Source organism: Engystomops pustulosus, chromosome 6 (assembly GCF_040894005.1).
Source record: "Engystomops pustulosus chromosome 6, aEngPut4.maternal, whole genome shotgun sequence".
Lineage (NCBI taxonomy): Eukaryota > Metazoa > Chordata > Amphibia > Anura > Leptodactylidae > Engystomops > Engystomops pustulosus.
In genome coordinates this window covers 178,057,783-178,173,862 of record NC_092416.1, presented here as the reverse complement: position 1 = coordinate 178,173,862, position 116,080 = coordinate 178,057,783, and the positions used below count along the sequence as shown (strand labels likewise).

Here is a 116,080-nt window from a genome sequence, read left to right as displayed (position 1 = left end):
CTACACTGGGGGGCGCCGCTCGTGTTTCTATAATTTTGGATGATTTTCGATAGGGAAGGGTAGAGGGTATTCATCTCTACCTCTTTCTCACACATATAGCTTGCATTCCGTGCCTGACGAAGGTCTAATTTCTAAGACCGAAACGTTGCAAAAAATTGTTATTGCCATATTCTAATTACTGGAATAAAAAAGAAAAATTCTTTAATTTTCTTTAAAAACCAAGGAGTGACAAGTTTGCCTCTAATTAGGACACGGCTATGGATGGCATCACATAAGGATATGACTCAGCTAAATTAGAGAAACCTCCGGGTGATCTAGAATTAACCAAGTGCGCAGTATTTTTCCATGTTTCTAACTTTCCATTGTGTTTTCTTTCTTATCATATCCCTCTTCCTGCTTCCTCCACAATCGGGGAATATCTCTTCCCCACACTCCCTATCGCTGTATTAAAGAAGCAACATGTTTCACAACAGGAAGTGACTTGTTACTCCTCCAAATTTCTCTCCCATCTCTAATTTAAAAAACTTTTTGGAAGACTTCAGACTGCAGAACTATGTCTATAGGCATGTACAGCTGCCTAGTAATGTGATTCAGGACTAGTCTTAGGGGTCATTCACATGGACGTATGAGGGGGGGGGGGGCGTATGTACCGTATTTTTCGGACTATAAGGCGCACAAAAAAATCCTTTGATTTTCTCAGAAATCAAAGGTGCGCCTTATAGTCCAGTGCGCCTTATATATGAACTGTGACAACAGCTGCCTTGAACTGTGCACATGTCTGCCACCTGCTGGTCATACATCCTTATAATCAGGTGCGCCTTATAGTCCAGTGCGCCTTATATATGAACCGTACTTACAGACAACAGCTGCCTTGAACTGTGCACAGGTCTGCCACCTGCTGGTCATTCATCCTTATAATCCGGTGCGCCTTATACTCCGGTGCGCCTTATATATGAACCTAGACATTTTAGCAGGCATTTATTGGTGGTGCGCCTTATACTCCGCTGCGCCTTATAGTCCGAAAAATACTGTATACAGCCGCCAGCTTGCACCCGAACATACGCCCCCCCCCCCCCCCCCCTTAGGCGACAATAGGCACACGGAGGTGAGAAGATAGGACATGACAGCCGGACGGACACACGCTATGTGTGAATGTAGCCCTAGATGCAACAAATGATCATGTAATTTGCTGCTCAGATTCCTAAGGGATTATTAATCTTTCGTAATGTCATAAAAGTTACCAAACTCAAGTCATTATTAACCACCACATCTAAAATCTTAGGAGAGATATATTTCATCCGGGACTTTGCCAATTTACATATTGTATATTGTATGTTGTAACTGGCCTTTGCAGCAAATGGGCCAGAACCAACTCATGTTGGTAGTGGAAGGAAGTAAAAGAATTAAAAATATACATAAGGATACATTCACACGGCTGCATGGGGGACGTATGTAAGGCCAACGTATATATGGTGTATATACGTCCCCCATAGACGGCAATGGGCACACAGCGCCGTACCGTTCCGTAGCCAAGGGGAATAATAGGACATGTCCTACCTTTCCCCGGAATACAGCGCCGTGTGCCATATATCCCTATGGAGAGGGGCGGGGGAGGTGAACAACGCTCACCCCCTCCTCCTCTCCCTGGCGCCGGCGTGTGCCCACCATACTACGGTACGGCAGACACACATTGGGGCTCATTTACTAAGGGTCCAAATCGCGTTTTGCCCTGAATTGCCCCGGGATTTTGTCGTACGCGATCGGATTGTGGCGTATCGGCGCCGGCTTTCATGCAACATAAATGGGGGGGGGTGGCCATGGGACAACCCAGACAGATTCGGAAAAACTGCGGAATTTAAAAAATAATTTGTGTTGCAAGATCAAGCACTTACATGCACCGGGACAAAGAAGGTGATCTCTGGCGGACCTCGGCGCAGCAGCGACACCTGGTGGACATCGGGCGCACGACCTTAGTGAATCCCGGCAGACCCGAATCCGCGTCGGAGAACGTGCCACGGGATCGCGACTGGACCGGGTAAGTAAATGTGCCCCAATGTGTAATTGTAGCCTAAAACAGTGGATTTCAATGAGTTGCAGAGTATAACCAAGCACTGGAAATCCTCCCTTTCATTGCCTTTTGTCAAATTTTAATGAACAATGCAAAGAATGTAATAACTAAAATAAAAAGTTTTCAAAAATAATAATAGAAAGAAAACAAAGTAAACCATGAAAAATCCTAATCCAACACTTTCTCGAACCCAATCTTTTGCCCAATTTTCTTCACTAAGTCACGTTATACCTTATATTATACTACATAGTAGACTATAAAAAAGAGAAGTAACATAAATTCTATTTTAGGGTGTTTAATAGAAATAGAAAAATTCAATTAAATAAGAGGGAAAAAAAGGAAATTCTCTGTGTGAAGTAGCCGCTGCTGTACGGTAGCACCTCCACAAAACAAGCCAGAACACATCGTACGACTTTTGTTCAAACCTTTAGAGGTACCGTATATACTCGAGTATAAGCCAACCCAAGTATAAGCTGAGGCCCCTAATTTTACCACAAAAACCTGGGAAAACCTATTGACTCGAGTATAAGCCGAGGGTGGGAAATGCATTGGTCACAGCCCCCCAGTATATAGCCTGCGGGACCCTGCCCCATAGTATATAGCCAGCACCTGCCCCCAGTATATAGCCTGCCAGCCCATATCCCCCAGTATATAGCCAGCCCCTGCCCCAGTATATAGCCAGCCCCCTGCCCACCAGTATATAACCTGCCAGCCCATATCCCCCAGTATATAGCCAGCCCTCTGCCCCAGTATATAGCCAGCCCCCTGCCCCAGTATATAGCCAGCCCCCTGCCCCAGTATATAACCAGCCCCCTGCCCCAGTATATAGCCAGCAGCGGGGGAAGCCATAAAGGTGAGTTTTTATTTTTTTTTTACTCGAGTATAAGCCGAGTTTGGGTTTTCAGCACATTTTTTTGTGCTGAAAAACTAGGCTTATACTCAAGTATATATGGTAATATACAGCAAAAAGACAATAAAAGAGCCAGCCACTTACCTGTGCAGCAGGTCACCAGAGCGAGCCGGCAGATGTAGAGACACAGCAGAGTATACAGGGACATTGCAGAGCACTGCTGACAAGCTCCCAGGCGGATGGTGACTGTGTATATGAGCGAAGAGGGAGCTATTTATGCAAGTTTCTGGGAAGAATCCTGGTCGCTTTCTAGTTTCCTGTGTACAGGAGCCAGGAATTACAAGACATAAAATACACCAGATGCTCTAGTGTCACATGTAAAAACTGCAGTCCTCAACATATTTTTCATAGTTCATTAAAAGTTGAAGGATTGTTTAAAAAAAATCCATTAAAGCGGTATTCCCACGGAGAAAAGATTCTAAAATATATTGTTTATAATCGAGTATAAGCTGAGTTTTTCAGCAAAAAAATTGTGCAGAAAACCTAACTCGGCTTATAATCGAGTTTATAAAAAAAATGTCCGCCCCAGTATATAGCCAGCAGCCCCTGCCCACAGTGTATAGCTAGCAGCCCCTACCCCCCAGAATATAGCCTTCCAGCTCCTGCCCCCCATTATATAGCCTGCCAGCCCCTGCCCCCAGTTCATAGCCGGCCCATCCCTCCAGTATATAGCTACCAGCCCCTGCCCCCCCCCCAAGTATATAGCCTTCTAGCCCCTGCCCCCCAGTATATAGCCTTCCAGCCCCTGCTCCCAGTTTATAGCCAGCCCATACCCCCAATATATAGCCAGCCAGCCCCTGCGCCGAGCATGCCAACCCCCGGAGCAGGTCCTCTTCTTGCTTCCAGCTCCATCTTCAGGTCCTTACGTGATGCTGGTGGCGCACAAAACATGATGTTGGCAAGCAGGTGCCATCATTGTGTGTGCCGCCGAGCACAGGGACCCGAAGAGGAGCTGGAGGAACCTGAGGAGGAGCCGGAAAGGTGAGTACAGTGTTGATTTTTTGTTTTAATAGGCTTAGCGTGCTCAGGGCAGGGGCTGGCCGGCTATATACTGGGGGGATGGGCTGGCTATATATTGGGGGCAGGGGCTGGAAGGCTATATTCTGGGGGGCAGGGGCTGCTAGCTATATACTGTGGGCAGGGGCTGCAGGCTATATACTGGGGGGAGACAGGGGCTGCTGGCTATATACTGGGGCGATGGGCTGGCTATATACTGGGGGCAGGGGCTGGAAGACTATATACTGGGGGGCAGGGGCTGCTGCCTATATACTGGGGGGAGACAGGGGCTGCTGGCTATATACTGGGGGGCAGAGGCTGACTGTATACTGGGGGCGGGGATGACAGTCTATATACTGGGGGTCAACAGCAGGCTGTAAAGAGGGGGGCTTGACAAATTTTAAGAAAGTCCAAATGTTCCTGGCTTCCACTCAAGCATAGGCCTGATGCTTAACAAGGTACTGTGAGGTAGTAATAATAATGTTTACTGATAATAATCTTTATTCAGATCCCGTAGAGCAGTGATGGCAAACCTTTTAGATGCCGAGTGCCCAAACTACATCCAAAACCCACATATTTTTCGCAAAGTGCCAATGCGACAATTTAAACAGTAACTTATTACTCCCAGCTCTGTCACAGGTTTAAATTGTATAGGCACCTGAGGACACCAATACAGTAGAAAGAAGGAGAAGAAGTTTTGGTTATCATTGTAGCTTCCTTCTAGGGTCCTGGGGTGCCTGGGACTGCAAGAGGTGTGAGTCCTGTCTGGGGAACTTTTGGGTGGGTTGATGGTGTAGGTGCCCATAGAGAGGGTTCTGAGTGCCACCTGTGGCACCCGTGCCATAGGTTCGCCACCACTGCCGTAGAGCTTTACAACTCATGGGGTCCATTCTTCCTGGAAGAGTGTGGGTTGCAGGGGAGTGAGGACCTCATGGCTACTCTCCTTCCCCTAGAACTTTCGAGGGAACTACCTAGAAGGACAATCTGCGCCCGAGACTGTTTGGTGGCTCTTCTTCACTGACCAAAATCTGTGCCAAAGAATTTACTTCAACAATCAAAGTGATTGTGTGTTCAGACATGTGAAAGCGTCCTTTGTAGGATTCCATCTCCGGTTTGCTCCGACGTGCCAGGGTCACTGACCTGGGTCTGTTCTACAGCCACCATTCTACATCTACAGATCTTTCTGAACCTTTAATCCTTTCTTGTGCACAATGCCCCCCGTTGTATGGTTGTCCATCCCACAGAATGGTTTACAGTCCAAACCATTGATAAGAATGGGAACTACCAATGAGAACTCTTTTTAGCATGAGCTGCAGTAGATGAAGAAGAAGTACTCGCAGTATTAGCACCGTAATCTTACACATAAGACCTAAGTCTGAGGTATGTGGTGTTTAGAGGTAGCATTCTCATGTTGGCCTTATCTCCTCGGTCACACCGGGATTGTAAATGACACATGCGAAATATATTAAAGTCGTACTTGTTATTATGAACAATTTTGCATAAATCAACATTACAAACGATTATAGAGAAGTTTGTGGTATATAATACTCATTTAAAATAATTGTCCGTACCCATTTTGTGAATTTTTTAGCTTGTTGAGAGATCTGCCGATAGGAGTCTATGGAGAGGAGGGGAGGTGGCGCTGCGGAGTGAGAGATAAGCGGAGACAACGCGGAGTGGCTGCAACATATAGTAAGATTGAAATCTGACCAGCAATGGATAAGACCACCATGGGCTCTGGGCTGTATGGATATTCTAGCCCCTACAAGTCTAGAATCACTTCCTACATCTGGTACTAGGATCAGCTTCTTGGGGAATAGAGGATGTGTCCCTTCTACAGGCTTTCAATCTGCAATTTCAGGACCTTTGGTGGATCTTCAAAGGTCCTTAAAGGACATTTACCACCAGGATGAAAGATTGTATGCAAATGGAACTGAGGGGCTCCAGGCTCTATTAACACCTAGGGAGCCTGGAGCCCCTCAGGGTAATGTCCTCATTATCAGAAGAACAGGAGATGGCTATTAAAGCTGAGGTAGATGAGGTGGATAGTCCCTTATGAATTTAGATTAAAATCTAAATATTAATCATTTTGGTACCTTTCGTTTGACCATCACATGGGCCTAATATATTTATTATTTTTGTCTTATACAGGCGGTCCCTTACTTAAGGACACCTGACATACAGACGACCCCTAGTTACAGACGGACCCCTCTGCCCCCTGTGACCTCTGGTGACCTCTCTGGATGTTACTATAGTGCCAGACTGCAATGATCAGCTGTGAGATGTCTGTAATGAAGCTTTATTCATAATCCTTGGTCCCATTACTGCAACAAAAATTTGAAACTCCAATTGTCACTGGGGCCAAAAAAAATTTGGCTGGAGCTGCAATTATAAAATATACAGTTTCAACTTAAGAACAAACCTATGGACCCTATCTTGTACGTAACCCGGAGACTGCCTGTATTTAGAATATTTTAGGGAAAAATTGCCAGGTGACTTCTGGTTTGTGGTGATCAAAATTATTAGTTCTTTGGAAATAATCAAAAATATTGTTGTTTGCTGTTTAATTACCATCATTTTCACTACTAAATTGTGTAGGGTATGATATGTCTTTTATTTTTAAATTAAAAATCTCCCATTTACCTCCAAAGTTATGAGCAAATTATGTTATCTGAAAAATTTTGGTATCAAGGTAAGTCAGGCTGGGGGAGGGCCATCAATTCAGATGCTGCTACCTTGAGTTCTATAAAAAAAATTCTTTTGGTGTAATTTTAAAGATAAGGATCTGCACTTTAAGAAGGACACACCAGGATCATGGTTTTGTGCGCATTAGAACTAATCTCAATCTGAAGCTTACATTGCCAACTATGTTATTACAGTACAGAGAACATCTGAGATTCTCATCTTTAAAATTACACCAGAATCCTGGATCTAGGTGCTATAGCTGTCAAATAACAGCATCTGAAATGACCCTTCCCCCTTTTTTTCTGTACACATGGATGGTATTTTGCAGTCATTCCTTGGCTTGTTCTCCCCTATACCTGCTTTTAACTTTACATGACTTGTGGTCTGATACAACAACATTATAAAACAATGCTTTCATCATACAGTGGAGGAGGGATAAAGTATTTAGCCCCCAGTTGTACAAGTCCTCCAAATTTTGTAGGTGCTAGAGACCTGTAATGCCATCATAAGTAAACCTGAACTATAAGAGACAAAATAAAATTAAAAAATCCAAAATATCACATTGTCTGATTTTAAAGAATTTATTGGCAAAATATGGTGGAAAATAAGTATTTGGTCATTAACAAAGAGATAAAAGAGCAACATAGATTAGATTTTAGATTTAATTGCCTTAAGGGCACACGAGAGAAAACAGTATATACAGTAGAGATATATACAGTTACACAGAGTACAAAATACAAGGTAGCACTACAAGTAATAGCAGTTCAGTAAGTTCGTTACCTTGTGTGTGTGGCCTAATGGAACCTGATAGTCCACACCTTAAGATCCTTCTCTGCTCAAGATGTTACAATGGTTCCCAGAAAAAAGACAATTTGCCCTTAGAGGCGCCTTATTATATCAGGTGCAGTCACACCTTTGCCCACCCAACAGGAGGGGTCATAGGTCCCTCCTACCTGGTATTACAACTAGAGCCCTGGAGAAGCCATAGCTTCTAATGGGGAAGTCTTAGGGTCATGGTTCTGATATCATTGGATCTGGGTGAATCCCTGGATCGCATTGATACCAAACCAGACCCATTTGCCATGGTCCTATCCAGATATATTGAAATCTCTGGACCTAAGGGTGCTAGAGCCTTGGAAATCGCACCACTGTGATCTCCTGAAGATGTTTGATAATCGGAGGGGGGGGGGGAGATGCATGTAGACGATTTGGCTGCAGAGGTCCTTTACAGCTACACCGCCTGGAGTGATCTAAACAACCTAGCTCAATTAGCCCAATTAAGATGAGGAAGGGGTAAAGTGGAAAGTAACAAAAGGCCCCCCAATCCCTGGTCACATTTATCACAATGCCAATTACAGGCCTCTCGCATTTTATCATTTTCACCAATATTATACTATTCTACTCTGTGCTTAAGACTTTGCAGAGCTTAGTAGTATCCACAAATATCTGACTCTCATCTGTAAGATTTCTGCAAGATCATTAAAGAGGTTTTTGAAATAAAAATGTTGATGACCTTGAGCCCACCAGTTTCCAACACTCAGCACATCCTCAAATCATCTCATAAATACAACAGGAAGGAGACAGCTCCGTTCTCTGTGTAGTGTTTGAACTGAGCCATTGAAATATAAGTGTTTTTAGCTTGAACCCCCCTTTCTTAACATTTCGACAGGACCCAATAAAGCTTTTGTGGTGCCCAAGCATGCCCACTGTAAAAAAAAAGTTTTTGAGTAGATAAAAATGAAAAAAAAAAAAGTCCAACCACCGAGTCCAACCTAAAATCCTACAGAACTGATCCAGAGGAAGGCAAAAAAAACTCTACTAATGCCTATTGGCTCATAGGAGGGAAACATTCCTTCCCAAACCAAAATATGTGAGTCAGAATAACTCAACAACCACCAAAAAAATGTGTTTCCCCGAAATGTCTTCTAAAATGTTTTTTTCTCCTGAGATTGTTATATTAATGTTCCATAGGTCAGATACTACACTACGACCAAGCTCTCGTTATAAATTGCCATTGAGGATAATCCTTGTATTCCTTCCCGGGAAAAACAGATTTCTGTGCGTAACATTGACTGTGATGGACGTGTAATGTGTCTGTGATACTGAACAGTTGCTGTAAGGTATCTCCTTAGTTAATTTGTGGGGGGACACAGTAAGGACACCTCCCACTTGAAAGTCAGATGTATATCCCAATATACCTCTTGCACTCGAAGACCAATCACATGGAGCTCCGAAGCTGAGAGGAGATTTCTCACGGTGATTTAGTTGTTATTTTGTGACCACAATGTTCCTTCCGTGTGACATCCAGGCTTCGGCCAGATAAAACAGTCGGCATCACACCGGCCAAAGAACAAACATCCCCGAGGAAAGGACCTGTGAGGTTTTCGAAATGCGTAGAAGAGGAATCTTTGATGTTATGCAATGCGCATAACCAGACGCCGATACTAACTGGTTCTAGTACCGACAAACCGAGTCAGTCCTCACTTGGACACGGAAGCGCTAGTTACAGGTGCTGAGTGGCTCCCGACAGGGAATGGAACTGGGGGCATTGTTGATAAGCTAAAATATGTATCATTTATAGAACTAGACTTCTTGACTAGTTCTATGACTTTCCGGTCAAGATGTCGTTGCACCTGCTATAGTCATGACCTGCTATGATTTCTACCTCGGGTGTCCTTATGCGTGCAGGACCTGTGCTTTCAAAATAGGGATCATTAATAGGAAGCATCAGCCTTTATTACAGTCTGGTAGGATTATTTGGGCACATTGGGGCAGATTTACTTACCCGGTCCTGTCGCGATCCCGCGGTGCGTTGTCCGAGAGGATTCTGGTCTGCCGTGATTCACTAAGATTGTGCGCCCGAGTTCCTGCATCCGTTGCTTCTGCGCTGAGGTCCGCCGGAGTTCACCTGCTTCTTCCCGGTGCATGTGAGTGCTTGATCTTGCGACACATTTCCTTTTTTAAATTCCGCGGTTTGTCCGAATCCGTCGCGTTGTCCGACGACCACGCCCCCCGATTTCTGTCGCATTCATGCAAGCCGGCGCCGATGCGCCACAATCCGATCACGTGCGCCAAAAAACAGGGGCAATTCGGAAAAAAATTTGTGCCGCGTTCGGACCCTTAGTAAATGAGCCCCAATATGGTCACTTCCTAGGATCACTGTAATATTTGGCCACTACAATGGTGACATCAGAGCAAAGTCTTACATCTTCCAATGACTAGATATTACAAGTAGCGCAACTCGGAGAACTCTGCTTTTACTTGGCACAGCTCATGTTTATTGCTACATAAAGATAACAGTCTATTAGTTAAGTTTCTGTGCTGAAATCAATCAGACAATCGTTTTAAGATGGGAAAAGGTTAAAAGACAAAGAATTAAGAAACTTATGGGGTCCTCAATTAATTTAGTGACACACGAGATATATATGAGACTCACAGCCATACATAGGGCTGGTCATATAATCATATAAGAAACAAGATATCATTGTTTTTTCTATGTAACTGTGTATTTACTGAGAGAATTTTATACGATTTTCACATATAACAAAAATCTATTGTCCATAGATTAATAAAAGGGCCGATAGTGGCCAACAGAAAGCATTTGATTATGCATCAAATTTGTGGTCATTTTTAACAGCGGGAGGCATGACATCTTCTGTGTATTATTCATACATATTTATAATCAAAATTCCCACCTGAAACCAGCTATACATATAACCTACTCGCTATAGCCACCGGCGCTGCCCGGGATACGAAATAACTGCTCTTAGCTATAGCAAAATAGAAGGGGTTAACAAAAAATATTTTATATGTATCTATCTCTCTCTGACTGTTTCTATGTCTTTTTGTCTCTGACCGTCTCTTTCAGTGACTGTCTCTGTATCTGACTGTGACTAACTCTGACTGTCTCTTTCAGTGACTGTCTCTGTATCTGACTGTGACTAACTCTGACTGTCTCTGACTGTCTCTTTCAGTGACTGTCTCTGTATCTGACTGTGACTAACTCTGACTGTCTCTGAATGTCTCTTTCAGTAACTGTCTCTGTATCTGACTGTGACTAACTCTGACTGTCTCTGACCGTCTCTTTCAGTGACTGTCTCTGTATCTGACTGTGACTAACTCTGACTGTCTCTGACCGTCTCTTTCAGTGACTGTCTCTGTATCTGACTGTGACTAACTCTGACTGTCTCTGACCGTCTCTTTCAGTGACTGTCTCTGTATCTGACTGTGACTAACTCTGACTGTCTCTGACTGTCTCTTTCAGTGACTGTCTCTGTATCTGACTGTGACTAACTCTGACTGTCTCTGACTGTCTCTTTCACTGACTGTCTCTGTATCTGACTGTGACTAACTCTGACTGTCTCTGACCGTCTCTTTCAGTGACTGTCTCTGTATCTGACTGTGACTAACTCTGACTGTCTCTGACCGTCTCTTTCAGTGACTGTCTCTGTATCTGACTGTGACTAACTCTGACTGTCTCTGACTGTCTCTTTCAGTGACTGTCTCTGTATCTGACTGTGACTAACTCTGACTGTCTCTGACTGTCTCTTTCAGTAACTGTCTCTGTATCTGACTGTGACTAACTCTGACTGTCTCTGACCGTCTCTTTCAGTGACTGTCTCTGTATCTGACTGTGACTAACTCTGACTGTCTCTGACTGTCTCTTTCAGTGACTGTCTCTGTATCTGACTGTGACTAACTCTGACTGTCTCTGACCGTCTCTTTCAGTGACTGTCTCTGTATCTGACTGTGACTAACTCTGACTGTCTCTGACTGTCTCTTTCAGTGACTGTCTCTGTATCTGACTGTGACTAACTCTGACTGTCTCTGACCGTCTCTTTCAGTGACTGTCTCTGTATCTGACTGTGACTAACTCTGACTGTCTCTGACCGTCTCTTTCAGTGACTGTCTCTGTATCTGACTGTGACTAACTCCGACTGTCACTTTGTCTATGGGGAGATTTATCAAAAGTGTCTGAGAGCAGAACTGCTCTAGTTGCACATGGTAGGGCTCAAGTTTAATTTTTGCCCCGCAAATAACAGCTGATATCTGATTGGTTTCGATGGGCAACTGGAACAGTTTTACATCAGACATTTCTGATAAATCTCCCCCTATGTCTTTCTCTATCCGTCTTATCTCACACATAAGTGTCTTATACTTATTGCCTATAGTAACCAATCACAGCTCAGAGCTCATATTAATGACCTGTGGCAGAATAGCAGCCAATCACAGCTCAGCATATCAAATACCTCATTATTGACAAAATATACTGACAAGTAACAGCAGAATATTGGAGACATTCACCAAGAGAAAGTATAGACAATAACAGGCACAGGTAGAAGTAACTGTCAGGTGTTACTGGAGTGAACCAATGCTGCCTGAGGAGCCCTCCGACCCTCCCATAAGACCATAGGACCAGCTGAGCTGGTGGCTGCTGACCTGTCACTCAAACACCCTCCTACAGAATTATCAAGGGGAATATGCTCTAAGGATTAACCATTTGCCTTCTGAAACACTTCTGATGCACTGCTCACTACAGGAGAAAGAGCAGAAACAAGACACAAAGAATTTGCTTTTCTTTATGACGTATATTACAAGTTCACTATTATCTTCTTCTATATTAGTTTCTGAAAAAAATACATTGTTTCAAAGGTTTAGTTACTTTTTGAATACAAGGTTAATTTGTTCTTCCATAGTGGAGATAGTCAGCAAGCCTCCCTTACAATACATCCTTCTAATCCTGGGGTCTCCTTGTTAGTAGATGTCGGTTCATCTGTTTTTCCAAATTCTTTTTAATTCTACTTATACTTGGCATCATTGAGAGATACTAAAGGAAACCTACCACTACGGTTGTACCTATTAAGGTATCTCCAGTGGTAGGTGCATCTAACATATGTAAGGATAACGCTTTTTAGGGCTAATCCTTTAATCCCCCCCTATCTTTGCTAATCTTTTATCGGGGTAATATGCAACTTTTCAAAAGAGGCTACTGGGGCATGGAGTAGCCGAAGCTAAGGTTACACTGCGCGGCAACTCCATACAGCAGTAGCCTCTCTGATCCTCTGACCCAGACATCTTCAGTGCACAGCTACAGGGAGCTGCAGACACTCGTCCACGAAGCCGGATTCTGCACATGCGCAAAACACAGGCCAGCGGCTGCGCAATTTCGGCTCCAAAGGCGGAGCTACTGCGCATGCACAGCACTCCAGCTTTGGGGATGAGAGCGCGCAGCTCCTTGTAGCTTTGCGCTGAAGATGTCTGGGTAGGAGGATCAGAGAGGCTACTGGGGCGTGGAGTAGCCGTACTGTGTAGCCTCAGCTCTGGCTACTCCCCGACCCAGTAACCCCTTTAGAAAATTAGCATATTACCCTGATTAAAGATTAGCAAATATAGAGGGGGGTAAAGGATTAGCCCTAAACAGAGCTATCCTTATATACGTTAGATGCACCTATCACCGGATCTACCTTAATAGCTAGATCCATAGTGGTAGGTTTCCTTTAATTGAATCCACATATCTTACTTCCTCTGTTGGGCAATTTCTTCCAAATAAACACAATTTCCAATAATACATTACAGATCTTTCCAAAAATTCCTTGTGGGTCATGTGTCATATTCAACATCTTCTGTTTTGAGTCCTCAGTGCCGTGCTTCATCAAGCAATCAACAAGTAACCCACACTGTGTTTATATAGAGAGAATATGGTATATAGCTAATACATACAAAGGGGTGTGTCTTAAAGTGCAAAATTTACATATAATTCATATTTGTGTGCAAATACTTTAATATATCAAATTCATTTTGACCTGAGTGCAACATATTTTGGAACAATACATATACCAATAATGCTTCAGACAAAGCATTAGCACAGACAAAGTAACAAGCTACTAAGGAAGTATAAATGTCATGATCACCAAACCACAAAGTGGTTAAGAAAATAGTGTTACGTGGCGCCCTAGGGGGCCAAGGGGTAGGTCTTGACCTTGTGTGGAGAAGAATTGATGTAGTTGTGTAGTCTCGGAAGTGCGTGGCTGCAGCGTAACCTGTGTCCGTCAGTGTATAACTGATGGAATAGTAACTGAGTGGATGAAATTCGTGAAAATGACAGGTTTTTGTATAGGTGCTATCCCTGACACTAAAATGGATGACGATTAAGTGAAAGGAAGTTTTTATTTAAATCGTTTTTTGGGACAACAGGTCCAAAAAGGTTTTTTCATGTCCAATACAAAGTAATATACATTGAAGAGAAAATATAGCGAGAAAAACATACAAATAAATAAGTATAAAGACATAAATAAATGGTTTTAAGAAAAAATCATAATGCAGGGACGAGGATAAAAATGTACCATTAGGTAAAAATCTGTGTACAACGAGTATTTTTACAGTAAAGTCATTAGATAATTAGTTGAATATAAGTACAGAATATAATGGTAGAAGCAAAAATATGTAATAAAAAATATATAATAAAAATACATTTTTCAGAATGTAACCATGTAAAAAGTAGTGACATTACTGGCAGTGGAATTAATAATACAAAGTTAAAAGTAGCATACTATGGTGGCTGATAGCATACTATGGTGCCTGATAGCATACTATGGTGGCTGATAGCATACTATGGTGCCTGATAGCATACTATGGTGCCTGATAGCATACTATGGTGGCTGATAGCATACTATGGTGCCTGATAGCATACTATGGTGGCTGATAGCATACTATGGTGCCTGATAGCATACTATGGTGGCTGATAGCATACTATGGTGGCTGATAGCATACTATGGTGCCTGATAGCATACTATGGTGGCTGATAGCATACTATGGTGCCTGATAGCTTACTAGCATAATATAATATATAGCAAACTAGCCTAAAACAAAATAGCATACTAGCATGATATAAAGTTCATAATAGCTTACTGGTATAATAACACAACGTCACATTATAATAATACTGTGGGATCTCGGAGTGGAGGGTACGAAGTACTTGGGAAAAAAATATTACGCCCGCTCGAGAAAATGGCATCTCCTGCCGTTTCGATTTTTGGCGGCCAGAAACAGAGCCAATCACAAGCCAGGAGACTCTGCACTCCACCCAGCATGACGTGGTACCCTTACACGTCGATAGCAGTGGTTGGCTGGCCAGATCAGGTGACCCTGGGATAGACTAGCCGCTGCCCGCGCTGCTCGGATCATTCTGTGTCTGGATGCCGCTAGGGAGAGAGCTGCGTTAGGCTGTTCTATTAGCTTACTGTTAGGCAGGAGTGATTCTCCAAGAACCCAACAGCCCTTCTTAGGGCTACAATAACGTTATATATTTTATTTTTTTTCTTTGCTTGTGGCTGGGCTTGCTGCCATTAGTAGTGCAGCTAGTACCATATTGTGAGGAATTTGCAGGGAGACTTGCGAACGTTATTTTTGGCTCTTAGTGACGCACATATCCACCTCAAACACCAAAGAGGGACAATTTATTGGGGGTTTGATTGAATTAGGCACAGTCTGCTGATTTTTTATTTTTTTTTTCAAAAGTGAAAATGAAAGTCACAGCACAAAATCCTTTTGTGTGCTGTCAGTGGTGCAAATGCAATTTCATCTAGCTTAGTCTGCCTGCTACTGTTTAGCAAGCTAGTCTCCAGAAATCCCAATCCACATTGTCTCTGCCGGTGAAGCGTACTGTACGTCACGTGCAGGGCCAGATTATAGGCGGGGCTCCCAGGGCTCAAGCCCCGGGGCCCCCACCATCTTGCCCCCCCTAGGGGTCCCCACCAGATCGCGCCTCCCGCGCCCCCCCCCCCCTCATAAGCCGCACGCCGCCCCCAGGCAGAGGAGAGCGCCTCTACGCCCATCTGCATGCACAACCGAGCCGCCTCCCAGCTCATCCACCCCCCTACATGGACTCCTCGCCCACCCATTCTGCTGCATGGTGAGCCGCCCACACTTCGGCACAGGCGACTCCGCCTCTGCGTGTATATGTGTATATACTGCGTGTATATGTGTATATACTGCGTGTATATGTATATATACTGCGTGTATATGTATATATACTGCATGTATATGTGTATATATGCATCTACTGTGTATATATGCATCTACTGTGTATATGTGTATATATGCATCTACTGTGTATATGTGTGTATACTGTGTATATATGCATCTACTGTGTATATATGCATCTACTGTGTATATACTGTGTATAGATGTATATACTGTGTATAGATGCATCCACTGTGTATATATGTATATAATGTGTATATATGCATCTATTGTGTATATGTGTATATATGCATCTACTGTGTATATGTGTATACATGCATCTACTGTATATATATGTATATATGCATCTACTGTGTACATGTGTATATAAGCATCTACTGTGTATATGTGTATATATGCATCTACTGTGTATATATGTATATATGCATCTACTGTGTATATGTGTATATATGCATCTACTGTGTATATGTGTATCTATGCATCTACTGTGTATATGTGTATATATGCATCGACTGTGTATATGTGTATATACTGTGTATATGGGTATATATGCGTCTACTGTGTATATGTGTATATATGCATCTACTGTGTATAGATGTATATACTGTGTATATATGCATCTACTGTGTATATGTGTAAATACTGTGTATATGTGTATATATTGTGTATAGATGCATATACTGTATTTATATAAGCATATATGTGTGTACATTTATATATATGTGAATGATGTGGTTTTTGTATATGCTGTGTATTTGGTATGTATGTATTTGCTGTATGTGTGTATATACTTTATGAGTTTTTATATACTCTGTGTATTAGTGTTTAAATGTATATGAGTGCATAAATGTGTGTGTATAAGTGTATACTTGTATGTATATATGGGTGCAAGTATACGAGTGTAGAACTTTATGTGTGTGTATATAAGTATATAAATGTGTGTAATTGTATAAGGGTACATTCACAAGAACGTATGGGGGATGTATATCTGGCCGCAAATTTGCTACCGGATATACTTCCCTCATAGGCGTCTATAGCGCCTGGGCTCGGTACAGTGAGCAGCTCTATTCTCTATGGAGAGGGGAGGGGTGAGCCGCGATCACCTCTCCTCCTCTCCAGCACGCCAGATGTGTGCCTGCCAGGCTATAGTCTGGCCACCACACGTTTATGTGAATGCAACCGACATATGTTTATATTTTTTTAAGGGGAAGGGGGGCCCCATGCAGAAATCTGCTATGGGGCCCAATCTCTCCTAGTTACACCACTCCATGGGACTGTATGGCTGTGCAGGCTGAGGTGTATGTTACATGGGACTGCATGGTTGGTGTGGCTGAGGTGTATGTTACATGGGACTAGTATCTGGTAGGGGTGAAGGATGTAAAGATGTGTTACTGGGGGTGAGTTGGCTGTATGTAGCCGTGTTACTGGGGGCGAGGCTGCTGTATGTAGCTGTGTTACTGGGGACGAGGCGGCTGTATGTAGCTGTGTTACTGGAGGCGAGGCGGCTGTATGTAGCTGTGTTACTGGGGATGAGGCGGCTGTATGTAGCTGTGTTACTGGGGGCGAGGCTGCTGTATGTAGCTGTGTTACTGGGGATGAGGCGGCTGTATGTAGCTGTGTTACTGGGGATGAGGCGGCTGTATGTAGCCGTGTTACTGGGGGCGAGGCTGCTGTATGTAGCTGTGTTACTGGGGGCGAAGCGGCTGTATGTAGCTGTGTTACTGGGGATGAGGCAGCTGTATGTAGCTGTGTTACTGGGGGCGAGGCGGCTGTATGTAGCTGTGTTACTGGGGGCGAGGCTGCTGTATTTAGCTGTGTTACTGGGGGCGAGGCTGCTGTATGTAGCTGTGTTACTGGGGATGAGGCGGCTGTATGTAGCTGTGTTACTGGGGATGAGGCGGCTGTATGTAGCTGTGTTACTGGGGGCGAGGCTGCTGTATGTAGCTGTGTTACTGGGGATGAGGCGGCTGTATGTAGCTGTGTTACTGGGGATGAGGCGGCTGTATGTAGCTGTGTTACTGGGGATGAGACGGCTGTATGTAGCTGCGTTACTGGGGATGAGGCGGCTGTATGTAGCTGTGTTACTGGGCATGAGGCGGCTGTATGTAGCTGTGTTACTGGGGATGAGGCAGCTGTATGTAGCTGTGTTACTGGGGATGAGGCAGCTGTATGTAGCTGTGTTAATGGGGATGAGGCGGCTGTATGTAGCTGTGTTACTGGGGATGAGGCAGCTGTATGTAGCTGTGTTACTGGGGGCGAAGCGGCTGTATGTAGCTGTGTTACTGGGGATGAGGCGGCTGTATGTAGCCGTGTTACTGGGGGCGAGGCTGCTGTATGTAGCTGTGTTACTGGGGGCGAAGCGGCTGTATGTAGCTGTGTTACTGGGGATGAGGCGGCTGTATGTAGCTGTGTTACTGGGGGCGAGGCGGCTGTATGTAGCTGTGTTACTGGGGGCGAGGCTGCTGTATGTAGCTGTGTTACTGGGGGCGAGGCTGCTGTATGTAGCTGTGTTACTGGGGATGAGGCAGCTGTAAGTAGCTGTGTTACTGGGGATGAGGCGGCTGTATGTAGCTGTGTTACTGGGGATGAGGCAGCTGTATGTAGCTGTGTTACTGGGGATGAGGCAGCTGTATGTAGCTGTGTTAATGGGGATGAGGCGGCTGTATGTAGCTGTGTTACTGGGGATGAGGCGGCTGTATGTAGCCGTGTTACTGGGGGCGAGGCTGCTGTATGTAGCTGTGTTACTGGGGGCGAAGCGGCTGTATGTAGCTGTGTTACTGGGGATGAGGCAGCTGTAAGTAGCTGTGTTACTGGGGATGAGGCGGCTGTATGTAGCTGTGTTACTGGGGATGAGGCAGCTGTATGTAGCTGTGTTACTGGGGATGAGGCAGCTGTATGTAGCTGTGTTAATGGGGATGAGGCGGCTGTATGTAGCTGTGTTACTGGGGATGAGGCGGCTGTATGTAGCCGTGTTACTGGGGATGAGGCAGCTGTATGTAGCTGTGTTACTGGGGATGAGGCAGCTGTATGTAGCTGTGTTACTGGGGATGAGGCAGCTGTATGTAGCTGTGTTAATGGGGATGAGGCGGCTGTATGTAGCTGTGTTACTGGGGATGAGGCGGCTGTATGTAGCCGTGTTACTGGGGGCGAGGCTGCTGTATGTAGCCGTGTTACTGGGGGCGAGGCTGCTGTATGTAGCTGTGTTACTGGGGGCGAAGCGGCTGTATGTAGCTGTGTTACTGGGGATGAGGCAGCTGTATGTAGCTGTGTTACTGGGGGCGAGGCGGCTGTATGTAGCTGTGTTACTGGGGGCGAGGCTGCTGTATGTAGCTGTGTTACTGGGGGCAAGGCTGCTGTATGTAGCTGTGTTACTGGGGATGAGGCGGCTGTATGTAGCTGTGTTACTGGGGATGAGGCGGCTGTATGTAGCTGTGTTACTGGGGATGAGACGGCTGTATGTAGCTGCGTTACTGGGGATGAGGCGGCTGTATGTAGCTGTGTTACTGGGCATGAGGCGGCTGTATGTAGCTGTGTTACTGGGGATGAGGCAGCTGTATGTAGCTGTGTTACTGGGGATGAGACGGCTGTATGTAGCTGCGTTACTGGGGATGAGGCGGCTGTATGTAGCTGTGTTACTGGGGATGAGGCAGCTGTATGTAGCTGTGTTACTGGGGATGAGGCAGCTGTATGTAGCTGTGTTAATGGGGATGAGGCGGCTGTATGTAGCTGTGTTACTGGGGATGAGGCAGCTGTATGTAGCTGTGTTACTGGGGATGAGGCGGCTGTATGTAGCTGTGTTACTGGGGATGAGGCGGCTGTATGTAGCTGTGTTACTGGGGATGAGACGGCTGTATGTAGCTGTGTTACTGGGGGCGAGGCTGCTGTATGTAGCTGTGTTACTGGGGATGAGGCGGCTGTTTGTAGCTGTGTTACTGGGGGCGAGGCTGCTGTATGTAGCTGTGTTACTGGGGATGAGGCAGCTGTATGTAGCTGTGTTACTGGGGATGAGGCGGCTGTATGTAGCCGTGTTACTGGGGGCGAGGCTGCTGTATGTAGCTGTGTTACTGGGGGCGAAGCGGCTGTATGTAGCTGTGTTACTGGGGATGAGGCGGCTGTATGTAGCCGTGTTACTGGGGGCGAGGCTGCTGTATGTAGCTGTGTTACTGGGGGCGAAGCGGCTGTATGTAGCTGTGTTACTGGGGATGAGGCGGCTGTATGTAGCTGTGTTACTGGGGGCGAGGCGGCTGTATGTAGCTGTGTTACTGGGGGCGAGGCTGCTGTATGTAGCTGTGTTACTGGGGGCGAGGCTGCTGTATGTAGCTGTGTTACTGGGGATGAGGCAGCTGTAAGTAGCTGTGTTACTGGGGATGAGACAGCTGTATGTAGCTGTGTTACTGGGGATGAGGCAGCTGTATGTAGCTGTGTTACTGGGGATGAGGCATCTGTATGTAGCTGTGTTACTGGGGATGAGGCAGCTGTATGTAGCTGTGTTACTGGGGATGAGGCGGCTGTATGTAGCTGTGTTACTGGGGATGAGGCAGCTGTATGTAGCTGTGTTACTGGGTATGAGGAGGCTGTATGTAGCTGTGTTACTGGGGATGAGGCGGCTGTATGTAGCTGTGTTACTGGGGATGAGGCGGCTGTATGTAGCTGTGTTACTGGGGGCGAGGCGGCTGTATGTAGCCGTGTTACTGGGGGCGAGGCTGCTGTATGTAGCTGTGTTACTGGGGATGAGGCGGCTGTATGTAGCGGTCATACTGGGGATGAGGCGGCTGTATGTAGCTGTGTTACTGGGGATGAGGCAGCTGTATGTAGCTGTGTTACTCGGGGAAGGCGGCTGTATGTAGCTGTGTTACTGGGGATGAGGCGGCTGTATGTAGCGGTGTTACTGGGGGTGAGGCGGCTGTATGTAGCTGTGTTACTGGGGGTGAGGCGGCTGCATGTAGCTGTGTTACTGGGGGCGAGGTGGCTGTATGTAGCTGTGTTACTGGGGATGAGGCGGCTGCATGTAGCTGTGTTACTGGGGGCGAGGTGGCTGTATGTAGCCGTGTTACTGGGGATAAGGCGGCTGTGTGTAGCTGTGTTACTGCTGGGATAGTGAAAAGGAAGCAGGAGGACGTGTGTGTACGCTACACTTAGTGGGGGCCTCCACCAGATTTTGCGCCCAGGGGCCCCCACCAACCTTAATCCGGCCCTGGTCACGTGTGGCGTAATCTAATACGGTTTTTTGTTCACATAAGTACGGGGACATTCAGCAATCCGCATTTCAGTTTGCTTTCTGATTTCTTCTGCGTGTTTTGTTCATAAAGAAAAAAAAAAAAAAAAAACCTGCTGCCGCTGCCTCTGCATGCCGTCCCCTATAGTGTCAGGGTCAATTATTGGATGTTTTAGATGCTATCTAGCTTCATTCTGTCACTCTGTCATGGCCATGCTGTTGCCCATAATTATGGCATAATGGTGCGATTAAGCAGCCTCAGAGGCATCCATGCATGCTGCCCCTGCTGTTTCCTGTCCATTTCCGTGGTGTTTCCATCCTTTTCTGAGGTTCCCAGGTGTTTGGCCAAGCTTCCCTGTGCAGAGCCTTGGTCCCCTTGAAAAATGCTTGAGTCTCCCATTGACTTCAATGGGGCTCGTTATTCGAGACGAGCACTCGAGCATCGGGAAAAGTTCGTCTCGAGCACTCGAGCATTTTAGTGCTCGCTCATCTCTAGCTAGTATGCTATCAGGCACCATAGTATGCTACTTTTAACTTTATATTATTAATTCCACTGCCAGTAATGTCACTACTGTTTACATGCACACATACTTAACAATGTATTTTTATTATATATTTTTATTACATATTTTTGCTTCTTCAATTATATTCTGTACTTATATTCAACTAATTATCTAATTACTTTACTGTAAAAAATCTCGTTATTCACAGATTTTACCTATTGGTACATTTTTATCCTCGTCCCTGTATTATGTTCCATCTTTCTTAAAACCATTTATTTATGTCTTTATGCATTTTTATTTGTATGTTTTTCTCACTATATTTTCTCTTCAGTGTATATTATTTTATATTGGACCTTATGAAGAGGACGTTCCGTCCTCGAAACGCGCTGTCCGCAAAAATGATTTAAATAAAAACTTCCTTTCACTTAATCGTCATCCATTTTAGTCTCTGGGACAGGGTGTATACAAAAAAATTTCACAAATTTCTTACACTCAAACCACAAAGTGTCATAATATGACGCGTGACATAAGAATGAAAGTGCTGAAAGAGTTAAAACTACCCATTATCATCCGGACAAATCTCCCTTAAGGGAAAAAAAAACTCAGACCAACAAGTGTTGTCTTGGTGTCTGTGAAGCTGCACCGCGCATGCGACAGAACCCTGCGCAAAGCGGCAGCTGGGCTGCCATGTTGGAAAAGGGCAGCATACACTAGAGATATGCATATCGCCTAATTCAAAAATGAGGAAGTATAACTGTGGCGACTGTTTGAGCATATCTAACAGTATTAGCGTGCTGATCTCTACATAGGAAAGCTGCTTTGTGAATATAAAGTGGCAAATATCTATGTAGCAATAATGGCCGTCTCCATATACAAATCCAAGGCAATGAAAGGAATAGATATCTATATGGCAATAATGGCCTCCTCCATATACCTATTACAGGCAATGAAAGGAATAGATATCTAGATGACAATTATGGCCTCCTCCATATACCTATCCCAAGCAATGAAAGGAATAGATATCTAGATGACAATTATGGCCTCCTCCATATACCTATGCCAGGCAATGAAAGGAATAGATATCTAGATGACAATTATGGCCTCCTCCATATACCTATCCCAAGCAATGAAAGGAATAGATATCTAGATGACAATTATGGCCTCCTCCATATACCTATCCCAGGCAATAAAAGGAATAGATATCTAGATGACAATTATGGCCTCCTCCATATACCTATCCCAAGCAATGAAAGGAATAGATATCTAGATGACAATTATGGCCTCCTCCATATACCTATCCCAAGCAATGAAAGGAATAGATATCTAGATGACAATTATGGCCTCCTCCATATACCTATCCTAAGCAATGAAAGGAATAGATATCTAGATGACAATTATGGCCTCCTCCATATACCTATCCCAAGCAATGAAAGGAATAGATATCTAGATGACAATTATGGCCTCCTCCATATACCTATCCCAAGCAATGAAAGGAATAGATATCTAGATGACAATTATGGCCTCCTCCATATACCTATCCCAAGCAATGAAAGGAATAGATATCTAGATGACAATTATGGCCTCCTCCATATACCTATGCCAGGCAATGAAAGGAATAGATATCTAGATGACAATTATGGCCTCCTCCATATACCTATCCCAAGCAATGAAAGGAATAGATATCTAGATGACAATTATGGCCTCCTCCATATACCTATCCCAGGCAATAAAAGGAATAGATATCTAGATGACAATTATGGCCTCCTCCATATACCTATCCCAAGCAATGAAAGGAATAGATATCTAGATGACAATTATGGCCTCCTCCATATACCTATCCCAAGCAATGAAAGGAATAGATATCTAGATGACAATTATGGCCTCCTCCATATACCTATCCCAAGCAATGAAAGGAATAGATATCTAGATGACAATTATGGCCTCCTCCATATACCTATCCCAAGCAATGAAAGGAATAGATATCTAGATGACAATTATGGCCTCCTCCATATACCTATCCCAGGCAATAAAAGGAATAGATATCTAGATGACAATTATGGCCTCATCCATATACCTATCCTAGGCAATGAAAGGAATAGATATCTATTTGGCAATTATGGCCTCCTCCATATACCTATCCCAAGCAATGAAAGGAATAGATATCTAGATGACAATTATGGCCTCCTCCATATACCTATCCCAAGCAATGAAAGGAATAGATATCTAGATGACAATTATGGCCTCCTCCATATACCTATCCCAGGCAATAAAAGGAATAGATATCTAGATGACAATTATGGCCTCATCCATATACCTATCCTAGGCAATGAAAGGAATAGATATCTATTTGGCAATTATGGCCGCCTCTATACCAGTTACATATCAGAGGCAAGGACCAAAAAATTAAAATAAATGCATTATAAATCTGGGTCCAGAATGGGCTGGTTCCAAAGGGGTTAATCTACTGATGAGGGTGTAAAGTATCATCTGACTATTAGTTTTCTCAAATTTTCAAAGTGATTGGTCAACTGAACATCTGGAGATTATGAAATACACTTTTTTTTCTGCTATTGGAGAATGAAAGAAAAGTTTTTTCCCATGTTTGCAATTTGGTAGTCGAATGCAATTAAAATATAATAAAAATAATAATAATGATATTATAATAATAATACAAATAATTAAAATATAACAATAATAAGGCACCAGTGTGTCAGTGCGCTAGGTTTGCAGTCCTTCATCCTGATGGTAGATATCCTAGAAAACATACTGGTAGGTTGATTAGATGCTGAGCCCCATTGGGGACAGGGATTGATTTGGCAAGTTCTGTGCAGCGTTGTGCAATCTGTATAAATAAAGGATTATTTTTTAATCTTCCCTTACCTTAAAATCGAGAAATCCAAGCTACATGATCTCAATAGTGTTTGCTAAATTTAGAAATGGATCACAAATTCCTTAACCTTTTCAAGGCATGCCGGCATAAAAATACTCTCCTTGCACATTGGGTGTTAACTGTATCATACAGCCAGGGCCGCATCTGCCATGAGGCGGGATGAAAACTTCGCCTCAGGCGGCAGATGCGGAGCCCTGAGACAGGCGGCAAAATAGCTGTGGGTGATTTGGGCACTCGCCCGAATCACCCACTAGCACTACGGACCTGCCAACTGTAGCGCTGCTCTATGTCTCTGGAGGACGCAGGCAGTGTGACATCATCAAACGCTGCCTGCTTCCTCCAGAGCCATAGAGCAGCGCTGCCCGGCAGGAGGATGGAGGGGCAGACTGGCCCGATGTGCTGTTTGGGGAAGGCTGGATCCCAGTGTGCTGCTCCTTGTTGGCTGAAGGGTCCAGCGGGATGGCTGTGCTGAGGCTTCTCTGACCACAGCCTCGGACAGCCAATAACGATCCTCCGGTGAGTTGAGCTCTGCTCCTGCTGCAGAAGCTCAGATAAGCAAGCCCCGCCCACCAGCTCGGAGCTTCTGAAGATCAGCAGCATCTGTATGTTTGCTGCTGTCTGCTGTGAATGTTGCTGTGGTAATCTACAGGTATGCTACATGTATATGCTGTATGTATGCTGCAGCCTGCTGTGTATGTTTTGTGTGTATACTGTGTATGTATGCTGCTGCCTTCTGTGTGTATGGTGCATGTAGATGCTGTGTGAATGCTGCATGTCTGTGCTGTGTATGATGCTGTGTGATGCTGCATGTCTGTGCTGTGTATGATGCTGAATGTCTGTGCTGTGTATGATGCTGTGTGAATGCTGCTGCCTGCTGTGTATGATGCTGCATGTATATGCTGTGTGAATGCTGCTGCCTGCTGTGTATGATGCTGTGTGATGCTGCATGTCTGTGCTGTGTATGATGCTGTGTAATGCTGCAGGTATATGCTGTGTATGATGCTGTATGATGCTGCATGTCTGTGCTGTGTATGATGCTGTGTGAATGCTGCTGTGTATGATGCTGCATGTATATGCTGTGGATGATGCTGTGTGAATGCTGCTGCCTGCTGTGTATGATGCTGTGTGATGCTGCATGTATATGCTGTGTATGATGCTGTGTGATGCTGCATGTATATGCTGTGTATGATGCTGTGTGATGCTGCATGTATATGCTGTGTATGATGCTGTGTGATGCTGCATGTATATGCTGTGTATGATGCTGTGTGATGCTGCATGTATATGCTGTGTATGATGCTGTGTGATGCTGCATGTATATGCTGTGTATGATGCTGTGTGATGCTGCATGTATATGCTGTGTATGATGCTGTTTGATGCTCCATGTCTGTGCTGTGTATGATGCTGTTTGATGCTGCATGTATATGCTGTTTATGATGCTGTGTGATGCTGCATGTATGTGCTGTGTATTATGCTGTGTGATGCTGCATGTCTGTGCTGTGTATGATGCTGTTTGATGCTGCATGTCTGTGCTGTGTATGATGCTGTGTGAATGCTCCCTCTTGTTGTGGATGATACTGTGTGTGATGCTGTGTATGATGCTGGATGTGTGTATGTATGCTGTGTATGTATAATTATGTGTGTATGATGCTGTGTATGCTGCTGCCTGCTGTGTGTAATGCTGTGTATGCTGCATGTATATTCAGTGTGTGTGCGATGCTGTATATGTATGGTGCTGCTCTGCCAGTGCTAGTTGCTTCTCTTCCAGAGCTACAGGCTCCCCTCCGTGCTGATCTGCGACGGTTGCTGTGTTGTCGGCAGTGACAGAAGGGGATGTGAGAGAAGCAGAGATGGCGCAGGAAGAAGAACATGGCTGTTCGGCCCCACTAATGGCTCTAATGACCCCTTCTCCACACTCCAGGTGCTCAGCTCTGAGGTTTTCACTCTCCCACAAACTGCTGACACATGGGCTTTCCTTCAGCCTCTCTCACCTCACACCTCCATAGCTGCTATTTTCCCTCCTCCTCCTGCTTACTTATTTTGGTCCTTATTTGACCCCTTCAGTTACTCTTTTGCCCCCTCCATCTACCACCTGCTGATGTACCACAACTTTTGCAGCGGTAAGCAATCAGAACCCGGTGTCTTGTATTGTTTTATTGCAAGACACCGGGTTCTGGTTACCGATCACATGCGTTATGTATACACAATCTGGTCAAGGCCCGCCCCTGTACACTAGCGCTGCGTTTGTAAATACAGTGGGCTAAATATAGAAGGAGATCAGGGCTAGGATTTTTTTTGGGGGGGAGGGGGGCAGCATTTCAGTTTTCGCCTCAGGCAGCAAAAAAGCTAGAATCGGCCCTGCATACAGCTGACACCTGGTTGCAACTGCCGCAGTCAGTGCTGGCACCAATCACGCCAGTTAACCTGTTATGTGCTGTGGTCAAACCTGATGACGGCAGCTAACAGTTCTGTATATGGGCGCTGCCATCTTGGATGGCCTATCAGCGCCCCCCATGACGTCATTGGAGGGCACTTATGGTTGCTGTTTTTTCTTTGCATTCACTGTTACAGTCTGCAAGAGACAGAGAATAGAGAAGAATTAATAAACAAATATTCAATAATAATAATCATTCCTTTATTTATTTAGCGCACACAGATTCCGCAGTGTAGCACAAAGCCTGTCAAATCAGTCTTATATACTCTATAACAGTTGTATTGCAATATTAGTGATCAGACATCCTAGAGTTCAAGTACCCTTGGGGGCCTGAAATAATAGTATAAAAAAATAATTTAAAAATCTTCTAAAAAAACTAAAAAAAAATTAAAATCATCACTAGAATGAATAAAATAATTTATAAAAAAAAAATAATTATTAGTATTCAAATTGAACTTTTTTGCCAATTTTCCTCCAATAAAATGTTTCATAAAAAGCTGTCAAAATGGTATAAATGAAAATGCCCGCTCATCCTGCAAACAACGAGCCCTTACACCGCTCAAAACACTGAAGTATGAAAACATTAAAGGGGTTGTCCGAGTAAAAAAAAAAAAAAAAAAAATGTGGCCGGGAGCGGGCTGACTAAAACAATAAAGCTGTACTTACCTCCCGGTGCCCTCCCGTATCCAGCGCTGCTGTCGCTCCGGGGGCCATGTAAACAAACATGGCCGCCGGAGCAGCGCTGGACTCAGCTTCCGGCCGGCCGTGGCCGGGTACGCCTATCCGTCCCTAAACACAGCATTGTGTATGGGGGCCGGAAGGTTGTCGGGTCCGGCCGGAAGCTGAATGCAGCGCTGCTCCGGCGGCCATGTTTGTTTACATGGCCCCCGGACCGGAGCGACAGCAGCGCTGGATACGGGAGGGCACCGGGAGGTAAGTACAGCTTTATTGTTTTAGTCAGCCCGCTCCCGGCCACATATATTTTTTTTTTTAAACTCGGACAACCCCTTTAAGGGTGTTAGAATATAGCAGTGCAAGGCGTCCTTTTTAATGCAAGGTTTTTGAAATTTTTTTAAAGATATTAAGACATAACCAAACTGTATAAATGTGGTATCTCCGCAACCTGACCCAAAAAATAATGGAGATCTGACATCCGAAAGATGTAAAAACAAAGCGCAATCAGAATATGCACAATTTTTTTGCGCCATTTTCCCCCACATTTGGAGTTTTTCCCCGGTTCCCAGTACATGGTACAGAATATTAGTCAATTAGACAATGGGGCACATTTACTAAGGGTCTGCGGACCGCATTTCCGTCGGGTTTCCCGACTATTTCCGCCGCATTTGCGCCGCATTTAACAGGGGTTTTTGGCGCACGTGATCGGATTTTTGCGCGACTTTCATGCGACACAAATCGGGGGGCGTGGCCGTTGGACAACCCCACTCAATCAGACTAAGCGCAGGATTTAAAATTAAAATAGTGTTGCAAGACAATGCACTCACATGCACCGGGAAGAAGAAGGTGAACTCCGGCGGACCTGAGCGGGGAAGTGACACATGCAGGATATCGGCCGCACGATCTTAGTGAATCGGGCCGACTTCATCCTTACCGGAGAACGCACCTTGGGGATCGCGACAGGACCGGGTAAGTAAATGTGCCCCAATGTGTCTTGCAATTAACAAGCCATTTTAAGAAAAGGGGAAAGTGATAAATGGAAAAAAACCTGCACTGGAAAATTTTGGAAAATTGTACAAAATTAATTTCATACCAAGATGGGGGATTGTAATATAATTGTCTAATTTCTTACAGAAGAATGAAGAGAAATAGGGGATTCTTAACCTTCAGGATCACCTTCCTTATGATGTTAATCCCATGTAAGTATGTCCCTACTGCCAGATGTATAACGAGAGCAGAGCCTCTCCATATATGCAGCATGTGCTGGGGTCGGAGATAACATCATACAATATACAACGTCATACAGTGTACAATAAATTCCGCATTGAGTTTAAGAAAGTCATTAGGCTCGCCCTAAGTGTGTCAGCATATGATGCTGCCCTCGCCCCCTGGCACTCATTGGGAGGCTCCATCGATGCTGCCAGGGCCCTTCTATCTGAACAGGGGGCAGACTATAGGCAGTGCACAGCAAACAACACCCCAAGCCGGCCCACTGCACAATGCAGCACCTCCCCCTCCCCGCCCAACTGCCATATAGGGGGGAGAAGTCACAATTCCTGGCCTCCCCCATCTGTTTTCAGGCGTACAAGCTGTGATAAATCACCACCTTTATTATCATAATCCTGTGATCTCCTAGATCCCAGGGGTACTCCCAATTCATGGTGGCTTAGTGGTTAGCATTACAGCCTTGCAGCACTGGGGACCTGGGTTCAAGTCCCAGAGTCAACATCTGCATGGGGCTCACAATCTAATCAACCTACCAGTATGTTTTTGGAGTGTGGGAGGAAACCGGAGGACCCGGAGGAAACCCACGCAAACATGGAGAGAACATACAAACTCTTTGCAGATGCTGACCCTGGGACTAGACCCCATGGACTGAGCGGTATTATCCAGTCTCTACCTGATGTTATTATTAATCATGTCCTTTCATTTCAGTTCTGTCCAGTGAATACATAATGCAAGAGCCGCATCACCTGGATCTTGTGGAGGGGGATTCTGGGACAATTTTCTGTTCGGTGGTTAATGATGTTGACATCAGAGGAATCTCACTGAAAAAATCCCGCATGAAACTTCTGCAGCTTTGTCTTTTTAGCAGCGGTCTTTCTAGCTTATCATCTTTAGTAATCAGCTCCTAGTGTCTTTTTATGGGTGATAGGTTCTCTTTAAAGAAAATCTACCATTTGATTTGATGCATTATGAACCAAACACACCTTGAGAATGCTGTAGCTACACTGATGCAGGATCATACATTGTTTAATCCCTGAACCGAGTGGTTTTGCTGATAAAACTATTATAAAATTCACGACCTTAGGGAAGCTGTATATACATTACACACTAGATTTCTGAACAGCCAAGACATAACCAATGAAACTGAGCCGGATCAATCATACACAGCAGCTGGGGGAATGGTACAGCAATTGATTATTATGCCTGACAGGGAGAACAGTGATTACATCATCCTCTGAGCAGTGCATAACTAATGGGAAAGGAAAAGCGCCAAGCCCAGGCACAGAATCGAGAGAGTCTCATTATCCCAATTTTTCAGCAAAACCTCTCAGCACATGGATTAAACAAAATATGATCCTGCATCAGTGTAGCTACAGCAGTCTCCAGGTATGTTTGCTTCATAATGCATCAAATCAAATGTTAGGTTTCCTTTAATTATAAAGAATATGGCTGCCTGTGGTCACCACTTGGAGGTGCTCAAGAGCTCACTACGTACTGTTTAGTCCTATAACGTCCATGCCTCAAAGGGCCTTAAAGGGGTTTTACTATTTTCGGGAACACACTACAAAGGGTAGGCAAAAACACAAAAACATACTTACCTTTCTAGAAGGCTATCTCATTGCTCCAGTGTTGGCTTCTGATCTCCATTGTTTCTGGTCCTATTGTACTGTGACCGCTGAGCAGATCCATGGCCATGTTCTATTATTGCAGATATGATCCCGGGGTCAGGGAATGATTTAGTGGTCGTGTGCAGACAGACCTTGATATCATGGCCATATGGAAAAGATTTTTAAAAAAATAAAATCCAACACTTTACTGTTTTTGTTTTTTTTCCAAAAACCTACCAGAAAATTTGGCACATGTTATGGTTTATTTCCTATTTTCTTTTTATGGTCTACCTCCCAAACATTTTTGCTGTGTTTCTTTATTGACACATGTAGCTTATTTATACCTTTTTAGATAAATATTAGTATATCATTTAATATAGTATTTAATATATTTATATTTTTACATTTACCTTTATTTACATATTTTTAACTGTACAAAACAGTTTTTTTTTTAAATATCGAAATAACACAAAATACACTATTACGGTAACCAGGGTAATTTCTTACCCAGTGGGGCGTGAAGGTGGCGGATTCGGGCAAATTGTTAGACCCCCTGAGTTTTTCGGCACGGACAGTCGGCGCATGCATGGAGCTGTGGAAACAACAGCTCTGTGCATGGGCCTATAGAAGAGACTAGGGACATGTGCTAGCCATAAAAACAACAGATAGTACACACATGTTAAATAGAAACATAAGGGCAGCCTAACCACAGATGAACTGTGAAGGTCTCAGGGGTTGTATGGAGAGGGCTCACGGGCTGACACACACATGTTACTGCTGCAGTTGGTGCTGGGACCAATTACACCAGTTATCATGTTATGTATGTTCATGCAGTGAAACCCAACTGCGGCATCTACCGGGGTTGCCGTTGGGTCCGCCAGTAGTATTGAAGAATATAGTATGAGCAATCTGCAACATCCCCCACCGTGCCTAGCCTTTTCTTGGGGCCTGGAGGCAGCCGGGCCCAGAATACCGGAGTGGCTGGCGGTTGCGGCCTAGGCACGCTAGTGTCACGGTGCTTGGTTTGGGGACCGGAGGACTGTCCTACAGCCTGGCAGGTCTCCAGCAGGTGATGTGTGCAATAAATATGGAGGGAGAGGCTGATGCAATGGTTTCTCCTTGGGGCAACCCCTGAGTGTCTGTAGGATGAGTCCCTGGGTGATGGATGGGGAAGCCCGTGGTGGTAACAGCCGTATCCAGGGATCAGACTTACACGCAAATCAACTTACAGTCCTTTATTGAACAGGAGGCAACGGCCAAAACGATAACAACAGATTCTCAAGCTGTAAGAGTCATGGAGAGCCGGTCCACAGGAAGGTTATACACAGCATGATAGTAGATGCAGGCTGGGCTGGTGCAGATGGAACTGAGTCCGGGTGGTGGAGCTCAGTTCTGGGCTCGCATTGCAAGAACATCATTGGACAATCACATATCACAATGTTAACTGTTGCCTTACAAGGCAGTAGCTACAGCTGCAATTACACAATATTCCAAGTTCTAGAAACATCCTAGGGGGTGTATGACTCCCCCTTACAGCTCCTGACCTATAGAGGGCACTATTCGCAACTACCACCCTGCCTATACATTGGTGGGAGTGTTGCAAATCCTTCAGGGTTAAATAATAGTAAAAAAAAATAATAAACAGGTATCGCCATGTCCAAGAAAGTCTCATTCTATCAAAATTTTAAAAAGATTATTCCCAGCTGTGAACACTGTAACAGAAAATAGCGCCCAAATGTCTGAATCAACATTTTTTTGCCATTTTTCCATAATAATAATAATAATAATAATTCCTTTACTTATATAGCGCACACAGATTACACAGCGCTGCACAGAGCTGCTAAATCGGCCCCTGTCCTCACGGGAATCTGAGCAACCTAACAGTATGTTTTTGAAGTGTGGGAGGAAACTGGAGGACCCTGAGGAAACGCAAGCAAACACGGAGGGAATATACAAACTCATTGCAGATGATGACCCTGGGACCTGATCCCAGGTCCCCAGCACTGCAAGGCTGTAGTGCCAACCACTAAGCCACTGTGGTCGGTAATTGTCAATCTTAATGTTCAGATAAAAATGTTATCAGACTCCATTTCCTGTACATTATAATAAATAAGATTTTTTTAAACATATCTTTAACTGTAGTCTATGTACAACTAAATGTATTCTGGACATTGTGCAGTTACTAATTTGCGCAAAAATGAAGCCTGTTGCCTTTCCTTAATCTTCACTTCCTTATTGGTTCCTTATTGGTCTCTGATCAGATTGACAAATTTGGTGCAATTTCGAATCGCATTTAATAAGGCAAAACAACAAGAAACATAAATTACAAGACAATATATAATGCACTATGCCGCGATTCACTAAGATCGTGCGCCCGATATCCTGCATGTGTTGCTTCCCCGCTCAGGTCCGCAGGAGTTCACCTTCCTCTTCCTGGTGCATGTAAGTGCATTGTCTTGCGACACAATTTTAATCTTAAATCCTGCGCTCAGTCCGAATCAGTCGGATCATCTGCCACCTTTCTCAAGCATAACAACAATGATTACATACCAGCTATTTAACCCCTTAAGGACGCAGCCATTTTGTAGCTTAAGGCTCTGAGATTGTTTTTTTCCACACATGTTGTACTTCATTTCAGTGGTAAATGTTGGCTGATAAGTTTTGCGTTTATTTTCACAAAAAAGAAAAAATGTAGAATTTTTTTTAAAAAAACACCGAGCCGCCGGTGTTTTGCATTAAATTAACGCAAAACACCGGCGGCTCATTCCCGATCGCAGGCGTTTCCATAGAAACGCAGATGCGATCGGGCCGCGGCCCGTCCCGGTGGGTGCGGCTTTGTCTGCGTTTGCGTTTTCAAACACACACAAAGCGGTGCATGTGGCCCCAGCCTAAGGGTGAAGACACACGTGGCGTTTTTGGGCCGTTTTTAGTTTTAGTTTTGACCTGCGTTTTCATTGCGTTTGAAACGCATATACAACAGCTGAGGAGAGGTGATTTGCCTAATTACATCACTGTTAACGTTTCCGTTTATAAAACGCATGCGTTAACATTGCATTTACAAACGTAAATGGTAATGTAATTAGGTAAATTACCTCTCATCAGCTGTTGTATATGCGTTTCAAACGCAACCAAAACGCAACCTGTGAACGCGCCCTACGGGGTTAAAGGTGCACAGTGTCTCCCATTGGTCAGATAGCAGTGAGGTGTATACAAATAAACATGTATATAAAACAACATTATGAGTGAACATTTATAATGGCACATTACAATTTATATATGGTATATACTTCAAGTGTAAAAATTCATGTGATCCCTCTAGTGCTATGAGATGCTGGCCGCGGTCACACGTACCGCTAGACGTCCGTTCATAACGCGACGCTAGCACACAGGGGGAGGTCCTCGGCCCGAACGCACATGCATTTCCAGAGAAAAGCATGCGATCGGCTTAACAATCGCATGCGTTTCCCTGGAAACGCAAGTGCGTACGTGCCGGGGCCATCCCCTGTGCGCTAGCGTCGCGTTATGAACGGATGCCTAGCAGTACGTCTGACCGCGGCCGCTGTGTTAACAAAATGTGTTAACATTTACGATGCATTTTGTAATCACCTCTCCTCAGCTGTTGTAATGCGTTTCAAAACGCAATGATAACACAACCAAACGCAACGTGTGACCGCGCCCTAAAGCCCATGACACGTGGCTTTTTGGTGTGTTTTTTTCATTCTGTTTTTTGCATCCCTGTAAACGCTTCAGTTTTGTATATCAGCTTTTTAAATGGGTTTAAAGCATTGCGCTTTAAAAAACGGAAACGCAACCAAAAATAAGAAAACGTATGCGTTTAAAACTCATGCCTCTCATTAGCATTTACAGTGAAACACATGAGATTGTTTACAGATCCAATGCGTTTCACTGCAAATGCATTCTGCTCGAGGCACACCCCGATTGCGCTGGCGCTGCGTTTGTAAACGCAGCCCCAAGAGAACAGTCGCATGTAGCATTTGTTGCTACAAATTCGTGACTGTGGCCTGACAAGCATGTTCTGCGTTCACACTTGGTGGTTACATCGCGCTGAGGTGAAGAGATTTGCTTTATTACATTGGCGTTAGCATTTTATTTACAAAACGCAATGTTAGCGCAATGTTAACGCATTTGTAAATGCAAATGTTAATAGCAATGTAATTTGCGAATCTCCTCAGCTGTTGTATTGCATTTAAAAATGCAACGTCAACGACACATGTACTCGCAGCCTGAGGGCGCCTCCACACGTTGCGTTTTGACTTGCCTAATCACATCACTGTTAACATTTCAGTTTACAAAAAGCATCGTAAACTTGATGTTAACATATGTGTTAACAATTTGTTAATACATATGTTTACACATGTTGTTAACAATTCATTCACATTGCGTTAACAAACGTAAACAGTAATGTAATTAGGCAAATTACCTCTCATCAGCTGTTGTAATGCGTTTCAAACGCAATGATAACGCAACCTAAACCCAACGTGTGAACGCGCCCTGAAGGCAAGTTCACAGCTCACTTATTACATAAGCTTTTCCCTGGAAACGCATGTGCGTTCGGGCCAAGTACCTCCCCCTGTGCGCTAGCGTCGCGTTATGACGGACGCCTAGCGGTACGTGTGACCGCGGCCTAAGGGCGCGTTCAAACATTCAGTTTTTCAGATACAGTCAAAAGCCGGTGTGGAACATAATGGTTGAGAACATATCTCTGAGTGAAGTTGCTCCTCAACTTTTTTTTCACTCCACTCCTGGTGTTTGGACACCAAAACCTGAAGGCGCGTTGTGTTTTTGGACTGCGTGTTCATTGTATTTGAAATGCATTACAACAGCTGAGGAGAGGAGATTTGTCTAATTACATTACTGTTAACATTCTTGTTTACAAAAGGCTTAGTAAACACAATGTTAATGCATGCATTAACACAACAAAGTTAACGCATGTGTTTTGTTAATTAGGCAAATCACCTCTCCTCAGCTGTTGTGATGCGTTTCAAACGCAATAAAATGCAGTCCAAAACGCAACGTGCGAACATTCCCTCAACATTTGTTCAGAAACCCTGCCCAAAGGAAAACATTCCTGTGTATACAAAGTAGGTGTGCGTTACAGAAGCAGGGGTGTGTCTCTATGATGTACAGACACCCCTCAGTGTCGCCATAGCTCCCAACCGTCCCTATTTTGACGGGACTTTCCCGTTTTTCGTACCTCTGCCCCGCGTCACGGGCAGCTATGAGATTGTCACGGATTCTCCCCCCAGGTCCCGCTGTGTCCCGGCGCTGTGTCCGCATAGTAAATACTTTGAAAGCCTGAACTCACAGTACAGAATGGCTTCTACAGACATCGGGAGGGAATCCTTTTCAGAGAAGTGTCAGGCTTAGCGGAGAGCAGGGACCACGTCATTAGGTCAGATCAGCATCTGTCCATATATGGTCACTGCATCTCCTAGGGTTCCCCAGAGCAGACATCGGGCAGAGAATCCTTTTCAGAGAAGTGTCGGCTTAGCAGAGAGCAGGGACCACGTCATCAGGTCAGATCAGTATCTGTCCATATATGGTCACTGCATCTCCTAGGGTTCCCCAGAGCAGACATCGGGCAGGGAATCCTTTTCAGAGAAGTGTCGGCTCAGCCGGAGAGCAGGGACCACCTCATCAGGTCAGATCAGTATCTGTCCATATATGGTCACTGCATCTCCTAGGGTTCCCCAGAGCAGACATGGGGCAGAGAATCCTTTTCAGAGAAGTGTCGGGCTTAGCGGAGAGAGCACGGACCATGTCATCAGGTCAGATCAGTATGTGTCCATATTTGGTCTCCAGGGCTTCCCCAGACACAAGCTCTTTATTTAATTAAATAAAGTTTTGGCCAGGCTGAGATTCGAACCTGGGACCCTCTGCACCATAGACAGGAGCTTAAGTAACTGAGCTATAAGCCCAGTGATACAGAGCTGAGGATTTCTGGAAACTAAGAAGTGTTATCTGCCAGTGTTACACTGTTACACAGACTAATGCACTGATATATAGAGAGGGATCTTCTCAGAGATTATTATTGTAATTATTGAGACTATTATTATTATAAATTTTATTATTTTTATTATTATGGAGATGATTATTAATAATGGTAAAAATAATAATAATCATCTCAATAATAATAATAATAATAATCTCCATAATAATAATAATAGTCTCAATAATTACAATAATCTGAGAAGATTAGAGATGAGCGAACATGCTCGTCCGAGCTTGATGCTCGTTCGAGCATTAAGGTACTCGAGACGGCTCGTTGCTCGGACGAGTATTTCCCCTGCTCGAGATCGAGCATTTAATTAAAAAAACACAGTGAAGAACAATGAAGAATAGAATAAAAACAGTGAACACAGTGAACACAGGATCATTTAAGTGAAAAACACAGTAAAGAACACAGTGAAGAATAGATTACAGATGTTCGGCACATCTGTTTACTTGTCGGAAGATACGCGCGGAACGGTGCGAACAAAATAGTATGTGAAGAACAATATATATGTGTGAAGAAGACATTGCAGAACACGGTGAGCAGGACGGAGACACAAGGGAGCAGCACAGAGACACCGGGGAGCAGCTAGGAGACACCGGGGCAGCGGCAGCACGGAGACATGGGGCAGCGGCAGCACAGAGACATCGGGCAGCGGCACGGAGACATCAGGGAGCGGCACGGAGACATCGAGGGGCACGGAGACATCGAGGGGCACGGAGACATCGAGGGGCACGGAGACATCGAGGGGCACGGAGACATCGAGGGGCACGGAGACATCGAGGGGCACGGAGACATCGAGGGGCACGGAGACATCGGGGCACGGAGACATCGAGGGGCACGGAGACATCGAGGGGCACGGAGACATCGAGGGGCACGGAGACATCGAGGGGCACGGAGACATCGAGGGCTTACTCCCGACAAGTAAGCAGATGTGCAGAACATCTGCAATCTATTCTTCACTGTGTTTTTCACTTAAATGATCCTGTGTTCACTGTTTTTATTCTATTCTTCACTGTTCTTCACATCTGTTAACTTGTCGGGAGATAATATACGCGCGGAACAGTGAAGAATAGATTGCAGATGTTTGCATACATCTGATCACTTATCAGAAGACATTCTTTTTCAATTAATTAACACATTTTATTCCCGAACCATGGTCCCTTTGAAAAATGCTCGGGTCTCCCATTGACTTCAATGGGGCTCGTTATTCGAGACGAGCACTCGAGCATCTGGAAAAGTTCGTCTCGAATAACGAGCACTCGAGCATTTTAGTGCTCGCTCATCTCTAGAGAAGATCCCTCCCTATATACCAAGGCAGTATATAGTCATAGTTCTTAGTTACCAAATTTCTCCACCTTGTTAATCACAGAGATTATAGCTCAGTGGGTTGAGGTGCTGTGTTATTATTGTACATGGACACTGCAGGTTCTGGGTTCAAATCCCAATGAGGATAATTTTTTTTTTTTTTTTATTGAGATGATTTTTATTATTATAATATGGCTAAAATTTGGGGCGTGGCCAGGGAGTGATTGGGGGTGTGGCTTAGGGGGATCGCCGCGTGCCGCCATTTTGTCCCTCTTTCCCTTTCACAAATGTTGGGAGGTATGGTGTCGCACTTTGATGACACATAAAGCTACAGCCTATAAATAGAAGTCATGGAGGAAGCTGTGGCTTTATACTATGCTGCTGCAATGGGGAACTGTGACTTAGTTGCGCTTGTTCTGTCTGTAGTGCCACCTACGGCTATCATATATCTAGTTGGAGTCTCCTGTGCACTATTACAGTGAATTTAGCTAGTGCAGTATATAATATACGTGGACAGTCACCTAGTAGTGCATCTACAAAATTGACGTTTTGCCCGAATCTGCGGCAAATGAATCAGATGTTCAAGAATTTGCAACACAGTGCAAACTAACTCACAAAATAAGACCACGTTCAGACTCTCTGCCCTTGGTACATTTTTTTTTAATCGGTAGCAAGGGAACTACGCAAAATGTTGTCAAATACAGTTCAAAAAGATGGTAAAAAATGAAGGCGCCGGAGAGGGTTGTGGGGAAAACTGCAAGAAATTTCACCACAGATTCACTGCACAAATTCACTTTCAGTAGAGCATGTAGGTCCATGTTTTGCTTAAAGTCATCTGATTTATGATTGGACAAATGTATGGAATCCTGCAGGATTACAATCAGATCCGTACCAGATTATGGTCATTCATGTATAATAATGTACATTCCCAGAATCCATTACATTTCATAAATACAAATATAAAATCAAGTGTCTCCCCCCCAGAGAAAGTCCTCAAACTATCAGAAACAGCTTTTATAAAGATTGTTAACCCCTTGAGATCTTCATAGTGATTACATCAATTTGTAGGTGAAATTTAGAATGGTCAAATTTTGTCGGTTATACAGGCAGTCCCAGGGTTACATACAAGATGGGGTCTGTAGGCTTGTTCTTAAGTTAAATTTGTATGCAAGTCGGGACTGTATATTTTATCATTGTAATCCCAGTCAGAACTTTTTTGGTCTCTGTGACAATTGGATTTTAAAAATGTTGGGTTGTCATAAGAATCAGGATTAACACTAAAGCTTCATTACAGACACCTGTGATAACTGTTACAACTGATCATTGTAGCCCAGGACTAAAGTACAATAAATTACCAATATCCAGAGGTCCGTTTGTAACTAGGGGTCGTATGTAAGTCAGGTGTTCTTAAGTAGGGGACCGCCTGTACGTCTATTCAGCCCTAAAATGTACACATTTCCAAAAGATAAAAAGAGAAAAACCTATCTTAAATTTACAGAACATGTGATCGTTACTTGTTTTATGGGCGCACAGCGGGGCACAGAAAGGAAGGAGCGCCCTGCAGCTGCCAGGATTTTGGTTTCCTCATTGGCCCCTTTTGTAGGCTATAAAATTTTAGCTTTTTCGTTATTGGGGCATATTTTTTCTTGGGATGAGATGCTTTTTCCAGTGTTACTATTTTGGGGTTGGTATCCCCCTATTTTTCATTTTTAATAAGAACAAAAAATGCAGCTGTGTTATGTGCAGCATGAGAAGGAATCAGCAGAAATGACTTTTTCAGGCAGAGGCTGATGGATAGGTTTTTTTTTTTTTTTTTTTTTCCCTTTTTTTTTTTTTTTCCTTTAGAATCTTTATTGAATTTTTACATAATAAAACAATTATACCAAACCACAGACCAATCAACAATTTCCATTTACAGTAGATGTACCGTTTCATAGTATCACCTATACAGTAGCATATAAAGTTTACTCATTAAGCTATCTTAAATATTAATCGTTTTTGGTTCTGTGAGAAATATACCTTAAACCAAATGTCCCTCCCTCACCCACCCCCAGAGAGTCCGCTGGGTACCCTATCGAAAACAAAAAGGGAAAGAAAAAAAAAAAAAAAAAAAAAAAGAAAAAAGAGGAGATAACAAGTAAAAAGGAAAGGAGAAAGAAGGAGGAGAAAAAGAAGAGAAAAAAAAAAAAAAAAAAAAAAAAAAAAAAAGAGAAAGCCTCCATCCTTCCGTCCCTCCATCAACTCCCCCACCTCCCCCTCTCCCCCCCATCCCCGCCCCCTAGAGGTAAATTTCTCAGCACCACTTATCCCAATATTTATTTCTTCTGGACTCTCGCGGTAAGTTCTTAACGCGGATATCTTCATATTTTTTAATTTGACAAGAGAGATGGTACCAGTTTTCCATTTTAGGGTTTTCATGAGAGCCCCATTTTCGGGCAATACAAATTAGTGCAATATTCATTAATTTAATGATCAGATTTCCATGTTGTCTTTTTATTAACCCCTGATCCAGGAGACCGAAGATGGCAGTGGTAAGGGCTGGTTCAAGGGATATCTTGAGGATTGTCGAGATCTTCTTGAAGATCTCTTCCCAGTAAGTTCTGATGCCTGGACATAACCAGGCCAGATGAGTGAAGTCTGCCTCTGCGGCTTGACATTTCCAACAATTCGAGTTCTCCCTAATCCCCATTTTGTGTAAATCCAGTGGTGTGTAATATAGTTGATGCAAAAAAAAAAATTGTATAAGCTTATGGTTCCAATTACTGGAGCCTCTCTTAGTGTTCCTATGTGTTTCTCTCCATTCATTTTCATTCATCTTCCCTATTACTTTTTCCCATTTATTACGTGAATTGTGTTTCATATGTGCTGAATAATCATTTCTTAGATGTTGATATATTTTAGAAATAATATTATTACGGTTGTTTGTGTTACGAATAAGCTCTAAACATTTGTGTGTTACTAAAGAAAGTTTACTATTTTGTGGTGAACTTTTTATTATATGTGATAATTGGTTGTAACGCAACCAGTCCCCTTCTTTTAAACCATATCTCGAACATAGTGCAGAGAAGGACTTCATTTGGCCGTCCATCATTATTTGAGAGAGGTGTCTAATCCCTGATCTCCACCAAAAGATGTTATCTGGGAGTATCATTGGTTCTCTGAAAAACGAATTGGGCCACAATGGGGTTTCCTTTATGTATCCCTGAAGGCCAAGTATTTCCTTAAAGCCCTTCCAAGCCTTCACTAATGTCTTTACTACTGTCCAGTTATTATAGGGTTCTTTTTTTAGAAGGGAACTTTCTAGTAGTTCAAGAATATTATCCACCTTCCCATCTGATAGTTGGATCATTTTTGTGAATAAGGGGTTCTCTTTCCATCCCACTAGTCTGCCCGTCTGTGCCGCCAGGAAATACCCATAAAAGAAAGGAAGTCCTAATCCTCCTTCTCCAACTGGTCTATATAAGTATCCCATCTTCATTCTAACTCTTTTCCTCCCCCAGATTAATTTGTTCACTATTGACTCTAGCATTTTGAAAAAGGAGGCATCAAACCAAATAGGAGATGCAGAGAGAACATATAAAATCTGGGGGAGCAAAATCATCTTGGTTAGCCCGATTTTGTCCGCTTTGGACAGGGACAATCCATTCCACCCATGTATTCTCTTCCTCAAGTTTGTAATTAAGGGGACTACATTAAGTTGGTAAAAATCTCCTATGTTATGGGATATCTCAATACCCAAATATCTCAGATTATCAACACATGAAAAGCGTCCTTCCCTTCTAGCCCATTCTTTAACTTCATTGTCAAGGGGGATTATGTTGGACTTGTTCCAGTTTACCCTGAGACCCGAAATGGTCCCAAATTCTTCAACCAGATGAATTGTTTTAGGGATAGTAATAGGGGAGTTGCGAAGGTATAGCACCACATCGTCTGCGTAGAGGCAGATTTTATCCCCTAGGCCACCACATCCTCCGCCCTCTACTTGTGCCGAGTTTCTTATGTTAATTGCTAGTGGCTCCATGTATAAGGCAAACAGTAGGGGGGAGAGGGGGCAGCCTTGCCTGGTGCCTCGAGTTAGTTGGAAAATCTCTGATTCCTTGTCCCCAATTCTAATTCTGGCTTTCGGGGAATTATACATGCATCTGACCATGTTGATAAATTTTTCCCCTAGGCCAAACTTCAACATGGTCTCCCAGAGGAAACTCCACTCCACCCTGTCGAATGCCTTAATTGCATCTATCGACAGGATGGAGCGGAGCTCCCCTTCCCCTGCTTCAATGGCGGCAAATGTTCTCTGGATACAGTCCCATGTCCTCCGGCCTGGTATAAAACCATTTTGATCACTATGGATTATTTTAGAAATCACTTTTTGCAGTCTAAGGGCCAGAAGCTTTGCTAAAATTTTTAAGTCTGTGTTAAGTAGGGAAATAGGACGGTATGAGGCTGCATCCAGAGGATCCTTATCCTTTTTAGGTATTAATACTATACTGGCCTCGTCCATTGAGTTTGACACTCCATTACTTCGCAGGAGCTCTTCAAAAACCCTAGTTAATTTTGGGAGAAGCAACTTGCTATATTTTTTATAAAAACTGAATGGTAGTCCATCCGGACCCGGCGTGGTGTCCTTTTCAAATGACTCTAGGGCTTTCTCTAGCTCCTGTTGGGTAATAGGGATCCCCAGTTCTTCTCTTTGTTGTATTGATACTGAGGGGAATTGGGCATCTTTAAGATATCCTTCCACTAGTGCTTTGTTGGGTTCCTGTTCAGATTGATATAGTTCTAAATAAAAGCATCTCAGCCTATCCAGGATCTTATCAGGGTCCCTTATAATACTGCCGTCGTTACCTTTAATTGCTGTAATGGCGGGTTTCCCGGCGAAGCTCTGTATCCTACTAGCCAGGTACTTTCCAGGTTTGCCACCCTCAACAAATTGGTTTTGCGCACGAAAAAACGACTTATGTTGGGCTTTTTCTGTCATAAAGGTGTGCAAGTTGTCCTTGGTTTCTAAAACCCTACTTTTATTTACCTCTGATGGACAATCCATGAAGTCCCGCTCTGCAGCAGTATGATCCCTGTGAAGTTGATTCTCTTTCTGGGTAAACTGTACCTTAGCTAGTTTGATATTATGTTTGTAGAATTCCTTGATATGTAACTTCAAAGAGTCCCATGCAGCACTCAGGCTCGCGGAGGGTGCGTTAATATCCCAGTACCAATCAATTTCCTTTTCAATCTCTACTTTAGGGTGCAAAATTGTGATCCAATAGGGGTTCAATTTAAATCTTCTCATATTTCTCGTTGGCGATTTTAATATCACCAGTTGTGGGGCATGATCCGAAATCGTTATGCTCTCGTATTTCATTTTCCTTATTAACTCAAGGAATGGGGTGTTGGCCAGGCACAGGTCAATTCGGGAAAGGGACTGGTAGGTTTTACTCATGCACGAATATGCTCTGCGATTTCCATATAATTTCCGCCAGACATCTGTCCAACCAAGGTCATCGCACAAATATGCTAACCTACCCCTTTTTTCTTTGCCAGAATTTGAGTCTTGTCCCTGTCTTAGTCTATCTATACCCTCCTCCATTACCATATTGAAGTCTCCCGTGATCATTAGGGGGCAGTTACCAAATTCTTCAGAAAAATTCAGCAGTGTACGTAAGACCTCAAGTGATGCTGGAGGGGGGAGATACACGAAAGCTAATATAACGCTTGTTCCATTCAAACGACCGTGTAAAAAAATGAATCTCCCCTCTTTATCCAGCATTGCTCTATTAACAATGAGATCTATGTCTCTGTGGACAAGAACTGATACCCCTTTGGAAAACATGTTACCATAAGCATGAAATTCGTTTCCTATCCATCTTTTTTTGAAACGATGGGTGTTTTCTGGAGTGAGATGTGTCTCGATGAGACAGACAATTGCGGGCAAGTGTCTACTAATAACATCGAACATCTGGACGCGTTTAAGTCTATCACTGGAGCCTCTAACGTTCCATGTTAGTATGCGTACCTCACTTGCCATCTAAAGGATAGTATAAAGAGGAGTGGAAGACATAGCGGGGGTGGAAATAAGGAGGAGGAGAAGGAGAGAGAAAGGAAGAGGAAAAAAAAGGGAGGAAGAAAGAGAAAAAAAAAAAAAAAAAAAAAAAAAAAAAAAAAAAAAAAAAAAGAAAAAAAAAAGGGAAGACTTAAGGAATTCCCCCCCCCCCCCACCAACGGGCTCTCTACCCCCCATTTGGCCCACTTCTGCCTCTTCATCCGCAGGCCTCAACAAACCCGCACTCGCCCATCCTCCCCTCACTCCACCCAAGAGCCCCCGCAACAGGTCAAACAAATGATGTTACAGTCCCTGCTGGTCCAGCCAGCTTGCCACATCTTTAGGGGATTCGAAGAACCAGGACTTGTCATTGTAAATAATACGTAGTTTGGTCGGGAACATCAAAGAATACTGGACATTGGCTTCCATTAGCCTTTTTTTGACTTCTTTAAAACTAGCGCGTTTCATTTGAGTAGCCCTCGAGAAGTCTGGGTATATTGAGATTCTCGCTTGTTTTAATAAGGTGACTGCTTTGTCCCTGCTTTGTCTCAATATAAAATCCCTATCCCGCGAACTGATCAGTTTAGCTAGCACCGTCCGGGGGGTAGCGCCTGGGGGGTTTTTTTTAAACGGGACTCTGTGTGCTCTCTCAACCCCAAACATATTTGAGAATCCATCTGTACCAAATGTGTCAACAAGCCATTTCTCTATCTGTTCCGACATATCCCTTTCAGTTTCGTTCTCAGGAAGCCCTACAATTCTTATGTTTGCCCTTCTTGCCCTGTCTTCCATATCGGTCAGCTTATCCTGCAGTCTACCATTTTCCTTCCTATTGCGGTCAATTTCCAGTTTCATTTCTTTCAGGCTCATCTCCATCTTATTACAGCTTTTTTCGAATTCTTTTGTTTTTTCCTGAACTTTATTAACCTCCTCTCTCACTCTCATAACTTCTAGCTGTAGGGAGCTGATCTGTGTGTTTATTTTATCAATAGCTGTCTTAGATTCATCTACCGATGCTTTAGTGTCCTTTACTGTTAACAAGATCTCAGCTAGAGTTTCTCTTAATTCAGGGGGGAGTTCCTCCATCTGTGATGGAATCTGTCTGGCTCCACCCTCATTTTCATCCCCAGTTTCCTTGGGGGTTTGCCTGGTTTTAGCCGGGGAGGCCTTCCATAGCTTATCAATTCCCCCTCCGGATTTCCTCTGCACATTTTTGGGGCCCATATCTCTCACTATGTTGTAAGAAGAGTACTTATACACATGTACAGAGACAGTTTTAGCTTGGATTCTGAGTACACCACCCTTGTGCAGGAGAATTACCAAAGATGTTATGCTGGGGATATTTGATACACATGTACAGAGACAGTTTTAGCTTGGATTCTGAGTACACCACCCTTGTGCAGGAGAATTACCAAAGATGTTATGCTGGGGATATTTGATCACAGCCTTATATAGGGAGCGCCACAAGTATAAACAGATGTTAATATAAATACACAGATGAAAAACAAAAGGCGAGCTCCACAATATACAATTCAAAAGTTAACACAAACAAACGATTTTGGTGCTAAACCCAGGTAGCTCAGAAACCCGAGTACTAATCGTGTAAGGTATTTTGACTTGTGTTAGATATTATTGTGTTAATGCTCCGTTTACACTCCTGTATAAGTACACCACTAGCAATGAAGAAAAAAAAAAAAAAAAAAAAGGAAGGAAACACAATGAGTCCAAAAAGGGGGAGCAGGTAACTTTAGATGTAGGGGGGCAGCCTTCAGCGAGGACGTTAGTGAATTAGTGGTACTTTTTTAGATTTTTAAAGTCCTAGATGTTAGTAGGTCAGTGTCCGCTGTCTACTCCACCTTTGTTAGAGCAGGGTTGTAGAGTATTAGTTTATCAGTCAGCAGGGACAGCTTCGTTAATAGATAGTTAGAAGAGGGGCATCCAGAGAAGGTTCATGCAGGAGAGTTAGTCCTTATGCAGAGGAGTTAGTTGGTTATGCAGTAGCGTAATTCCCCATATTAGGGTCGCAAATCAAAAGAGGGTCCCCTCCCAGAAAAGAACGAGGGTTAGTCGTCACCCCTGTGGTCTGTGTAGATTTCTCTTAATCAACAACATCCGCTCACAGAGAAGTGAAGGAGATTATCTTACCAGGGTCCATTATGGTTAGGGGGGCGAGTCGGGGATACCTCAGTTTTCCTCATTGGTGGGCGTAGGGCTTCATCTGCTGCATCAGGTTACGCTCCTTACGGTCCACCTCCTGGGGGGCTGCAAATAAGGCTGGCTACGCATCCAGGTCACTCTCCTTCCAGAGAACGAGCCGGGTGCTCGTATCACCAGCTCATGTCCCACAATCAGCTGGGACAGCGATGTAATCTTCAGCCTTGTCCGGGGTCTCAAGGCAGAGGCTCCCTCCTGCTCCTCAATTGATATTACTGGTGGAATCGTAGGTGTCCTGGAACGGCTTCCCGCACACGATCCCTGGTCGGAACCGCGGGTGTCACAGTGCGGCTTCCCGTTCTCGTTCCCCGGTCGGGGAAATAATCACTGGGCTATCGCACCCATTGAGAGCTGCCGCTGGGACGCTGAACCTAGCGTGCGGGAAGGCATCCGGGTTGAGGGGGGAGGTCCTGGCAGCTGCGTCACTCACTCACGTCATGACGCCGCAACCATCGCGAGGCTGATGGATAGGTTAAGACAGTATCGGACAAGGATTATATAACAACTCTGCGAATACTAGCAAGAGCAGGTGAAGGAGCAGGGGCACCATCACCGCTAGAAGCAAGACAAAACTGACTAGCTATACCTGCACAACGTGCCATTACATATCCAGTTATCCATGTTTCAATGATACCACGGACAGCTATGGTATGATTTTGAAGGCCCCGGTATTCACGCAGCGATTGGACACCTGATACTTGAATGTGAAGTTGCAGAGCAGTATACAAGGTATTGGAGAACCGATCGATAGTCATCTTTCCTTGGGCCTGCTCTTGCATTGCGAATTCCCATCCAGACCACAGTCCTCCGCTTTGGGCTTGTGCACCTGCTGCGGCAGGCAATCCAGATGGTCCCTCTGCTTGTTGAACCCTTGCAGGGTCTATATAACTGGCATAAGTAGCAACAATGGAAGCCTCATCACGACCAGTAAGTTGTAAAATCATTGAAAACAAATCGTCCCATGGGAAATCCAAATATCTATTTATGGCCTGCACAGTCGTCACAATGCCAGTAAGCATTTTTGCCTCTGTTTGGGTGCACAACACTGATAATCGCAAACTGACATTAATTGCAGATTTCTGTAGTAGGTCAAATAGGATCTTAAAGTCTTGTCCAGTGCGATTTGTGGCTTCCCAGCTAGTACTGAGAAAATGCCATCCCTTTTGGACCTCATCTATAGAAACGTCAATAGTCTCCATATTGGTGTCGGCACAAGTTGCTCTGATGATTTTCCGCAACTTGGCTTTAGTAATATTGCCTCCACTTGTTAATATAGTGACGCCAAAAGCCATTTGTTTTGAGATATCAGCTCGTAGGGTAGCACTTTCTGGTGCATGAAGAGCGACCACCAATAAGGCCTCCATAGCATGCAAATGCTGATCATTAACTCTCGGGGCTCCGTCAAGACCGGTCATGATATTGCGGGAAATGAGTGGACCAAATGCCCAAGGGTGCATCTCACCAGGATTAGGAAGGGGTGCTATTGCCGGAGGACACACCTGGCTGTCTCTAGATGCAACTAACCCATTTCCGCCTACCACAATGGTTTGCATCCAAGCAGTCCAGTTATCAGGATTGAAGGTTACAATGTCATTAACCGGTTGAACGGGAAAAGTAGTAGGCCATTCATGGTAAAGAGCAGTAGCATCAATTTTGACCGTCACAGCTACATTATTTATGTAGAAAGCTGGCTGCTGAGGACTCATACCCTGGACAAGCTGCGCTATTGCTGCTGGGGTAAATACTTTATTTGGCTTAATATAAAGTCCATTGGAAATTGTACACAGAGCAGCGATTGCTTCGGTGAGGTTTTGGTTCTGCACAATCCTCTCAGCATATAATTCTCTGGCCACTTGCTTGGATAGAATACTGCGAATTGAACCACCAATTATAACATTTCGAGGGTTCGTGCGGGGAAGTATTCGAGTCCAGCGACTCGAATTCACCGGTAGCAAATCTTCAAGGCCTGGATGATAGAAAGGGTTTGATTCTGCAGCCATAGTGTGAAGTGGGGTGATGAGCAGAACGAATCGGTGACTCCTTTAGGGAATGTTAGGTAGACCTGTAACAGACTACGAAGAACAAACCGCCTTTTGTAGCAGAGAAAATTTTAGTCTAGATTTTGCAAGGTCCAAAAAGGATGACAGATGGTTTCCTTCTAATGGCCGGCTTCCGGCAGATGGCAGACCTGGCCTGTCCTGTGCGGAAACACTGTTCGCGGAAGACGTTGATGAACGTTGCTCCAGGCCAGGTCAATCTGCATAGTAAAAAGAGAGGATATGTTAAAAATTTTCCATATAGAACATCAATAAAATTTTCAACTTAGCTGCCCATTTCACTTTTTTGCAGTTTTTTTTAAATAATACCCTAAAATCTTGTAAAGGTGAACAATTAGTAAAGCATAAGGGGGTGGGGGAGGGTGGCGGGAATAGTATTGAACCACCCTCACCTACACTTAAAAACCCTGTATTAAAATAAAGAAATCATAAAGAACGAAGACCAATGATGTTGTTGTTTAAAAAGACCATTAAGACAATTACCGTATTTTTCAGCCTATAAGGCGCACCAAAAATCCTTTAATTTTCTCAGAAATCAAAGGTGCGCCTTATATATGAACTTATACAGAAATGTACTACAGACAAGATGTACTGTACGTTTACCAGTGTTTAATAGCTCCATCCCCAGAAATTTCCTGCACCTTCCCACACTGTACACAGGGTCCCTGTCTCCTGAAGTGCCCTGGCACCACAACTAACATTGTGCCCATCCTGCCCTCCCCTAGCACGGAGAGAGCGGAGCCGCCATAGTGCCGACCACGAGGCAATCATCATCATCAGTAACCAATCCCCCATACCTGCCAGCCCTGTCACAGGGGAAAGAGAAGGAGCCACAGGGAACCCCACAGGAATAACACCCTGGAGGAGGGAAGGAGAAGGGGCAGAGGGAGACCGCTTAACCCCTGCTGCATCACCCTGCATTAACCCCCAGCAGCCCATACCTCTGAGATCGGAGCTCTCTGACACGCTGAAGACAAGTTTCCCGGGAAGTGTAGCTGGCTTGTACTGTGCACAGGTCTGCCACCTGCTGGTCATTTTTAGGTACTGCATTTGATCCTGCGCCTTATACTCCAGTGCGCTTTATATATGAACCTAGATGTCTTAGCAGGCATTTATTAGAGGTGCGCCTTATAGTCCGGTGCGCCTTATAGGCCGAAAAATACAGTACAAAAGAATTTTAATCAAATGAATCAATTAATCCCTTTCATTAGTCTCTTTGTAACCCAGTGAAAACAGGGGTATCATGATCTCTACATCCCTGCCTCACAAACACAGCTAAACTGTGCACATACACATGTGTATCACACTACAGCACAGCAACTATAGAGTTAACTAAACAAAGCTGCTGTAGTGACATCACACAATATTGTTACATTTTGCAGAGAGCAGTGCAGACCAGGCCTAGTGTCTGAGTTGTTGTAGTGCAGACCAGGCCTAGTGTCTGAGTTGTTGTAGTGCAGACCAGGCCTAGTGTCTGAGTTGTTGTAGTGTAGACCAGGCCTAGTGTCTGAGTTGTTGTAGTGTAGACCAGGCCTAGTGTCTGAGTTGTTGTAGTGCAGACCAGGCCTAGTGTCTGAGTTGTTGTAGTGCAGAGCAGGTCCTGTGTCTGGGTTGTAGTGCAAGAATCTGCAGCAAGAAGCACCTCAGTAACGCTGGGAAGAGATTGCACATTAGAAAGAGCTGGAAGCACAAGATATTTCTGTACAGGACAGTGAGAATGAATATATGTAACTGCAGAAGCTACAGAGGATCCAGAGATATGTGCAGAGGGAGGACACTGGAGCACAGAGACACCTCAGCCTCATACATCAGGTACTGAAGTCACTGACCTAGAACTTGTCTTGGATATTATGACTGTGATTGCTGACTGAAGTGTTCAGACTGCTGAGAATAAACTGTTCAAAGAGACTGTGGAACATGTGCTTATCTATCTGGGCCTAATATCCCCTAAACTACACACCCTCAGAATCCTAAAAGAACTCGCCCCTGCTAGCCCATCGTGGTCTGGCGTGTGTGGCTGTTACATCTTCTATCTGTTAGCAGCTACAAAGTATGGACATGTTTGCTGCTATATACAGGTTACATTAATATGGCAATTGTTAATCTTATTTTTTATTTACATCTCAATAAAGCTATTAGCCTTTAACCCCTTAAGGACCAGGCCCTTTTTCGTTTTTGCGTCTTTATTTTTCACACCCCACCTTCAAAAATCTATAACTTTTTTATTTTTCCATGTATAGAGCTGTGTGATGGCTTGTTTTCTGCGTAACAAATTGCACTTCATAGTGATGGCATTTAATTGTCTATGCCATATACTGGGAAGCGGGAAAAAAATTCTGAATGCAGTGAAAATGGTGAAAAAACGCATTTGCGCCGTTTTCTTGTGGGCGTGGATTTTACGTCTTTCACTGTGCACTCACAATGACATGTCTAATTTATTCATTGGGTCAATACGATCACATGGATACCAAATTTGTATAGGTTGTGTAATGTTTTCATACATTTACAAAAATTAAAACCTCCTGTACAAAAAAAAAATTCTTCATTTTGCCGTCTTCTTGCGCTAATAACTTTTTCATACTTTGGTGTATGGAGTTGTGGGTGGTGTCATTTTTTGCGACTATTGATGACCTTTTCAATGCTTTTATTTTTAGAATTGTACGACCTTTTGATCACTTTTTATTGATTTTTTTATATTTTTCAAAATGGCAAAAAAATGCCATTTGCGACTTTGGGCACTATTTTCCGTTACGGGGTTAAACGCAGTAAAAAAACATTCTTATATTTTGATAGATCGGGCATTTTCGGACACGGTGATACCTAATGTGTTTAAGATTTTTACTGTTTATTTATATTTATATCAGTTCTAGGGAAAGGGGGGTGATTTGAATTTTTAGGTTTTTTTAATATAATTTTTTATTTTTTTTTATAAAAATTTTTTACTATTTTTCAGACTCCCTAGGGTACTTTAACCCTAGGTTGTCTGATTGATCCTACCATATACTGCCATACTACAGTATGGCAGTATATGGGGATTTTGCACACCATCTATTATAATGTGCAGATCGCACATTGTAATAGATGGCCTAAAACATGTCATGGCAACGGATCGCCGCTCCCCGATGACGTCACGGGGAGCGGCGATCGGAGCCAAGATGGCGGCGCCCACGCGCCGCCGGCTCGTTAATGCCGCCGGCAGCTTTGCCGGCGGCAATGAAAGGGTTAACACCCGCGATCGGTACAAGCACCGATCGCGGGTGTTAGCGACGGGTGCTTGCTTCAACAAAATAAATCAAGTCTATATTTTAGTCACAAGAGGCAAAGTAGGACAGAAAATGGCTGCATATTGCAGCAAAAGCTTACCGGTAACACCCGCGATCGGTGCCAGCACCAATAGTGGGTGTTTTCCAGCTGATCGCTGACGTCATCGGGGAGCAGTGGTCGCCATGGTAGCTTTGGGTCTACCAGCACAAATGCGTTTTTTTACCAATTCCACTGCATTTGGAATTTTATTCCCACTTCCCAGTACGCGCCATGGAATATTAAATACCATCACTATGAAGTGCAATTTGTTACGCAGAAAATAAGCCATAACACAGCTCTTTATGTGGAAAAATAAAAAAAGTTATAGATTTTTGAAGGTGGGGAGTGAAAAATGGAAGTGACAAAACTAAAAAAGGCCAAGTCGTTAAGGGGTTAAACAAAACGTAAACTTGCAATACAATATCTTCATTAAAAAAGTGGTGGTATATAAGATGGTTTGAGAGAAAACAAGGTGGCTCTCCCATAGAGTAAGTAGCGTATATACTCGAGTATAAGCCGAGAAACCTAATTTTAACACAAAAAACTGCCTGCCTGTATACAGTTGAATTTGATTTCATAAGAAAGGGAGTTGTATATGTATGGACGAGTTTACTGCCATCTTTAGGTGGACGTTATGTTTTAGGTTTCTCAATAAAGTTATTGTTGAAAAACATAACTTTAGGAAACACCATCCTGGAATTCCAAAGGAAAGTAAAATGGTTTTTAGTCATTTTTGTCCATTTTTGGTGGGCAAAAACCCAGAGGTAAAACGTCCTGCTCCGGGTACCTTGTATCCATGCTCCTCCGCTCTACAGTCTGCAGCACAACTGTTTATGCCAACCCCCGGCTCTACGGCCCTCTTGACATTGCATAGCTTCTTCTGAAGTGTTTGGATCGCTGGTCGGACATAACTGCCCAACCACAGCACCAGAAGATACTTTGTCTTACCTGCAATTCTGGATTCGAGGAGATCCATAAACTCTCACTGCTGTGCACAACAGACTGCAAGTCATCAGCAGAATACACTGTGTAACTTCTGCACAGATTGTCTCCTCCCTACTGCATCCCTCCGCCTGCTCCTGTAGCCTCAACAATTAACTCCTTCAGCAGAAAAGACCTTGCCAGAAATACAGCAGACATGTCAGTGCAAGAAGCACACTGGGGCACACTGAGGTGAGAGTCTTCTGATTAGAGATGAGCAGACCCAAAGTTTTTGTTCGGGTGCATCCCTGATGATCCAGTCTGGCAAATTAATGCCCCTAGCTACAAGCCATGGCAGTGATTGGCCAAGAGGGACACCTATCCGGTAATATGTCCTGGTCGTGCAGGAGGCGTCCTGCTTATCTCTATCTTTGATGTCTCGCTATATAGGTGATGGGCCATTCTCCTCAGCTGTGACACATATCTGCCCATATTGTCCCCAGCATCCTGATAAATTGAAAAGAACTTGTATTTCTCCGCAGTCTCTCTCCTCAGCTGTCCTGAGCCTCTATATACCCCCAGAGGGCAGCAGAGATGGACAGCGCTGCACCAGATCGGGGCGAGAATACACTGGATCTTGTTTTTCTACTCAGAGGGGCCCATAGTAAAAACAATTATCCTGGACAACCCCTTTAAGTAATAAAACAGCTTTACGTTCATCTTCTTGTCGCTGGGGGCTACTGTCAGATCCACGTACAGGGTCTTCTAGTGTCTATGACAAGACTGGAAGAAGGGCCATCCAGTCTCTGAGGGGTTTCAGACCCCTCTCCATAGTGAGGCTGGAGATGTATAAAGAATCCCAGCTACTACAAGTACAAGCTCCCAGGAGTCACAGACCCGTCATGCTCATTGCAGGGTCTCACACACTGAGTTACTAGCTAACATTACAGTGTGCCCCCTCTGCTAGACTGATACCAACAAGGTGCCGCCTCTGTATAGTGCAAGCACAGAAGTACAGAGACCCCTAGAGGCCAGAAGAGTATATAGCACCTTGCTATACCCACACACAGGGGAATGATAGATACAAGGGACGTGTTCTTCATTTTAGCATTTTCACAGATCTTCTAGCTGGGCTCCTGTATTTTGGTTTTATATACAAGTAGGAAGTGCAGCTGTATCCTCTCAGGTGGATGGTCCAAATCCTTCACAGAACTCCACCCCCTCCACTCCCCCGGAGCCTCTACCCATCATTTACATATATGAGAGATGTCATGGTTATAGAAAACCACTACCGGGTGAGAATTGTAGCAGGAACCTTGGATCTGCCTTATTAGGTAGGTCAGTGATGTCACCGTGTGCATTATCCCTGTACTGTGACATCACTGTGTGCATTATCCCTGTACTGTGACATCACTGTGTGCATTATCCCTGTACTGTGACATCACTGTGTGCATTATCCCTGTACTGTGACATCACTGTGTGTATTATCCCTGTACTGTGACATCACTGTGTGTACTATCCCTGTACTGTGACATTACTGTGTGTATTATCCCTGTACTGTGACATCACTGTGTGCATTATCCCTGTACTGTGACATCACTGTGTGCATTATCCCTGTACTGTGACATCACTGTGTGTACTATCCCTGTACTGTGACATTACTGTGTGTATTATCACTGTACTGTGACATCACTGTGTGCATTATCCCTGTACTGTGACATCACTGTGTGCATTATCCCTGTACTGTGACATCACTGTGTGCATTATCCCTGTACTGTGACATCACTGTGTGCATTATCCCTGTACTGTGACATCACTGTGTGTATTATCCTGTGACATCACTGTGTGTATTATCTCCGTACTGTGACATCACTGTGTGTATTATCCCTGTACTGTGACATCACTGTGTGTATTATCCCTGTACTGTGACATCACTGTGGGTATTATCCCTGTACTGTGACATCACTGTGGGTATTATCCCTGTACTGTGACATCACTGTGGGTATTATCCCTGTACTGTGACATCACTGTGTGCATTATCCCTGTACTGTGACATCACTGTGTGCATTATCCCTGTACTGTGACATCGCTCTGTGTATTATCTCTGTACTGTGACATCACTGTGTGTATTATCCCTGTACTGTGACATCACTGTGTGCATTATCTCTGTACTGTGACATCACTGTGTGCATTATCCCTGTACTGTGACATCGCTCTGTGTATTATCTCTGTACTGTGACATCACTGTGTGTATTATCCCTGTACTGTGACATCGCTGTGTGTATTATCCCTGTACTGTGACATCACTGTGTGTATTATCCTGTGACATCACTGTGTGTATTATCCTGTGACATCACTGTGTGTATTATCTCCGTACTGTGACATCACTGTGTGTATTATCCCTGTACTGTGACATCACTGTGGGTATTATCCCTGTACTGTGACATCACTGTGTGTATTATCCATGTACTGTGACATCACTGTGTGTATTATCCATGTACTGTGACATCACTGTGTGTATTATCTCTCTGTACTGTGACATCACTGTGTGTATTCTCTGTACTGTGACATCACTGTGTGTATTATCCCTGTACTGTGACATCACTGTGTGTATTATCTCTGTACTGTGACATCACTGTGTGTATTATCTCTGTACTGTGACATCGCTGTGTGTATTGTTAGCCCGTAGGCATATAGCCGTTGGGCTAGGGACTGCAGGCAGTGGGGAGGGCAGCTAAGGGTTAACTCTCTCCCCCCCCCCCTCCTTTTCAGCAGGAGTGGGTTACTGGGTACGTGGGCTACGTGACCGGGGGCAGGGCTAGTGCTAGCCACACCTGGGGGGCTGAGCTTAGGGCTTAAAAGAGGGTCAGAGCTCTCACTCACCCTCTTTCAGGAATCCTTCCCCTCCCTCCCTCCCTTATTGTTTTTGAATTGTTGTATACTTGCTGTATAAAAAAAAAAAAAAAATTTGTTATTCACACATATGCGGTCTTATATACATCATGTAATTTTAAGTCACAGCTGGCGGTTGTACAGAAGGGGGTGAGGACCTACATGCCCTCTAACGAGGCTGGCATTTCAGGTGCCCCGTTAATTATGTTCCTTTTTGTTAAAAGTTAAAAAAGAAGTTACTACTCTATGAGTAGGTGTTTAAATGGTTAAAGTATTTTAATAAAGCTGTGGCCGACTCCCTGTTGTCTCTCCACATGTTTTAAAGATATTTCCGTGTCTGTGGTTACTCTGGAAAGGGGGGTATGGTGGGTGGCTATAGTTTGTTATATGCATGCAGTCTTATCCCTGTACTGTGACATCACTGTGTGTATTATCCCTGTACTGTGACATCACTGTGTGTATTATCCCTGTACTGGGACATCGCTGTGTGTATTATCTCTGTACTGTGACATCACTGCGTGTATTATCCCTGTACTGTGACATCACTGCGTGTATTATCCCTGTACTGTGACATCACTGTGTGTATTATCACTGTACTGTGACATCACTGTGTGTATTATCCCTGTACTGTGACATCACTGTGTGTATTATCCCTGTACTGTGACATCACTGTGTGTATTATCACTGTACTGTGACATCGCTGTGTGTATTATCCCTGTACTGTGACATCGCTGTGTGTATTATCCCTGTACTGTGACATCACTGTGTGTATTATCTCTGTACTGTGACATCACTGCGTGTATTATCCCTGTACTGTGACATCACTGTGTGTATTATCTCTGTACTGTGACATCACTGTGTGTATTATCCCTGTACTGTGACATCACTGTGTGTATTATCCCTGTACTGTGACATCGCTGTGTGTATTATCCCTGTACTGTGACATCACTGTGTGTATTATCTCTGTACTGTGACATCACTGTGTGTATTATCCCTGTACTGTGACATCACTGTGTGTATTATCCCTGTACTGTGACATCACTGTGTGTATTATCTCTGTACTGTGACATCACTGTGTGTACTATCCCTGTACTGTGACATCACTGTGTGTATTATCTCTGTACTGTGACATCACTGCGTGTATTATCCCTGTACTGTGACATCACTGTGTGTATTATCTCTGTACTGTGACATCACTGTGTGTATTATCCCTGTACTGTGACATCACTGTGTGTAGTATCTCTGTACTGTGACATCACTGTGTGTATTATCCCTGTACTGTGACATCACTGTGTATATTATCCCTGTACTGTGACATCGCTGTGTGTATTATCCCTGTACTGTGACATCACTGTGTGTAGTATCTCTGTACTGTGACATCACTGTGTGTATTATCCCTGTACTGTGACAGAATATGGGTGGGAGAGGATATAATCCTCCATAGCTATGATATGTGACCCCTCACAGTCAGTGTGTGCAGTGTGTGGCTCTTGTACCTCAGGTATTTGGCGGGAACGCTTCTGTCATGTTGCTGCAGCTGCTGTGGTTATTTCGCATTTGTTCCTGTCTGGGGCGGAGTCCGTTTAACCCCTTGCCGCTCTGCGCCGTAGCTGTACTGCGCTGAGTCCCGCGAATAGCGCTCAGCGCAGTACAGCTACTGCGCAGAGACGATGCCGGTTCAGCGCTGTATAGCAGCCGAACCGGCATCGTTAGCCGCGGGATTTCAACGGTAATCTACCGTTGACATCCCCGGCTATCACCCGCGGTCGGAGTGGGCTCCGATCGCGGGTGTTTAACCCGTTAAATGCCGCGGTCAACGCGACCGCGGCATTTAACATGCCTTCTGGGGGTCTTTACCCCACGATCGGCCCCCCCGCACCGTTTTCGGGGGGACCGATCGCTGTTTTGGCACCTCTGGGGTCAGATCGGGACCCCAGAGAAGCCTGGAGGGTTTACCTTTAAGATGGCGTCTGTGACGTCATCTTAAAGGCAAACTGTCAGCCTATGCATCTGCATAGGCTGGCACTGATAATACCCTGCAATACATTAGTATTGCAGAGTATTATCAAGAACAAGCAATCAGATGATTGCTTGTTCATATCCCATGGTGGATCATGTAAAAAAAAGTAAAAAAAAATGTTTTTCAATAAAAAATTACTTTATAAATCACTAAAAATGCCCATAAGCCCCAAAACATATAAAGAGACATATAACGCTCAAAAAAGTCTAAATCATAACACAAACCCCACATATATAGTATCACCGCGTCCGTAACAATCCATAGAATAAAACTAAATAACTATTGAACCCATATGATGAACGCCGTAAAAAAAAAACGTTAAAAACCCGCCAAAAATTATGATTTTTACCTATTATATTTCACTAAAAATGCAATAAAAAGTGATCAAAAAAACATATGTACTCCAGAATGATATTGTTGCAAAGAACAACATGTCCCGCAAAAAACAAGCCATCGACCAGCTCTGTAGCCAAAAACGTAACAATGTTATGACACTTGGAAGACAGCGATGCAAAAATGATAGATTTTTCCCCACATTAGGGTTTTATTTGGCAAATTTAGTAAAACATAGGAAAAAATATTCATGTCTGGTATCCCCGTAATCGTATCGACCCATAGAATAAAGATAACAGGATTATTAGGATATACGGTGAACACGAAAAAAAAAAAAGTAAAAAATCCAGTACAGAATTGATGCTTTTCTACTCATGACCTCAAAAAAAGTTCGAAAATTTTCAACAATAGGTGATACCAACCCCAAAATGGTAACACTGGAAAAAGCATCTCGTCCCGCAAAAAAAATGCCGTCACATGGCCCAAATAACGGAAAAGCGAAAATTTTATAGCCTTCAAAAGGGGGCAACCAGAAAACTAAAATCCTGGCAGCTGCAGGGTGCTCCTTCCCTTCTGCGCCTCGCTGTGCCCCCATAACACAAGTAACGTCCACGTGTGGGGGGTCGCTGCACTCAGGAGAAATTGTAGAACAAATTTTATGGTGAGTTTTCTCTTTTTATCTTTTGGAAATGTGTAAATTTTAGGGCTAAATGAACGTATAACCGACAAAATTTGACCATTCTAAATTTCACCGCCATTTTGATTCAATTACTATGAAGATCTCAAGGGGTTAACAATCTTTGTAAATGCTGTTTCTGATAGTTTGAGGGGTGCAGATTTGAAAATGGGTTGGTTATATAGGGGGTTTTGATGCTAAATATGTAAAATTTGATTTCAAACAGTATTTATCCCCAAAATAGTCAATTCCGAAAATTCGGAAAATCGCTATTCGATTTGTAGGCCGCGTGACGTCAAAATAAATTATCCAAACATTTCAAAAATTATGAAAATGTAAAGTAGACAAATGGGAAATGTTATTCGGCAAGTTATTTCGGTGGTAAATCGATCTGCCTGAAAACGCGGTGATTTAGAATTTCGAAAATGGCAAATTTTTCTAAAAATTCATCATTTTTTTCCTTTTTTTGTAAATAAACGCAAAACTTATCAGCCAAAATTTACCACTAAAATGAAGTACAACATGTGGGGAAATAACAATCTCAGAATCGCTTTGATAAGTAACAGCGTTCAAAAGTTATAACCACAGGAAGAGACACTGGTCAAATTTCAAAAAAAAGTTGCGAGCCTTAACCTGCAAACAGGCTGCGTCCTTAAGGGGTTAATCTTGTTCCCCGATTGGCTATGACATGAAGGCGGGAGTTGATACTAGCAGCTGATTGCCTGCTGTATGTTCCACAGAGCGGGAACGGATTTGAATAGTACAAGAAGTCTCTGGCGCTTCTCAGTGCTGTCTCCTGTTCCCGCGCTCTGTGACTTCTCTCCTCTCAGCTGCTGCAGACATGAACTGCCTGAATGTGGCCGACATTACCCCCGGATCCCCCAGCAAGATCCGCGGCCAGATCCAGGTGAGGGCACAGCGCGGGAATATATACTGTAGCTTCGCTTACTGAGGTCTATTGACCCTAGTGTGCACTCGTAGGAGGTTAGAATTAATGCTGTGAGTGGTTTGGGGACTATATATTAAAAAGTAAGTGACCCCTTTCCCCTCTATATGAGCCGTGGAGACACTACAACTCCCAGCATGCATAGGTTGACAGGATATGTTGGGAGTTGTGGTTAATGAAGCCCTCTATAACTTGTGGCATCTCTTTCCCGCCATCCTGGGGGTGCACAAACTTTTGCAAGGGGGTAGCTTGTGCTTTGCGACTGTTTTGACAGATTTCAGCCATTATAATAGATATGTGTGTGTCCATGTGTAATTATAATAATTCAGGGGCAAAATGATGGATCTGCAGAATTGTGTCATATTCTAACAGGGTTTGTTCTTGTGTCTTCCAGGTGATATTTGGACCCATGTTTTCCGGGAAAAGGTGAGATTTTGTTATTCTGTGTGGGTGGAGAATGATGGGAGTTGTAGTATATTGATAATGACTGTCTTTGTCTGGTCTTTGGAGAACAGAGCTGGGTGGGAAGGGATAATGATGATGGGAGTGGTAGTTATATCTATATTGGTCATCTATGTATGCTTTGCCTCAGAACAGAGTTGTGGTGGTGGGTTTATGATGATAGGGGTGGTAGTATCTTATTGAACGTCTCTTTGCTTGGCACGGCTGAGGATTGTGTGGTGTTAATGAGGGGTGTGAGGGTGGTAGTATATTGCTAGACTAGTGTCTGTGTGGCCATCGCAGTATGGAGCTGAGGAGGATGGGGGTAGTAGTACATTATGACTTGTCTTTGAATTGTCTTTACAGTACAGAGTTGGGGAGCATGAGGGTGGTAGTTTATTGCTAGTCTGACTTGACTTTGCAGCACTGAGCTGAGGAGGATGTGGGTAGTAGTGTATTGACGTTGACCATCTTTGTTTCTGTCTTTGCAGCACAGGGCTGAGGATTGTGTGGGGGTGGCAGTCATTGCAGTGCCAAGATGAGGAGGATGGGGGTGGTAGTACATTATGGCTTATTTTTGAATTGGCTTTATAGTACAGAGTTGGGGAGCATGGGGGTGGTAGTATATTGCGAGGATGTGGGTAGTGTACTGATGTTGATCATCTTTGCCTTGTATTTGCAGCACAGAGCTGAGGAGGACGTGGGTAGTAGTGTATTGATGATGAACGTCTTGTCTTTGCAGCATAGAGCTGAGGAGGACGTGGGTAGTAGTGTATTGATGATGAACGTCTTGTCTTTGCAGCATAGAGCTGAGGAGGATGTGGGTAGTAGTGTATTGATGATGAACGTCTTGTCTTTGCAGCATAGAGCTGAGGAGGATGTGGGTAGTAGTGTATTGATGATGAACGTCTTGTCTTTGCAGCACGGAGCTGAGGAGGATGTGGGTAGTAGTGTATTGATGATGAACGTCTTGTCTTTGCAGCACGGAGCTGAGGAGGATGTGGGTAGTAGTGTATTGATGATGAACGTCTTGTCTTTGCAGCACGGAGCTGAGGAGGATGTGGGTAGTAGTGTATTGATGATGAACGTCTTGTCTTTGCAGCACAGAGCTGATGCGCAGAGTCCGGAGGTTCCAGATCGCGCAGTATAAATGTATAGTTATAAAATACGCCAAGGACACGCGCTACAGCAAGGAGCAGCTCGCCACACACGACCGGTAAGACAGGAAGAGATTCTGCCATGGCAAACAATTACAGCAATGGCACATGCACATTTTTGCAAGAAATATTGGGGGAGGCGTTTGTGTGTCTGCAGCTCATTTGTAGAACTTTGTGTTGCCCATGGTTACAGACTTGGCATTAACTTAGTAGCTTTTAATTTTATTACTCGTCTAAGGTGAGGTGCAATAACTGACTGCAAGCGGAGACTGCATAGTGTCTGTAGTCGTGGGGATGAAAGTGTCTGCAGAGGAGCTGTGTACAAAAACCTGCTGTATAATTATATAGCACCATCATATTCTATAGCGCCTTACAAATCATAGGGGACATGTATAACAAGATGTATGCAAACAGTCGTATGGAACAATGGGAGCGAGTCTGAGGGGATGCCACAAGAGCTTACAGTCTGTGAGGATGAGGGGGTGACACAAGAGCTTACAGTCTGAGGATGAGGAGGTGACACAAGAGCTTACAGTCTATGAGGATGAGGGGGTGACACAAGAGCTTACAGTCTATGAGGATGAGGGGGTGACACAAGAGCTTACAGTCTGAGGATGAGGGGGTGACACAAGAGCTTACAGTCTGAGGATGAGGAGGTGACACAAGAGCTTACAGTCTATGAGGATGAGGGGAGGACACAAGAGCTTACAGTCTATGAGGATGAGGGGGGGGACACAAGAGCTTACAGTCTATGAGGATGAGGGGGGGACACAAGAGCTTACAGTCTATGAGGATGAGGGGGGGACACAAGAGCTTACAGTCTATGAGGATGAGGGGGGGACACAAGAGCTTACAGTCTATGAGGATGAGGGGGGGACACAAGAGCTTACAGTCTATGAGGATGAGGGGGGGACACAAGAGCTTACAGTCTATGAGGATGAGGGGGGGACACAAGAGCTTACAGTCTATGAGGATGAGGGGGGGACACAAGAGCTTACAGTCTATGAGGATGAGGGGGGGACACAAGAGCTTACAGTCTATGAGGATGAGGGGGGGACACAAGAGCTTACAGTCTATGAGGATGAGGGGGGGACACAAGAGCTTACAGTCTATGAGGATGAGGGGGGGACACAAGAGCTTACAGTCTGAGGATGAGTGGGGGACACAAGAGCTTACAGTCTATGAGGATGAGGGGGGGGGGGGACACAAGAGCTTACAGTCTATGAGGATGAGGGGGGGACACAAGAGCTTACAGTCTATGAGGATGAGGGGGGGGACACAAGAGCTTACAGTCTATGAGGATGAGGGGGGGACACAAGAGCTTACAGTCTATGAGGATGAGGGGGGGGACACAAGAGCTTACAGTCTGAATGTTTTGAGCTAGGAAGGGGGCACATGTGTACATATCCATAGAGTAAGGGTTTGTTCTATGTTTGCATGTAATTTATAGTATAATTATAATGTATAATTTATAGTATGTGTTTGTCCAAGATCTGACCACTAGGACGTTCGTATTATAAGTGTGAACTTCCCATTTGTGGAGATGTTTTGGCACATTTCCTGAATCTCCATGTATTAGGGGTGATGGGGTCCCTGTCCATGTACTGCTGGTTGCCCTTTGGCTGCACAATCTGCATGATATGGGGTGACATGCAGCCTAAGGAGAGGGAGAGTACTGTGGTGTGCAGCCACTCAGAACTGAATGGAGTCTATGAGCTCCTGTCCTCTTCATTCAGTTATGATATTTGGGGCTCCCTTTCTTATGGTTGACATTTTCTCACTGTGTTCTTGCTTCTGTAGCACTTCTGAATGGCAAAATTCCCCCCTGCTGTTGTCCACCACTAGGGGGCAGCTAATGGCATATGTGTTCCCATGTGTTCTCTAGTGGAGTTTGAGTGACCCTGTGCCGTGTCTCTCCCTACAGGCACACCATGTCAGCCGTGTCCGCGTGCAACCTCTCCGATGTGGCCACAGAGGCGCTCAACTACTCCGTGATCGGCATCGATGAAGGACAATTTGTAAGTGTCTCCCAGTAACATGTGATCTTAATGGTGTAGAGGAAAGGAAAACTTCATTTCTTTTACTTCTGCAGTTCCCTGATGTTGTAGAGTTCTGTGAGGACATGGCCAACAGAGGGAAAACTGTCATTGTAGCCGCGCTGGATGGTACATTCCAGAGGAAGGTGTGTAATATTAGGGTGTGACGTCTCTGTAATCCCTTTCCCTAGAGGTGCAGGACATGTCATCTCCTTGTTTTGCTTTCTCAGGCTTTCGGTGACATTCTCAACTTGGTGCCGTTAGCGGAAAGCGTGGTGAAGCTGAACGCTGTGTGCATGCAGTGTTACCGGGAGGCCTCCTACACCAAACGCCTGGGGGCTGAGAAGGAGGTAACGTCACTACTGTTCTCATTTATTGCTTTTATTAAAGGGGTTGTCCCAAGTGGCAAATTTTTATTTATTTATTTTTAAATGTATGTATCTATTGCTGTTGGGGGCGAGCTTGAAAAATAAAAAAAAAAGAACTTGCACTATCTCTGAATTCATTAAAGGGCATCCACCACCAGAATGAATAAGTTTATGCAAATGAGCCTGAGGGGCTCCAGGCTCCATAGGGGTTAATAGAGCTTGGAGCCCCTCCAGGTTCATTTGCATACAGTCTTTCATCCTGGTGGTAGATGTTCTTTATGTTGCAGGTTTTGTATTCGGAGGCCGGCGGTGCCATCCCCACAACCACCAGCCTGGTACAGCTTTAGTTTTTTGGTTGTAGCAAGAGCGTGGAAGTGGTATGATACATAATGTATCTCCTGGACAACCCCCTTTAAAGGGGTTATCCGGGTTTAAAAAATGTCTTATGGCCGGGCTGGGGAGGGCTATTTAAACACAATAAACATGTACTTACCTCCTCCGGTGCTGCCGATGTCCCGCGCCGGATGCTCCCATTCGACACCATCTCCCAGCGTTTACAACGCTGAGAGATAGGGGCGGATGGGAGGAGCCGTCCACATCGGGGACCGGAAGCTCCCTGTGCGCGGCTTCCGTGGCCCTGTAAACAAACGGGCACGGATCGAAGGGACCGCGGCGCCGGACGAGGTAAGTACATGTTTATTATGTTTAACTAGCCCTCCCCAGCCCGGCCCTAGGTAATTTTTAAAACCCGGATAACCCCTTTAAATCTACTACGGTCCTTAAAGTGGGTAGTCCGTGATACATTATTATTGTACATGTCCCAATGGTCCACCTGTAATATAATGATACTTCTGATCCGGGGCAGGATCTATCCCTGCTGTGTTCCCAGCAGCTGAGCAATGCTGTGTTACTAGTGGACTGTTTAACATCGGCATTTATCTTGGATGACACTTTCTTTCAAATTCTATGACTAGAATCCTCGCTCTATTGTGTTATTGGAATAGACCTGCAATACATGAAGGTGGGACAGATGCTTGCAGATCACGGGGCTGAATAGTGTCTCCCCTCACGTTGTACTACCCTATTTCTGCCTGCAGGTGGAGGTTATCGGAGGAGCTGACAAATACCACTCCGTGTGCCGACTGTGTTACTTCCGAAACCAACAACCCGAGGGGAAGGAGAATCTGCATCTGACACTAAAAGACAAAGCCTCCGGACTAATGAGCAGTAAATCCCTGACTCCCCGGAAAGCCCTGTCACAGCTACAAGTGTAAGCTCTGCTCTGGACAGCAGGTGGCGCTAGAGTAAGAGGCTGAGCCAATCAGCTTGATCAGCATTGCAGGGATTGGCTGCAGACAGGGGGCATTACAGGGTGTACATTTTTGGTTTTAAATTTTTTTTTTTTTTTTTACTTTTTTGGATTTTACTTCTGTCTGGGAGCCGATGGATTATTGACATGACAAGGGAAGTTTTACTACAGATAATGGTGTATTGTATGCTCCTGCGCTGCTCTGAGTTTTGTAGTACTCTGCTACTACTATGGTGAACAATGCCAGCAGAGGCTTTCATTGGAGGGTGATGGGAACATTGTCACTCGCTTGTAATCTTACATACTGATCATGTCAGAAAAGGTAAGCAAAAAAAAAACTAGAAGGATGAATGGAAAGCTGAAGCTTATTTAGTGTGTGTGTGTGTGTTCTCATCAGGTTGAAAGTTTGAACCCTTCAGTATCAGGAGGAGCTGCTGCTGTCTCATTAGACTGCAGGGTTTAGTACATGTAGTAAGGATATATGTTTGCTATGTAAAATCCAAGAAATACAACAATTTCTGACCATTGGGGGAAAGGGCTGGTTTCACAATCATAACACCCCTCACTCTTCTAAAGGAAATCTACCAGGATGAAGAATTGTAAACCAAGCACATTAACCTACTGGTGTGCGCCCGCCCCCTCTGGCAGGATCTGTTCTTTTCTAAGCTCCTTAGGCCCTTGTTAAAAATAAAAGGCTTTAAATATTATGCAAATGAGCCAGAGGGGCTCCAAGCTTCATTAGGACCTATCTAGCTTGGAGACCCTCAGGCTCATTTGAATATTTTTTAAACCAGGGCATAAGTTGCTACCAGTGGGGGCACTCACCAGTAGGTACTTAATCCTGGTGGTAGATTTCTTTTAAAGTGGGATGTAGGTACTAGGTATAAGCAGAGAGCACTGTCCTGTCTGATTTGCAGCAGATCAGCATGACTGTATTAAGCCCTATATAATCTATAGACACCAGGAGCATTGAATTATACTACATTAACTTGCAGTATGGGATACTTTTGCACTTAACCCTACAGCTCCCGCCACAATAACATTTATGTAATTGACAATGTATGATCACGGGATAGTCTGGACTCAACGCTTTTTTTTATGGGTTCTGCTTTGGTTTTGCTTTTTTTAAACCTCTATTTATTTATTATTTTATAGTGGGGTAATAAATTGTGTACATGAATCTGCCTCGTCTTTATTCATCTTCTGGATACTCTCTTTAGTGTAGTTGATGTATTAAAGGGATTGTCCACTATGCACAAACAATTGAGATTGGTGGTGGAAAAAAATTATACAGCTCTACAAATCTCTGCTTGCTGTCATTCTACATGAAGCTTCATTGTTTACTTCCTGTGGTCATGTGATGTCACACAAGTGCAATACATCCCTGGTCACGTGACAACATATGAGCAGAGATATAACAAGCTGTGCACCGGGGAGGGGGGGGGGGGGGCCATCATAGGACCATGGACAGGTTTTTATCCACAGGAAGTAAACAATATAGTTCCCTATAGTGCCAGCAAGTTGAAAAGGGTGAGAAATTTATACAGAAAGTAGATTGGGTAATTGAAAATACTACACTTTTCCCAAACTATTTTCAGAGTGGATGACTCTGTTAAGGTAGTTTTGGACCTAAATTGCCCTGTGTGCGCGCTATTGCTGGGAAAGAAATCTGCTTCAGCCTTCCACTTGATATATTGTGAGAAGCGAGGATCAGGCATGCTGCCATCCAGTCTGCTCAATCCTTGTCCGCTGACATTTATGAATGGACAGAGCCGCACGTTCCCGGTACATCTCACAACTCTTTTGTTTCAACTTTTTCTGGTGTAAAAAGTTAAAACAAACTTATATCCAGGAGTAGATAGAAGCCGAAGTCTGTTTGCTACTTTGGCTCCATCATCGATGATCCGATCGGTGGTTCCGTATCAGTAGCCGTCACTTCTGGACCAGTAGGGAGGTAACTGGAACAAAGATCTATTGTTCTACAAGGAACACACATGACACATACCAGGTGAAAAACATTTATTGAAATTTAAAAAACAAAAACCTGTGCAATGTGACACTGCAAACATTCTATTTATCCCAGCACCAGAATAATTGCCCCCAGCCGTGTGCAACAAAAAAAAACAAACCTCTCAAATAGCTGGGTGCAGCTGCCCATTGTAACAACTGGCAGGCAGCGCTGTAACTGTATCCTGCGGGGCGAGACTTGCACCCTCGCTTACATTTTGGCACGATGTGTAAGGCACTGATTATACATAAGACATCTGTTATGGGGGGGTAGCTGTGAATATATTTAATGCATTCAGTTTCCAAAATTCTGTACAAGTTGAGGCAATAAAGTTTGGCAGGTTCAGAAGAAGTGTATAAGTAATATATACTATGCATATGTGCTATAAGTGAAATGTCTGCAAACAAATATCCCACCACCTTACGGGCCAAAGCTGTCGGCTACACCGGGGATTTATAGTATAAGGCACCACCCAAAATTACCCAGCAGTGCACAGGGCAAGGAGATATTTGTGCGCTATCGGCCAATCAGAATCAAAGGACGGACGCAACGGAACTCGGGTAACTAGATAACTTCTATGTTACTATAAATAATCACTCGGGGGACAAGCAGTATGTTCCAATATGGCGGAAGCTTAAATATCCAGTGACTGATCGTAGGTCCCGCCCTGGTGACCCACCAATATTTGGCGTCTGGTTTGGAGTGAGGCATGAAATAATAAATTCTACGTTTCGACCTGTAATAGATGTCATAGCGAGACGCCACTGGTGCCCCCTGGACGTGGCTTTGCCAGTGGCCACGCGTCTTGTCTGCTGGCAGCGCTGGATGAGGCACTTGTGAAGCGGCCAGGCTCGGGAGGTCTCATCCTACGTGACCCTACGTCTCTGGGTCGTGTAGAGGTCAGGGTCTTAGTACGCGGGCGGCTTGTAACCGTCGTCTGTCTCTGCGTTTTGTGTGAACGGCGGCCGCTGGTAGTTGTCGCTGACGGCGTCCGGATAGCTGGAATACGGAGAGGCTGAGGCCAAGTTGGGGTCCATGTAGTTTGTGTTGAAGTCTTCGGCCCCCATCCTGTATCTCTTATAGGCCAGAGCTGCCAGGGGGAACTGGAAGATAAGATGGCGTCAGTACTGGGTGCAGGGGTGTAAGCTGCTCATCCCCTTTAACAGATCCCCGGGCGACTACAAAGCCGAATGTGAATGATTCCTGTGTAATACTTTATATCCCCTGTGGAGGCGCTACAGGGAAACTGAGCACTTACTGCCAGACCAGTGCATCCATGTATTACCATACACACTATGCAGGGACTTACCCAGGACAGGATGGAGAAGAAGCTGAAGGCAATGGCCGCCCGGGCGTTATCCGCTCCTGCTGTATACAACGTGGGGTTTGTGGCAGCCCACTGATTGGCCAAGAAGCAAAACCCGACAAACCACAGGAAAGTCCAGAGCGCTGAAACACAAGAGGGAACGGTAAGTACCAGCCACATCCTATACTGAAGCTCCAAATACCCTGCATAAAAGGAACACTAACTGCATATAGCCACCACTAGGGGGAGCTCCTCACTACATACAGATTATACAGCCACCACTAGGGGGAGCTCCTCACTACATACACATTGTACATACAGCCACCACTAGGGGGAGCTCCCTGCATACACACTATACAGCCACCACTAGGGGGAGCTCACTACATACACATTATACACCACCACTAGGGGGAGCTCCCTGCATACACACTATACAGCCACCACTAGGGGGAGCTCACTACATACACATTATACACCACCACTAGGGGGAGATCACTACCTACACATTATACACCACCACTAGGAGGAGATCACTACATACACATTATACAGCCACCACTAGGGGGAGATCACTACATACACATTATACACCACCACTAGGGGAAAATCACTACATACAGATTATACACCACCACTAGGAGATCACTACATACAGATTATACACCACCACTAGGGGGAGATCACTACCTACACATTATACACCACCACTAGGGGGAGCTCACTACCTACACATTATACACCACCACTAGGGGGAGCTCACTACATACAGATTATACACCACCACTAGGGGGAGATCACTACCTACACATTATACACCACCACTAGGGGGAGATCACTACATACAGATTATACACCACCACTAGGGGGAGATCACTACAGACACATTATACACCACCACTAGGGCGAGCTCCCTGCATACACACTATACAGCCACCACTAGGGGGAGCTCACTACAGACAGATTATACACCACCACTAGGGGGAGATCACTACATACAGATTATACACCACCACTAGGGGGAGATCACTACATACAGATTATACACCACCACTAGGAGGAGATCACTACATACAGATTATACACCACCACTAGGAGGAGATCACTACATACAGATTATACACCACCACTAGGAGGAGATCACTACATACAGATTATACACCACCACTAGGGGGAGATCACTACATACAGATTATACACCACCACTAGGGGGAGATCACTACATACAGATTATACACCACCACTAGGAGGAGATCACTACATACAGATTATACACCACCACTAGGGGGAGATCACTACATACACATTATACACCACCACTAGGGGGAGCTCACTACCTACACATTATACACCACCACTAGGGGGAGATCACTACATACACATTATACACCACCACTAGGGGGAGATCACTACATACAGATTATACACCACCACTAGGGGGAGATCACTACATACAGATTATACACCACCACTAGGGGGAGATCACTACCTACACATTATACACCACCACTAGGGGGAGATCACTACCTACACATTATACACCACCACTAGGGGGAGATCACTACATACAGATTATACACCACCACTAGGGGGAGCTCACTACCTACACATTATACACCACCACTAGGGGGAGATCACTACAGACAGATTATACACCACCACTAGGGGGAGCTCACTACCTACACATTATACACCACCACTACATACACATTATACACCACCACTAGGGGGAGCTCCCTGCATACACACTATACAGCCACCACTAGGGGGAGATCACTACAGACAGATTATACACCACCACTAGGGGGAGATCACTACATACACATTATACACCACCACTAGGGGGAGCTCCCTGCATACACACTATACAGCCACCACTAGGGGGAGCTAACTACATACAGATTATACACCACCACTAGGGGGAGATCACTACAGACAGATTATATACCACCACTAGGGGGAGCTCCCTGCATACACACTATACAGCCACCACTAGGGGGAGCTCACTACATACAGATTATACACCACCACTAGGAGGAGATCACTACATACACATTATACACCACCACTAGGGGGAGCTCACTACATACAGATTATACACCACCACTAGGGGGAGCTCACTACCTACACATTATACACCACCACTAGGGGGAGATCACTACCTACACATTATACACCACCACTAGGGGGAGATCACTACATACAGATTATACACCACCACTAGGGGGAGATCACTACATACAGATTATACACCACCACTAGGGGGAGATCACTACATACAGATTATACACCACCACTAGGGGGAGCTCACTACATACAGATTATACACCACCACTAGGGGGAGCTCACTACCTACACATTATACACCACCACTAGGGGGAGCTCACTACATACACATTATACACCACCACTAGGGGGAGCTCACTACATACAGATTATACACCACCACTAGGGGGAGATCACTACATACAGACTATACACCACCACTAGGGGGAGATCACTACATACAGATTATACACCACCACTAGGGGGAGATCACTACATACAGATTACACACCACCACTAGGGGGAGATCACTACATACAGATTATACACCACCACTAGGAGGAGATCACTACAGACAGATTATACACCACCACTAGGGGGAGATCACTACCTACACATTATACACCACCACTAGGAGGAGATCACTACCTACACATTATACACCACCACTAGGAGGAGATCACTACCTACACATTATACACCATCACTAGGAGGAGATCACTACCTACACATTATACACCATCACTAGGGGGAGCTCACTACATACACATTATACACCACCACTAGGAGGAGATCACTACATATACATTATACACCACCACTAGGAGGAGATCACTACCTACACATTATACACCATCACTAGGGGGAGCTCACTACATACAGATTATACACCACCACTAGGGGGAGATCACTACATACAGATTATACACCACCACTAGGAGGAGATCACTACATACACATTATACACCACCACTAGGAGGAGATCACTACATACAGATTATACACCACCACTAGGAGGAGATCACTACATACACATTATACACCACCACTAGGGGGAGCTCACTACATACAGATTATACACCACCACTAGGAGGAGATCACTACCTACACATTATACACCATCACTAGGGGGAGCTCACTACATACAGATTATACACCACCACTAGGAGGAGATCACTACCTACACATTATACACCATCACTAGGGGGAGCTCACTACATACAGATTATACACCACCACTAGGGGGAGATCACTACATACAGATTATACACCACCACTAGGAGGAGATCACTACATACACATTATACACCACCACTAGGAGGAGATCACTACATACACATTATACACCACCACTAGGGGGAGCTCACTACATACAGATTATACACCACCACTAGGGGGAGATCACTACATACAGATTATACACCACCACTAGGAGGAGATCACTACCTACACATTATACACCATCACTAGGGGGAGCTCACTACATACAGATTATACACCACCACTAGGGGGAGATCACTACATACAGATTATACACCACCACTAGGAGGAGATCACTACATACACATTATACACCACCACTAGGAGGAGATCACTACATACAGATTATACACCACCACTAGGAGGAGATCACTACATACACATTATACACCACCACTAGGGGGAGCTCACTACATACACATTATACACCACCACTAGGGGGAGATCACTACATACAGATTATACACCATCACTAGGAGGAGATCACTACAGACACATTATACACCACCACTAGGGGGAGATCACTACAGACAGATTATACACCACCACTAGGAGGAGATCACTACATACAGATTATACACCACCACTAGGAGGAGATCACTACCTACACATTACACACCACCACTAGGGGGAGATCACTACATACACATTATACACCACCACTAGGGGGAGATCACTACAGACAGATTATACACCACCACTAGGGGGAGATCACTACATACAGATTATACACCACCACTAGGAGGAGATCACTGCATACAGATTATACACCACCACTAGGAGGAGATCACTACATACAGATTATACAGCCACCGCTAGGGGGAGCTCACTACCTACAGACTATACAGCTGCCACCATTCAGTCCTTTATTCTCCCACTAGTGGAAGAATCCACACGCACACCCTGAGGACACTACGTGGATGATATTCCCCTTACCTCCCCCAGCACAGAGGTACTTACCTGCAAAGCCCAGGTCTGACAGCACCAAGTACTTCCGAGTGTTGATGTTGCTGAGTGTCGGGAAGTAGACGTCTAATGCGAGAAATACCAGCGCCCCGAAGAAGGCCAGGATGCCGATCCCGATGCCGTAGTGACAGGCATCCATGTTTTCATTAAAGATGCAGAGCAGCTGCGCCTCGGAGGGCTTACTGACATATCCATCCGTCAGGATGCAGGCGAACACAATGAGGGCAAAAAGCTGGGGAGAGATTTGGGGGGCAAGAAGGAAAGGGACTTTACTGGATGGGACATTACACATGGCTGAGCAGCAGCATGGGACGCCCCACGCCACATATTCCCTAGGCCTAACTTTACCATAGAGATTTCCTACATTCATTACAGACAACACAGCTATTCAGCGCCCATATAATACGGTCATATCAAACCTTCAGAATACTCCCTACAACACAACATACAGCAGCCACAGCCATAGACCTTCACGGCCAAAATAATACTACCATACAGTGCTCTCCTATAGGAGTTTTCCCATAAACAATGGTCTTTGGTACCCAAACTCTACCACCATACACTACCCACATACTGCCATCTAGTGCCCACATTGATACACGCCAAAACATATGGTGCCCCTATAACAGTGGTGGCGAACCTATGGCACGCGTGCCAGAGGTGGAACTCAGAGCCCTCTTTATGGGCACCCTTGCCATCACCCCAGGGCAGGGTTCATCAGACAGGACTCAAGGCCACTTGCAGTCCCAGGCAGCCCAGGACCCTAGAAGGAAGCTACAATGATAATCCAAACTTCTTCTCCTTATTTCTACTGTATTGGTGTCCTCAGGGGCCTATACAATTTAAACCTGTGACAGAGCAAGGAGTAATAAGTTACTGCTTAAATTGGCACGTCACAAAAAAAATACGTGGGTTTTGGTTGTAGTTTGGGCACTCGGTGTCTAAAAGGTTTGCCATCACTGGTCTATAACATTTCAATACATATTATATGGTTAGAAGACATCTAGGGACATCAATATGGAGTCGCCCCCGCCCTTTGCTCTGTGCGGGAGAACTTTCTAAAAAGTTTTTGGAAGGAGTCTGTGCAAATCACCATGACTAGTACACTTCTAGGTATGGAGCTCACAGCCTCGGCCTCCCTGACTGTATACTTATGGTATTGAGACTATAGAGAGGATAATCACAGCACAGCCCCAGCTACAAGAGAAGCTTCTCCCCCTACATGGTCATGTGATGCTGTGCTGAGACATCATGGGATTGATAGTAAAAACATAAGAAATTCAAGAAGTCATGAAAGAGTTAAAATCCTATGCTCAGGAACCCCATTTCTCCTCTGACATCTCAGGTAAGAAACATGGTGGTCGTCCGTCCGTTTCCTCCAACCCTATCGGAAATATCGAAAACTCTCAAAACAAAAAATGGAGGAAAAAAAAAAAAATTCCAGGAAATTGTAGAAAATTTTTAAAAGGAAAGTAACAAGTAAAATTAAAAGTAAAAAATATGCAAAGAAAAATCTGAAACCTGAAAATATAAAAAGTGATAATATAAAAATGTGCAAATTAGCAATCTTCCCAGAAACTAAATAAGAAGCAGTGCATTTAGCACCTGCTAGTGGTCCTTAGTCAATATTCATCAATCTTACTCATTGATCCAGGCAACATGACTATAATGATGCTAATATGGGGGGGGGGGGGGGTACCAGAGCCCCTTCGTGCTGTAGCTTCACTGGCTCTTACACTGTGCAGGAACACTCCCCCTCCCCCCAACTGTATAAGGTTACAGCATACAGCAGGCAGAGGGGAACAGGGGTGAGGCAGTGTAACAGCCAGTGAAGCTTCAGCACGGAGGGGCTCTGGTAACACCTTCCTTCTGGCTCATTAGGATACCGTATTTTCCGGGCTATTAGGCGCACCGGACTTTAAGGCGCATTAGTAGTAAATGCCTTATATATGGAATAATTCCATATATAAGGTGCACCGGACTATAAGACGCAGGGTCCGGGGGCGTGGCAGAAAACGGAGCGGAGACCGACCCGGCAAGAGGTGAGCGGTCTCCGGGAAAGGGGGTCCGTTCAGGTGGAGGAGGGCAGCGGACAGCAGATCTCCAGCGGGAACTGCAGACCGATGCGGCAGAAGTTGGTTCGCGCTATGGCGCCTGTTGTTCGTGCCGCGTCGGTCTGCAGTTCCCGCTGGAGATCTGCTGTCTCCGGTAGCGGGGACCTATGTAAGTCCATACATAGGGCGCACCGGACTATAAGGCGCACTTTGGATTTCTAAGGAAATCCTAGGTTTTTATGTGCGCCTTATAGTCCGGAAAATACTGTAATTAAAGTTGATTTTTAGAAGGCAGGAGGCCATGGGTAACACTTATAAGCAGATACTCATAGATCCAGGCACCGTGACTGTGGTAAGTGCCCCTGGTCTACCCCTTGGATTAAAAGGGGTGCTCCCACCAAAGACACCTGCTCCCCATTACTGTGTCACAGAACAGGTGACCACAAGCTATACAACAAGGGTTCCCATCAGCTGGACCCCCGGAGATCGAATTGCTTGTAAGGTCGGGGGTCCCCAATGCTTTCTGCAGGGGTGTAGTGCTACCTTCCAGCAGCAGGAGGCGCTAGAGGACCAGTGTTCACGTTGTATGTATCCATGTGCCCCCTCTCACCCCCTATGCCGGCCGGGGGGCGCTATTACTCCACTCCCGACACTCACTTTGTGAGTGAATTTGGGTCCCATGAACTTTTTATAATATTATTATATATAAACGTTACAAAAACTTTCTGAAAACTTTCTGGAGTCGGTGGTGACATCTGGTCGGAGCAGTTTCCCAGCCACGTCACCCTAAACCAGGCTGCAGAACCGGATCTCCAGCTCCTAATCCTAATACTAGAGTGCACCCCCTCCCCCCTATATCCCTCTAATATTATCTCCTGTACACAGATCCCCCCCCCCATGTGTCCCACCATCACATGACCCCGGGACATGTGACTCCCTGTATAATCCCAGCGTATGACTCAGGGTCAGGTGACTTCCCGGATCACACGGGGTTAATCATGCTGCTCCCTCCAGGAACGCCAGGGGTTAATAGGATACTCCACCCTCTCCCTGTCTGCAGGACTGGAAATCTTTAACCCTGTGGTTTCCGGAGCGTCCAATCTAACAGATCGATATTCTATACGTGTCCTCAGGGTAATGATTAACCCGCAGGCGGATGTGGAAATTGGGTGTAGTAGTTTATTGTCGGATGTGTCTGCACTCCCGGGGTGCTGTGCGGAGCTTATCTGGGGCAGCTACGTGGCTGTCATCCAAAAGGAAACAAGTTTGAGGCTCCTAGACCCCATTGCAAAAGTTTTCACACCCCTGTATAGGAGTCGCAGTAACCCTACTAGAGGTCATGACACCACACAGACCCTCAAAAAGGGAGGTAATGCATCTAATATCAGGCTGGGGACCATTAGAAGATGTTGCAAAAGTTTTCACGCCCCTGTATAGGAGTCGCAGTAACCCTACTAGAGGTCATGACACCACACAGACCCTCAAAAAGGGAGGTAATGCATCTAATATCAGGCTGGGGACCATTAGAAGATGTTGCAAAAGTTTTCACGCCCCTGTATAGGAGTCGCAGTAACCCTACTAGAGGTCATGACACCACACAGACCCTCAAAAAGGGAGGTAAAGCATGAAATATCGTGCAGAAGCCCAGGCCCGGGGCAATTAGAAGATGTTGCAAAAGTTTTAGCACCCTGTATACTGCAGCTGTACCCTCTCCCTGAATAGGAGACGCCACAAAATCATCTTAATAAGAAAACTGGGGCCTCAAAAAGCAGGAAAAGTCCTGCGCCGGAGCTCTGAGGCTGCATTGCAAAAGTTCTCACACCCCTATAGGATTCCTGTACCAGGTCAGAGAGGAGGAGATGCATCCAGCATCACCCAGGTCCGGGGTTACTAGACCCCGCAGCAGAAGTTTGGGCCCCCATTATAGGACGATTACACCCTAGTACATAGTGTGGGGGTCAGCCCACAGGACCAAGCTATAAGCAAAGCCTTCAAAAATAAGACGGAGGCAGGGGGGGGGGGGTCATAAACATGGGCTTAAGGGGTCACACAGAGTTCTAGGAAGATGGTGCCAGGAGGAGGGGGTCACAGCATCACGAGATGTCACACAGTCAAAGTCATCTGATCTCTCTTAAAGGGACAGCGCACGATTCACAGCCGGACCCCCGATCATCATATCACCCACACTATATAATGGGTGATGGGCGGGGCATGAGGTCATGTGATCTCCAGTAATAATATTAATAAGTGGTAAACACCTCTGATATCTGCAGGGTCCACTATTCATATAGTATCCAGAGAACAGGTGCAGAAGGGGGACTACAACTCCCAACATGCCTAGCAGATCCCCGAGCTGCAAACCAACTCCCAGAATGCATTGCAGCAACAGACTACAAATCCCAGGAAATTAAACAATGCTCCACAGAAATGGCTGACTACAACTCCCAGCATGCCCCAATGAGCTCCTAGCACCTGACTACAACTCCCAGCATGCCCCAATGAGCTCCTAGCACCTAACTGTAACTCCCAGCATGCAAGACTGAGACCCTAGCAACTGACTACAACTCCCAGCATGCCCCAATGAGACCCTAGCAACTGACTACAACTCCCAGCATGCGCCAATGAGACCCTAGCAACTGACTACAACTCCCAGCATGCCCCAATGAGACCCTAGCAACTGACTACAACTCCCAGCATGCCCCAATGAGACCCTAGCACCTGACTACAACTCCCAGCATGCGCCAATGAGACCCTAGCACCTGACTACAACTCCCAGCATGCGCCAATGAGACCCTAGCACCTGACTACAACTCCCAGCATGCAATAATGAGACCCTAGCACCTGACTACAACTCCCAGCATGCCCCAATGAGACCCTAGCACCTGACTACAACTCCCAGCATGCCCCAATGAGACCCTAGCACCTGACTACAACTCCCAGCATGCCCCAATGAGACCCTAGCACCTGACTACAACTCCCAGCATGCAATAATGAGACCCTAGCACCTGACTACAACTCCCAGCATGCGATAATGAGACCCTAGCACCTGACTACAACTCCCAGAATGCGATAATGAGACCCTAGCACCTGACTACAACTCCCAGCATGCGATAATGAGACCCTAGCACCTGACTACAACTCCCAGCATGCAATAATGAGACCCTAGCACCTGACTACAACTCCCAGCATGCCCCAATGAGACCCTAGCACCTGACTACAACTCCCAGCATGCCCCAATGAGACCCTAGCACCTGACTACAACTCCCAGCATGCCCCAATGAGACCCTAGCACCTGACTACAACTCCCAGCATGCCCCAATGAGACCCTAGCACCTGACTACAACTCCCAGCATGCAATAATGAGACCCTAGCACCTGACTACAACTCCCAGCATGCGCCAATGAGACCCTAGCACCTGACTACAACTCCCAGCATGCGATAATGAGACCCTAGCACCTGACTACAACTCCCAGCATGCGATAATGAGACCCTAGCACCTGACTACAACTCCCAGCATGCGCCAATGAGACCCTAGCACCTGACTACAACTCCCAGCATGCTCCAATGAGACCCTAGCACCTGACTACAACTCCCAGCATGCTCCAATGAGACCCTAGCACCTGACTACAACTCCCAGCATGCCCCAATGAGACCCTAGCACCTGACTACAACTCCCAGCATGCCCCAATGAGACCCTAGCAACTGACTACAACTCCCAGATATGCCCCAATGAGACCCTAGCACCTGACTACAACTCCCAGCATGCCCCAATGAGACCCTAGCACCTGACTACAACTCCCAGCATGCTCCAATGAGACCCTAGCACCTGACTACAACTCCCAGCATGCTCCAATGAGACCCTAGCACCTGACTACAACTCCCAGCATGCCCCAATGAGACCCTAGCACCTGACTACAACTCCCAGCATGCCCCAATGAGACCCTAGCAACTGACTACAACTCCCAGCATGCCCCAATGAGACCCTAGCAACTGACTACAACTCCCAGCATGCCCCAATGAGACCCTAGCAACTGACTACAACTCCCAGCATGCCCCAATGAGACCCTAGCACCTGACTACAACTCCCAGCATGCCCCAATGAGACCCTAGCAACTGACTACAACTCCCAGATATGCCCCAATGAGACCCTAGCACCTGACTACAACTCCCAGCATGCCCCAATGAGACCCTAGCACCTGACTACAACTCCCAGCATGCGAGACTGAGACCCTAGCACCTGACTACAACTCCCAGCATGCCCCAATGAGACCCTAGCACCTGACTACAACTCCCAGCATGCCCCAATGAGACCCTAGCAACTGACTACAACTCCCAGCATGCACCAATGAGACCCTAGCAACTGACTACAACTCCCAGCATGCACCAATGAGACCCTAGCACCTGACTACAACACCCAGCATGCGCCAATGAGACCCTAGCAACTGACTACAACTCCCAGCATGCGCCAATGAGACCCTAGCACCTGACTACAACTCCCAGCATGCGCCAATGAGTCCCTAGCACCTGACTACAACTCCCAGCATACCACACTGAGACCCTAGCACCTGACTACAACTCCCAGCATGCGCCAATGAGACCCTAGCACCTGACTACAACTCCCAGCATACCACACTGAGACCCTAGCACCTGACTACAACTCCCAGCATACCACACTGAGACCCTAGCACCTGACAGCATGGCACATTCAGATGCTAGCACCTGACTACGACTCCCAGCATGCCCCAAGGCGCTCTAGAGTCTGATTAAAACTTTCCAGCTGTCATTCAACTACAACTTCAGGAAGTGACAACTCCCATCATGCCCCAATTTGATCCCGGCTGCCGACTACGACTCCCAGCGTGCGGGCCGGTCACGTGACGGCGGTTACTCACGGAGCTCAGGAGCCTCAGTACGGTCTCCGGGCGCTTGAGGAAATCCTCCAGGCTGAAGCTGCCCCCGGCCCGGGCCGCCCCGTACGCGCCGCTCTCCATCCTGCTGCTGCTGCTGCTGACTCTGCTGCGACTCTTCCGGGACGGCGCCAAGCTCCACCCACCAGGGCGGGGCATATCCTCCACCCACCAGGGCGGGGCCTATCCTCCACCCTTTCCTGGGCGGCAGCTGTCACAATAGCAACACCTAAACCTGCGTTTTCCACCGATCAATAATTAACCCCTCACAAACTGCATCCATTTTTTTCCTTTTTTGAACTCTTTGGACGTTTTCATTATTTTACATCATGTATTAAGAAACTGAAAACGCAATATAGGGGTCAAATGAGCTAAAGAACACTAAATTCCGCTCCTGTTTTTTTATATTATTCTCTTTTTGGTTTTAAACGACCCGTTACGTTTATTCTGCAGGCCGCTACGATGACGGCCCCGCCAAATTTACATTCTTTTTGTCGTTTTACTATCCTAAAATATGATTCTATAAAGCAACAAATTACAGTTATATAAAATACTAAATGTATATTTATATAAAGTTACAAAATATTAAAAAAATATACAATATAATTCTAAAAATATTTAAAAAATTATAGACTTTATAAAACTTAGGCACAGATGTTTCATTTTTTTCTGTTGTTTTTGCACCTAAACACCAAACTTGCCGCGCAGCAACAATAACCGCGTTTCCCTCATTTATCCGACCAATCCAGATGTCTTGCTGCGCCTAATACAGGCAGTCCCCGGGTTACGTACAGGATTGGTTCTGTAGGTTTGTTCTTAAGTTGAATTTGTATGTAATTCCGAACTGTATATTTTATAATTGTAGATCCAGACAAATTTTTTTGGTCTCTGTGACAATTGGATTTTGAAAATGTTGGGTTGTCATCAGAACCAGGAATAATAATAAAGCTTCATTACAGACGCCTGTGATAACTGTTACAGCTGATCATTGTAGCCTAAGGATAAAGTGCAGTAAATTTCCAATTACCAGAGAGCAGTTTGTAACTAGGGGTCTGTAAGTTTGGTGTTCTTAAGTAGGGGACCGCCTGTATATATTTATCATTAGCAACTTGTTCATTTAGGTCGCGTTCACACTTTGCGTTTTGGCCTAATTTTATTACTGTTAACATTTGCGTTTACAAATCCCATGTATGGTATAGCAGCAGAGCAGTGTATCCCCTGTATCAGAATACATACGTGTTTTTACTATCATTAATACTGATGTGTTTTGCCTGACGCATTTGTTGTGCCCTTCAGACGCAACAAAATGCATTCTGTAAAGCGGCCCAAGAATATACAGGAAATCCCCGGGTTACGTACAAGATAGGTTCCGGAGGTTTGTTCTTAAGTTGAATTTGCATGTAAGTCGAAACTGTATATTTTATAATGGTAGATCCAGACAAAAAATGTTTTTGTCCCAGTGACAATTGGAGTTTAAAATTTTTTTCCTGTAATGGGACCAAGGATTATGAATAAAGCTTCATTACAGACACTTTACAGCTGATCATTGCAGCCGGGGACTATAGTAACATCCAGAGACTTAACCAGAGGTCACAGGGGCAGAGGGGTCCGTCTGTAACTAGGGGTCGTCTGCAAGTCGGGTGTCCTTAAGTAGGGGACTGCCTGTACAGGTAATATTTCCATGTAGCGGTAGGTGGGCCCTCAGAATTTATTTTACTGGTGGGCCCTAGGCACCACAGTCCGACCCTGGCACTATGTGTAGCTTGCCTTACTACATTGCAGCGGGCAACACATTCACGAAGACCAGATCTCGACCGGACTTGCCAACATAAATGAGGAGGCCAGTGCGAGTCCGGGATTGTACATAGTGCAGCCGCGACACAATACTAGCGCAAACACTTCATAAATACATATGCAACTACACTCACCGGCCACTTTATTAGGTACACCATGCTAGTAACGGGTTGGACCCCCTTTTGCCTTCAGAACTGCCTCAATTCTTCGTGGCATAGATACAACAAGGTGCTGGAAGCTCCTCAGAGATTTTGCTCCATATTGACATGATGGCATCACACAGTTGCCGCAGATTTGTCGGCTGCACATCCATGATGCGAATCTCCCGTTCCACCACATCCCAAAGATGCTCTATTGGATTGAGATCTGGTGACTGTGGAGGCCATTTGTGTCCAGTGACCTCATTGTCATGTTCAAGAAACCAGTCTGAGATGCTTCCAGCTTTATGACATGGCGCATTATCCTGCTGAAAGTAGCCATCAGATGTTACAGGGTACATTGTGCTCATAAAGGGATGGACATGGTCAGCAACAATACTCAGGTAGGCTGTGGCGTTGCATCGATGCTCAATTGGTACCAAGGGGCCCAAAGAGTGCCAAGAAAATATTCCCCACACCATGACACCGCCACCACCAGCCTGAACCATTGAAACAAGGCAGGATGGATCCATGACACCACCACCACCAGCCTGACCCGCTGATACAAGGCAGGATGGATCCATGCTTTCATGTTGTTGACGCCAAATTCTGACCCTACCATCCGAATGTTGCAGCAGAAATCGAGACCCATCAGACCAGGCAACGTTTTTCCAATCTTCTACTATCCAATTTCGATGAGCTTGTGCAAATTGTAGCCTCAGTTTCCTGTTCTTAGCTGAAAGGAGTGGCACCCGCTGTGGTCTTCTGCTGCTGTAGCCCATCTGCCTCAAAGTTGGACGTACTGTGCGTTCAGAGATGCTCTTCTGCCTACCTTGGTTGTAACGGGTGGCGATTTGAGTCACTGTTGCCTTTCTATCAGCTCGAACCAGTCTGCCCATTCTCCTCTGACCTCTGGCATCAACAAGGCATTTCCGCCCACAGAACTGCCGCTCATTGGATGTTTTTTCTTTTTCGGACCATTCTCTGTAAACCCTAGAGATGGTTGTGCGTGAAAATCCCAGTAGATCAGCAGTTTCTGAAATACTCAGACCAGCCCTTCTGGCACCAATAACCATGCCACGTTCAAAGGCCACAAATCACCTTTCTTCCCCATACTGATGCTCGGGAGAACTGCAGGAGATTGTCTGACCATGTCTACATGCCTAAATGCACTGAGTTGCCGCCATGTGATTGGCTGATTAGAAATTAAGTGTTAACGAGCAGTTGGACAGGTGTACCTAATAAAGTGGACGGTGCGTGTAGTTTGCACATGTATTTATGTACAATCTAGGCCAGAATTGTGGCGTATACTGCATAATAAATGTGCCGAAATTAACTGAACAGCAGTCCTGTTCCACCAAGACCCAGGACGCACCAGGGTGTCTGCGAGTGCTCCATATTTTAGGCAGCGCTCCATTCACTTCTATTTTCTATAGGGGGCCCTGACAGTCCCATAGAAGTGAATGGAGCATGTACATAGACATAATAGGTTGTTTAGGTTTGTTCTTAAATTGAATTTTTATGTAAGTCGGAACTGTATATTTTATAATTGTAGCTCCAGACAAAATTTTTTTTTTTCTGCTCCAATGACAATCAGATTTAAAATTTTTTTGCTGTAATGGGAACAAGGATTATCAATAAAATTTCATTACAGACACCTTACATCTGATCAATGCAGTCTGGGACTATCTAGGCATCTAGAGACTTCACCAGAGGTCACAGTGGGCAGAGGGGTCTGTCTGTAACTTGGGGTTGCGTTGTCTGTAAGTTGGGTGTCCTTAAGTAGGGAACTGTCTGTACTTTATTCTTATGGAATCTTTTTTGATTGGGGTCTCAGCAACCAAACTGATAGGCTCCGATCGCGGGTGTTAAAGTGCGGTGTCATCTGTAACATACAGCTGACAGCTGCTTCTTCTGGTGCGGGGAAGTATCTTCCCGCAGGGACGTACTATAACACCCCTAATTTTACCACCAAAAACTGGGAAAAACGATTGACTCCAGTATAAGCCGAGGGTGGGAAATGCATTGGTCAACCCCCCTCCCCCAGTATATAGCCAGCAAGCCCCCAGTAGTATATACGGCCATGTTTCCTTCCAGCAGGCGCATCTATGACGCGGCCATGACAGAAGCAAGAAGAAAGAAGAAGAGCCGCAGAGAAGAAAGAAGACGGGACGCGCCGACATCGGGGGATGAGTATATACGTTTTTTTTTTTAAGTGGGTACATTTTTTTGTAATAGACTCCTGTATATACACGGCTTATACACGAGTATATACGGTAATCTCTCTCTTCTACTGTATCTATTTCTCATATCTCTTTTCTATCATCTCGCTATCTATATATAATCTACTTTATATTTCTGCATCTATCAATCTATCATCTTTCATATGTATCTTCTATCATCCATCTCCCTATCATCTGTCTCTCTCCTATACAATTCTCCCACAGCCCCATATTACTCCTTGCCTTACAGTACTACTGCTTGTTAACTACAAAGTGTTATTATTGTGCAGGGCTAAAGGAGCCTCTTACTGACGGACTCTCAGAAAATATTATTATTTTGGGGCCCCACTTTTAGTTTTGCCCAGGGCCCCACATTGTCTAAAACCAGCCCTGACTACCAGAGCAGGCCTGGACATCCTCAATAGGCCCCATTGTCATGACAACCTCTTGACACTGAAAATGCATAGCTGACTGATCAAATGTCAAAGTGACCACAACATCTTAGTCTGATGACACACGTAGCGCTTTGTCTGCGCTTAAATTAACGCAAAACACCGGCGGCTCGTTCCCAATCGCAGGCGTTTCCATAGAGGCCCGTCCCGGTGGGCGCGACTTTGTCTGCGTTTGCGCTTGCAAGCGCAGACAAAGCGCTACGTGTGGCACCAGCCTGTAACACACCTGGTGCTGTGGTGGCGTTTCATCTGCGTTTTTAAACGCATTAAAAACGTACGCATTTTTTAAATGTTTGTATGCGTTTGCGTCTTTAAAAACGCAATGCTTGATGTGCGTTAATTGCATTCAGCGGTGTCTCTTGGAATTTGTGAAAACACAGTGAGGGCGCATTCACATGATGCGTTGCGTCTCGTTGTGTGTTGCGTTTTTGACGCATTCCACTGGCTTCAGCCTTGATTCCATGCTAAGGCCGGCGCCACACGTGGCGCTTTGTCTGCGCTTGCAAACGCAGACAAAGTCGCGCCCACCGGGGCGGGCCTCGGCCCGATCGCATCAGCGTTTCTATGGAAACGCCTGCGATTGTGAACGAGCCGTCGGTGTTTTGTATTAATTTAACGCGAAACACCGGCGGCTCGTTCCCGATCGCAGGCGTTTCCATAGAAACGCAGATGCGATTGGGCCGAGGCCCGCCCCGGTGGGCGCGACTTTGTCTGCGTTTGCGTTTGCAAGCGCAGACAAAGCGCCACGTGTGGCGCCGGCCTAAGGTTACATTGCGTTTCCACTGCATCTGCTAAAGCGCAATATAACCTTAACATGTAATCAAGGCTGAAGCCAGTGGAATGCGTCAAAAACGCAACGCACAACATGACGCAACGCATCGTGTGAATGCGCCCTGATCAGTGATCTTATTCTCCCTGCTGTTTTTGCATGTAATTACATGCGTTTCTAAACGCAGACTACAAACACATGCGTTTTCAAAAACGCTAATGAAAACGCACCTTAAAAATGCTGACAAAAAACGCAGTGGACAAAAACGCCAAGTTAAGACAATTTAACTAAAAACCCATTGAAAAAGCCAATATGCAAATATAATGAGGATTTTTAAAAACGCAATAAAAACGTCACATGCTTCAGGCCACGTTCACACAGAGCGCTTGTGTTAAGTTTTGAAACGCAACACATGCGTTTTTGACCAATTTGAATTAAGATAATTGGCCAAACCTGTCAAAAACGCATGCTTTTTTTACAATCTAAAAACGGCCTAAAAACGGCATGTGTGTCACCACCCTAATGACAGCCATATAAGCTACCACCCAGCTTTCCCAGGAACAGATATAACTAAAACATGGAAGAAAATACAGTTTGTAGACTTTGTTTGCACAGAGGGGTCACCTGTGCCTTACTCCAGGGTTAGTGCGGGGGCAGGGCTTGACCTATGGAGCGGAATCTAGTGAGCTCTCCTGTCCCCGGTCATAGTCCTAGTGACGGCCCGGGAAGCGGCATGGAGGAGAGCTGGAGAAAGCTGGGGAAGGAGGTGAGGACAGAGGAGACATCTCATAGTGACATATAATCGTAAATACTGTATATATCCGCTATAATAGTTACAGCCCCTGCGAGATAAACAAAGGGCAAAGTACCAAAAAACTGTGTCACACAGACATAAGCAAAGTGACACCCAGGCCTGAGCGTTCCAGGATATTTCAAGAAGATTTTTTTAGATTTTTTTCATTTTATTTGTGGCCACTAGGGGGAGCAATGTTAAATTATCAACAAATCCCATATTGTACCCCCTCCCCCATACAGCACACACACAACCGTTACATACATACACACATACAACCACATACAACCGTTACATACATACACACATACAGCCGTTACATACATACACACATACAGCCGTTACATACATACACACATACAGCCGTTACATACAACTGTTACATACATACACACATACAGCCGTTACATACAACACACATACAACCGTTACATACAACACACATACAGCCGTTACATACAACACACATACAGCCGTTACATACAACACACATACAGCCGTTACATACAACACACATACAACCGTTACATACAACACACATACAGCCGTTGACGTAATGAACACAACAAGACAATGAAGTTTTTTCTTGTGAAATCTCACAGCAGCACAGAGTATTGCAGGAGAGGCGTTTGCTAATTATGTTCATCTAGGGATTTCCGTAATAACCAGACCCCATGTGACCGGGGCAGGCTCATGACACACATAATTATAGAACGGAGAGAGAGGGGCCTGTCAGCAGCGCAGAGTGTTTAAGCTGATCCTGTGATGAACTTTAACTCATGTGATGATGGATTGTACTTGCTGAGGAGAAAGGAAACGGCTCACAAGGTCTTTCGCAGCAGCACAGAGTATTTCTGTATACCAATTTGCAGATTATATCGGGAGTTTCCAGTTTGGAAACAAGAAAAGTGTAGGATCTCACAGCAGCACAGAGTATTACAGAGATTTGGATTGGGAGGGGGGTTGCACTTATGAGGCTGGTGGCACACGTGGCGTTTTGAACCCGTTTCCAAGTAGTCCCGTTTTTGAGCAGTCCGTTAAAAAACGCATCCGTTTTTTAACGGACTGCTCAAAAACGGCCCAAAAACGCGTTCAAAACGCCATGTGTGGCATCACCCTGAGAACATAGTCGCAGGAGCAGACATAGCTACGCCTTTGTAATGCGTTAACGCCACTTATGAACACACCCTGAGGGCGTGTTCACGCGTTCCGCTAGTGTCGCTTTCAAAATGCGACGTTAGCGCACAGGGGACGGGGCTCAGGGCGATCGCATAGAACCGCATGCGATCGGGTTATCAATCGCATGCGTTCCCCGGGAAGCGCATGTGCGATCGGCCCGAGCCCTGCCCCCTGTGCGCTAGCGTCACGTTTCATCAAAGTCCCAACTTTTAATGTGTTTTTCAGGGGGGAAGAGACAATTGATTTCAGCTGATTAGGATTATAAAACACAGAAGCCTCAACAGTACAGAGTATTTCAGCACCGTCTATCTATTTTGTGCTTCCAGGAGCTGGAGCATCAGTACTCTCCAAGCCACTGGTCCCATCGTATGGACAAAGATGCCGTGATAGAGGCTCATGTGAAGGAGACGACACGAGGTGGGAGGCGGCAGGGGGGCACCATACATACAGTACTATATATATAGCTGTATTATATTCTGTACCGTCCTGACTGCTCTCCTCACACCAGGGACGAAACAGGCTCAAGCCGCGATGCAGACCGCGCTGAACATCCAATATGGGGACAACGAGAGCGAAAAGATGGACCTTTATCTACCTGCGGGAGAACTAGCCGGTAACAGTCATATAAAGGAGTCCAGGGGGCAGGCCTACTCTGCAGTCTCATACAGGGAAGGCTGTGATTTGTATAGTCACTCCGCCCACTAGACTCCTATGTTCCTCTCGCGCTGATTGGTCGGGTGATGGCCTCCGTTCTTCCCATTACAGGATTCCCGTTACTGGTGTACATCCATGGAGGATACTGGCAGTTTCTGAGGTAATGACTTCTCAGACATCAGGAGGTAAATTAATCTCCATCCCGACTTCCATGCAGGGACAACTAAAATACCGGCCTCTAACACTCACTATTTTTTTGCATGATCCCGTCCCTTTAAGGACAGTATAGCTGCCGTACACAAACTGCATGTGACTGCATCTTCTGATCTTCCAGGCTCCTCCTACTACTTATCTCTCAGTATGTGGCCTCTACCAGATTGCCGTACTCTTCTGAAATACTCTGTACTGCTGTGGACAATCTAATTCAGACTCATGTTTTATGTGCACTAATAATCACTGTAAACATATTACACCTAATAGTTGGCCCCGGCTCACCCTCGCCCCCTAACACACAGGATGCCACAGGATTTACCACCATAGTCCTCCCCGGTACAGGGCGGAGGTCACGTAGATCTGTGGTATTTCGTGCTGTGCTGTAAGTTGTAGATAAGGGTGACCTGTGACTGATCACCTCTGTGAGGAATGTTCCATCTATTGCCGTGAGACACAGGGAGTGTGACCTCCAGAGGCTGAAAATTAGGAAAACCCAACCTCAGGAGAAGAACATCACAAAACAAAACTAAATAGTACACCAGCTTGGAAATATGGTGTGTGAATACTAACTTACTGCTAGGAATAGTAAGTGACAGGGAGGTGCTGCTTAGCTAATGACCAAGATTAATTGATCATCAGGAAGTGTGACCACCTCTATAGAAGCAGAAGTTTGGCCAGTACTGGAGTATTCAGCCGCGTGTTAATGAGAAATCACATCTGCAATGATGTTAGAGAAGGAATTGTTGCAGAGCATTGATCTGGGAAAGGTTATAGAAAGCAGGGTACAAAGAGAAAGATTATTCACCCCCTCCAAAGGGAGCTGAGCAGCCGTGTTGCAAATCGACCCAAATATAAGACTTGCCTTATCATGTGTGTAATGTTCGCCTGGCTCGGCAGGGTGTGGTGAGACACAAAGTTCTCAGTGTGCCATGACGGGTGTAATAGACCTCTATGGTGGCCATGATCTGGTTGTCATTTTTGCTGCCAAATCATGACCCCCCCCCCCCCCCCAATATAGTTGTGTGCATGAGGCCTTAGATCTACATCTGTTAGTTTGTTAAAGGTTCAAGTTCATGACAGTACTATGAGAAAAAGACCAAACACATGAGGTGTGTGTAAGGTTATCGGAAGGACACCCCAAAAGATTACAAAGTTGAATGTGACTGACTTATAAGCTAAGGCCAGGTTCACACGCAGTGTTTGTATTGTAATCAGGGCCGGTGCCAGCACTGGGTATATCTGGGCAAGTGCCAGGGCCCTGAGCTGCTGGGGGGCCCCACATAAGGCTGTAAAATACCCATGAGGGGGCTGTATATAAAATATCCATGAGGGGCTGTATATAAAATACCCATGAGGAGGCTGTATATAAAATAACCATGAGGGGGCTGTATATAAAATAACCATGAGGGGGCTGTATATAAAATACCCATGAGGGGGCTGTATATAAAATACCCATGAGGGGGCTGTATATAAAATACCCATGAGGGGCTGTATATAAAATAACCATGAGGGGGACTGTATATAATATAACCATGAGGGGGCTGTATATAAAATACCCATGAGGGAGCTGTATATAAAATACCCATGAGGAGGCTGTATATAAAATACCCATGAGGGGCTGTATATAAAATAAACATGAGGGGCTGTATATAATATAACCATAAGGGGTCTGTATATAAAATACCCATGAGGGGGCTGTATATAAAATAACCATGAGGGGGGCTGTATATAAAATAACCATGAGGGGGGCTGTATATAATATAACCATGAGGGGGCTGTATATAAAATACCCATGAGGGAGCTGTATATAAAATACCCATGAGGAGGCTGTATATAAAATACCCATGAGGGGCTGTATATAAAATAACCATGAGGGGCTGTATATAAAATACCCATGAGGGGCTGTATATAAAATAACCATGAGGGGCTGTATATAAAATAAACATGAGGGGCTGTATATAAAATACCCATGAGGGGGCTGTATATAAAATAACCATGAGGGGGCTGTATATAAAAAAACCATGAGGGGTCTGTATATAAAATATCCATGAGGAGGCTGTATATAAAATACCCATGAGGGGGCTGTATATAAAATAACCATGAGGGGGCTGTATATAAAATAACCATGAGGGGGGCTGTATATAATATAACCATGAGGGGTCTGTATATAAAATACCCATGAGGGGTCTGTATATAAAATACCCATGAGGGGGCTGTATATAAAATACCCATTAGGAGGCTGTATATAAAATACCCATGAGGAGGCTGTATATAAAATACCCATGAGGGGGCTGTATATAAAAAAACCATGAGGGGTCTGTATATAAAATATCCATGAGGAGGCTGTATATAAAATACCCATAAGGGGCTGTATATAAAATACCCATGAGGGGGCTGTATATAATATAACCATGAGGGGGCTGTATATAAAATACCCATGAGGGGGCTGTATATAAAATACCCATGAGGGGCTGTATATAAAATAACCATGAGGGGGGCTGTATATAAAATACCCATGAGGAGGCTGTATATAAAATACCCATGAGGGGGCTGTATATAAAAGAACCATGAGGGGGCTGTATATAAAATAACCATGAGGGGGCTGTATATAATATAACCATGAGGGGGCTGTATATAAAATACCCATGAGGGGGCTGTATATAAAATACCCATGAGGGGCTGTATATAAAATAACCATGAGGGGGGCTGTATATAAAATACCCATGAGGAGGCTGTATATAAAATACCCATGAGGGGGCTGTATATAAAAGAACCATGAGGGGGCTGTATATAAAATAACCATGAGGGGAGCTGTATATAAAATAACCACGAGGGGCTGTATATAAAATAACCATGAGGGGGGCTGTATATAAAATTTCCATGAGGGGGGCTGTATATAAAATACCCATGAGGGGGGCTGTATATAAATTAACCATGAGGGGGCTGTATATAAAAATCCCATGAGGGGGCTGTATATAAAATACCCATGAGGGGGCTGTATATAAAATACCCATTAGGAGGCTGTATATAAAATACCCATGAGGAGGCTGTATATAAAATACCCATGAGGGGGCTGTATATAAAATACCCATGAGGAGGCTGTATATAAAATACCCATGAGGAGGCTGTATATAAAATACCCATGAGGGGGCTGTATATAAAAAAACCATGAGGGGTCTGTATATAAAATATCCACGAGGAGGCTGTATATAAAAAAAACCATGAGGGGTCTGTATATAAAATATCCATGAGGGGGCTGTATATAAAAAAACCATGAGGGGTCTGTATATAAAATATCCATGAGGAGGCTGTATATAAAATACCCATGAGGGGGCTGTATATAAAATAACCATGAGGGGGCTGTATATAAAATAACCATGAGGGGGGCTGTATATAATATAACCATGAGGGGTCTGTATATAAAATACCCATGAGGGGTCTGTATATAAAATACCCATGAGGGGGCTGTATATAAAATACCCATGAGGGGGGCTGTATATAAAATACCCATGAGGAGGCTGTATATAAAATACCCATGAGGGGGCTGTATATAAAAAAACCATGAGGGGTCTGTATATAAAATATCCATGAGGAGGCTGTATATAAAATACCCATGAGGGGCTGTATATAAAATACCCATGAGGGGGCTGTATATAATATAACCATGAGGGGGCTGTATATAAAATACCCATGAGGGGGCTGTATATAAAATACCCATGAGGGGCTGTATATAAAATAACCATGAGGGGGGCTGTATATAATATAACCATGAGGGGAGCTGTATATAAAATACCCATGAGGGGGCTGTATATAAAAAAACCATGAGGGGTCTGTATATAAAATATCCATGAGGAGGCTGTATATAAAATACCCATGAGGGGCTGTATATAAAATACCCATGAGGGGGCTGTATATAATATAACCATGAGGGGGCTGTATATAAAATACCCATGAGGGGGCTGTATATAAAATACCCATGAGGGGCTGTATATAAAATAACCATGAGGGGGGCTGTATATAAAATACCCATGAGGAGGCTGTATATAAAATACCCATGAGGGGGCTGTATATAAAAGAACCATGAGGGGGCTGTATATAAAATAACCATGAGGGGAGCTGTATATAAAATAACCACGAGGGGCTGTATATAAAATAACCATGAGGGGGGCTGTATATAAAATTTCCATGAGGGGGGCTGTATATAAAATACCCATGAGGGGGGCTGTATATAAATTAACCATGAGGGGGCTGTATATAAAAATCCCATGAGGGGGCTGTATATAAAATACCCATGAGGGGGCTGTATATAAAATACCCATTAGGAGGCTGTATATAAAATACCCATGAGGAGGCTGTATATAAAATACCCATGAGGGGGCTGTATATAAAAAAACCATGAGGGGTCTGTATATAAAATATCCATGAGGAGGCTGTATATAAAATACCCATGAGGGGGCTGTATATAAAATAACCATGAGGGGGCTGTATATAAAATAACCATGAGGGGGGCTGTATATAATATAACCATGAGGGGTCTGTATATAAAATACCCATGAGGGGTCTGTATATAAAATACCCATGAGGGGGCTGTATATAAAATACCCATTAGGAGGCTGTATATAAAATACCCATGAGGAGGCTGTATATAAAATACCCATGAGGGGGCTGTATATAAAAAAACCATGAGGGGTCTGTATATAAAATATCCATGAGGAGGCTGTATATAAAATACCCATGAGGGGCTGTATATAAAATACCCATGAGGGGGCTGTATATAATATAACCATGAGGGGGCTGTATATAAAATACCCATGAGGGGGCTGTATATAAAATACCCATGAGGGGCTGTATATAAAATAACCATGAGGAGGCTGTATATAAAATACCCATGAGGGGGCTGTATATAAAAGAACCATGAGGGGGCTGTATATAAAATAACCATGAGGGGAGCTGTATATAAAATAACCACGAGGGGCTGTATATAAAATAACCATGAGGGGGGCTGTATATAAAATTTCCATGAGGGGCTGTATATAAAATAACCATGGGGGGCTATATATAAAATACCCATGAGGGGGGCTGTATATAAAATACCCATGAGGGGGCTGTATATAAAAATCCCATGAGGGGGCTGTATATAAAATACCCATGAGGGGGCTGTATATAAAATACCCATGAGGGGTCTGTATATAAAATACCCATGAGGGGGCTGTATATAAAATAACCATGAGGGGTCTGTATATAAAATACCCATGAGGGGCTGTATATAAAATAACCATGAGGGGGCTGTATATAAAATACCCATGAGGGGGGCTGTATATAAAATACCCATGAGGGGGCTGTATATAAAAATCCCATGAGGGGGCTGTATATAAAATACCCATGAGGGGGCTGTATATAAAATACCCATGAGGGGGCTGTTTATAAAATACCCATGAGAGGTTGTTTGGGATGATAAACTAGGGAATATTTTAGGGAACAGGAGACTGTTTTAGTTTCTGAATTTTTAATGCTGCCACGGGAGTTCACTGCAAAGGGGAACCACTGAGGCTGTGTCACCCAGGGGCCTACTGAAACCTGGAGCCGACCCTGATTGTAATGCAACGCAACTGCTACGAGGTAGGGGCTTACCATTGAAAGGCTTATGGTCGGGAACAAGCTCCATGTGTTTTGCATATAAACAATATAAAATGTGCATAGAAATGCATCTACGATCAGACTAGCCCCGCCCTTGCAGCACTTGCATTTCGTTTCAAAACATGACACAAACGTGGAGTAGTAACATGCTAAATGTGGGGCACTGAATATACAGTCTTATGTTGTAGGTCAAAAGTAAATTTGGCTTCGTTTATGGCTGTCTAGTCTGGCTCCGCAACTTGTATTTGTGGCATAGTGCGATCATAGGGGGCGCTAACTAGCACACCTGTAATCATCTGTGGTGTATTACTGCTGTTATATATAACTATGATCAATTTCCCTCAGCAAAGAGGAGTCCGGATTCATGGCGCCTCCGATGGTGTCTCATGGGATTGCTGTTATGGCGATGGATTATGACATTGCTCCAAAAGGTGAGACTATCAAATATCTATTTATACATCTCATATCTATCTCATATCTACGCAACACCCCGGCCAACGTATAGGCAAGGGAGTAGTTGCGAATATGGCCTCTACTTGTCAGGATCCATCTAGAGAACCTGCGCACCTCACCAAAGGGATAGTGCAGGGAGATCTCAGGTAATCCGCACCTGTAGCCTCTGCCTGGACAGGCAATGGTTAAGGGGGTGTAAGATGTTATCCAATTATGTGGCAGTATTGTAAACTGGAGTGTGATTGGAGAGGCGCTACCACCTGACCAGGGGGAGTATAAAACCCCTGTGGAGGGGGAGCACAGTTTAGAGAGAGAGTGAGTGCACCTCACACCTTCAGTGCTGAAACCCAACCTAATCCCATGAGTCTGGAGATCTTAATCCAGAGCTGCAGCTTCCACATTTTGGACACAGCTCCATCTCCATTCTCCCAGCCTGCATCTACTACTTCCTGAGGATCCCTCTCCAAGACCACTCCAGTACCAGAACCTGCTGTTGACTGTTTAGGCTGTTGCCTGCTACTTGTTGTTCAATAAAGAACAATGTTGCCTCCGTCTGATCCCTGGATACGGCTGTTACCACCACGGGCTTCCCCATCCATTACCCAGAGACTTATCTTACAGACACTCAGGGGTTGCCCCAGGGAGAACCAGTACCACAGCCTCTCCCTCCATGTTTCTTGCACACACCACCCTGCTGGAGACCTGCCAGGCTGTAGGACAGCCCTCCGGTCCCCATACCAAGCACCGTGACACTAGCGTGCCTAGGCCGCAACCGCCAGCCCCTCCGGTATTCCGGGCTCCGACTGCCGCTAGGCCCTGGTGGGGGGTGTTGCATTTATCTATCTCATCTGTATCTATGTGGATATTAATGTTACATTTTGCTTATCATTACAGGAGACATGGATGTGATGGTGGCGCAGGTCAGACGCAGCATTGCTGCGGTTTGTCGGCTTTACCCACAGAATACGTAAGTCTCCATGCCACTGGCTGTATCTCATATATATATATATATATACACTAGTGTCAGTGTCATGGATACCTCCCAGTGACTTCATATTCTCCACATTTTACATTTACAGGATTTTTCTTCTTTTACATATTTAAATTTTATGAATTTTTTTAAAACAGTAAAACAGATCATAACAGACAGAAATTCTATGATTTTCTAGGTTTACTGCTTGCAACCGCATCACTAGTCCTTGACACCAGGTGGCGCTGCAGCCACTAGAATTCTCATAGACTGGGACTACAGTGTAATTGGAGGGAGTCCAATCCAAGTACAGGGGGGCTCCTGCGTAAGAGAAGGAATAGAGCGACAGAACACAGTGGTTTTCAGGATCTGTGCTTGCTGTCAGTGATGGGAAGCATTTTTATTCATGTCTACTGTTGTGTAGACGGTTTGGGAGGCAGAAATAGAGAAACGCCCCCTGCAGGTTATTATACAGGGGCAGGGCCGGCGCTATGGGTAGGTAAGTTCCAATTGAAAGAGGAAAATCTCTTCTTTCAAATGAATCTTGAATTTTGTTTCTAGGTGTCATGGTTCCAGAGATATTCAGGTTTAAAGTGAGAATATCAGGTTCCATTTTTATATAGAAAAATTACTCCCGACGGCAGTTTAACAGTTAATATGTCTATTTTCTTGATACTTAGAAACACAAATTTAGATTCATATAAAAGAGGAGACTCTCTTCTTTCATAGAAAATAAGTAGTGAGGTTGTATGTGTCACAGAGCCAGAGATACAGCCCCCTGAAGTGTCCCCCCCCCCTCCAGATTCTTAGCCAGCAGCTACAGGGAGAATTTGCTGCACACAGGAGCTGCTGCACCTCACAGATAATGGAAATATTCACTTTATATGTTACTACATTCTGAAAAGGAATAAAATCAACTAATGTTCATGTTTTTAACCCTTCTCCATGCAGAACTATTTGGAACACACTTGATCTCTTATTGCCTGAAAATTGACTGATACGATGAACATTCAATCCTTTTCGCCTAATGTGGCTACATATTATTACCGCAACCAGAACATGTCCATAACGTTAAATATAACATCAGAAACGCACACATGTCCTGCAATAAAGTTTTTATTTCCCACCGTCGAAACTGTATATTTTATAATTGTAGATCCAAACAAAAAAAAATTTGGCCCCAGTGATAATTGGAGTTTAAACATTTTTTGCTGTAATGGGACCAAGGATTATCCATAAAGCTTCATTACAGACACCTTACAGCTGATCATTGCAGCCGGGGACTATAGTAACATCCAGAGAGGTCACCAGAGGTCAGAGGGGTCTGTCTGTAACTATGGGTTGTCTGTAAGCCGGGTGTCCTTAAGTAGGGGACCGCCTGTATACTCATCTGGGGTCTGTATGATCTCCTCTTAGTGTTGTAGGAAAGTAGATTTTCTTTATATAAGTATCTGGATTTGTACATATTTTAGAGGAAATTTTGAATGTTAATTGCCAAATGTATTGTCTTGTTGTCTGCTTTCAAAATTCTATCGGTTTTATGGCGCCTTTACTTTTTATTCTCTTTTATTGCTATATTTTGCAGGTTGTGACTGTCTTAACATTTCTAGCTGAAAAGCAGCTATCTAGTTATTACAGTGTTAGTGATATTATGTGGATTTATTCATGTGAACATATCAATATGGGACATTTGTGAACTCTACACATGTCCATCTATTACATTTAGGAGATGTGAAGGTAAATATTTTCTGTTTGGAGCTCATTTTTTTGCCATCAAAGTAAAATTTTAAGTATTTTTTTATAAAATGTTTCAGTTTGAATCAAAATTGCCGGAAGGCACCTATGTCTATAAACTCTTTAATGCAATTTTGAAAATGGGGCAAGTGTCTGCTTTCAGAAAATATGGGGTTTGTTGGGTTTACTTTAATTCCTTTTGCTGTAATTTTAATTCTCAAAATTTAAAAAATTGCTCTGGTCAATAACCCGACAAAATATACAGAAATGCCAAGCAGTGAAAGGGTTAATGCCCCTTGGTTGAATTCCCAGGTGAAGATGCTTATCATCTATCTGTCTAGTTATCTATCTCCTATAATCTGACCATTTATATACAGTACAGGCGGTCCCCTACTTAAGGACACCCGACTTACATACGACCCCTAGTTACAAACGGACCTCTGGATGTTGGTAAGTTATTGTACTTTATCCTTAGGCTACAATGATCAGCTATACCAGTTATCACCGGTGTCTGTAATGAAGATTTATTGTTACTCCTGGTTCTTATGACAACCCAACATTTTTAAAATCCAATTGTCACAGAGACCAAAAAAATTTTCACTGGGGTTACAATGATAAAATATACAGTTCCGACTTACATACAAACTCAACTTAAGAACAAACCTACAGACCCTATCTTATACGTAACCCGGGGACTGCCTGTATTGCTTTTTCTCTATTTATTAATGAATCTTCTATTTCTCTTCGACTGTATTTATCTCTCATATCTATCTATCTACTGTATATATCATCTACTTTATAGTTCTGCATCCAGAAATCATCTTTCATATTTATCTTCTATCGTAATAATTATTATGAATAATTCTTTATTTGTGTAGTGCACACAGATTACGTAGTACTGCACAGAGCTTGCCAGATCAGTCCTTGTCCCCATGGGGACAAGTCATTTTTTTTTTTTTGGGAGGAAACCAGAGGACCCGGAGGAAACCCACACAAATACAGAAAGAACATACAAACTCTATGCAGATGTTGACCAGTGCTGCAAGGCTGAAGAGCTAACCACTGAGCCACGGTGCTGCCCATCAATCTCCCTATTATCTATCTATCTATCTATCTATCTATAGTTTGTTTTACCACACAAAAGGAGCCTCTTGCTGACTGTGACTGGTCATAAAATAGTTTTATTTTGGGGCCCCACTTTTAGTTTTGCCCAGGGCCCCACTTTGTCTAGAACCGGCCCTGTACAGGGAATCAGCACAGAATTTGTGTATTTTAGGAGAACCACCAGATGTACTGTAACACCTCTACATCCATGAGAAGGTGGGACTTAGTTTTCTAGAGATATGTCTGATATTTTACTCTGCAGTGGGGTCTACCTATGTGGTCATTCTGCCGGAGCCCACCTGGTGGCCATGACACTCTGCACCGACTGGAGCCAGCACCGGGTGACACCAGGTATCAGAGGTAATATGTCCACACTACTGTATAATGACTCACTATTCTGCTGCTGGTGCAGTCACTGTGTACATACATGACATTATTTATCCTGTACTGATCCTGAGTTACATCCTGTATTATACTCCAGAGCTGCACTCACTATTCTGCTGCTGGTGCAGTCACTGTGTACATACATGACATTACTTATCCTGTACTGATTCTGAGTTACATCCTGTATTATACTCCAGAGCTGCACTCACTATTCTGCTGCTGGTGCAGTCACTGTGTACATACATGACATTACTTATCCTGTACTGATCCTGAGTTACATCCTGTATTATACTCCAGAACTGCTCTCACTATTCTGCTGCTGGTGCAGTCACTGTGTACATACATGACATTACTTATCCTGTACTGATCCTGAGTTACATCCTGTATTATACTCCAGAGCTGCTCTCACTATTCTGCTGCTGGTGCAGTCACTGTGTACATACATGACATTACTTATCCTGTACTGATCCTGAGTTACATCCTGTATTATACTCCAGAGCTGCACTCACTATTCTGCTGCTGGTGCAGTCACTGTGTACATACATGACATTACTTATCCTGTACTGATCCTGAGTTATATCCTGTATTATACCCCAGAGCTGCACTCACTATTCTGCTGCTGGTGCAGTCACTGTGTACATACATGACATTACTTATCCTGTACTGATCCTGAGTTACATCCTGTATTATACTCCAGAGCTGCACTCACTATTCTGCTGCTGGTGCAGTCACTGTGTACATACATGACATTACTTATCCTGTACTGATCCTGAGTTACATCCTGTATTATACCCCAGAGCTGCTCTCACTATTCTGCTGCTGGTGCAGTCACTGTGTACATACATGACATTACTTATCCTGTACTGATCCTGAGTTACATCCTGTATTATACCCCAGAGCTCCACTCACTATTCTGCTGCTGGTGCAGTCACTGTGTACATACATGACATTACTTATCCTGTACTGATTCTGAGTTACATCCTGTATTATACCCCAGAGCTCCACTCACTATTCTGCTGCTGGTGCAGTCACTGTGTACATACATGACATTACTCATCCTGTACTGATCCTGAGTTACATCCTGTATTATACCCCAGAGCTGCACTCACTATTCTGCTGCTGGTGCAGTCACTATGTACATACATGACATTACTTATCCTGTACTGATCCTGAGTTACATCCTGTATTATACCCCAGAGCTGCACTCACTATTCTGCTGCTGGTGCAGTCACTGTGTACATACATGACATTACTTATCCTGTACTGATCCTGAGTTACATCCTGTATTATATGAGCTGCACTCACTATTCTGTAACCTCCTACAGGCGCAGTCCTGGTGAGTGGAGTATATGACCTGCTTCCTATCATAGATACCTATGTGAACGATGAGCTGAAGATGTCGCGGTGAGTCCGCACTCTCATTCTCTCTGTATTTACCAGCTAAACTGCCTGGACACCGGACTGACACATAGTAACAGATGTCAGCAGTGGAGAGAGATTTGTGCCTCTGTACTTGGCTCATAGATGATTATATATCACTGGATGCCATCTATGTCTTCCTGAACGGTAAATGACATTATAGCGGGACGAGGCTGACATCCTATCCCCCTCCCCCCCCAGCCTGACCCTGATACAGGGCACAGGACCAGCGCCTCTGGTTAGTGACCGCTTCCTGTTACTCGCTCTCCATATTTATAGCTCTGATATCAAACACTGCAACAGAATCCAGAAATGAAATTGCTGCTCTTAAAGGGATCAGCAGGTGTGACCAGTGTTATGTATTGTCCCTGGAGATATGTGTAAACAGACCTCTGTGTATGTTGTTAGTAGCAGCAGAACTGTGATATATGGATTTATATTCCAGGATTGTAGCTTTTGGGGGGTCCTGTCCTCACACTGCTGTGCTCTGTGCTCTATGCACCACATCTCAGATATTGTCCCTGGAGAGATGTGTAATTATAACTTTGTGTATGTTGTTAGTAGCAGCAGAACTGTGAGATCTGGAATTATATTCCAGGATTGCAGCTTTTGGGGGGGGGGGCGTGTCCTCACACTGCTGTGGTCTTAGCTCTCTACACACCATGCCAGAAATTGTTCCTGGAGATACTTGTAATCAGACCTTTGTGTATGTTGTTAGTAGTAGCAGGACTGTGAAATATGGCTGTATAATTTCATGATTTTGCTTCGGCTGGTGTGCTGTTACACTGCTCTGCTCTGTGCTCTCTGCAGCAAATTGTTTAACATCTCCTTCCCGTCTGTAGTGAGCAAATGCTGTGGCACCCTTCAAGTTAAATATTACACGGAGCAGAGGGCACAGGGGGCTGTGGAGCAGAGCACTGCAAAGAGCACAGCAGTGTGAGGATAATCACAGTCCTGCAGCTAACATAAGCAAATATATGATTACACATCCCTACAGGGCTATTAGCTTCTCATATCTTCCATTTAAAGAAATGCTCATCTTAAGGGGATGCATGGAACTTAACACAGTCTATTGTTCCCTGTTATCAGCCAGAGTGTTCAATGCTACTACATAGAGAAAGGGACACCAAATCCCATCCCTCTATGATATCTAGTTCATATCCCCTATCACCAGCATAGTCGCACTGACTGACCTCCAGAACAGATGGGGCTTGGGACCCCCGATAATCACAGGATGAAAGATCAGAAAAACAGCGCCACACCTCTACCCAGGATGTTCGTGGTATTGCAGCTTATCCCCATTCACTTCACTAATGAAACTGAGCTGCAATACCAGACACAGCTGATAGACGCTGGTGGCGCTGTTTGTGGAATTGTAATAAAACCCCCTTTAAATGCAGAGTGATGCAATGGATGCAATGCTTTTGTTCACAGGGAGGTGGCGCTAAAGAACAGCCCCTTACAGCATGTGGGGTCGATGGGCGCAGGGACCTGTCCTATGGCCATTGTGGTGGCAGAGCACGATTCTCCTGAGTTCCACAGACAGTCACAGCGCTACTTCCAGGTAAAGTATGAAGTGCAATACCATAAACATCCTGAGGACAAAGGTGGCGCTGTTGTGTAATCTCATACAATCCTGCATACCTATACCGCTTACTAGTGAGCTGTCACCCAGCTTTCCTAAGCTCTGATTAGCAAGTCTGCCTAGATAAGGAGCAGAATGTATCACAGCATAACTGAGGTGTTCAGGAATCTGGGAAAGCTGAGTAATTGTTCAGTATTTTCTCTCATTTTACCTTTCAGAGATTAAAGGAATCAGGACTCAGCGCCTCCTACGTACAAATAGACGGGACCGACCACTTTGACGTCATAGAGAAGTTATCCCAGGAAGACTATGTCCTCACCCAGGTAACGTATCAATGTAGCAGAGCTGAGTTTGTCTGATGTAGAACATCTGAGCTCAATGCAGCGAAGCCGTGTGAATGATGTAGCAGGATTGAGTTTGTCTGGTGTTGTTCGCAGAGCTGAGATTTTTACGTTGGTGTAGTGGCGTTGACGTTGTCTGATGCAGCAGTGCTGAGTTTGTCTGATGTTAGGGTTCTCCGTTTGGCTGAGCTAAGTTTGTCAAATGTAGTGACGTTGAGTATGTCTGATGTATCAGAGCTCAATATGATGTAGCAGGGTTCAGTTGATGTAGCAGTTTGAGTTCACTTTGTCTAATGTAGCAGAGCTGAGTCTAATGAACCAAAGCTAAGTCTGTTTGATGTTATCATTCTTAGTTTGTCTAATGCAGCAGAGCCGAATTTGTTCAATCTGCCTTATGTAGCAGTTCTGAGTTTAATGTAGCAGTGTTGAGTATGTCTGCTGTCATACAGTTGAGCCTGATGTAGCCAAGTGGTTTGATTGTAGTTGTATAATGTAGTAGTGCTGAGTTTGGTTTAGCAGGATTGAGTTTGTCTGATGTAGCAGAGCTGAGTAGGCGTTAGTAAGGCTGACTTTATCTGGTGTAGTAGTACTAGGTTGGCTATAGCCGTTTGGTTTTAGCAAGATTAAGTTTGTTGTAGCAGAGATGAGTTTGAGTTATTATGGCTGAGTTTGAGTTATTATGGCTGCGTTTGAGTTATTATGGCTGCGTTTGAGTTATTATGGCTGAGTTTGTGATGTAGCAGAGCTGAGTTTGAGTTATTAAGCCTGAGTTTGTGATGTAGCAGAGCTGAGTTTGAGTTATTATGGCTGAGTTTGTGATGTAGCAGGGCTGAGTTATTATGCCCGAGGTTGTGATGTAGCAGAGCTGAGTTTGAGTTATTATGGCTGAGTTTGTGATGTAGCAGAGCTGAGTTATTATGCCCGAGGTTGTGATGTAGCAGAGCTGAGTTTGAGTTATTATGGCTGAGTTTGTGATGTAGCAGAGCTGAGTTTGAGTTATTAAGCCTGAGTTTGTGATGTAGCAGAGCTGAGTTATTATGCCTGAGGTTGTGATGTAGCAGAGCTGAGTTTCTCTCACATGGAAGGGTTTATCTCATATAGCGCTGCCGGATACACCCACTTACCTGTCCGCACGTCTTCTCTCCTCAGCTCCTCGTGAAGATGGTCTTGGATAAGCAATGATTTCTAAAGACCCTCCCATGGGGTCACTGATGTCAGAACTGTCCTAGGATTCATAAATATCATAGATCCTGACACCTCAGCCCTACCCCTGGGATATAGCAGAGGGGGCTCAGGGGCACCTAGACCCCAGAGCCCTTGTGTAACTGAGGAGCTTGTCCACACAACATCTTACTCTTAAATAAAACCATCACCACCAAATCTTCTCCCTCTTGTATCCAACTGTTTCAATGTCTGATGTTGGGAAAGCTGGGTGACTACCAAAATGGTCAGCGCTATTGATATTTCACACACTGACAACTTTCTGGATGGGAATAGTCCGGTGGTTATGGATTAGGGATTGCTACATTGCTAGTCACCCAGCTTTCCCAGAAACACACATAGCGTAGTAGCAGTTATCCCTGTACTGCCAGGTAATCTACAGGGGGTCACACAGATGTGGGCGATGCCAGGAATGTGTGCTCCCCCCTCCACCGTCCTGTCCTGGAAATCTTCTTGTGGTAGGTGAATCACTAACACTATCCGTGCCAGGAATAACATGAGCCCATAGATCTGATAATGAGAAAGCTGGGTGACAGCCATCGTGCTATGTGACAACTCCTACAGTGTTCCTAGACACTGAAAGGCTAATCTGATTGATCTGGGCACTATACGAAGACCTGTGGTGTATGAATAGAAGAACACCTGCCAATCAGGAAACCCGGAAAGCTGAGTGAATGTATTGCGCATGTTCTTGCATCTTCTTGGAGGGTGTTACATAGATGGGCTGAGCGGAAAAGATACTGTAATTAAAAAAGGGGGTGATTCACTACATAACCCCCATTAACCCATTCTAATCTAGTTACAATTCTGTTTCTGGGAAAGCTGGGTGATATCCACTGGAACTTCCATAGATTTAGCATTCGCTAACAAGCGCGTAGAATGGAATGTGTGAACGCAGCCTCAGGGTGAAGACACACGTGGCGTTTTTGGGCCGTTTTTAGTTAGTGCGTTTCCAGATCGTAAAAAAATGCACGCGTTAAATGCATCCGTTTTTGAAAACGCATGCGCTTTTTGTCCGTTTTTAATTGCGCAAATTCGGGAAACGGACAAAAGCGCATGCGTTTTTAAAAACGGATGCGTTTTTTACGATCTGAAAACGCACCAACTAAAAACGGCCCAAAAACCCCACGTGTGTCTTCACCCTCAAGCGTAGACACGTGTTGCTATATTTCTGCAGGCTGTTACCCAGCTCTTGTAATGTCCTGAATGTCATTGTTGCACAGGGGTACTCCCGTCCCTACATACCATGCTAGACTACCGCTCAGCATTCTCAGAAAGCTGGGTAACAGGCTCACATGCAGTACAGACAATCCCCCTGCGATCTATGTACATCATCTCTCACTTATAGTGCTCGTAGTCTGTTACAATGTATCAGTCAAGATTCCAGGATGTCACTGACTGATACAATAGTGACAAAACCTCTGCTGTGGGAAGTATGAGGTTACTTGTTGCTGCTGATACTCTTCACACTCTGTGGCTAAAAAGAAGGTTCCAGTCACTGACAGCAAGCACAGATTATAAAAATGGTGGAAAATAAGAACACATCTATTTAAGTTTGGTGAAGAAACATTATGGCAAATGCTGCTGCCTGTCCGTTAATTTATCAATAAAGTTTGTTGCAGACGTCATACCGCAGTGCATTCCGGGAGTCGTAGTTTTGATTGGAGGCGGAGCTCTGTTTACGTCATTGCACACGGCGCTTCTTCTCCCGTGGTGCTGTGCGCGGTGACGTCACCGCAGCGCTAGTTTTGAATTGTCCGCCATGGTGAATAACTCCCCGCTCGTCCTGCCGGCTCTGCGGCCCGGAGACCCCGGCCTGCCCGATGAATGGCGCCTTTACATGCAAGACACACGGGAGCGGACCTTCAACAACTGGCCCTTCACGGAGGGCTGCGCCTGTACACCGGAGCGGGTGAGGCGTGACGTCACTACATATAGGATACACATAGGGATGTGTATATAACTAGGTATATAGGGGGCTGTGTATACATGTAGGGCTCTATATATAGAGACATGGCTATGTACAGTATCACTAGGTATATAGGGGGCTGTGTATACATGTAGGGCTCTATATATAGAGACATGGCTATGTACAGTATCACTAGGTATATAGGAGGCTGTGTATACATGTAGGGCTGTATATATAGAGACAGGGCTATGTACAGTATCACTAGGTATATAGGGGGCTGTATACATCTAGGGCTCTATATATAGACAGGGCTATGTACAGTATCACTAGGTATATAGGAGGCTGTGTATACATGTAGGGCTGTATATATAGAGAGACAGGGCTATGTACAGTATCGCTAGGTATATAGGAGGCTGTGTATACATGTAGGGCTGTATATATATATAGAGAGAGAGAGACAGGGCTATATGCAGTATCACTAGGTGTATAGGAGGCTGTGTATACATGTAGGGCTGTATATATAGAGAGACAGGGCTATGTACAGTATCGCTAGGTATATGGGAGGCTGTGTATACATGTAGGGCTGTATATATAGAGAGACAGGGCTATGTACAGTATCACTAGGTATATAGGAGGCTGTGTATACATGTAGGGCTGTATATATAGAGAGACAGGGCTATGTACAGTATCGCTAGGTATATAGGAGGCTGTGTATACATGTAGGGCTGTATATATATATAGAGAGAGAGAGACAGGGCTATATGCAGTATCACTAGGTGTATAGGAGGCTGTGTATACATGTAGGGCTGTATATATAGAGAGACAGGGCTATGTACAGTATCGCTAGGTATATGGGAGGCTGTGTATACATGTAGGGCTGTATATATATAGAGACAGGGCTGTCTACTGTATCACTAGGTATATAGGAGGCTGTGTATACATGTAGGGCTGTGTATATATAGAGACAGGGCTATGTACAGTATCGCTAGGTATATAGGAGGCTGTGTATACATGTAGGGCTGTATATATATATATAGAGAGAGAGACAGGGCTATATGCAGTATCACTAGGTGTATAGGAGGCTGTGTATACATGTAGGGCTGTATATATAGAGAGACAGGGCTATGTACAGTATCACTAGGTATATAGGAGGCTGTGTATACATGTAGGGCTGTATATATATAGAGACAGGGCTGTCTACTGTATCACTAGGTATATAGGAGGCTGTGTATACATGTAGGGCTGTATATATAGAGAGACAGGGCTGTCTACTGTATCACTAGGTATATGGGAGGCTGTGTATACATGTAGGGCTGTATATATATAGAGAGACAGGGCTATGTACAGTATCACTAGGTATATAGGAGGCTGTGTATACATGTAGGGCTGTATATATAGAGAGACAGGGCTATGTACAGTATCGCTAGGTATATAGGAGGCTGTGTATACATGTAGGGCTGTATATATATATATATATATATATAGAGAGAGAGACAGGGCTATATGCAGTATCACTAGGTGTATAGGAGGCTGTGTATACATGTAGGGCTGTATATATAGAGAGACAGGGCTATGTACAGTATCACTAGGTATATAGGAGGCTGTGTATACATGTAGGGCTGTGTATATATAGAGACAGGGCTATGTACAGTATCGCTAGGTATATAGGAGGCTGTGTATACATGTAGGGCTGTATATATATAGAGACAGGGCTGTCTACTGTATCACTAGGTATATAGGAGGCTGTGTATACATGTAGGGCTGTATATATAGAGAGACAGGGCTGTCTACTGTATCACTAGGTATATGGGAGGCTGTGTATACATGTAGGGCTGTATATATATAGAGAGACAGGGCTATGTACAGTATCACTAGGTATATAGGAGGCTGTGTATACATGTAGGGCTGTATATATAGAGAGACAGGGCTATGTACAGTATCGCTAGGTATATAGGAGGCTGTGTATACATGTAGGGCTGTATATATATATATATAGAGAGAGAGACAGGGCTATATGCAGTATCACTAGGTGTATAGGAGGCTGTGTATACATGTAGGGCTGTATATATAGAGAGACAGGGCTATGTACAGTATCGCTAGGTATATGGGAGGCTGTGTATACATGTAGGGCTGTATATATAGAGAGACAGGGCTATGTACAGTATCACTAGGTATATAGGAGGCTGTGTATACATGTAGGGCTGTATATATAGAGAGACAGGGCTATGTACAGTATCGCTAGGTATATGGGAGGCTGTGTATACATGTAGGGCTGTATATATAGAGAGACAGGGCTATGTACAGTATCACTAGGTATATAGGAGGCTGTGTATACATGTAGGGCTGTGTATATATAGAGACAGGGCTATGTACAGTATCGCTAGGTATATAGGAGGCTGTGTATACATGTAGGGCTGTATATATATAGAGACAGGGCTGTCTACTGTATCACTAGGTATATGGGAGGCTGTGTATACATGTAGGGCTGTATATATATATAGAGAGACAGGGCTATGTACAGTATCGCTGTGTATACATGTAGGGCTATATATATATAATATACGAGAGAGACAGGGCTATGTACAGTATAGCTAGGTGTATAGGAGGCTGTATATACATGTAGGGCTCTATATAGAGACAGGGCTATGTACAGTATAGCTAGGTATATAGGGGGCTGTGTATACATGTAGGGCTGTATATATAGAGAGACAGGGGTATGTACAGTGTCACTAGGTATATAGGGGGCTGTATACATCTAGGGCTCTATATATAGACAGGGCTATGTACAGTATCAGTAGGTATATAGGAGGCTGTGTATACATGTAGGGCTCATATATATATATATATAGGTATATTGGGGGCTGTATACATGTAGGGGCTGTGTACAGTGTCACTAGTTATATAGGAGGCTGTGTATACATGTAGGGCTCTATACAGCATCATTAAGTATATAGGGCTCTGTATATATGTATGTATATATGTGTGTGTGTGTATTTATGTGTATATATATGTATATGAGACAGGGCTATGCATGGTGTAAATGCAGTAAAAAGCTATATACATATAAGGGTGGGAATATAAACGTCTCTATTTGTATGTATGTATATAGGAGATAATGTATACATAGAGGGGATGGATGTCTGTAGGTGGTACATACAGAGATATGAATGGCTTTATGTGCAGGTAAATGTATGGGATGGTTAAACAGATGTATATACAGGCGATCACCTACTTAAGAACACTCGACTTACATACGGACCTCTGGATGTTGGTAAGTTACTTTACTTTAGTCCTAGGCTACAATAAACAGCTATAACAGTTATCAGAGGTGTCTGTAATGAAGCTTTATTGTTACTCCTGATTCTTATGACAACCCAACATTTTTAAAATCCAATTGTCACAGAGACCAAAAAAGTTCTGTCTGGGATTACAATGATAAAGTTTACAGTTCCAACTTACATACAAATTCAACTTAAGAACAAACCTACAGAACCCTATCTTGTATGTAACCCGGGGACTGCCTGTACATGGAAGTCTCTGCACAGGTGCTGTAGGTGTGTATGTTACCCTGGGAGGGTGTATGGTTACATAGAGGGGTGTATTTGTAGGTATAGGAAAGTTTTACATATAGAGTCTGAATGTGTAAATGTAGGTCTGGATGAGGTATATGGTACATTACATATGGTAATTGCCGCCCTTCCCTCTCTCCCCACCCAACTAGCCATGGCGGCTGTACAGCGCTGCAGTATATGATGGCGCTATTATTATAGACTTGTGTAGTTCTATATACTTGCAGTGTACAGTATATGTATGTAGGGGTATGGCTGTGTATACGTAGCTTGTGTTGTGGTGCTGGATTGTGACTATTATCCTCCTCCCACAGATGGCGGCCGCCGGCTTCATCCATTGTCCTGGAGGGAACAGCCCGGATGTCGCTCAGTGTTTCTTCTGCCTGAAGGAGCTGGAAGGATGGGAGCCGGAGGATGACCCCATGTGAGTGTCCTCCCGTGTGCAGGGGGCGCTGCCTCGGTTTTTGGGCTTGTAATTGGGGTGGAGGGTTCAGGTTTTCCTTTATAACTTCTATGCTGTTTCAGGGATGAACACAAGAAGCACTCCCCCGCCTGTCCCTTCATCGCCCTGAAGAAGAAGGCCGAAGAGCTGACGCTCAGCGAGTTCCTGAAGCTGGACAAGGAGCGGGTGAAGATAAAGATGGTAAATGTAACTTTACTAGAGACTCTTTCTATCAAATCAGCGGCTCAGAAGTGGTCTCCAAGAAACAGCGCCACTTCTGTCCATGTTTGGTATTACACATCAATTCTGTACAGTATCTGAGCACGGACTGATGTGGTGCGGTTTAGGGGAATTAATTACTTGGCTCTTCCTGAACGCTAGTAGAACTAGAGAATGCTGGGAGTAGTAGTTATACAGAAGCTGGAGCACTGATTGGTGCTGACCCAAGTATTGTTTTATGTTGCGATGGTATTGTGGACCGATGGGATCAATGGTATAAAAATCTATCCGGTTCTTAGTACAGCAGTGAGACCAGCAGAGGGCGCCCCACACCTGACACATCCCAATAATTTCCCATTTCTTCTCCCCCAGAGTAAAGTGATGACCCAGCACATCGACAAGTTCCAAACGAAGGCACAGACGGTGCGAGGGTCACTGGAGGAGCTGGATAAAGACGAGTGACCCCCTCCCCTGATGTCCTGTGTATATACTGTTAATATTTTCTTGTTGGTTTGTTCTGCTCTACCTGGAGATTTTATACACACGATTGCCTGCTGTATGTACTAAGAATCCCCCTCTAATAAATCTCTTCTCCCCTGTTAGGATGTAAATAGTCCATCAGCTCTTTCCAGGAAACACAGAGGTGATATAATGGGGGGAATCCCCAATGTCTACACTGTGTACAGTATAGTACAGTAGTCCGAGACTCTCCCTGCCCCTCTGATGATCGCCACACTAGACAATGATAAGACATTATGTTGTTTGGCTTCAGGGTTGGAATGAGGCAATTTAATTACATCAATTTGCATATTGTTGCCATCTATTTATTGTTACTCAATGTCACCATTTTTTTCTCAAACAACAATTTATTTGATTTTTTTTAACAGTAAGTGTAAAATACATAACAATCAGGTGACATGAACATTGTTACAGGTCTCATTATTACTTCCTACACGTTGCAATACATGAACATTCTACACAACATTGAGATTGATCTAAATTTTGCTATATATATATCAGACAAGACCCTGAGTTGGGGTTGGGGGGTGGTAACACGTATCCTGAGATTTCCCAATGTCCCTGTGAGTTCTTCCTGGTTATACCACTGAGTAAAGTGGAAGGGGGTCACCAGTTCCATAATTTCTGTTCTAGACATGTGCGTGTCGAAATAAATTTCGGCTCCATTTTTTTTTTAAGGGGAGCTCCTATAGAGGTAAAGACGTCACTGTTTAAATGACAGGCTTCCACTGATCTGAGGTATACAGGCAGCAGCCCCCTTTAATTTTACACATGCACAGCACCATGCATATGAGTGTGTCTGTGTCGGGTACTACAGCTCCACCCTGTTCACAGCTGTGTAATCACTATAGGGGGGCTTTTCATGCTGTTGACTAGTGTCGGCCCCATCTAGGCACAGATTAGTGTAGGGAGTGCAGTAGCCGCATAATCCAATAAACCTTGTTGGCCTTCTAAGATTTGTGGACAGTATAGTATATAGTTGTCTTAGAGTCTCTGTCTGACAGGAGGGAGGTTACAGATCTACCCCTTCTTTTAATAGATATTTTCACCATAAGGCATGGCGGTCCTGGGATTACCCCCTGGGTGTCTCCCCATCTCTGTAGTTTAGTAGCACGCCCTTCAGCTTCTCTAGCGCCTGCAGGGTGTTCTCGGTGGAGACGTCACGATGCCACACGAGCCGCACTCTCACCGGAGAGAAGGCCAGCGCTTTCACCACCACCCCAGACTGATCCTCTGTGCTGAGCCGATCACACAGATCCTGTCCCAGTAATGGCGGTGTAACTGTGAGCATCACCATGTTACTCTCCACCTCAGCGGGGTCTGTGCTGCAGATGGGAGAGGCCAAATCCTGGACCGCTGCAAGGAAAAATAGATGGTTACATGTAAGTGGGATAACAGGCTGCACTACCAGACACGACCTGTGAGCAGGGGTGGTGCCATATCTCACAGAATGCAACATCCCCCACCAACACAGATCTACTCTATTGATCTTTTTAGGTTTCTAGATATCCTGGCAGGATGGAGAATGAAAGGACAACTCCCAAAGATCTGCCATCTATGATGCATTTGGCCCCAGAATAGGAAATCTGATCCGTGTATCATGTATTTAAGGGAGACTCCAGAATGGAGGGGCAGGATGCAGGACTTAAGAGGAAAAAAAGATTGTGGATGGGTGATGATAAAATTGAAACCCTTTCTTGTGTCCCAGAAATCTGTCATTCTAGAGAAAATTCTTCGTTTTTATCTTGATGAATATTAAACCTTTTAGAGAGTGAGTGTCCAAATTACAAGACAACCCACTTATTGTTTGCAAAGTGCCAACACATCAATTTAAGCAGTAACTTATTGCTCCCCACTTTGTCACAGCTCCCAATAGTATTGGCTTCCTGAGGACACCAATACAGTGGAAAGTAAGAGGCACACAGAGAGGGCACCCGTGCCATAGGTCCGCCACCACTGGTGTAGACTTTCCTTAAAGGGGTTGTCCACTTTCAACAAATAATTCATACGGTTTGTGTAAGGAAGTTATTCAATTTTTCAATATACTTTCTGTAACTATTCCTCAGTTTTCTACATCTCTGCTTGCTGTCATTCTATATGTTTACTTCCAGTGGATAGAAATCTGCCCATGGTCACACAGGTGCACGGCTCGTTATATGACACAGCTCTGATACTAACGAGCTGTGCACCTGTGTGACCATGGTCAGATTTCTATACACTGGAAGTAATGAAGCTTCCTGTAGAATGACAGCAAGCAGAGATCTAGAAAACAGTGGAGGAATTGATACAGAAAGTATAATGAAAAATTGTATAACTTTTCTTTACACAAACCATATCAATTATTTGCTGAAAGTGGACAACCCCTTTAATGCATATCCTGGATCTGAGGTTTCAATACCCCATAGTACTGTACCCACTTTCACCATAGATCTCCAGAAAATGGACCCAGCCCAAAGGCTTTGTCAGATTCTATGGTAAATTTGGCAATATTGAAACCTATATCACACTGGGTGTAGACCTTAGCTCATAAGTGTCACATTGTTAGGTGTGTGTGACATATAACAGATATCGGAATATAGGTCACATGCCCAACCTGTGGAGATCTGCAAAAATAACAACCCTTACATACTACTAGAAGTTTTAGGACCTGATACTTCGGACTCTCCATCCCCCACTGCCTTCCTTACTGCAAAGAGTACAAAGTGCAAACATCCCCAGCAATACACTATATGACCTGCACAGACTCCATAGCATGAGGCCAGGAGTCCCTTCCGCTCCTCCCAGTATAAGACCAGTTTAATAGGCTGCTCCAGAATAAGGCTGTTATCTCTGCAGAGTCCCTCTTACCAGAGCTCAGATGCAATTCTGTAAAGCGGACAGGTGCGGCGCAGATCCTGGGATAGAGCAGCCATGCTTTTCTATTTCTATTCATTCCAATATTAGTCTAGAACTAGATCAGTGCTTGCTGTTGTCAGATAGTTAGGCTCCTGATCTTTCTGGTAGAGGTAAGTCACCCCGGCTCTGTAGCCGTGTAGCTGGATGCCTCTTACTTAGCTGGCGCTGCCCTGTAGCCTCTTACCTTTGGCAAACATCTTGGCATTCTGATGATCCAGCCTCACGTTATCCTTGGCACGTCTCAACGCCACCAGTCCGGCGGCAGCCAGTACTCCAACCTGGCGCATCCCTCCTCCAAGCATCTTCCTTGCCCGCCGGGCCTCAGCAATAAAATCCGACTTTCCCCCAATTAAGGAACCAATGGGCGCCCCAAGTCCCTGCAATCAAACACAAGAATAGACAATGACCCACATTTATCAGAACTAGTGCAGCCTGAACTATGTGCAGTTGCCTGTGTAGTCTGCAGGGGGCGCCAGATTCATCAAAACTGGCGCAGGGTCTTCATGAATCTGCCGCCCGCTCCACTGCTCTGGAAGTGGGCACCATTTTTTTTTTTTTTTAGTGCAATTTGTTCATGTTGCTGAATTGTGCACTAACAGCCCCTTTAGCTGCACATTTTTTTCTGTCTTGTCAGACACCGAGAAGCTGCAACACAAAACTGGCGCAGACACTTTATAATACATGTACAAGCAGATTGCACGTTCTTTTTCAGTGCAGCTTCAGATACAAAATGGGCGCAGACACTTTAATAAACGTGGGCACTGTGTCCATGTAACCGCTGTCGGATATTGCTATAGCCACGGGTACGTACTTTTGAAAGACACAGTGAGACGGAGTCACATAGTCTGACGATCTCCGCCGGCTCCACCCCCAGCGCCTCTGCAGCATTGAGCAGTCGCGCCCCATCGAGGTGGATCTTCAGTCCATAGCGATCCGCCAGCTCCCGCACCTGCAGAGAGTGATAAAGGTAATTACAGAGGTATGACATATAACACAGCAGGGTGCACTGCACCCACCTCCCTCATGTAGGACAGGGGTAACACGCGCCCCCCTGTGCGGTTGTGGCTGTTCTCCAGGCAGATGAGACGTGTCTGACCAAAGTGTGGATCGGGGTATCCATGCTGGATTTTATTCTCCAAATCCTTCAGATCTAGACGACCGTCCTTCAGGGTCCGCACGGGGCGAGAAAAGACTCCTGCAACCTGCGAGAGACAAGACACGACTTATCAACAGTGACAAGTTCTGCAACTTCCAGCAGACGGGTGCTACAGGGGGATCCAATTTAGACAATATATAATAATTATATAGCGCCTACAGATTATGCAGCGCTGCACAAAGCATGTCAAATCGGTCCCTGTCCCCAATGGGGCTCACAATCTAAACAACCTAACAGTATGTTTTGGAGTTTGGGAGGACCCAGAGGAAACCCACGCAAACACGGAGAGAACATACAAACTCTTTGCAGATGTTGACCTGGGTGGGACTTGAACCCAGGACTCCAGCGCTGCAAGGCAGAAGTGCTACCCACTCAGCCACCGTGCCGCTGTGTGTATGTTCTCTAAAGGCATCTGCGCCGTTGTCTTTACAATCACCACATTTTGCATAGCTGCTCTCTGTGACTCGCATGACCAGGGATATCATGAGCTGTGCACCTGTGTGACATCACATGACCAGGCATATCATGAGCTGTGCACCTGTGTGACATCACATGACCAGGGATATCATGAGCTGTGCACCTGTGTGACATCACATGACCAGGCATATCATGAGCCGTGCACCTGTGTGACATCACATGACCAGGGATATCATGAGCCGTGCGCCTGTGTAACATCACATGACCATGGACCAGTTTCTATCCCATGGAGGTAAACATAGAAGCTTTCTACCGAATAACAGCAAGCCGAGATCTGCTGTGAGGAATTGATACAGAAAATTGTATAATTTTTCATCATATAAACAATATTTTTTTTTTTAAACTGGTCAACCCTTTTAAGAAAAACTATGATCTGCTGCCCATACCCCTGCTATTACAAGCAGCAGACACCAGGTGGCGGTATAATATAATCTACTTGGAGAATGTTCATCTACCTCAGGTGACTTACCTGTGCCACACCTCCTTGCTCATAGAAGTAGAGGTGAGATTCATCCCCAAGCAAGATCTCAGATGCTCGATGCCGACAGTGAACCATGACTGCGGAGAGAGATGGGAAATAACATAGGACAGGATCTAGCACCTTCATACATCCTGAACCCTCCTGCAACCTTTACTTTCACAACACACACCTTCATCTACCGCTACTGGTTACAGTTTGAATAAACTTCCACAGTCTGCCTGCTGGAAAAACTAAAACTTGAATAATTCACCATTTTCAAGATCTCTGCTTGTTGTCAGTGAAAGACAGAAGCAGCGATACTATACATCCACCAGGAAGAGCTCTGCTAAAGCATGATGTGCATCTGTCTGGTGGACAAGATGGAAAAGTCTAGCCTCAGGGTTAAGTGAATGATAACATTCACCGACAGCAAGCAGAGATCTTAGAAATGCAAAACACATTTCAAAATTGGGGGGGGGGGGATGATTTTTCACTTCACTCACCTGAGATCAGATTTCCCATGGTCCCGCTGGTCACAAAGAGGGCGTCTTCCGTTCCGAGGAGCTGCGCTGCGTATCGCTGGATCTCTGTGCAGATACGTATAAGTATGCATTAGATAATTTCCGTTTAAAGGGCTACCCCAACCCCGGATATACAATGCAGATGACTATCCCACCATGATGTACCATGGTCAGACACCCACCTACATGCTTTCTGGTATATAATCGGGGTAAATGCTTAGAGGACCCCTTTAATGTCACCCCCCTCCTCACCATTCACAGTGGGGTCTTCTCCATAGACATCATCCCCAACCTCTGCCTCCGCCATGGCCCTCCTCATCTCCGCACAAGGCTTGGTAACGGTGTCGCTGCGCAGGTCCACCACCACGGAGGCCATTATTCTTCCGATTCGGCCCCTAGAATAAATGGATCGGACCGTGGGGATCCAAAATGGTGCAGGATCTGTATAGAGATGACGAGCTGATGTCCGTCTGACCTGAAAGATGGAGAAATTGTTAGAAAACATTATAATAGTTGACATTTTTGCAGACTGACAGGGTAGTGTTCACATTAGTCAGATTTACATAGCTGCAGCAGTGCACTGTGTATGTCTTATGGTATATAAAGATGCATACAACAAGGTATAGAAAGTGCATACTGTACCCTGCAGAGGAGCCCCAAGGCAACTGCCGTCTTCAACATAAGCAAAACTTAGGAATTTGAACCCAAGAAGCCCCAGTGCATTCTGGGAGAACCTTTACTTTAGCTCTTCTGCACCGTCAGCACCACAGGACTACATTTTCCGTGATGCCTCGCGCGCGATTTAACAGGCGGCGCGCACAGGAAGGCAGAGCGGGCATGCCGGAAGTTGTAGTCTTTCAGTCGCAACCAAGCGGTCCCGTTCAAGAAGAACACAAACGGCTTTGTCGCCAGAAAATAAAATTTTTGATCTATTTCCTGTCATAAAATGCCAGAAAAACGAACGCGGATGTTACATGGAGTCGTTTTAATTGGTAGCCAATCAGATTTCAGCTCTTACATTCGTTGAGGAGGTTTTAAGATAAAAGAAGCGATCTGATTGGTCGCTAGGACGCAATGGCTGCACATTTAGTGTACATCTTCTTTGGGAATTTAATTTTTAACCCTGTTTCAAAGAGATGATCCCAAAATGTTAGAAAAAGCCCATATTCATTGTTTAAACACAGAACAGGGCATAGAGAAAAAATGTTTTATTTGAGGACAATCCCTTTAAGTCATAACAAATTGTTCCACTACAGCTGTGGCGCAACCGTTTCCCCTAGCAACTAATCTGATGCCCCTTTTATAGGGTATAATGCTGTTAGGAAAATATGAGAATCAATCTCAATAGTAATGACTAAAATGAGCCTTGCCCACACTGGACCCACAGAAGAGCCAAATGTGATTCAGACTTTTCTTATCATTTCAGCCATGATCTAATTTCCAAAGAAAAGTATTTGACTTTACCCAAGAAATTGAGTAAAAGTCATAAAATTGGCATCTGCTTATTACACCAGGACGTAATTTCCTCTGTGGTTATTATTGCTGCACCCCAATACAAAATTTGATCTCAAAAGCAGAACAGCTGTGACCCAACTTTTCTAGAACCAAAAATGTCAAATATCCCACTTATGAAGAAGAGACTTTTAATAATGGAGAAATTCAGAAGTCTGGGAGATGCTGGTTATTATGTAAAGTAGGGTGTAACATGAAGTTACTGGACCCCAACTATTGTTTACCCTGTATATATGGGCACATCACAAAACTGCTACTCCTATCCGGTGTATATGGGCACAGCACAGTACTACTACTCCTATCCTGTAAATATGAGCACAGCACAGTACTACTACTCCTATCCTGTATATATAGGCACAGCACAGTACTACTATTCCTATCCTGTATAAATGGGTACAGCACAGTACTACTACTCCTATCCTGTATTTATGTACACAGCACAGTACTACTACTCCTATCCTGTATATATGGACACAGCACAGTACTACTACTCCTATCCTGTATATATGAGCACAGTACTACTACTCATATCCGCTGTATATGGGCACAACACAGCACTACTACTCCTATCCTGTA

At 44.6% G+C, this 116,080-nt stretch overlaps 6 protein-coding genes across 11 annotated transcripts; 3 read left to right on the top strand and 3 right to left on the bottom strand.

Moving 5' to 3' along the window:
- Nucleotides 1-43,841: 43,841 nt before the first annotated feature.
- Nucleotides 43,842-53,440, bottom strand: LOC140065096 (uncharacterized). Its single transcript, XM_072112584.1, has 2 exons — nucleotides 52,070-53,440; nucleotides 43,842-48,018 (listed from the first exon to the last, which is right to left on the bottom strand). Exon 2 carries the CDS (start codon nucleotides 47,759-47,761, stop codon nucleotides 46,256-46,258), a length of 1,506 nt encoding a protein of 501 aa, XP_071968685.1. The 5' UTR covers nucleotides 47,762-48,018; nucleotides 52,070-53,440; the 3' UTR covers nucleotides 43,842-46,255.
- Nucleotides 53,156-65,400, top strand: TK1 (thymidine kinase 1). Of its 5 annotated transcripts, none has more exons than XM_072112587.1 (7): nucleotides 53,156-53,376; nucleotides 59,304-59,335; nucleotides 60,453-60,566; nucleotides 62,432-62,525; nucleotides 62,600-62,689; nucleotides 62,774-62,893; nucleotides 64,009-65,400. In XM_072112587.1, exons 2-7 carry the CDS (start codon nucleotides 59,319-59,321, stop codon nucleotides 64,183-64,185), a joined length of 612 nt encoding a protein of 203 aa, XP_071968688.1. In that variant the 5' UTR covers nucleotides 53,156-53,376; nucleotides 59,304-59,318; the 3' UTR covers nucleotides 64,186-65,400. The 5 variants fall into 5 exon arrangements, with proteins under 5 accessions (XP_071968688.1, XP_071968687.1, XP_071968689.1 ...); XM_072112586.1 differs by lacking the exon at nucleotides 53,156-53,376 and adding an exon at nucleotides 58,671-58,870; XM_072112588.1 differs by lacking the exon at nucleotides 53,156-53,376 and adding an exon at nucleotides 58,938-58,992.
- Nucleotides 65,401-66,224: 824 nt separating this feature from the next.
- SYNGR2 (synaptogyrin 2) lies at nucleotides 66,225-78,929 on the bottom strand. Its single transcript, XM_072112581.1, has 4 exons — nucleotides 78,750-78,929; nucleotides 71,798-72,035; nucleotides 67,538-67,677; nucleotides 66,225-67,331 (listed from the first exon to the last, which is right to left on the bottom strand). The coding sequence occupies exons 1-4, from the start codon at nucleotides 78,921-78,923 to the stop codon at nucleotides 67,137-67,139; spliced, it is 747 nt and encodes a 248-aa protein (XP_071968682.1). The 5' UTR covers nucleotides 78,924-78,929; the 3' UTR covers nucleotides 66,225-67,136.
- A 5,818-nt stretch (nucleotides 78,930-84,747) lies between these two features.
- Nucleotides 84,748-102,004, top strand: AFMID (arylformamidase). Of its 2 annotated transcripts, none has more exons than XM_072112578.1 (11): nucleotides 84,748-84,904; nucleotides 86,437-86,527; nucleotides 86,619-86,723; nucleotides 86,876-86,924; nucleotides 92,960-93,045; nucleotides 93,962-94,034; nucleotides 97,138-97,235; nucleotides 98,585-98,663; nucleotides 100,113-100,242; nucleotides 100,482-100,586; nucleotides 101,754-102,004. In XM_072112578.1, exons 1-11 carry the CDS (start codon nucleotides 84,806-84,808, stop codon nucleotides 101,784-101,786), a joined length of 948 nt encoding a protein of 315 aa, XP_071968679.1. In that variant the 5' UTR covers nucleotides 84,748-84,805; the 3' UTR covers nucleotides 101,787-102,004. The 2 variants fall into 2 exon arrangements, with proteins under 2 accessions (XP_071968679.1, XP_071968681.1); XM_072112580.1 differs by lacking the exon at nucleotides 84,748-84,904 and adding an exon at nucleotides 85,182-85,759.
- A 1,482-nt stretch (nucleotides 102,005-103,486) lies between these two features.
- On the top strand, nucleotides 103,487-108,569 carry BIRC5 (baculoviral IAP repeat containing 5). The gene is made up of 4 exons (XM_072112577.1): nucleotides 103,487-103,737; nucleotides 107,618-107,727; nucleotides 107,829-107,946; nucleotides 108,337-108,569. The coding sequence occupies exons 1-4, from the start codon at nucleotides 103,588-103,590 to the stop codon at nucleotides 108,424-108,426; spliced, it is 468 nt and encodes a 155-aa protein (XP_071968678.1). The 5' UTR covers nucleotides 103,487-103,587; the 3' UTR covers nucleotides 108,427-108,569.
- A 219-nt stretch (nucleotides 108,570-108,788) lies between these two features.
- On the bottom strand, nucleotides 108,789-114,953 carry LOC140065090 (uncharacterized). The gene is made up of 8 exons (XM_072112576.1): nucleotides 114,635-114,953; nucleotides 114,245-114,467; nucleotides 113,975-114,058; nucleotides 113,481-113,569; nucleotides 112,395-112,580; nucleotides 112,190-112,327; nucleotides 111,563-111,755; nucleotides 108,789-109,839 (listed from the first exon to the last, which is right to left on the bottom strand). Exons 1-8 carry the CDS (start codon nucleotides 114,671-114,673, stop codon nucleotides 109,556-109,558), a joined length of 1,236 nt encoding a protein of 411 aa, XP_071968677.1. The 5' UTR covers nucleotides 114,674-114,953; the 3' UTR covers nucleotides 108,789-109,555.
- Nucleotides 114,954-116,080: the final 1,127 nt, after the last annotated feature.

Excerpts from the sequence above, each read along its gene's own strand:
- BIRC5 (XM_072112577.1), top strand. The coding sequence starts at position 103,588 with ATGGTGAATAACTCCCCGCTCGTCCTGCCGGCTCTGCGGCCCGGAGAC. Across the intron at positions 107,728-107,828 it reads GAGCCGGAGGATGACCCCAT|GGATGAACACAAGAAGCACT; the intron begins GTGAGTGTCCTC and ends ATGCTGTTTCAG. Across the intron at positions 107,947-108,336 it reads AGCGGGTGAAGATAAAGATG|AGTAAAGTGATGACCCAGCA; the intron begins GTAAATGTAACT and ends CTTCTCCCCCAG.
- SYNGR2 (XM_072112581.1), bottom strand. The coding sequence starts at position 78,923 with ATGCCCCGCCCTGGTGGGTGGAGCTTGGCGCCGTCCCGGAAGAGTCGC. Across the intron at positions 72,036-78,749 it reads TACTGAGGCTCCTGAGCTCC|CTTTTTGCCCTCATTGTGTT; the intron begins GTGAGTAACCGC and ends ATCTCTCCCCAG. Across the intron at positions 67,678-71,797 it reads GTCAGACCTGGGCTTTGCAG|CGCTCTGGACTTTCCTGTGG; the intron begins GTAAGTACCTCT and ends CTTGTGTTTCAG.
- AFMID (XM_072112578.1), top strand. The coding sequence starts at position 84,806 with ATGGAGCGGAATCTAGTGAGCTCTCCTGTCCCCGGTCATAGTCCTAGT. Across the intron at positions 84,905-86,436 it reads GGAGAAAGCTGGGGAAGGAG|GAGCTGGAGCATCAGTACTC; the intron begins GTGAGGACAGAG and ends TTGTGCTTCCAG. Across the intron at positions 100,243-100,481 it reads AGTCACAGCGCTACTTCCAG|AGATTAAAGGAATCAGGACT; the intron begins GTAAAGTATGAA and ends TTTACCTTTCAG.
- TK1 (XM_072112585.1), top strand. The coding sequence starts at position 59,066 with ATGTTGGGAGTTGTGGTTAATGAAGCCCTCTATAACTTGTGGCATCTC. Across the intron at positions 59,336-60,452 it reads CCCATGTTTTCCGGGAAAAG|CACAGAGCTGATGCGCAGAG; the intron begins GTGAGATTTTGT and ends TTGTCTTTGCAG. Across the intron at positions 62,526-62,599 it reads GCATCGATGAAGGACAATTT|TTCCCTGATGTTGTAGAGTT; the intron begins GTAAGTGTCTCC and ends TTACTTCTGCAG.
- LOC140065096 (XM_072112584.1), bottom strand. The coding sequence starts at position 47,761 with ATGGCTGCAGAATCAAACCCTTTCTATCATCCAGGCCTTGAAGATTTG.
- LOC140065090 (XM_072112576.1), bottom strand. The coding sequence starts at position 114,673 with ATGTTGAAGACGGCAGTTGCCTTGGGGCTCCTCTGCAGG. Across the intron at positions 114,059-114,244 it reads AGAAGACCCCACTGTGAATG|AGATCCAGCGATACGCAGCG; the intron begins GTGAGGAGGGGG and ends GTATCTGCACAG. Across the intron at positions 113,570-113,974 it reads CATGGGAAATCTGATCTCAG|TCATGGTTCACTGTCGGCAT; the intron begins GTGAGTGAAGTG and ends CTCTCTCCGCAG.